Source organism: Balaenoptera acutorostrata, chromosome 20 (genome assembly GCF_949987535.1).
Source record: "Balaenoptera acutorostrata chromosome 20, mBalAcu1.1, whole genome shotgun sequence".
NCBI classification, from domain to species: domain Eukaryota; kingdom Metazoa; phylum Chordata; class Mammalia; order Artiodactyla; family Balaenopteridae; genus Balaenoptera; species Balaenoptera acutorostrata.
Window position 1 is genome coordinate 43,918,999 of NC_080083.1, and position 115,100 is coordinate 44,034,098.

At 50.0% G+C, this 115,100-nt stretch overlaps 4 protein-coding genes, 1 long non-coding RNA gene and 2 pseudogenes across 13 annotated transcripts; 5 read left to right on the forward strand and 2 right to left on the reverse strand.

The window, feature by feature from the left end:
- The first annotated feature begins 8,359 nt into the window (after positions 1-8,359).
- On the forward strand, positions 8,360-34,318 carry TOP2A (DNA topoisomerase II alpha). The gene is made up of 35 exons (XM_007177596.2): positions 8,360-8,517; positions 9,390-9,545; positions 9,762-9,852; positions 10,338-10,401; positions 11,573-11,718; positions 11,911-12,008; positions 12,263-12,475; positions 12,822-12,995; positions 13,177-13,278; positions 13,388-13,525; positions 14,889-15,027; positions 16,043-16,200; positions 16,502-16,627; positions 17,597-17,707; positions 17,852-17,957; positions 18,049-18,158; positions 18,411-18,503; positions 18,910-19,024; positions 19,115-19,236; positions 20,426-20,574; positions 22,321-22,552; positions 22,745-22,879; positions 23,004-23,204; positions 23,383-23,578; positions 25,591-25,682; positions 25,786-25,950; positions 26,075-26,158; positions 26,920-27,102; positions 27,418-27,508; positions 30,654-30,806; positions 31,050-31,173; positions 31,294-31,337; positions 31,754-31,894; positions 32,334-32,533; positions 33,212-34,318. The coding sequence occupies exons 1-35, from the start codon at positions 8,497-8,499 to the stop codon at positions 33,338-33,340; spliced, it is 4,602 nt and encodes a 1,533-aa protein (XP_007177658.1). The 5' UTR covers positions 8,360-8,496; the 3' UTR covers positions 33,341-34,318.
- A 2,929-nt stretch (positions 34,319-37,247) lies between these two features.
- On the forward strand, positions 37,248-39,096 carry LOC102999905 (60S ribosomal protein L27a-like; annotated as a pseudogene).
- A 1,950-nt stretch (positions 39,097-41,046) lies between these two features.
- LOC114237099 (kelch repeat and BTB domain-containing protein 2-like) lies at positions 41,047-42,008 on the forward strand (annotated as a pseudogene).
- A 3,004-nt stretch (positions 42,009-45,012) lies between these two features.
- On the forward strand, positions 45,013-46,740 carry GJD3 (gap junction protein delta 3). Its single transcript, XM_057536378.1, has 2 exons — positions 45,013-45,091; positions 45,870-46,740. Exon 2 carries the CDS (start codon positions 45,874-45,876, stop codon positions 46,738-46,740), a length of 867 nt encoding a protein of 288 aa, XP_057392361.1. The 5' UTR covers positions 45,013-45,091; positions 45,870-45,873.
- Positions 46,741-53,011: 6,271 nt separating this feature from the next.
- Positions 53,012-95,807, reverse strand: RARA (retinoic acid receptor alpha). 4 transcript variants are annotated; one of them, XM_007177593.2, is made up of 9 exons: positions 95,669-95,807; positions 74,912-75,455; positions 60,922-61,070; positions 59,466-59,607; positions 57,277-57,437; positions 56,867-57,043; positions 55,405-55,609; positions 54,425-54,583; positions 53,012-53,778 (listed from the first exon to the last, which is right to left on the reverse strand). In XM_007177593.2, the coding sequence occupies exons 2-9, from the start codon at positions 75,087-75,089 to the stop codon at positions 53,561-53,563; spliced, it is 1,389 nt and encodes a 462-aa protein (XP_007177655.1). In that variant the 5' UTR covers positions 75,090-75,455; positions 95,669-95,807; the 3' UTR covers positions 53,012-53,560. The 4 variants fall into 4 exon arrangements, with proteins under 4 accessions (XP_007177655.1, XP_007177654.1, XP_057391941.1 ...); XM_007177592.2 differs by lacking the exon at positions 95,669-95,807 and adding an exon at positions 86,715-87,594; XM_057535958.1 differs by lacking the exon at positions 95,669-95,807 and adding an exon at positions 75,702-75,925.
- Positions 95,133-99,815, forward strand: LOC103010282 (uncharacterized). Of its 2 annotated transcripts, none has more exons than XR_009006293.1 (4): positions 95,133-95,184; positions 95,520-95,676; positions 98,104-98,239; positions 98,789-99,815. It is a non-coding gene; the product is annotated as an uncharacterized LOC103010282 (long non-coding RNA). The 2 variants fall into 2 exon arrangements; XR_450589.2 differs by lacking the exon at positions 95,133-95,184 and adding an exon at positions 95,273-95,339 and having other exon boundaries at positions 98,789-99,812.
- A 907-nt stretch (positions 99,816-100,722) lies between these two features.
- Positions 100,723-111,675, reverse strand: CDC6 (cell division cycle 6). Of its 5 annotated transcripts, none has more exons than XM_057535957.1 (12): positions 111,525-111,675; positions 110,561-110,751; positions 109,447-109,728; positions 109,123-109,322; positions 108,702-108,874; positions 108,184-108,290; positions 107,283-107,422; positions 106,294-106,394; positions 105,062-105,126; positions 102,302-102,504; positions 101,726-101,866; positions 100,723-101,416 (listed from the first exon to the last, which is right to left on the reverse strand). In XM_057535957.1, exons 2-12 carry the CDS (start codon positions 110,736-110,738, stop codon positions 101,327-101,329), a joined length of 1,680 nt encoding a protein of 559 aa, XP_057391940.1. In that variant the 5' UTR covers positions 110,739-110,751; positions 111,525-111,675; the 3' UTR covers positions 100,723-101,326. The 5 variants fall into 5 exon arrangements, with proteins under 5 accessions (XP_057391940.1, XP_057391936.1, XP_057391937.1 ...); XM_057535953.1 differs by having other exon boundaries at positions 108,702-108,877; XM_057535954.1 differs by having other exon boundaries at positions 108,702-108,877; positions 111,507-111,650.
- Positions 111,676-115,100: the final 3,425 nt, after the last annotated feature.

Sequence of the window (115,100 nt, forward strand, 5' to 3'; positions counted from 1 at the left end):
ATAACAAATGCTGCTTACATGTAAGACACTGTGTCCGACGCATCCCTGTGTGGTCTTAGACTGGCACATAATAGATGCTCAGGCATATCTACTGTTGGTTCACTGACCCTCTACCCCACCTCCCCTCTCTCCCACCTATCTCTCTCCCTTTGGGGGTCTTTCCCTAGGACTGAAGAGCTCATCTCATCCTGTGTCCTGCCCCCCTTCCCAGTACAGGGCCAGAAAGCAGAGGGAGGCTCCGTGGATGCCCTAGGTTTGTCCCATAGGCTTGGAGGGGCCTCCTGGAGCCCCAGGTCCATCTGGAAACATCATCTATGCTCAGATGGATCTCCCTGAGAGGACAGGACAGAGGACCCCTCCTTCATGGCTGCTGTCCCCTCTTTCTCTCTTATTTCCTCTTCCTCCCTGAAGCAATGGTCTCAAATCTGCCTTTCAGATCTCACCATCCACTGTTAGAGATTAATTGGCTTTGAGGAGGCAGCGTATGTAGTAGAACATCAATAGTCTGGGAATTGTGTGATCTTGGACATCTCACTTCTCATATGTCAGTGAAGCCTGTGAAAGTATTTTTTTCCCCTCAGAATAAATGATTCCAGATGCTCCTTTCATCCTCTCTTCTCTCATTTGTTTGCTCAAAATTTGTCCTTTGCAATACCCTGCTGTTCCCCTCATTCTTTCATCTGCTCTGCCTCTTTCCAAGTGGCATCGGTGGACGCCCTCCTCCCTACTGCCAGTACCCCCATCACTACCCCCCAACACACACCTTCTGCATTCAGGTAGCCCCAAGAAAAAGAGGTAGGAGTGTGTCTACAGAGACCCCGCGGGGCTGCCCTGGCTCTGCTTCCAGAGGACAGACCTAACCTGAGTCCCACCTCTCTGCTGAGCGCATGTGAGGCACATGGATACAGGAGCACCACACCTATGCACACCCCCACCTCACCCCATCCTTAGAGGTGCCCAGGTTCGATCCCTGGTCAGGGAACTAAGATCCTGCAAGCTGAGCGGCGAGGCCAAAAAAAAAAAAGTGATCTGGGAAGAACAGAATATCTGAGAGAACGGTAGGAGGAGGAGGGCATGTGAATGAGATTGCTGGGTCTGCTGACTCTTTATCCACTTTCCAGTTAGGAGTAGGATTCATTCGCTCTAGTGGAGAATTCTTCCTCCTCCCCTTTTCACCTCATGGGGATGCAGACTTACTCAGGAAAAGTCTCTCCTGGGACACTTGCAGCTGACCCCTTCTGCCTCTTCTGGGTTTTCTTTCCTGCAACTCCCTCACTGGGTCTTTGAGTCCAAGGCCCAGATGCTCCAGGACAGTCCCAGTGTGCCCAACGGCAGCCCAGCCAACATCAGTAATAGATACTGAGCTTTCCGCTGAATCCCAGGAGGATGGAGCAAACTGTTGGTACAGTGGGCCCTAGCTTCCAGTGGGGGGCGCAAGCAGAGGCATTTCCCTTCACTTTAGTGTTTGAGTTTGCCAGGCCAGCCCTCCAGAGTCCTGCGCGCCTGAAACAGGGGTTTTGCTGCTGGTATGCTGCCCCCAGGTGGTCAATGATATTACTGATAGTACCGTTAGCGGAGACCCTCTGGGGGAATAATGGGCATCGTACACGGTGCTGAGGATTCCAAAGACGCAGGCAATCCCTGCCTTCAGAAGGGCTTGTGGTCTGAACAGGGAGACCTGCAGGTAAACACACCACGGTCAGTGCTGCATAATAGAGAGAAATGCCCCGGATGCCAAGAAAACAGAGAGGAGCCAGAGTGGTTAGGAAGAGCTTCAAGGGAGGAGACTTCGGATCTAAGTCTTGAAAGGTAAGTAGAAATTCACAATCTTGAGGAAATCACCTAACCCCTCCAAGCCTCAGTTTTCTCAGTTTAAAAGGTTGTTGTAAAGATCGGGGGGAAATTATGTAAAGCGCTTATGATAGTATCTAGTACATAACCGGCACTCAGAAATTTACGTATATCCGATTTATTCTAAGGAACTGGCTCTGATTATGGGGGTTGACAAGTCTGCAATCTGTAGGGCAGACCGGCAGGCTGGAGACTCTTGCAGGATTTCTATGTTACAGTCTTGAGGCAGAATTCTTTCTGAGAAACCTCAGTTTTCTGCTCTTAAGGCCTTCAGCTGATCAGATGAGGCCCACTGGAATTATAAAGGGTTAATCCTTTTACTTAAGGTCAACTGATTGTAGATGATGCTAATTACATCTACAAAATACCTTTACAGCAATATCTAGACTAGAGTTTGACCAAACATCCGGATACCCTAGCCTAGTAAAGTTGACACAGAAAATTAACCATCACAGACATCATTCCAAGCAGAGGCTACTCCAGACAGGGGCTATATTACATTTCCCCACTTGATTAGGCTTTTTGAAAAATCACTCTGTTAAACGAGTAAAACGTAAGTGTTTAAATAATACTAGACTTCAATCTGATAAATAATTTATAGCACAATTTATAGAAATGTAAACTCCTAGGTAAAATCACCATAACATCTTAAAGTTAGAAGGGATCTCGTAGCCCTTTGAATCCAACCCTCACTCTGCAGAGATCTCTCTAGCAACAATACCTGGAAAATGGTCATCTAGACTCTTCTTGAGCATTCCAGTGGTGGGAGAAGTCCCTCTCTCTTAAGAATGTCCATTCTTGGGACAGGACCATGTAAAGAAAAAGTTTCCAGTTAGAGGACAGCTTTTCTTTACATGGTACTTTCTTACTTCAGTATCTGTCTTATGAATTGTTCCTTCTAACCTATCAAAGACTGATCTTATCCTGGATCTTTCCCATCCTCAAATAGAATACGTCCTTACACTTGCCCTAAATGTTTATCTCTCAGGTCAAAACTTCTTTCTTAGACATTCAGAAGGCTTCAAACAGCTTGATTTCAAAAGCCCATGGAGGCTTTCTGCAGTGGCAGTTTCTGGTTCCTCTAGTAAGAAAAGGACTAACTGCCTGCTCCATCGGATAGCCTTCTCTGTACTTTGTAAAATTCCCACCTTCTGCCTCTGTAGCTTCTTTCTTTTCATGATCAAGACGGAAGAGAAATACAGAAGCAGCATTTAGCTGTAGGCCTTTGGGAAACACCATGATTTTCTTCAATCACAGACAAAAAGGTATAGCTTTCTATTTTCTTTAGGTGAATAACTTGCTCCTAACTCCACTCCATCCCTTTCCAACCTGCCTGGTCTCTCAGATCATCTGTGAAGGGGCCTCTGTAGACATAAACTTGGCCCTGGTGGCCACGGAGGTATCAGGAGGAGGGACAGCTGTCAGATTAATGTCAGACAGATTAATGTCAGACAGAAGACACCTCAGAGATGTACTTTTTTCGCTTCCTAGGTGGAGGATTCTGCCACAGCTTTCCTCAGTGATGACCTTCCATGCTCCAGAGTGATCAGGTAAACTGTACTAGGGATGAGAATTCAGGTAGCCTGACCATCAAGATACTCAGTCCAGCTCTGCCTTCCCTTCTTGGTGTGAGCAGCCGAGAGAGCAGAGAGGCACAGCCCTGGTCTCTGTTAATTGATGGGAGGCCCTCCCTGACCTGCTGCCTCTACTGCTTCTACTCTGTGGCGTATAGAGGAAGGATGTGGGGAGCTGCAGAGTCTGAGGGTGATGGAGCAAGGAGGGGTTCCAGACTGTGTTTGCCCAGGTTTTACTGACCCAGCAGCTTCCAGCAAGCGCAGAAGCCAACTCTAAGCTCCAGTTCCAAAAGCTGCCATCAGCGGCCACTGGTGCTAGGGAGGGGGCAGCCCAGGAGTCTTGGGGTCTTGGCAGAGATCTAAGGTCAGATCAGCCATGCCACTAGGTCAGGAGGTGGCAGGGAGGGGTGTCACATAGGAGTGGAAAGAATCAGAGACCACTCTCCTCCTCCCCAGACTCCCAGTGGGCTTGAGCTCTGGTGCAGCTCCAGGCTGGGCACTGGCAGGGGAGGGGAAGACAAAGATGCAGACATACCCTGATTTAAACCAACTCAATGCACAGAAAGTTATATTTGCAATCACACAGTGTTAAAACAAGAAGGGCTCCCCCCCTTAAAAATCATTTGCCCAGGGTTTTTGTTTGTTCATTTTTGTTCGTTTGTTTTTTTAATGTAAATAGTGGATCATCATTTTCAAATGAAATCTTGCACATAATCTTACACAGGACATAGAAGATGAAAATGGAAATCAACTATACTTCAATAAAATTAAAAAAAAAAAAAGATGAAAATGGAGCTTCTCTGGGTTGGAGAACCTGGGCCTCACCTCCTCTAACCAACCTCCCCATCCTCACCATCACCTCTCTAAGACTCTGAGGAAGGCATAGGCTTCAGTTTACAGGTGGGGAAACTGAGACGTAGAGAGAGGAGGAGATGTGCCCAAGGTCATGCAACTAGTGACGACACAGCTGAGCTAGAACTTCCCACCACCACACACTGTCCCTCAATTTGGTCCAAAGATTGAGTTTTTCTGCAGAGTCTTCACCACTGGGTTCAATCAACTGCAAGTTCCCCCTGTATATTGAAAACCTCTCTATCTACAAAGCTCACATTCTCACAAACTTGTATAGTCAGGTATGCCATGCCTTCACTGAGGTGGGGAAAAGGGACAGCAGTGAGAAGGGTGTAGGGCATGGATGAAAACAAACACTTAGAAAGCCACATGGCAAAAGGTAATGAAACAGAGAATTACCCAGACCCATGATTACTGAGGGAAATCTTTGAAATTTTGTTTATTTAAGCTAATTTTTCACATTATAAAAATAATATGTCTATAATTTTAAATTTTTCACATAGGATAGAAGGGAAAATATGAAAAGTTTTCCTTTGCCTCCATATATTTACAATTCCTTCCAGATGTTTTTCAATGCATACATAAACATTTACCCAAATGGGATTATGCCCTACATACTATTCTTTACCTCACTTTTTAAAACTTAACAATATGTCTTAGTGATATTTCCATATCAGTACACCTAGATCAACTTCATTCTAGATGAAAGAAACACTGCCCTTCCAAGGGGAGTTCCCAGTGGGAGGATGGAGACCCCCTCCCCCACTGAGTGGAGAGACAGGAAACGCAGGACACCCAGAAGAAATACTTATGAAAGGAACTCATCCGCATATGCAAATGTACTCCAAAGGTCTTGAGGGAGCCTCAGTAAAGAAAGATGCCCTGAGAAGATTCTCTGGAGACTCCTTGGAAGAGGGAAACTTTGAATTGGTTTTGGAAGAATGAACTTGTTAAAACAGACCAGGATTTGGGAGGAAGGTCTTGAAAACGAGTAGAGGTAATAACTGCCAACATGTTTTGAACACTTACTAATTTGCCAAGCAATGCACTAAGGGCTTTGCATGTGTTACCCCACCCTATGAGGAGGTACTCTCATTATCCCCATTTTAGATGAAGAAATGGAGGTACAGTGAGCCTGAGTGACTCGCCCAAGGTCATACAACCCGCAAATCAGGAATCTGACTCAGCTACTCAACTTCGCCCCTACAGGTGGGGGTAAAGATGGGGGCAAGGTCCAGAGTATCTAGTTTGGGCCCCTGCGTAATTGGGGGAAGGAGGGGTCGGGGGAGGATGAGGGTGATGGCAGCCCCCTCTCTCCTTGGAACTGACCCCCAATCCCTTCTTGCCTCCCAGGACTAGAAGCTAGCAGGCACCTAGAACTCTCTTTGTGGACGATGCCTCCCAGGCCACCTGTCCCAGACTCCCTTCTCCCCCCTCTCCCACCTCAAGTCCTGCAGGACCCTCTGTGATAGGCTCTGGAAAGGAGGAGGGGCTGAAAGAGAAATAGCTTTGTCCCGAAGAGAAACCCACCCCCACTGCCCCACCCCACCACAAGACCATCCTGGGCTGGAGAACTGGAAGGTTGTCTTAGGTGCTTCCATATCTCGTTTAGCCCTCTGCATCTTTGATAAAGGATAATGACATGCGGAAACTGAGGCTCAGGGAGATTTCTGACTCAGGCATGTATGACTCCAAATTCCTTTTGACTCCCCAGTTCTGCTTCAGGGCCTTTGGAACAAAGACCCATACAGTCAGGATCAGGCTAAACTGCAGGGAGATTTAAAGCTGGGTACCAGAAAATAGGGCTGGAGCTGCTTATTAAATTCCCCTCGCCTCATCCCCAGATGGGTCTTGCAGGGAATTGCAGGCTGGGATGAGCTACAAGGTGGAGGCCAAGAGGCAGAGGCTGGATTGCCATCCTTGGGGGAGGAATGCCCACCTACCCTTACTACCTGGGGCCTCTGTGTTCCAAGAGGTAGAAGGCATGGCTGGTCTCTGTCAGGGTCACCCTCTGTCTTGGGGAAGCTGCAGAGAATGACAGGCTGGCCCCGGAGCCCAGGACCTGCTCAGCCTTCCAGATGGGCAGAAGCTACTGGATGTGGATGGGCTTCCCTACAACCGCTCTGAGACCCTGGTGGTCCTGTGCATGGAGGCTGCCTTTCTGTATCAGTACAGAGCAGGTGTTGAGCAGGGTGGAGATGAAAACACTCAGAAACTACCTGAGGCCAGGAGACCAAGAGGACAGGGACCAGAGCAATGCCAAAGCTCCACTCCTTTGGCTTTTCCAATTACCCTAGTCCGTGGGCCACTTCCATCCTTGACTTCCTGTCACAACACACCCCCTCCTCACTGGCCCTCCCTGGGGCTTTGCCAGCAGAATGGGCATTGGATACTCCGCGGTGATTTAACAATTGGTTGACCTGATTTCTTTTCGAAGGAAAAAAAAGAAGGATTAAATCCACAAATTGTCATGCCAACCTAAGGAAAATCCCTGCTTCCTGATTCTGATACTGTTAGTTTACTATTCTAAACACCTTATGTTTATGGCCTGTAATCCTCACACGACTCTGAGGCAACAGTTATTTTTCTCCTCTTTTTTGAGAGGAGGAGAAGAAAACACCAAGAAGCCTGCCTCCATCAAGACCACACGACTGGCAAATTGCTGAGTCGGGATTGAAACTCGGGGTGGGGGGGCGGGGGGGCGAATAATGATTGGAAGGAGGTGGTCCTGATGGGATTCATAATCACTCAAATTGTGCAGTTATTTTTTCTAGCATCTTGTAAGGGCAACGACTTTTTTTTTTTTTTTTTTTTGTCATTTTAACCTTGTGGATTGAGGAGGACAGAAGAAACCCATTCAAACGTTTAGACGTCAGAGTTAACACTTCGGTCTTTGGCATTTCCTTGTCAAATCTGGACTGCAGGGCTCAGGGAATATAAAACAGAGGAGAGCAAAAGTAGCAAGTACGAGGGCATCCTGCTGGCCGTCCGAGGGAAAAGTTATGGTCTTAGAATGGCCCCTAAACCATCCTCAACTCCTGAGGTGGTGACTATAAATTATTCCCTTTGATTGCCCAGTCGCAGCCCCACGCCGCTCTTCCCCGGGGCCTGGAATGCTGCTCTCTCTTCTGTGTGGCCTCTCTATGCCCTTCTGTTATACAAAAACCCACCAACTATACCGCTTTTGTTTCTTTAAAAATAAATTTGGGGGACTTCCCTAGTGGAGCAGTGGTTAAGAATCTGCCTGCCAATGCAGGGCACACGGGTTCGAGCCCTGGTCCAGGAAGATCCCACATACTGCGGAGCAACTAAGCCCATGTGCTACAACTACTGAGCCTGCGCTCTAGAGACCGCAAGCCACAACTACTGAGCCCGCGTGCCACAACTACTGAAGCCCATGTGCCTAAAGCCTGTGCTCCACAAGAGTAGCCACCGCTCGCTGCAACTAGAGAAAACCCATGCGTAGCAATTAAGACTCAACGCAGCCAAATAAATAAATAAATAAATTTATTAAATAAATAAATAAATTTGGGGGGTGGGGGGACGGAGTTTGAAGCAGACGCCAGGGCCTGTTCGCTGAACTGAAACAAATCACGGGGTGTCTGTCCAGAAAGCCGGCGCTCAGTTTCCTCAGGAAACGGAGCTAGGACTCCCGTTCTTCTCGCTAAAAAAAAAAAAAAAAAACCTCAGGATGGAGGATGGGTTTTAGATTTCAGTGGTCTGAAAGACGTTAGCAGCTCCTGAGGTATACATACCCTCTCCTTTTCTCTTTTTACCCCAGCTCGTACCTCAGAAAACCCCCTCCCACTTCCACAGCGCCTCTCCTCAGAGTTACACACGGAGAACACGCCAGCCCCCGTCATTGGCTAGATTCCCTGTCCGTCTCTCCGCTACGATTCCGAGTGGTGCCTTTTGAATGCCCTCTAGTCCCGCTTCCCTTGCCTAATTGGTTCATTCGAACGGGCCCCCGGCCAGCTCAGTCATTCATTGGTGAATATAAAAGACCAGCTCTGATTGGTTTTTCGGATCGGTGCCAGTGAGAGCGCCTCAGGGATTGGCTTATCTGATTTGGGCGGGCTAGCGGAACGTTCAAACCGGAGTGGAAGCGCTTTCCTAACCGACGAACGTCTGTGGAGAAGCGGCTTCCTCCGTGATTGTCTCAAAGGTCGCGCCGGCTTAGTCGCTTGCAGGGTTCTCGAGCACCTTCACGACCGTCACCATGGAGGTGTCGCCACTGCAGGTACTGCTCGCGGAAGGGTCGCGTCGCGGGGCCTCAACGCGGCGCGGCATCCCTTCGGCTGCCTGTGAGACGGGGAGGCGCCTGGGCTGTGGTCCGGCAGAGGCTGACTGGGCGCCGGTGTTCCGCGTCGATCCGGGTCCCCTGGGCTCGGCGTGATCGCGAAGAGGCTGAAACCCCTTTCTCGTGCTAATAGTGAAGTATTATCGGCTAACCTGGCTTCTAAGGTGTGCCGTTGTGTTTCACTGTGTCTAGGAATTCACTTAGTCCTGGAGTAGATCGGTGGGATCATGGTCCGCGTGGGGCTTTAAGCGGCACAGACAGATGCTCTCCTCTTCTACCTGGGGCTGAAAATGGGATTGAACGCCCCTGACCTTGGAAGGTGCAGAGCAAGGCACAGGGTTCCCACTGTGCAGCCGGCAGCCCCGAGGTGCTCAAAATACGTCCCTCCTGTGTTCAAAACGTTAACATGCCCAAAGGATGGGATCCATAGCCTCCCAAACTGCTGCTGCTGCTGCTGCTGAATTAGAATCTATTATTGCCTGGGACCTAGTAGGCACTCAGTAAATATGTGTGGAGTAGGTGAAAGAAGGGGGTGTATGCTATTGATGGCGTCTAACACGTAAAAATATTTCCATGTCAGATACACTTGGCAAAATAATATGTCAATTTAAACGGACACCTGGGAACCTGGCTGCAGTTAACTTAAACTGCCATGTTTGTACAAAACGATGTCAACTCCACTGATACCTACTAAAAGGTTGTGATTTGTTATCGTGTGTGTAAGCAGATCACTATGATGGGTGTTTTGTTTATGGTTTCTGATAAACCTGTGACTCAAAATAGCTTCTCTTCAATTTTTAAAAAATTGCCAGCCTGTAAATGACAATATGCAAGTCAACAAAACAAAGAAAAATGAAGATGCTAAGAAAAGACTGTCTATTGAAAGAATCTATCAAAAGAAGACACAACTGGAACATATTCTGCTCCGCCCAGACACCTACATTGGCTCTGTGGAATCAGTGACCCAGGTAAAACCAAGCTAATTAAATGCAGTTACTAAGTAGTTAAAATGTGTACTTTTCCAGGTTAATTTTCTGTACTTCATGTACTTGGAGTGTCACTGGAACTGGCCTAATCTATCATGTATATTGTCCTACTAATCCAGAAGACTTTACAGTCATCATGATGATAAAATAGAATAAGTATGTGGTCAAAGTAACCATATTTCTTTGCCTTATTTCCAGCAAATATGGGTTTACGATGAAGATATTGGCATTAACTGTAGGGAAGTCACTTTTGTTCCTGGTTTGTACAAAATCTTTGATGAGATTCTAGGTGAGTGTATTCTTTTTTTTTTTTTTTAAACATCTTTATCGGAATATAATTGCTTTACAGTGTTGTGTTAGTTTCTGCTGTATAACAAAGTCAATCAGCTATAAGCAGGTGAGTATATTCTTTAATACAAAGATCCACTGGTCAGATCCTTCCTAAGAAGTATCATTCCTAGCAAACCCTCTGTAGCCAGAAATCCTATCCTTTCAAACAACAGTTGGCAAAGGTGAGGCAGTCTACTGGAATCTAGGAAGTTGACTTCTTTCCTAGAAACAGGCCTATAAATAAAAATTGCTAAATGAATACCTCATTAATGTTATTCCTGTGCTGCTTGAGATTTTTTCCTTTTTATAAAAATTGCTAAATGAATACCTCATTAATGTTATTCCTGTGCTGCTTGAGATTTTTTTCTTTTTATGTCTTAGAGTTAAAGGATGTTTTTTAAAATACTTTAATTTTTTACCAATGTGTATTTTATCTTCTTTCAGTCAATGCTGCGGACAACAAACAAAGGGACCCAAAAATGTCTTGTATTAGAGTCACAATTGACCCGTAAGTCTCTTGCTTAGTCTTTTGTTTTTTATAGCTCATTGTTACTGTTAGTTGCATTTACTTTGATTTATAGTAAAGTTGGCTTTTTTTTAAATGGGAGTTTGCAAAAGTGCAGAAAGGTAGAAGGCTAAAATGAACTATCTATGATACCTACAATCTAGATCCAACAGTTATCAACACTTTGCCATATTTGCTCCATCTATATTTTTTCTGAATCATTTCAAAATAAATTACAGACATTATGACACTTCATCCCTAAATATTTTAGTAAGCATCTCCACTAACTGCTCTAAGTATTCTGGAGTCTATAGCTCTAACTTTTTCTCATGATGCTATTCAAATAGTAAACCAGCAGGTGGTGATAGAGAATAATTTGATCTAACATTTCTGCTCATAAATGTCCCCCTTTGTGGGTAGTCAGGGTGTTGCTTCCCCTTGTTATTAGCCTGATGAGTTATAACATAAACTATACTTTAGGCTCTTTTTGGGAAATGTGTTAATGATGTACTCAAATGCTCCTAAGGACTTGATATCATAGTCTTTTGAAAAATGTTAAGCTAGATTTAATTAGTCTTTTTTGTAGATAATACTCAGTACTATTTGTAATAAGAATCATAGTGTGTTTCCGGTTATAACTAAAATATATTATCTTCTGAGAATTAAAATAACTAGGAGATAAGTAAGTCCAAATAAATTTTTAGCATTTTATTGGTGAGCAGGGAAGTTTACAATTAATAATGCCCTTTCATATTTGTTTTGCAATGTACTTTGTTGGGTGGGAAAGCTAAGGGTGCTGGGACAGTACAGATGATCCCCTTAAAAGTGATATAATAATATTGTTTCCAAATTTTGTCCTTTTCTTTCCATTGGGCATAAATCATTTCCCTTTGTTTATCCTAACATTTTTAAATTTCCTATTTTTTCAATATTATCAGTGTCTGCCCAGGTGTTGGAAAAGGATTGATTTTTTTTTTTCTCTTGGCTCCTATTTCAGGAGTGTTAGGAACTAAGCATGCTGAAGTTCAAAAGGTATATATGAAAAAGAGTCATAAAGAAATTGAGACTTGTGAACTCATGTATTTTAGAGATGATAATATTTAAATATTAAAAAATATTAAGCACTAGTTTAACATCTGTTTTATAAAAAAGTTTTTTACTCTTCTTTTCTTAGGGAGAATAATTTAATTAGTATATGGAATAATGGAAAAGGTATTCCTGTTGTTGAACACAAAGTTGAGAAGATGTATGTCCCAGCTCTCATCTTTGGACAACTCCTAACTTCTAGTAACTATGATGATGAAGAAAAGAAAGTAACAGGTAGAGTATTGAGGAAAATAAAAAACATATTTGTTGCTGAAAAAAAATACATCTTTTAAATGACTGTCTGTGGCATAAAGGTTAAAAGCATGGAAATAAATCTCTGTAATTGAATACATTACCAGTGATTAAGAAATAAAGCTGTTAATGAGATAAGAACAATTAAATAGTATTTTACATTTATTTGCCCAGGTGGTCGAAATGGCTATGGAGCCAAATTGTGTAATATATTCAGTACCAAATTTACTGTGGAAACAGCCAGTAGAGAATACAAGAAAATGTTCAAACAGGCAAGTAAATAGGTATCTTGTGCCTTGATTATAAATTGTACTATAGCAATTTATAGTGGTATTAATGGTTTAACATAATTTATAAGCTATTACATCATGGGAAATTATTCATAAACATATTGGGGGGGTTGGGGGGTTTTTTGGTGTTTGTTTGTTTGGGGTTTTTTTTTAGGACTTGTAAATTTGTGTTATTTAGTTCTAGTTTGTGAGATTACTTGAATTTTTTCTCTCTCCTCTATTCTTTATTTCCATAGACATGGATGGATAACATGGGGAGAGCTGGTGAGATGGAACTCAAGCCCTTTAGTGGAGAAGATTATACATGTATTACCTTCCACCCTGATTTGTCTAAGTTTAAAATGCAAAGCCTAGACAAAGATATTGTTGCACTGATGGTTAGAAGAGCATATGATATTGCTGGATCCACTAAAGATGTCAAGGTCTTTCTCAATGGAAATAAGCTTCCAGTAAGTACTTTCCTGGGTGTGGGCAATGAGGGACTATTGTGATCATTGTCAAAGGCAATGCTGATTTTTATTTTTCCATCCCATATATTTTTCTTAACCACTTCTCAAATATGTTCCTGTAAAGAAAACATTATGCTACATTTTTTTAAAATCAGTTAGCTCATTTTAAGTTCACTAAAGTCTTTCTCAAAGAATCTCCTAAATAAATCCTTTTGTGTCTTTTAATGACCATCCTCTTATGCCCATCAGTGAACACCATTTCATTAGTTTTGAAAAATCTTTACAATCTACTTTTTAATTTACTTTAAATAAATTTTTAATATTATTATTTTTAATTCCTGTTTAGATAAAAGGATTCCGTAGCTATGTAGATATGTATCTGAAGGATAAGGTAGATGAAACTGGCAATCCACTGAAAATTATCCATGAACAAGTAAACCCCAGGTGGGAAGTGTGTTTAACAATGAGTGAAAAAGGCTTTCAGCAAATCAGCTTTGTCAACAGCATTGCTACTTCCAAGGTAATTTTATTTTTGAATTATTAATCATGATTTACCTTTACATATAAGTATTATTGATTATTATCGAACTTGAATATTTGGCTACCTTGGCATAAAGGAAGCTAAATTAGATTTTTTTTAATGTTTTATTATTATAATTTTGAGGGTAATGAATTTACAGTTTGGTATTTTTCCTCATTAGGGTGGCAGACATGTTGATTATGTAGCTGATCAGATTGTGACTAAACTTGTTGATGTTGTGAAGAAAAAGAACAAGGGTGGTGTTGCAGTAAAAGCACATCAGGTATGATACTTTAACACAGTGTTCTTTTTCTAAAGTCAAGAAAGAAGAGAAAGGCTATAAATAAAACATGACTAAGTTTTTAGTGATTTATTATCAACTTTTACGGCAGGTAAAAAATCACATGTGGATTTTTGTGAATGCCTTAATTGAAAACCCAACCTTCGACTCCCAGACAAAAGAGAACATGACTTTACAAGTCAAGAGCTTTGGATCAACATGCCAACTGAGTGAAAAATTCATCAAAGCTGTGAGTACTTAGAGGGAAATAAAAAATAGAAGCACCTTCCTTTATTTTCCATTGCCCTTCTCAGCCCTGCAGAAATAAAGCTTCCTCCCACATGTCTTCTCACTCTGAAAAGGAAATAAAAAAACAACTCTTACCTCTTACCAGGTCTTACCAAGCCCTTAATTACCATCTATATACCATCTATATTTACCCATTACATGTCACCAGTTTAGATCACTTCTGAATTTAACCCATCTAACTACTTACCAAGCATTGAATGCCTAAAGTTGCTCTCAGTGGACACATCCAAAACTGAATTAGTTCTCTCTGTACTAACTGATCGCCATACAAGGAACTCCCCCACCCCCAGAAAACAAAACTATTTCCTGTTTTAGTCAAAGGCCCCAACTAACCACTGGGTTGCATAAATCTAAATCCAAATTCCTTAATTTGGCCTGCAAGACCCTGCCATTTCCAACCGCATCTCAGTACCACTTTTCCTACGTTATCTAAGCTTCACTTCTACTGGCTTTAAATTACTCAAAAGCAGAGTACTCTTCCCCTCCTTAGAGCTATTTCACATTTCAGGCAGAGGATTACTCTGCCTGAAATGCTTTACACTTGGCTATTTTAGGTCTTTTTTTTTTTTTTTTAATATTTATTTATTTATTTTGGCTGTGCCGGGTCTTAGTTGTGGCACGTGGGATCTTCATTGCGGTATGCGGGATCTTTAGTTGCAGCATGCGGAATCTTTAGTTGCAGCATGCGGACTTCTTAGGTGCGGCATGCAGACTCTAGATGCAGCATGTATGCAGGATCTAGTTCCCTGACCAGGGATCGAACCCAAGGCCCCTGCATTGGGAGCGCAGAGTCTTACCCACTGGACCAAAGGGAAGTCCCCAACTACTTTAGGTCTTAAATGTCATTTCCTCAGGAAAGCCTTTACTTTCTACTTCTTTCCCTAAGTTTGTTCCCATATAACACTGGACATACATTACTGTATGTAACATGCTTTTCACTTATCTGTAACACCTGTCACACTTGTAATTTCTCATTTTATTTCTGTCTTCCTTGTTGTAAACTAAACTCCTTGAGGACAAGGACCATGTCTAATTTGTTTTAACCAATAGATCTGCACATGCAGCTCAGTGCCTGGCACAATATAAGTATGTAGTCAGTAAATATTTATTGAATGAATGAACCCAAAGGAACCAGCTCCCTCAGTAGTGGTGACCTGAGACAGGAAGATGTGCCACCCTCTATCCAGACGTGACTTTTCTACCTCTCTTCATCTTTGAATTCTTTTTATTTTTGTGTGAGCTCATTTGCACTCTAGATTTCTGACAGAACTCTTCTTCCCTAACATGAATCCTCTCATTTTCAGGCAACTGGCTGTGGTATTGTAGAAAGCATACTAAATTGGGTGAAATTTAAGGCCCAAATCCAGTTAAACAAGAAGTGTTCAGCTGTAAAACATAACAGAATCAAAGGAATTCCCAAACTTGATGATGCCAATGATGCAGGTACACATTTAATAATGTTTCCAAACTTTAAATCTTGTAGTTGTTATTTGTTTTATTCATTAACAGCATACTGTGGATATTTTTCCCTTGACACTTAATATTCAATGGAATATTTGTACTTTGTTAAAAATCAACCAGTTCCCTGTTATTGAACACTTGGGTCATTTCAATTTTTAGCTGTTAAAAATAGTGTTGAGATGATTATTTTGGGGTATAAAACAAGAACGTTTATACAGTAATCTATTACCTAATGTAGAGGAGAAAAAAGTCTTCTCAACCTTCTTAGGTCCCTGGCTATCTCTGAAAATTAAACTGACAAAGACAGATTAACAGGAAAAAAGCATGTGAATTTATTTAATATGGTTTTTTGTGACACCAGAAAATTGTAAGGAAATGTAGACCCAAAGAAATGGTTAAACCTAAGTGGTTTTATGCTAGCTTTGATGAAGAATGGAAAGTTGTAGAAAGATATGATAGCACAATGATTATGAGCTAAGTATAGTAAACTTGGGGAAACTTAGCAAGGCCTTTTCATCCAGATTCTTCTTGGTGACCCTCAATCGTGGATTAGAATATTCCTTTCCTCCGGGTATAAAGAGGGCATCTCCTCATGAGGGCCTTATGACATGCTCCAGGGGCAAAGTTTAACAGGGAGGTCAGAGAGATCTTTCTGCTTCTACCATTTTCTCAAAACTCCCTCAGCTTAAGACATTCAGTATGCCAAGGTGCCATATTTTGGGGTGGCATGTCTGAAACCTCATCACCAACAAATACATTAAATGTAATATGATTAAATGAATGTTTAGCAACAGTACAATTGTCATGAGAAATTAATCTAAGAAACTAAGACTTTATTAACTTACAAACTTTAGCTAAACTATGTATCTAATTACTTAGCTCCATTTGACTCCTCAGCCAACTTGTTATGAATTGTAAATTATTTGTGTTTTATCACATGTCTGAGTTAGTATATTTGAGGTTGAACTAAATGCTAATATTAATTTTTTTATTTTAGGAGGCCGAAACTCTACTGAGTGTACACTTATCCTGACAGAGGGAGACTCAGCTAAAACTTTGGCTGTTTCAGGCCTTGGTGTGGTTGGGAGAGACAAGTACGGGGTTTTCCCTCTTAGAGGAAAACTGCTTAATGTTCGAGAAGCTTCTCATAAACAGGTAGAATACATTAAAACTATCTTCAGAATCTAAATCTAGTTTTATAATGCAGGACTTCATGCTTGTATTTCATTCCTTTATTGGGCATTTTGAAATATATCTTGGATTTTTTTTGTTATTTTAGGAAATTGGGTACACTGTAGCATATCTTAACAGATCTTTCTGACTTACTGAAGTATAGGCTAATATACTTAAAATACTGGAGTTCAAGAAAACCCAAGCAACATATACTGTTGTAATTCTTTGTTCTTTTAAAGTTTATAAACAAAATAGTACTTTTTTGGCTATACATCCATTTCAGATAATGGAAAATGCTGAAATTAACAATATAATCAAGATTGTGGGTCTTCAGTACAAGAAAAACTATGAAGATGAAGATTCATTGAAGACTCTGCGTTATGGGAAGATAATGATTATGACAGATCAGGTCAGATTTGTTATCAAATATTTTAAATTTCTAAATTTTACTTATTTATTTATTTTTGGCTGTGTTGGGTCTTCGTTGCTGTGCGCTGCCTTTCTCTAGTTGCAGCAAGCAGGGGCTACTCTTCGTTGCAGTGCACAGGCTTCTCATTGCGGTGGCTTCTCTTGTTGTGGAGCACGGGCTCTAGGCACGCGGGCTTCAGTAGTTCTGGCACATGGGCTCAGTAGTTGTGGCGCATGGGCTTAGTTGCTCCGCAGCATGTGGGATCTTCCGGGACCAGGGCTCAAACCCGTGTCCCCTGCACTGACAGGCGGATTCTTAACCACTGTACCACCAGGGAAGCCCGATAGCAAATATTTTAGATTGTTAACCTAAATTAAACACATCTTATTGTTGCATTGCTTTTCTGCCATGAAAGGAAATTACTTAACTTGGAGCTTTGTTCATTATTTTTAATCCACATCTAATAAGATATATTATGTTTGTATTTTATGTATATTACATATATAGGTTAAGTGAGTCTGAATTTGAATAGCCTTTTTTTTTCTTTTTTTAAATAAATTATTTATTTATTTATTTATTTATTTATGGCTGTGTTGGGTCTTCGTTTCTGTGCGAGGGCTTTCTCTAGCTGCGGCGAGCGGGGGACACTCTTCATCGCGGTACGCGGGCCTCTCACTGTCGCGGCCTCTCTTGTTGCGGAGCACAGGCTCCAGACGCGCAGGCTCAGTAGTTGTGGCTCACGGGCCCAGTTGCTCCGCGGCATGTGGGATCTTCCCAGACCAGGGCTCGAACCCGTGTCCCCTGCATTGGCAGGCGGATTCTCAACCACTGCGCCACCAGGGAAGCCCCTGAATAGCCTTTTTTTTAATCCCCATAGAAAAAATTTTGAGAAATTTCCAGTAAGTTAATCATAATTTTTTTTAGTTTCTAAACAATTCTTTTGCGTTTTGGCTTTCCAAATATTTCTAGGACCAAGACGGTTCCCATATCAAAGGCTTGCTGATTAATTTTATCCATCATAACTGGCCCTCTCTTCTGCGACATCGTTTTCTGGAAGAATTTATCACTCCCATTGTAAAGGTATACTAATTTCTAAGATACCATAATGGATATTTTAAGGCCCTACTCCTCAACCCTGGATACACATATAACCCCAGTGATGTATGATGGTATGCAGGGGACCCAGAAGTGTGGAAAGCCACAGCAATGTGTTTTTTACCTCAGGTGTCTAAAAACAAGCAAGAAATGGCATTCTATAGCCTTCCTGAGTTTGAAGAATGGAAGAGTTCTATGCCAAATCATAAAAAATGGAAAGTCAAGTATTACAAAGGTTTGTAATGAAACTCACATAGAACTTCTCATTTTGTTATATACCATTGTACAATATTATATGGAGTAACTTGGTGTTCTTGGTTTTGTAGGTTTGGGCACCAGCACATCAAAAGAAGCTAAAGAGTACTTTGCAGATATGAGAAGACATCGTATCCAATTCAAATATTCAGGTCCTGAAGATGATGCTGCAATCAGCCTGGTGAGTTTGAGTGTATTTCATACATACTTTCTAGTTTTAGAAATCAATGCTTCAACTAGGCAATTGAAACATTTAAATTTTCATATAATAAAATGTTTTATAAAATAGATTGTTTTTAGTAAGCATATCCCAAAGAAAGGAGCCAGATATTTTAGAAACTGAGTTTTGTTGTTTATTTGTTAATTTTTTATAGAAGAAATATTTTGGAACCTATTAGTGCCAGTGACATCTTTTTCATCTTCTAATTTGTAGGCCTTTAGCAAAAAACAGATAGATGATCGAAAGGAATGGTTAACTCATTTCATGGAAGATAGAAGGCAACGAAAGTTACTTGGCCTTCCTGAGGTAAAAAAATGTTAAATATATCCCACAAAATGTACTATTTATTACCTTTAGAATTGACATTATAGCAAATTAAAGTTACTGAATAATAAGTACCTCAGTAAAAAAGTTAACAGATAACTATTTATAAATATCCTTATTCTTATTTAGACTGCTGCATAAATGTATTGGACCTGAAAGAAACTACAGTCAATGCACTTTTTTCCTGATTGTGCAGCAATTAAATTCGTTTTGTCTTTAAAACATATAAAATACTTCATAATTCTTTGCTTTTGAGGGACTTAACAATTATCATAGAAGTGATAATGCTAACATGTGTCTTTGTTTTATTTTTGTATTAAGCATTGTTAAGACCAGTGATATTTTTTATTTTAAACTAGATCATGTAATACTCTCTTTGGTTCCTCAGGATTACTTATATGGGCAAACTACCACATATCTGACATACAATGACTTCATAAACAAGGAACTTATCCTGTTCTCAAATTCTGATAATGAGAGGTCTATCCCATCTATGGTGGATGGTGAGTTCTATTTTTATCATAAGATGGAAATCAATGCCCAGAAATGGTTAATTTGAGGATATTAATATTTGCACTTCTTTCATTTTAAAGGTTTGAAACCAGGTCAGAGAAAGGTTTTGTTTACATGTTTCAAACGGAATGACAAGCGAGAGGTGAAGGTTGCCCAGTTAGCTGGGTCAGTAGCTGAGATGTCCTCTTATCATCATGGTGAGGTAAACACATAATCTATAATGTTTCCAGAAAGCATTATAGCAGAAATACCTGCAAAGTCATTCTCCAAACAGCTGATGAAAGTATAAGCTATACATCCATAGTAGAGAACAATGTGGTGAAATATATCAAACTATAAAATTGCTTATTTTTTGACCTAACAAATCTGTTTATAAAAATAATGTTCCTGAAAGGATACTATAATAGATCAAAAGATATGCAAGGATCTATGTTCAAAGAGATTTAGTGATGTTTGCTATAACTTTGTTATGCCAAAATTTAGACATGGAAAGTGTCCATCAATTGGAAAATTATTATAAATTATGACACATCTATGCATGGAATCAGTGATATAACTTAAGTAAATCTATATGTACTAACACTGAAGAATGTCCATGTTCTATTATCAGGTGAGGGAAAAGAAAAAAGAGGCAGAATAATACTTAAAGGAAGGGTATACTCCAAATTGCTAACTTTGGTTATCACTGGGAATTGGAAAGGGCAACTTTCCAATTTTTCATATATGTCTAAATTGTTTGACTTTATATCAATACAAACATACACCTATTCATTTTTTATTTTGTAATTGAAATTGCTTTTTTTGCATTTATTATATAAAACAGTTTTAAAGAATTAGATTGTCTATAAGTTTCTAGAACTTTAAAGGTAATGATTGTCTTGCTTGTTGCTTCAATCAAAATATAGCAGGTACTCAATAAGTGTTCACATAATAAACATTTGTTGAATGCTTACCATGTACCAAGTATACAAAGATAAATCATACATGTTCTCTACCTTTAAGGTATAATCACAGTTTAACCAGAGGACTATATCTCACACACACACACACACCTATGGAATAGAGTGATACATGCTAGAATAGAAATGAGCAAAGTGTTTAACACAAAGGAGGAAATATTTCATTCTGCTGAGGGTGAATAGAGGAGGTATACCTTCAAGGTTGAGTAGGACTTGATAGAAATTACTGGAAGGCAAGATCGCTGAACTTGGAGCCAGAATTCTTAGGTTTAAGGTACTACTTCTGCCATGTATTTATCTGGGAAAAGCCAATAAATATCTACACTTCATAAAACCTTACAGGATTATAGTGAAACACACTCATAATAACAAACAGGTTATTATTGAGAGACTACAGATTAGATTAATGAATCTTTTTCCCCCCACCCACAGATGTCACTAATGATGACCATTATCAATTTGGCTCAGAACTTTGTGGGTAGCAATAATCTGAACCTCTTGCAGCCCATTGGTCAGTTTGGTACCAGGCTGCATGGTGGCAAGGATTCTGCTAGTCCTCGATACATCTTCACAATGCTCAGGTGGGTATGCTTCCGATTTTTTGTGAATTGCCATTTCCAATTCTGAAGTATTGTGAGATTTAGTTGACCAAAAATAGAAAAATCCAGTTAATCGGAAAATAGATTTTTGATGCAGATGCTTGGATTATTAATTGTTTAAAACTAGCTCTTTAAAGTTGAACTGTGCTACTCTTTGCAATGAGTAGAAAGTCAAAATTCTATTTCAATTTGATAGCTTAGCCTTTGTATCCCTTAGAAGTATTGTTTCCTTGCCAAACTGAATGTTTTTACTCCCATTTCTTTTATTTTCTTCTCTTTCTCCATATAGAGCTGTGGTTCTCAACCAGGGTAGATTTTACCCTTCAGGGGACATGTGGCAATGTCTGGAGAAATTTTTGATTGTCATGACTAGGGAACCATGCCACTGGCATCTAGTGAGCAGAGGCCAGGGATATTGCTAAACATTCTGTAATGCACAGGGCAGTACCCCCACGGCAAAGAACAAAGATGGCAGTAATGCCGAGGTTGGGAAACCCTGTAGAGCTTGAGCCGGAGTAAAGAAGAACTTGATTCTTCTTAAATACCACAAGTTGAAATTTTACTTCCTTTACAAGTCTATGGAAAGTACATTATGAGTGGTCAATTTTCACCTGTCATCTTATTCAGCTTTTCAACAGCATAGGGTACGGTAATCACTCCATCCTTGAAAGTCTTTTGTCCTCCAAGACACCAGACTGTTGGTTCTCCTCCCTATTAGTCTTCACTGGGTCCTTCTCATCTTCCCAACCTCCAAATACTGGCCTGCCCTAGGGCTCCTTCATCAGACCTCTTTCCACTAACTATACTGCCTTCCCATCCATGGATGGTACCTCGTACATCCAGTCTCATAGCTCCAGCCCTACCCTCTAAATTTCATGTCCCCTCTCAACATTTACTACTTGGATGTCTAATAAGTATCTCAAACGTAAGTTCAAAACCATATCCTTAGTCCCTGTCTCAGTAAATGGAAAGCCATCCTTCTAATTCTCAGGCTCAAAATTTGGAGTTACCTTTGACTCCTTTTCTCCACACTTGCATCCCTGTGGGCTCCACATTGGAAAAATATTAAGCCACCCCATTCGTTATATTCATACAGACTATTAGAGTCTACCATTCTTCTTTCTTTTGGCAGCCAATTGATTTTTTAAAATAGGTTACTCTGGTTCAGAACCTTCCAACTTCTTCATTCAGAGAAAAACTAAAGCCCTGTTTTAGCAAACCAGACCCTATATGATATGTGCTCCCACTCCCCATGTCTTTTGATTCCATCTCCTACTATCTCTGCTTCAAACACACCTGGCCCCTTTGCCTATAGTCAAACATGCCTTCAGGGCCTCTGACTTACTGGTCCCTCTGCTTGCAGTACTCTTTCTCTCAGTTTCTTCTCTGCTCAAATGTTATCCTATCAGAAAGTGCTTACCGTTCCTTAGCATCCCCTCAGTCAATCTTAGCTACTTTATTTTTCTATTTAGCATTTACCATACCGCCTGACAAAATGCCTGTACTAGAATAGCTCCCTGTACTGAGCTCCTTGAAGACTGAGACTGTATATCTGCAGTGCCTGGCATGTAGAAAGTACTCAATAAATAATATTGGTAAATGAATATTAGTCAGCAAGTAAAGCCAAAGTAATTTTCATGTGTATATCTGAGATAACATATGTTCTTTCCGTGAAAGTTGTGTCAATAGCCAATATTTTTCTACAATAACATTCTTTGTTTTCTTTAGCCCTTTGGCTCGGTTGTTATTTCCACCAAAAGATGATCACACGTTAAAGTTTTTATATGATGACAACCAACGTGTTGAGCCTGAATGGTACATTCCTATTATACCCATGGTGCTGATAAACGGCGCTGAAGGGATTGGTACTGGGTGGTCCTGCAAAATCCCCAACTTTGATGTTCGTGAAGTTGTGAATAACATCAGACGTTTGATGGATGGAGAAGAACCTTTGCCAATGGTAACTATTCTGTGGTTCTAGGAACCTTATTAGTTTTTCTCTGGTTTCAATTCAGCAGATGATATGGTTAAAGAGGACACAAATAGAAAATTTATTTCATGCTTAATGTTAGTTAGATTTATTGTTTAATGCTGTTGGGATTTGTTTTAGTATCACATTTAGAAAATATTCTGTTTTAAAATACCAATTTAGCTTCCAAGTTACAAGAACTTCAAGGGTACTATTGACGAGCTGGCTCCAAATCAATATGTGATTAGTGGTGAAGTGGCTATTCTTAATTCTACAACCATTGAAATCTCAGAGCTTCCCATCAGAACATGGACCCAGGTAAGTAATTATGGTTTTCTTTTTTGATTTTTGTGATCGGGGAAACATTTTTTATATTGATGTTTGTTGAATATTCAGGAGCCTATGTCTGAGAAACTTACAAAAGGATTATTTCTTTCTTCAGACATATAAAGAACAGGTTCTAGAACCCATGTTGAATGGCACTGAGAAGACACCCCCTCTGATAACAGATTATAGGGAATACCACACAGACACGACTGTGAAGTTTGTTGTGAAGATGACTGAAGAAAAACTGGCAGAGGCAGAGAGAGTTGGACTACACAAAGTCTTCAAACTCCAAACTAGTCTCACATGCAACTCTATGGTATGTCTTGTTTCATGAGAAATATGTATGTTTCCATTTATATTAAAGATTATTATCAATTTTAAAAGGATATCTTAGGCTACTTTTACAGTTTCAAAGAATAAAGTCATTCCTCTAAAACCATTAAAGTTTAGCCAATTTATCTGTTGTTGACTCTAATCTTGTTTTTCTTTTCTAGGTGCTTTTTGACCACGTAGGCTGTTTAAAGAAATACGACACAGTGTTGGATATTCTAAGAGACTTCTTTGAACTCAGGCTTAAATATTATGGATTAAGAAAAGAATGGCTTCTAGGAATGCTTGGCGCTGAATCTGCTAAACTGAATAATCAGGCTCGCTTTATCTTAGAGAAAATAGATGGCAAAATAATCATTGGTATGTTTTTGGAACAATAACTTCCTGTACTAAAATCACTATCGTGCCTCACTTCCTTTAAACATTTTTGGTGAGAGGGATGATGGGGAGGGCAGGCAAAATCCGTGTATTTCCACTGGTTACACGTACAAGTACTTCTTTCAAATACCTAAATAAGCATTTATAGTTTAAAAGAGATAGCTTTTCCTAAATTGAGCATCGTGAGAAATCAAGATTTAGTTAACATTTAGACAGGAAGAGAACAGAGAGCTAGAAGAGGTCCCTGTGTAAACTGATTGATAAAGAGCAGAGATAAGTCTGATAGAAAAACAAAAAAAGGAAGGAGGATTTTAAATGGCTTATATTATAAATAAATGGTATACTCAAGACTGAAAGTCATGTCTAAGGGAATTTTTTTAAGACATTCTAGAAGCAACTAAATCAGAGTTTAAGTAACCAGGAAGAAAACAGTTTTTTTTTTCTTTTGTTTTTTTTTTATTTTTTTATTAATTTATTTATTTTTGGCTGTGTTGGGTCTTCGTTTCTGTGCGAGGCCTTTCTCTAGTTGCGGCAAGCGGGGGCCACTCTTCATCGCGGTGCGCGGGCCTCACTATCGCGGCCTTTCTTGTTGCGGAGCACAGGCTCCAGACGCGCAGGCTCAGTAGTTGTGCCTCACGGGCCCAGTTGCTCCACGGCATGTGGGATCTTCCCAGACCAGGGCTCGAACCCATGTCCCCTGAATTGGCAGGCAGACTCTCAACCACTGCGCCACCAGGGAAGTCCCCAAGAAAACAGTTTTGACTAAAGCTGGAAGGTTAAAAGAAATGGCCCAGCTCTGGTCAGAGTAAACTAGAAAAGCCAGGTAACTATGGGTTGTAGTAGCAAGTCCCAAAACATGACAACACAAGTTACCAGTGATCACAGGATCATTTTCTAATGGTACATGAAAATGTTTAACTTACTTAGTTACATGTTCATTTTCATGGATATTTTAAAATATAATAACAATGGCATATCAATCCCCTAATTTCACAGATATTATTGCTTAAGACAAAGCTAAAATAAGTAATATTGGATATAACTCAAAGAAAAATAAAAAGTAAAGATTGTATTTAGTTGACTGGAATTTAGGAAATACTAGAGACTATCCAGTCTTCTTGAGGAGTAAATATAAAGGGCCTAAAAGTGTGACCTATATCAAGTTAATTGATGAAAGGTGGTACTCGAAACCTCACTCTATTATAGCTAGTAACTCTCAGTGTCCCTCAAAGTCTAATAAATTGACGGCAGTAAACATTGGGAGAGGGGTGCTATAGAAAAAAGGGAACAAATGCATTATAGGGGACTACAATCAAGAGAAATCAATGTCTGAATGGGTGGCACTAAAAACTTGCCCACTCGGGTGTTGAAATTAAAAGACCAGGGAGGAGACTTCCCTGGTGGCGCAGTGGTTAAGAATCCTCCTGCCAATGCAGGGGACATGGTTTCAAGCCCTGGTCCGGGAAGATCCCACATGCCGCGGAGCAACTAAGCCCGTGCGCCACAACTACTGAGCCTGCGTGCCTAGAGCCCGTGCTCCGCAACAAGAGAAGCCACCGCAATGAGAAGCCCGCACACCGCAACGAAGAGTAGCCCCCACTCGCCGCAACTAGAGAAAGCCCGTGCGCAGCAGTGAAGACCCAACACGGCCAAAAATAAATAATAGATAAATAAATTTTTAAAATAAATAAATAAAAGACCAGGGAATATAATTGAGGTCAATATTTATCAGAAATAAAGGTTTTGATTGTCTTCTGTTATTCGGAGTTATGATTAAGTCACTACCTCATATATGATTTGACTGCCCCCTTGTGGTAATTTACATTTGTCAGTGGTTTAGGGAGCCGACTTGACTATCCACCAGGATGTACAAATTTATGCAAGAAGACAGTTTAATCTCCAGTTTTAATCTTTTCACTTAATATGGTAAAACCTTATCCCTTTCCTAAAATATTGCTCAAAACTACTATCTCTGTTCACATTTGTTTAAACAGAAAACAAGCCTAAGAAAGAATTAATTAAAGTTCTGATTCAAAGAGGTTATGATTCGGATCCTGTGAAGGCTTGGAAAGAAGCCCAGCAAAAGGTAATTTCTTGGTTAGCATTTTCTGTATTATTAAAGACTATGTATAGTCTAATGTCTATGTTTCACATTTCCTATTAAAGCTACATTTTAATTTCTCCTTTAGGTTCCAGATGAAGAAGAAAATGAAGAGAGTGACAATGAAAAGGAAACTGAAAAGAGTGACTCTGTAACAGATTCTGGACCAACCTTCAACTACCTTCTTGATATGCCTCTTTGGTATCTAACCAAGGAAAAGAAAGATGAACTGTGCAAACTAAGAAATGAAAAAGTGAGTTGTTGATGGATAGTACATGTTGCTTGGTTGTATTCTAATGGTGAAAGTAAATTGTGTGCTTCGGGAAAACACTGTTTATGCACATAAATTAACTTAATTTTCTGACTATCTTATGAAGGAGCAAGAGCTAGAAACATTAAAGCGAAAGAGTCCATCAGATTTGTGGAAAGAAGACTTGGCTGCTTTTATTGAAGAGCTGGAGGTGTGTAGTTTATAATGCCTGTGTTAGAATTTTTATTAATTAAATAATGTATTCTAGCAATATACCTCTTTGTCAAGAAATTTCACAGTTGGCAATAGAAAGAATATAGGAGGCATGGAGATACATTCCAAGATAACACATAAAATAACAGATTGTTAGAAACTAGTTAGAATAAAGTAAATGGTGCCAAGAAACATTACTACCTAGAAGTTTTTGGACAAAGAGGGGAAAGGGCAGGAGTTGATTTTTGACCTATTGGGACTGAGAAGACAAAGAGAATTCAAACGAGGAAGAAAACCAGCCCAGTCCCTCAAGTAAACCTGAAAGGACAAAAACAGTTTCCTTCAGGGCTAGCTAATCAGTAGTTTCAGGAGATCCTCTGTTACCAAAATTGCTAATGTGGTTTGTTCTCCAGTATTATCTTAACATAAGAAAAAGTATTTCATAAATTAAGATAAAAGGCCTAACGTGCAGATTTATATTATTGTACTTCAGTTTGGATGTCCAACTTGTAATCAGTTGATTGGATAAATGTACATTACTGGAATCACATCCTTTCTTATTTCTTAATTGAGTTTACAAAGTGTGCCTTAATGTTGGTGGTATACCTGATAGAACAGCTTATCACAAATTTATGTTAAGATGTAACAAATTGAAATCAGTTTAACCATTGCCTTTTATTCTGTCCCTATAAAGTGGCATCTATGCTGTAATGTCTTTGTTAGCTTATAAACTTGCTTTCTTATATCAACCTTTTGTAGGCTGTTGAAGCAAAGGAGAAACAAGATGAACAAATAGGACTTCCTGGGAAAGGTGGGAAAGCAAAGGGGAAAAAAACACAAAGGGCAGAAGTTTTGCCTTCTCCATGTGGAAAAAGAGTCATCCCCCAAGTGACCATAGAGATGAAAGCAGAGGCAGAAAAGAAAATTAAAAAAAAAATTAAGGTAATACTCTTGAAAGCATTATACATAAAACACTTTAAATATTTTTCCCCTTAAAATTGAACTAATCATAAAACTTCTAATCCCGTAGTCAAGAATTTATCAACTAATCATAACTTTCCTTTCTTATGAGCCTGATTTTTTTAATGTTTAAGTATCTTGAAAATACCCATACCTTTCTTTATTCAGAGCTTTTAGCCAAAATACAAAGAAAAAAAAATCACTCTTTGACCAGATATATATTTGTATATTTGACCTTATATTATTCCAAATAATAAATGGGCAGAACTTAACCATTTTTGTCCTGCTATCTTTTAGAATGAAAATACTGAAGGAAGCCCTCAAGAGGATGGGATGGAAATAGAAGGCCTAAAACAGAGATTAGAAAAGAAACAGAAAAGAGAACCAGGTATTAAAGCATTTTAAGGAAAATCATATAGAGTTGAGACTAAATTATGTTTGTTACCTAGTACGTTCCATATAGACATTCAAAAGTTCTTATTGAGGTACATGAAGAAGGGCTATGTCTGAAGTATACTTGAACTTCCCTAACATTGTCCTTGGGATTTGATTCATTTTAGAAGAGATCATTTTGTAATGAAATACTTTGTTGGGATCTAAAGAAAATGTTCAGTTTATTAGATTTCACTTTCTAGCCAGTTATGAGGTTTTCATATATGTAATATATTCATATGTAAAGCTTCTTGAGGACAGTCACCATATCTTAGTCATGTTGTTTTATCCCCAGAGTTCAACACCATGCCTGGGATATACTTAACACTCACTCAGTAAATTAAATAGAAGTAACAATTCTGTTAACCATTTGATTATGCCTTTACTGAATATCTACTTTTTTTTAACTTCTTCATTGAGATATTCACATACCAAATTCATTCATTTAATGTGTACCATTCAGTGGTTTTAGCATACTCAGTTTTAGAACAGTTTCTTGTCCTGGAAAGAAACACTGTACCCAATTAGTGGTCACCCCCCATTTTCTCCCAACTCCCCCTCCCTCTAGGCAACCACCAATTTACTTTCTGTGTCTAGATTTGCCTATTCTGGACATTTCATATGAATGGAATCATATAATATGTTCTTTTGTGGCTGGCTTCTTCACTTAGCATAATGTTTTCAAGGATCATCCATGTAGTAACATGTATCAATACTCCATTCTATTTTGTTGCCAAATATTTCTTCATTGTATGAATATACCACATTATATTTATTTGTTCATCAGCTGCTAGATATTTGGATTGTTTCCACTTTGGGGCTTTTATATTTCTTTGGCGAAATGTCTATTCAGATCCTTTGCCCATTTTTTAATTGGGTTATTTATCTTTTTATTGTTGAGTTAGTTGTAAGAGTTCTTTATATTCCACATGCCAGACCTTTATCAGATATATGATTCTCAAATATTTTCTGCCAGCCTGTGTATTATCTTTTCATTTTCTTGATGGTGTCCTTTGAAGCACAAGTTTTTAATTTTGATGAAGTCTAATTTATCTTTTTTTTTTCTTTTGTTGCTCATGTTTTTGGTGTCATATCTAATCTTTTGCCAAATCCAAGGTCATTAAGATTTACCCCTAGGTTATTCCCTGGCAGTCTAGTGGTTAGGACTCCATGCTTTCATTGCTATAGGCCCAGGTTCAATCCCTAGTTGGGGAACTAAGATCCCACAAGCTGCACGGCATGGCGAAAAAGAAAAAAAGAAAAGATTTACCCCTTATTTTCTTCTAAGAGTTTTTAGTTTTAGCTCTTACATTTAGGTAATTTTGAATTAAGTTGTATATGGCATAAGGAAGGGGTCCAACTTCATTCTTTTGCATGTGGATATCCAGTTGACCCAGCACCACATATTGAAAACCCTTTTTCCCTGTTGAATTGTCTTCACCCTTGCCAAAAATCTATTGACCATAAATAATAAGGTTTATTTATGGATTCTTAACTCTATTCCATTGATTGATGTATATGTCTATCCTTGAGTATCTACTTTTGATAGATAACGTTCAGTTCTGTGGGGAATACAAAGATGAATAAAACAAATGGAAACATCTTAGTATTAAAAAGAAGTAATAAAAGTATGTTGTGTGTGCTGTGTTGTGGAAAATTATATATTGGCCTTATAATACAGCACATATTTAACTTTAAACCTACCTAGCAACAATTAGCATATAAAACCAATGAATCAGATAAGTATTTTGAGCATTCACGTTTCCCATCACTATCTCAAATCTTGTGAGGACACAAGAAGTGGAGAAGCATGGCACTTACCCTCAAGAGGTTTATCAGGAAAGAAAGGTAAAGCAGTCCATACTAGCCATTGTAGGGATTTAGAGAAAGGTGAGATCAGTGTGGGTACATGCAGATTGTAGAGGCTTTGTGAAAGAGGTAAAACTTGGGTTAGAGTCTTAAAGATTGGGTAAGATTTAGGTATTCTAGACTGGGAGAAGGCAAATGGACATAGAATATGCATGGGACAATGAGAAGGCCCCTTAACAGAGTGGAAAATAGTAGAAAATAGTTAAACCAGATTATGGAGAGTTAGAAAACCAGGTTGTTGGAGGTGGGTGGATAAGATTAGATTCAACTAGGAAATATGAAATAGGTAGGTGTATGAAGAAAGAATATGAAGAAAGGACTAAGTCAGATCAATAAGGAGTCTGTCCTTATCTTTGGGCCTAGATGAGGGAAATAAATAGCAAAGGATGGGTATGAGAGACATTGGAGGAAAAGAAGTAACAAGACTTAGTGACTTCAAACCTCCTTAACTCAGCCATTAAATGCTCCTCAAGGTTTGGGCCTAGCCGTTCTTTTCCCTTTGAGTTGTCTCCCTTGCCTTGACTTCAGCAGTAACCTTCTGTTGATCTTGCATCTGTTCTTGTGCCTTTCCCATCTTCACACTACAGTCTGAGAGAACTCTTTAAAATGCATATCTGGTCATATTGGTTCCCTGTTTAAAACAAAATCCGTAACAAGACCAGCCACTCTCTTGGGACTTCCCCAGTGGTCCAGCAGTTAGACTCCGCCTTCCAATGCAGGGGGCGCAGGTTCGATCCCTGGTCGGTCGGGGAACTAAGGTCCCACATGGCGCGGGGTGCAGCCAAAGATTTTTTTAAAAAGACCAGCCACTCTCCCTCTGACTTCTGTTTTCCAGCCATAATGGATTTCTTTCAGTTTCCTAAGTGCACCATGTTTTCTCACAGGGCTTTGTACATGTTATTTCCTAAACTGGAATGTTTTGTCATCCGCCTCCCTTCAACTAGTTAACTCAAGCATCTCTTTCTTGGAAAAGCCTCTTATATATATACATATGCATACATACTACATGCCCTGTGTAAACATATATACCATGTGGGATTATGATTATATATGGGATTAGATGACCAAACTATAAGCTCCACAGAAAGGAGGATTATGTCCTTTTCTGTTCACCATTCTATTCCCAGTACTAGCACAGAGTTCAATAAATATTTGAAGGATGGATGGATGATAGATGGAGAAAAGTGAGTCAAAGAATATGTAAACATGGTTAATTCCTATCTCCCTTCCAGGTACCAAGACAAAGAAACAAACTACATTGCCATTTAAACCAGTCAAGAAAGCCAAAAAGAGAAACCCCTGGTCTGATTCGGAATCAGATATGAGCAGTAACGAAAGTAATTTTGATGTCCCTCCCCGAGAAAAAGAGCCACGGAGAGCAGCAAGTAAGGAAGAGTGAAGAACATGCTGCATATTCTGAAAGATTTGAATGGGTGATCTATTTCAAGGCACATAATCCCAGAAATTGTTATATCTTAGAGTAGTAATTACATTTTTGAGAAACTAAAACATCTTTTAGAAGATTAAACTGAAGCTCATATCTTCAGGAAATGTTATATTAATCTGTGGATTAAATATTTCTCCTATTATCCTCTTTGATTCTTTGTATATGTATATTTTTTTACCAGCAAAAACCAAATTCACAATGGATTTGGATTCAGATGAAGATTTCTCAGATTTTGATGAAAACGCTCAAGATGAAGATTTTGTCCCATCAGATGCTAGTCCACCTGGGACCAAAACGTCCCCGAAGTAAGTATCCTCTCTCAGAGGGATCTTATCATGATGGTTTTTAATAGTTGATGATATATTCTTTGTTGTTTGACACATTTAGACTTGGTCATCAGGATTTTTTTATTATTATTATTCTAGACATACTAAGAAAGAACTGAAGCCACAGAAAATTGCCACATCAGGTATGTATTTAAGTAAAAATAGTGAGATGTCTGCTTTACTGGAGCACTCAGGTCCACCCGGCTTCTAACCCGGCCTACATTATCCAAGTCCTGTCTTTGAAAATACATGTGGGTTCTTGTTAGCATTACATTGATATTGTTCATTAGGTTTAGTTTTGCACATAAATAGGTTCTACATTTAATATACTAAAAGTAATCATTTGCTTGCCAGGTACTATGCTAGGTGCTAGAGATACAAAAAAATACTGTTTGCTCATGAAGAACCCAGAAATTAGAACAGAGTTATAAAAGTGTGTTTGAAATATTCCAGAAAAGTCACAGACTTGGTGTTTAAATAGGAATTCAGAGCAGGGACAAAAGCAGTAAACAGATTTTCATGTATTGCTTATATGTACTATTTTCCTTTCCATTTGAAGTAACGGACCTTAACGCTGATGATGCCAAGGATAATGTACCACCTCCTCCAAGCTCTCCTGCTGCTGATTTCCCAGCTGTAACTAAAACCATAAACCCTGTTCCTAAAAAGAATGTGACAGTGAAGAAGACGGCAGCAAAAAGTGAGCCTCGGTCTTTGAGATGGGTTAATATTGGGATAAACTACTGGCTGCCACAAGTCAGCTTCAATTTTTTACTCCCCAAATTTACTATAGATATTGAAATTAAGCCTTTACCAAATGAAAACAAATCTTTAGATCTTCATAATCAAAATTGCTAGTCAAAAGGTTTAAAAATAGCATGTTTCTCAAAATGCCAGGTGTTAGCTTATTTCTATGACAGGGATGGGAGTTAGAAACAGTTGCAAATGTTTAACATGAAGCATATACCTACAAAAAAATCATATGCTTAAGAATACTTTGATTCTCTAATGCATTTCATCTCTGTTAGGTTGTCTTTTCCTATGTTAAATATAAGCAGTCAACAGGTTGCTAAAGAAGGTTCACTGTGGGAACAATTCAGCTAAGAGTGGCCCTGACAAATGCCTGTGTTCACTTGCAGGTCAGTCTTCCACCTCTACTACAGGGGCCAAAAAAAGGGCTGCACCAAAAGGAACCAAAAAGGATCCAGACTTGGATTCTGATGTCTCTAAAAAGCCTAATCCCCCCCAAATCAAGAGTCGCCGCAAAAGGAAGCCGTCCACTTCTGATGATTCCGACTCTAATTTTGAGAAAATGATTTCTAAAGCAGTCACAAGCAAGGTATTTATCCTAGTCAGTCCTTTTGCTGTAGGTATTTTGAAGCACATAACCAAGCTTTGCTCCTAATAATTTGGCACATTTTTAAGGAAATCAATTTAAATCCCATAGTCCATTAGCCTTTTCCTCTATGTAGTTTAGTTGTAAAAAAGTTAAATATGCCACTAATTAGTCAATGAGAGAGTTGCCTTCGGTCTATTTCTTTCCTTTCTTTTTTTTTTTTTTTTTTAATTTATTTATTTATTTTTGGCTGCGTTGGGTCTTCATTGCTGCGCGTGGGCTTTCTCTAGTTGCCGCGAGCAGGGTCTACTCTTCGTTGTAGTACGCAGGCTTCTCATTGCAGTTCTCTTTTGGAGCATGGGCTCTAGGCGCGCAGGCTTCAGTAGTTGTGGCATACGGGATCAGTAGTCATGGCTTGCGGGCTCTAGAGCGTAGGCTCAGTAGTTGCGGTGCACGGGCTTTGTTGCTCCGTGGCATGTGGGATCTTCCTGGACCAGGGCTCGAACCTGTGTTCCCTGCATTGGCAGGCAGATATCCTGTGCCACCAGGGAAGCCCCAGTTTCTTACTACTCATTAGAAGGTGGAAAACTCCTTGAGTTGTAGTCTGTTGATATATTTTTTGCATCGAAATTCTGCTGTCAGGTTGACACTGTACAAACTACCTGGGCTCTTCTCTTTTAGAAACCCAAGGAGGACAGCGATGACTTCCACCTGGACTTAGACTCAGCTGTGGCTTCTCGGGCAAAATCTGGACGGACAAAAAAACCTATAAAGTACCTCGAAGAATCAGATGAAGATGATCTGTTTTAAAATGTGGGGTGATTATTTTAAGTAATTGTCTTATTGAGCCCAAGACTGGTTTTAAAGTTACGTGAATCTCTCAGTTTCCTCCCCTCTGAATTTAGTTTGGGGAAGGTAGTTTTAATTCAGAACCATCAAAGTGAAGTAGAGCCCAAGTGTCCCTTATCTTTATATAATACTGTCTAAGTAGTGACCATCTCGTGGGATTGTTTTTTTCTCTGCTTTGTATATGTATTGAGTCTGTTTTCTTTTGCCTTTTAAATCTGATTTTAGGTTCTTCTGGCCTCTAGAGACAGTTGCATGGTCACTTCAGCATAATGTAGTTTGACCACTCATTAAGCTAAAATTGGAGCACTTTGACATAAAAGTTTCTACTCTGCCTACTTTCTGTAAATATGAGATACAGCATGATTAATTTCTCTGTTTTATCTTAGTTTCATAGATAATTTTCCATCAGATAGAACTTTATGTAGTTCCAGTACCAAATACTCCTCGCTCAGCCTTTTATGTGCTGAATTTTTTAAGCAGTGAAAAATTGTTCATATTCTTCATATCTTTTTGAATAAGCTGAAGAAAAACACCGTGGCTGTGTCTATATAACCTCAACACAGTCAATCAGATGAAGAAAATTAGACCCTAAGTTGAGATTATCTCAACTCTTGACTTGTCCCCTCGGCTGCCTGTGAGTCTGAATCTCCCAAGGAACAAATTCCTAGGAGGCACTAGATTGCAGAAGAGTCGGGGACAGCATTCTCTCAAAGATCTTATATATTATATTGATGCCATACTCAGCAGCGAGCTGTTATATCCAATTTGAGGAACTCTCCATAATTTTCAACTTGTAAACTTTTTAAGACCTTCCTGCATTCGTTATATGTGTGTGAGTTGAGTGGTGTTATCAATGTTTTTGTAAATATTTACTATGTTTTTCTATTTAGCTTAATTCCAACAATTTTATGCTTTAATAAAATGTTGTAGACATTGCAACCCGTGATTGTTGCCCATTTTTCCCCCTGCACTACACTCTTTCCCTTAGTCTAAAATATATCCTTCTTCACTATTCACTGTAAATAGTTTTGAGAACGATTCTGATCATTTTCTGATGTACCTGCTCCTGGCCATAGTGATAGTTCTGAGAGAGAGGCACCATGACCTAACTGGGGCCATCCAGGTTTATTCCTGAGATTTTTAAACGTGGGTGCTAAATTCATCTCTTCCACACTCAAAAGGCATTGGCTCTACATCAATAAATAACTTTAAATATAAACTTTTTTTTTTTTTAATGATTCCCTACTTTAACAATATTTTGATAAACTAGTCAACTGCTTAATGATATCAATGAGTTATATTGGGACAACTGGCTAATCATTTAGGGGAAAAAAATTTAGAAAAATCTAACCCCTTCCTCCCATCTTACCAGAAAGTTAAGTTCAAATAGACTTTTTTTTTTTGGGTGACACCATGTGGCACGTGGGATCTTAGTTCCCCAACCAGTGATCGAACCCGTGCCCCCTGCATTGGGAGCATTGGAGTCTTAACCACTCTGCCAGGAAAGTCCCTCAAATAGACTGAATATCAAAAACAAAACTAAAGAAGTACTAGAAGAAAAGTAGTCTTGAGTTACAGAGGGATATCCTAAACATATCCCCAAGGGTGGTATTGACAAAGATATGGAAAATGAGCCCTTTCACTAGAACCTGGACGAAAAGGTCAAACTCTTTGTCCCAGCAATTCTCACTTTAAGAAATTTAGTTCAGGAGAATTGGACATGTGCAAAAAGCTATGTAAATACACACAAATGCAAGTTCAAGTAACGAAAGATATCAGTATCCTGGTTACAACATAATTTTACAAAATGCTACCATTGGGGGAAAGTAGGCAAAGTGTACAAGGGATCTCTGTATTATTTCTCACAACTACATGTAAATCTGTAATTATCGCAAAAAAAAAGCCACATACAAAGATGCCTATTAAAGTTTCTGTAATAACAAAATTGAAAGTAAACTAAATGTCCAACAAGAGACATCTAGCAAAACAATTAGTTTAAACAAATTATGGTACAGTGAGGAATATCAGGTGCTCATTAAGAATGATCATGCAGGGACTTCCCTGGCGGTCCAGTGGTTGACTCTGCGCTTCCACTGCGGGGGGTACAGGTTCGATCCCTGGTCGGGGAACTAAGATCCCACATGCCACGCAGCTAAAAAAAAAAAAAAAGAATGATCATGCATATTATTTATTGACATGTAAAGGTATTTAGGACATTGCTGAGTGAAGAAAGCAGGTTACAAATCAAAGGTGAAATCCCTGTCTGGTATGTATGCATTTGTTTACAAAATAAATGGTGGGACAAAAGCATATAAACCTTCTTTGGAAAGGAAAAAATCAGAAATGTTTTCCTCTCTAAACTAGAAGTTCTCTCCTGATCAGTAATGCACTTGCTAACTGAAAAGACTCCAAGTGAATTCAGTCCTTGACTCTTCATTCCTTAAGCCACTGACATTCTAGGAGATAAAAATTTTAGTGCTAATAAACTTCGTGGTTATACACATTTAAACCCTTTATAGAATGTAGTTATTCCTTACACATATGCAACATTGCTTAGATAAATACGTATTACATCAACTATAAATTAAAAAGAATGGCTATTGAGAAAATAAGGGATTCAAAAATTAGTCGATAAGTGATACAATAAGTTTTCTAAGCCTTTTTGTTTAGGATACATTGCATCCCTCTCTTCCTCCTGCAGTGGAATTTTTTAAAGTGATTTCTGGCCATTTTTCCTGAAACCCAAACACATAGCAAATCTGCATTTGTTTTTTGGCTGTGCCTCGCTGCTTATGGAATCTTAGTTCTCCGACCAGGGATTGAACCCAGGCCCTCGGCAGTGAGAGCGCAGAGTCCTAACCACTGAACCACCAGGGAATTTCCACATAGCAAATTTTTTAATTCATTAACTTTTTTTCCTACAGTAATGGATGTTTGTTCTTGCCTGCCTCAGTAATAACACTTTTGGAAAATTATTGTCTGAAAAATGAAACGTTTGTGTCCAAAAGAGTTCATTGAAGCATTATTTACATTGGTGAAAAACCCGGAACAGCATAGATGTCCCACAATAGAAGAACTAATTAAACTGGCATGTCCTTACTTACCATGTATTATAGAGTCAATTAAAAGTCATGTTTTCCCAAAATATTTGGTAGCACAGGAAAGTTCTCATTCTGTTAGGAAGAGGGGGGGAAAGATACCAAACTCTTATATAATTTGTCAAAACTCAATTATAAAATGGTGCATTTTACTGTGTGTAAATTAGATCACAATAAAGTAGGGAGGAAAAGCTATCTTTCAGACAGTATGAGGCTCAAATATAAACCAGTGCTTCTCAAACCTGTGTTTCAAATCCCTTAGGGATCTTGTTAAACCGCAGATTCTGATTCAGTAGGTCTGGGGTGGGGCCTGAAATTGTATTACTAACAAGTTCCCAAGTGATGTCAGTATTACTGGTTGGAGACCCTGCTTGGAACAGCAGAGGTGTAAACTCTGGACCAGTGCTTCTCTGCGTGTGGCCCCTGGACTGACTGTGGCAGCAAGACCAGAGAGGCGGTTAGAAATTCTTATTATCGGGCCCACCCCAGAACTACTGACTTAAAAGCACTTGTTTTAACAAGCACTCCAGCTAATCCTGATGCACGCTAAAGTTCGAGAATGCAATATGCATTGAAAGGCCTTATTGCAAGTTGCAGCAAAATGTCAGTTGCTTTTCTCTGGATAATGAGATTTGGGTGATTTTTGTTTTCTTCTTTGTATCTTCCTATAGTTTACAAAAATAGTGATGTTACATGTTTTCTTTCAAAATGAAAATAACTTTTAATTTTTTTTCTGGTTATAAAAGTAATATATGGGTTCCAGTTCTAGCATGATGCTGAACTGGTACCACTCCAGGAGTTGCCCTCAGGTGTTTTTCACTCATGGGCTGCATCCTTGCAAATCTGAGCAGGCTGTCTGCAGGCTGTATTGAAAAACTCTGTGATGGTTAATTGTGTCAGCTTGACTGGGTTAAGGCATGTCCAGATAGCTGGTAAAATATTACTTCTGAGTGTGTCTGTGAGGGTGTCTCTGGAAAAGATTAGCATGTAAATCAGTAGACTGAGTTAAGATGATTCCCACCAATGCGGTTGGGATCATCCAATCCATTGAGGACCTGAATAGAATAAAAAGGTGGAGGGAGGGTGAATTTGCTCTAAGCTGAGGCGTCTATCTTCTCCTGCCCTTGGACATCAGTGCTCCTGGTTCTCAGGCCTTCAGCCTCAAACTGAATTACACCCCCAGCTTTCCCAATACTCCAGTTTGCAGGTGGCAGATCGTGGGACTTCCCAGCCTCCATAACTGTGAGCTAATTCCTGTAACAAATTATGTATATATCTCCTGTTGGTTCTGTTTTCTGGAGAACCCTGACTACACAAAGTCCATTTTGGTACCTAAAGAACCCAGGATGACCTAGGATAGTGGATGCGGCAGCCTTGGTTCTGAATGCTGCAGAGAAGATCACATGGACCTGTAAAGAAATCCAGATCAAAACTACAATGAGGGACTTCCCTGGTGGCACAGTGGTTAAGAATCCACCTGTCAATGCAGGGGACACAGGTTCAGTCCCTGGTCCGGGAAGATCCCACATGCTGCGGAGCAACTAAGCCTGTGCACCACAACTACTGAGCCTGCACTCTAGAGCCCATGAACCACAACTACCGAGCCCGCATGCCACAACTACTGAAGCCCGTGCTCCTAGAGCCCGTGCTCTGCAACAAGAGAAGCCACCTCAATGAGAAGCCCGCGCACCGCAATGAAGAGTAGCCCCCGCTCACCGCAACTAGAGAAAGCCCGTGTGCAGCAACAAAGACCCAACACAGCCAAAAATAAATAAACAAAATTTATTTTTAAAAAAACAAACAAACAAAAAACTACAATGAGGTATCACACCGGTCAGAATGGCCATCATCAAAAAGTCTACAGCCAGGGCTTCCCTGGTGGCACAGTGGTTGAGAGTCTGCCTGCCAATGCAGGGGACACGGGTTCAAGCCCTGGTCTGGGAAGATCCCACATGCCGCGGAGCAACTAGGCCCGTGAGCCACAACTACTGAGCCTGCGCGTCTGGAGCCTGTGCTCCGCAACAAGGGAGGCCGCGATAGTGAGAGGCCCGTGCACCGCAATGAAGAGTGGCCCCCACTTGCCGCAACTAGAGAAAGCCCTCGCACAGAAACGAAGACCGAACACAGCCATAAATAAATAAATAAATGGAAATTAAAAAAAAAAAAAAAGTCTACAGCCATCCAGACTGAGGGAGACCTGGAAACAGGGCCACACGAGATACAGCCACAGCTGCAACAGCAAACACCAGGAGCACCCAGGAGGCCGGGGTAATGCTGGTGGCATGCATCACCACAGGATCAACTTCCACAAATATCACCCAGGATACTTTGGGAAAGTTGTTATCTGGCATTACCACTTAAAGAAGAACCAGAGCTTCTGCCCAGCTCTCAACCGTGATAAACTGTGGAACCTTGGTCGGTGAGCAGACACAGGTAAATGTTGTCAAGAACAAGACGAGCTGCTCCTATCATTGATGTGGTGCGATCAGGCTACTATCAATGCAAAGTTCTGAGGAAGGGAAAGCTCCCAAAGCAGCCTGCATCGTGAAGGTCAAATTTTTCAGCAGAAGAGTTGAGAAGATTAAGGGTGTGGGTGGGGCATGTGTCCTAGTAGCTTGAAGCCACCTGGTAGAAGATTCATTAAATGTTAACAACTGCTTGAAAAAAAAAAAAGTCTACAAATAATAAATGCTGGAGAGTGTGGAGAAAAGGGAACCCTCCTACACTGTTGGTGGGAATATAAATTGGTGCAGCCACTATGGAGAACATTATGGAGGTTCCTTAAAAAACTAAAAATAGAACTACCATATGATCCAGCAATCCCACTCCTGGGCATATACCCAGAGAAAACCATAATTCAAATATATACATGCACCCCAATGTTCATAGCAGCACTATTTACAATAGCCAGGTCATGGAAACAACCTAAATGCCCATCAACAGAAGAGTGGATAAAGAAGATGTGGCACATATATACAATGGAATATTACTCAGCAATAAAAAAGAACAAAATAATGCCATTTGCAGCAACATGGATGGACCTAGAGATTGTCATACTGAGTGAAGTCAGACACAGAAAGACAAATATCATGATATCACTTATACGTGTAATCTAAAAAAGGGGAACAAATGAACTTATTTACAAAACAGAAGTAGAGTCTCAGATGTAGAAAACAAACTTATGGTTACCAGGGGATAAGGAGGAGGTGGGGGAGGGATAAACTGGGAGATTGGGACTGACATATACACACTACTATATAAAATAGATAACTAATAATAACCTGCTGTGCAGCACAGGGAACTCTACTCAATGCTCTGTAATGACCTACATAGGAAAAGAACCTTAAAAAAAAAAAAGTCTACAAATAATAAATGCTGGAGAGGGTGTGGAGAAAAGGAAATCCTCCTACACTGTTGGTGGGAATGTAAATTGGTGCAGCCACTATGGAAAACAGTACAGAGGTATCTTAAAAAACTAAAAATGGAGTTACCATATGATCCAGCAATCCCACTCCTGGGCATATATCCAGAAAAGATACAAGCACTACAATGTTCATTGCAGGACTATTTACAATAGCCAAGACATGGAAACAACCTAAGTGTCCTTCGACAGATGAATGGATAAAGAAGATGTGGTATATATACACAATGGAATACTACTTAGCCATAAAAAAAGAACGAAATAATGCCATTTGCAGCAGCCATGGATGGACCTAGAGATTATCATACTAAGTGAAGTAAGTCAGACGGAGAAGGACAAATATTATATGATATCACTTATATGTATATTCTAAAAAATAGTACAAATGAACTTATTTACAAAACAGAAACAGACTCACAGACATAGAAAACAAATGGGAGGGGTTACCAAAGGGGAGGGGGGAGGGATAAATTAGGAGTATAGGATTAACAGATACACACTACCATATATAAACTAGATAAACAACAAGGATTTACTGTAAGCACAGGGAATTATATTCAATATCTTGTAATAACCCATAATGGAAGAGAATCTTTTGAAAGAAATATATATATATATATATCTGAATCACTTTGCTGTACACCGGAAACTTACACAATATTATAAATCAACTATACATCAATTAAAACTTTTTTAGGGCTTCCCTGGTGGCGCAGTGGTTGAGAATCTGCCTGCCAATGCAGAGGATACGGGTTCGAGCCCTGATCCGGGAAGATCCCACATGCCGCGGAGCAACTGGGCCCGTGAGCCACAATTACTGAGCCTGCGCGTCTGGAGCCTGTGCTCCGCAACAAGAGAGGCCACGATAATGAGAGGCCCGCGCACCGCGATGAAGAATGGCCCCCACTTGCCGCAACTAGAGAAAGCCTCACACAGAAACGAAGACCCAACACAGCCATAAAAATAAATAAATAAATAAACCCAAAGTTTAAATAAAAAAAAAAAAACTTTTTTAAAATAAAAGCAAAAGCAAAAAAAAAAAAAAGATCGCATGAAGATTCTCCTTTCTTTACTTAGGAATCATTCACTTGATCCTCTTTCATTAGAAAGACTGACTTTTCCAGTCTGGCCCTAAAGATAGTAATAGAATGCAGTCATGTGCATCACAACGAGAAGAGATCAATCCTGAATATGCTGTGTCTGCTGGAACAGTTAAAACTAACCAAGAGCAGCTCCTCACTGACCTACTATTTGCCATTGAAGGCACTGAACTCCCTTGCGATAAGTTGATTCTTGCAGTGTGTATTTCTTATTCCCGGCCATGTTTATGAATGAACTAGTGACAGTAGACACACTCACACCTAGGGAACATTGGTGTCACTACACTGCCTTATACTTAGGAGTAACGTGTGCACACATGGTCACACGGCAATAAATGACAGCACTGTAGAACAGCTTTATGAAACAACGTGCTTCCTACAAGTAGAATATGTGTTGCAACAATGTCAAGAATATTTAATTTAAAAATAATAAATGAGGAGAATTGTTTGAGTTTTGCTGACCCCTTCAGCTGTAAGGAATTAAAATGCTAAAAATTGGTGGGCACAAGTTCGTTTCTGGGTACCACCAGAAAGCCTCCATGCCGCCTCCACCTGACCTACTGATAGGCACTCTCGTTAGTGACAATTTACCTGTGGAAAATGAGGAGACAGTTTGCCAAGCTGCTGAGCTGTGGCTAGAGTTGAACACAGAATCACCTTTGCGATATTTCTCACCCACATCAAAGTGGATGCTCTTGGAATGACTAAAGAGGAGATGATGATTTCCATTAAAGCATCTTCTGAAGAGCCTTGTAGTCTTTACGTTTCTGTCTTTACAGCCCCCAGATAGAAAAAGTTCACAAGCTCTGCAGCCCACCAGCTGATCCGTGTAAGGCTGGGCAGATATAACTCCTGATAATGACATCTCGAGAGCAGGCAGTCAAGTTGCTCTGAAAAACAAAAAGGAACCAGTAAAAACAAGCCAACTCCAAGCTGCCTTCAGATCTGCAATTACTTTTACTGGTCCAATGCACAGCAAGATTTCCAAAGACCCTTGGCCATTTAAGTGATCAAAGCCCTGGAAGAGACCAGAGTGTCCAACAGACCAGCAGCGTCCTCATCTTCTTGGGGCAGAAGAGCTCTGCACCTTCCACAATCCTCTCACCCCATTTCATTCATTCTGTCGCCCCACACATATTTACTGATCTTCTACTAAGTGCCAGGAACTGTTCTAGGTGCTGGGAGCAGGACAGTGTATAAAGCACCAAAAACCCCTGCCCTCATGGAGCTTACACGCTAACGGAGGAGACGGATGCTACACAGGATAAATAAGAAAAATATAAAGTATGTTATTAAGTGGTCAGTGCAAAGGAAATAAAGCTGAGAAAGGGGATAGGAGGTCAGGGGTTAAATTCCAGTTAGGGCAGCAAGGAAAAGCCTCACTAAAAGGCAGCATTTATGAAAAGACTTCTTTAAATGTTAGAGGGACACAGGGGAGAGAAAATACAGCCGTGTGTTGATGATGTCACGAGTATTAATTTACCAGGTGCCGACATGTGTGTGCCTGCACGTGTGTGTTCATGCGTGATGGACATGCATGGGAAGCGGCTCCACAGCCTGACGGGTCAAGGTGAGGTGCCGGACACAGAGACTGAACGTGGACCAGGGCCGGACAGGCCCCTGAACCCAGCCCCCGACCTCACATTTGGCCAAGAACAGGGCCACGTGCCGCCAGCTCTGGGCAGCATCAGCGACACCTCCTCCCAGGCTGGACGGCGCTATCTGGGAAGAAGGATGGGCTCCGGAGATTGTAGAGTCTCCTGTGTCTGGCCCTGTGGTATCAGGGACTGGGGACAGCACAGGGTGACCATGGGCTCCATGTCCCCCACCCCCCCAGCCCAGCCCACCAGCTCTGCCACTTTCCACTCTCCAAGGGCAGATGGGTCTGGTCTGATGAGGATTTTTCCAGGCTGGGCTGGTGGCCTGAGCCGGCAGTGGCCATGCGTCCAGGGCAGGGATCATTCCAGGGGAGATGAGGTATGTCCCTGAGCCCCCATGGCCGGGGGACAGGGGGCAGGGGGCAGGGAGCAGCTTTAGCCAGAAGCAGGTGGAGGCTGGGAATGGGGAGGTCAGCAGTGCCCTCACGCCACATCCTGTTTTTGGAATGGGCCCCAGCATGTGCTTTCCTTTGGACTTGGTCCAGGCCAGTGTCTCCCCACCCAGGCCCAGTCCCAAGGGAACTCCAGCACTCCCAAGCATTAACCTAGGGTTTTTCCAGGCTGGGCCGGGCCCCTGAGCCAGCGTGGGTGAAGGATACCTTTCCCACCCCTTCCTGAAATCGGGCCAGGTGTCCCCATTGGCCCATGAAAAACTATACAGGCCCCCATGGCTGGAGAGGAGAGAAAGTGTCACCAAAGAGGAGTCCTGGCATGGCCCCCACCAGCCCCACACAAAGCCCTGTGGACTGTTAGGCCCTGGGACACCACCTGGGAAGCCCAGCCAGGCTGGAGAGGGGACAGTTCCACGATGTGCTTAAGAACATGGGCTCCGAACCAGTGAGGCTGGGCGTGCGGCCAGGAGCTGCTCTTTCTTGCCGCGTGAGTGTACCAAGTGGCTTAGCGCTCTGAGTCTCAGCTGCCCTGCTGCCGGCTCACCAGGAGGGCTAAGCGAGCTAACTCGCGCGATGAGTGGGGCGCAGGGCCTGGCCCAGAGCATCTGCACCGGTGGACGAGGGGAATGGTGTGGGTTGGGCAGACTCCTGAAAAGGCAGAGGGAACAAACAAGCACTCAACCTGGGAGTGTCCCCTCCCTGGCCGCTCAGGTCACCACTGGTCATCCTAACTCTCCTCCCCTATGGGACAGCTTCTCCTGCCACCTAGAGCAGTAGGTGACTCAGTTCAGAGCCTTATGGGGGAAAAGAAGCCTTGCTTTCTATTTATTTTTCGCATTATGAAATGACACGCTCATTACAGTAAATCTGGAAACTACAGAAAAGCAGGAAGGAAGCAAAAGCTTTTATTTAAGTCCCAAAGCCAGAAACTCTTGATACTTCAAGGTTTTTCCAAAAGGGAATTTCTTCCAGGCTCGGGCTTTTTTGTTCTCTGTAACATGGCTGGGACCTTAGCATTAAGACGCAGAGCCGGAAGGGAACTTGGAGGTCAGCCGGCCCAGGCTCCCCAGCTGACAAGCCAGGAGACTCTGGCCCAGAAGAGCTGAGTGACTGCTCCAAAGTTAGCAGTGGCAGAGCTAGAAGGAGAGTTACCAGGTGTCGGCTGCCTCTTAAAATACCAGTGCCTCCAACACCGGCGGCAAACCTCGCTCCAGCCCTGAAGACGGCCTTCAGAGGGGACAGTCACTTGATAGTGGACCTAGGCCTTCCAGTTTGGGGGAATTTATTGGTGATAGGCTTCCTTCAATAAAAGAGGGAGCTCTGGGGCTTCCCTGGTAGCACAGTGGTTAAGAATCCGCCTGCCAATGCAGGGGACACAGGTTCGAGCCCTGGTCCGGGAAGATCCCACATGCCGCGGAACAACTAAACCCATGCACCACAACTACTGAGCCTGCGCTCTAGAGCCCGTGAGCCACAACTACTGAAGCCCGCGTGCCACAACTACTGAAGCCCGCGTGCCACAACTACTGAAGCCCGCGCGCCTAGAGCCCGTGCTCGGCAACAAGAGACGCCACCACAATGAGAAGCCCGTGCACCACAACCAAGAGTAGCCCCCGCTCGCTGCAACTAGAGAAAGCCCGTGCGCAGCAACGAAGACCCAACGCTGCCAAAAATAAATAAATGTATTTTTTTAAAAAGAGAGAGGCAGCTCTGGTTAACCCCTTCCCTCATTTCCAGATGGGGACACAGCCGAGGGGTGGGGGCGGGTGTGGGGATGGAAAGGGAGGCTGGCAGAGCCCAGCAAGGGGTGTGGCCCTGGGTCTGTTCTCAGGGGTGGAGCCAGCCAACAGGGTCACCCTGTCCCTTTAAGAGAAGGGGGAGAGCTAGCCCCTCTCAGCCATCCTGTCTTGTCATCCATCCCGGCAAAATCCGAAAAGGAAAATGAAAGAGGGACCAGGAGGAACAGGTCCCAGCCATCTCCCAAGGTCCTTTACTCGGCTTTAACATCCCAGCGTCAGCTACAGGGCGAGTGGTTACATACGGGTGAGAGTCTGGGGGCATCAGGGGCCTGTGGGACCTGTGAGGGGTGGGGGGAGTTGGGGAGGTTCTCGGGAGATATGGGAGGCTGGAAACAGAGGGACACCAGGGAGGAGATGGGAGAAGTTGGGCCGGCATTCCTGCCACACTGGGCTCAGATGGCAGGGGACACCTAGGACATTGGGTAGAGTTATGGAAGTGGGGTTACCTTTGTGTCCGCTCCCCAATTCTGAGAGCAGTTCACTGCAGTAAAAAGGGCAGGAAAATGGGCGGAGAAAGAAGGAGGTGGGTCCTTCTGGGTCTGCTGGCTCCACTTCTCCCAGGGGTACCAAATTGGGTCCGACGGAGAGCTGGGTTTGGGGCACCACTCTTGCCCACAGAAAGCATCCTTGAGCACATGAGGGCGCTGCTGGGTTTCCGCTTCTACAAATGCAGTCAGAGGCCGCGGGGGGTGGGGGGGGCTGGTCTCCAAGGTTCTTTCCCACCAACCTGGACTCTGGAGGAGCACAGGGTCCAACCCAGCAGGCCCGTGGGTGTCTGACTAGAGCACCAGGGTGGAGCTCCTCCCCAGCGCCCGTAGTGGAGAATCACCTAACCCCTCCCGCCCCTGCGCCCCTTGCTAAGCCCTTTGTTCCCACAAAGTCCCTGTTAAACCCAGGCCTGGCTGACCCCCTGGCTCACCTCGAAGTTAGAGGAGGTCCAACTGACTCCACCCCGACGGGCACGGAGGGCTGAGGATCCCGTTCCTTCAGCCTCTGACTGCCCGCCCCGCGTCCATCCCCAGCGCCATGGGGGAGTGGGCGTTCCTCGGCTCGCTGCTGGACGCCGTGCAGCTGCAGTCGCCGCTCGTGGGCCGCCTGTGGCTGGTGGTCATGCTGATCTTCCGCATCCTGGTGCTGGCCACGGTGGGCGGCGCCGTGTTCGAGGACGAGCAGGAGGAGTTCGTGTGCAACACGCTGCAGCCGGGCTGTCGCCAGACCTGCTACGACCGCGCCTTCCCCGTCTCCCACTACCGCTTCTGGCTCTTCCACATCCTGCTGCTGTCGGCGCCCCCGGTGCTCTTCGTCATCTACTCTGTGCACCGGGCCAGCAAGGAGCCGGGCGGCGCGGCCGGCGGGGCGGGGTCGCTGGGGCCCCCGGGGCGCCCGGAGGGCCGCGGCGCGCGCCGCTGCTACCTGCTGAGCGTGGCGCTGCGCCTGCTGGCCGAGCTGGCCTTCCTGGCGGGCCAGGCGCTGCTCTACGGCTTCCGCGTGGCACCGCACTTCGTGTGCGCCGGTGCCCCGTGCCCACACACGGTGGACTGCTTCGTGAGCCGGCCCACCGAGAAGACCGTCTTCGTGATCTTCTACTTCGCCGTGGGGCTGCTCTCGGCGCTGCTCAGCGTGGCTGAGCTGGGCCACCTGCTCTGGAAGGGCCGCACGCGCGCCGGCCACTGTCGCCAGGCGGCCGAGCGCGACAACCGCTGCAACCGCGCGCACGAGGAGGCGCAGCAGCTGCTCCCGCCGCCGCCGCCCGCCCTGCCCGCCAGGCGCCCGGGGCCCGACCCCTACGCCCCGCCCTCCTACGCTCACCGGGCGCCGGCCTGCGACAGCGAGGGCGGCAGCGGCCGCAGCAAGGCATCGCTGGCCACCGTCCGCCAGGACCTGGCCATCTAGAACTGCCTGGGGCGGGGGTGAGGTCAGAGGCCAGACCCCACCACCCCGGAGCGAGAAGCGGCTCTGCAGCAACTGTTTGCAGGGTCCCCTGCCCAGCAGATGACACACAGGGGGCATGGCCCGCCGGGCAGCATCCGCAGCTCCCAGCCAAGCTGGGGACATCTAATGAACTACGGCCGGTCCTTGGTGCCGTCATCCAGGCAAAAAGGAAGGAGGCGGAGGGCTGAGAGAAAGTGGACGAGAGGAGGACAGAGCTAGTGCAAAGTGGAGGGTCCGGTGGAGCCCGGGTTGTTTTACTGGGGACAAAAACAACAGTGATACCAGCATCCCTGGGGGCCTCTCCTTGTTCAGACTGAGGCGTGGCCTCTGTGTGGGCCCTCTGTGTATGTGCACACACATGTACACACACATACGGTGTGAGCTGTGGGTGCCCAAGCACACGTAAAACCTGTGTGAGCTCTTTCTGTGTGTGTGTGCATGCACGCATATATCCTAGGTGAGCTCTGGTTGTGCACGCGTGTGCATAAGCACATGTCCATCCTCTGCAGGCTCTCTGTGCGTGTGTGTGTGGGCCCACCCACCCCGTGTGCGATCTGCGTATGCGCGTGCATCTGTGTGCCCTGTGTGAGCTATGTGTGTGATCTCTGACACGCACTGTGCGAGTGGCCAGGATCCAGTGCCAGCAGCAGCCACGGTGGCTTCCCCCCACCTGCAGCGGCATCACAGGATGATCTGCCCTCCTGATGGAGCCCACACCGGAAGGGAGGGGGAGGGGAGGCGGCCCTTCACCCTGGGCAGGCCTCAGTCTGGGCACCATCTACACTCTCGACCTTGTGGCCTGGGCAAGGTGGCTGGGCCCTCCTTTCATGGAGATGGAGTGGGGGCGGGCAGTGGGGTCAGAGGGCAGGACTATTTTCTAGCTTCCCCCTCTTCACCCTGCTGCTGTTACCGCAGTCCATAAACATCCTCAGAAGAAACCTCCCCCAGAACGCGCTCCTGGCCCTGCATTTTCCTGCAGCCCTCTTCCCCTCCTCCCTCCCCACCCCGCCCCCACCCCCGGGGAAATACAAGGATCTGTCTACGTGTCTGCCTCCTATTCCCCTCCTATCTCTCCTCTGCCCCCATCTTCTTCCTCCTTCACCGCCCCAGTGGGGATGCTCTCCATAAGCAGCCAGCACCAAACTGAAAAATCCAGGGGCCACCATCTAACCACACCTCTGGGGCTTCACCAGACCCTGCTGAGCAGGCTGCCAGCGCCCCAGTCTTCTATGTCCCTGGTCGCTTCCTCTCTGTCCTCCTTTCCTTCACGCCTCTTCCTCAGCTTTCCTGTCTGGCTCCACACAGCAGCTGGAGGAGTTTTTCTAAATAGCCCCCCTACTTACGTCCTTGGGGCTCCCCCGTCCTCAGGGTAAGTCCAGCACCGGAACGAGGCTTTTGAAGCCCTGCACGTCTGGCCCTGCTTCATCAGGCCCCCTCCCGTTGGCTTCTCCAGGGTTTCCATGCCCCAAACCGTACCGAATTCTCTGTTCCTACCAAGCACGGTACCCAATCTTGCTTCTAAGTGTTTCAACATGCTGCTCCTTTGCCTGGAGCGGCTTCCCTCTCTGCAGCGCCCCCTCCCCCTAGCTAATTAATGCCTACGTGCCATTTGGTCTCACCTGGGAAGAAAATAGATGCCTTCCCATACAGACAGCCCAACCCCCAAACCAGAGCTGGAGGCCCCAAGGCAGCACTTCTGCTGGATGCATAGCTCTCTCCGCCTCGCAGGCCCATAGTAGGTGCTCAGTAAACTTGCTCTGGATGAGGAACTGGAGGTGTTCCCCAGGCCCAAGCACTTATCCATGCTCACGGTGCGTGCCACCATCCCTCCACCTACAGTGAGTTCTGTGTCTCCCGCCTGGACCCTTCCACATAAACACAGATGTGAATGTCCAGCTGTTTTCCATATATATTCATTCAACAAATACTTCTTGAGCACATAGTGTACACCAGGCAGTGTTCAAGATCAGCACTGTTTCATAGAAAGAGGATGTGAGCCACCTATATAATTCCAAGTTTTCCATTAGCCACATTACAAAGTGAAAGGAAACAGGTGAAATTCATTTTAGTAATATATTTTCTTTATTTTTTCAACACACCATCAATATAAAAAAAGTATAGAGGAGATGTTTTATATTCTTCGTCTTGTACTAAGTCTTTGAAGTCTGGTGTGTGTTCTGCGCTTGGAGCACATCGCAATTTGGACCAGCCACGTATCTAAGACTCGGCCTCCACCTGTGGCGAGTGGCTGCTGTATTAGCAGATTCAAGGTGTTGGGCTCCAGTGGTGAACAAAACTTGCCCCTGTGAAGCTTACATTCTGGTGGAGAAGGCAGACGATAAATATAGACTGTACCAGCAGCCAGTGTAAAGAGTAAGGGGAGAGAGAGTGACACCCCCGAGGAGTGACGGGGAGCAGAACATAGCAAGTTGCCAGCCGTGAAGCTTCTCCGGGAAGAGCATTCCCATTGGAGGGAATGGCAAGAACAAAGGTCCTGAGGCAGGAATAAGCTGGAGGTCTTGGAGGCCAACAAGGAGGCTGGTGTGGCAGGAGTGGAGTGAGGGCCGTGGAAGGGGTGACCAGTAACTCAAACAGTGCCCCAACTTCCTTAGCTCTCCTCTCAGTGGCTGGGGTCCCCATCCACCCCGGCCACCTCCGTCTATTGTTGCCAGAGCCCGTCCTCTGCCCACCTTCCACATACCATCAATCACCTGGTCCTCCTGTTTTACCACCTAAGCATTTCCTCCCCTTGGCCACTCTTCTCCACCCCTTCAGAGGCTGCGCAGGGTCAGCCGGTCACTGATGGCCTGGGGTACTCCCTTCCTCAGCGTCTGCGCCCGCCCCCTGCAATTCTAATCTGAACACCTCACTAACTGGCTTCAAATCCTTCACTGCCATTGCCCTCAGGATCAAGTCCAGCTCCTGAATTGGCCTTGACCAGTCCGTCCCAGCCTCTACAGCTTCACCTGTTCTGCCTTTTCAACCAAAACCCGAAATTGTTAAAACACAGAGCTGGGGATAGTTTCTGATCACCAGAAGCTTTTTATTACCTCTGCATTCCACCTGGCTAACTCTTCCCCTTAGAGATTTAGCTGGGAGGGAGCACCTGTTCCAGGAAGCCTTCCGAGCCCTGCTCCAGACCTGGTTAAATGCCTCTGCCCTGTGCTCCCATAGGCAAAGCACATGTCAGCCCTCGATGACCAGACTCCAGCAGTGGTTCTCAACTGGGGGCGATTTTGCCCCCCAGGGGACATTGGGCAACGTCTGCAGATATATTTGGTTGTCACAGCTTGAGGGAAGGTGCAACTAGTGGATAGAAGCCAGGGATTCTGCTGAACATCCTACAGTGTGCAGGACGGCCCCTCTCAACAAAAAAATCATAGCCCAAAATGTCACTTGTGCCGTAGATAAGAAACTCTGCTCCACAGTGAACTATGAACCATCCAGAGCAACCTCAAGCCCCAGCAGCAAAGTTACTATCCCAAGGGGGGCGCTTTGTAAGTGTGGGCGTCACTGCTTTTGTCGTCACAATGAGGGGCACCCTCTTGGCATTTGGTGGGTAGGGGCTAGGAATGCCAATGTCCCCCCACAATAAAGAATTGTCACACACTCCTTTAGAATGTCCCACTGACATTTACATAGTGAACAACCTCTTTATAATTACCTGAACCCAAAACCTGACCCTGTTTTACATATAAAACATTAAGGGTTTAGTTTGGGATTTTTTTTTTTTGCATGGTTTTATTATTCGTTATTGGTTGTTTTTTTTTTAATTAATTTATTTTATTTTATTTTATTTTTTGGCTGTGTTGGGTCTTCGTTTCTGTGCGAGGGCTTTCTCTAGTTGCGGCAAGTGGGGGCCACTCTTCATTGCGTTGCGCGGGCCTCTCACCATCGCAGCCTCTCTTGTTGCGGAGCACAGGCTCCAGACGTGCAGGCTCAGTAGTTGTGGCTCACGGGCCTAGTAGCTCCGTGGCATGTGGGATCTTCCCAGACCAGGGCTCGAACCCGTGTCCCCTGCATTGGCAGGCAGATTCTCAACCACTGTGCCACCAGGGAAGCCCTCGTTATTGGTTTTTAATCCACCCATACTCTTTAATTTTCCTGGGATCCTTCTACAGAATAGCTTCTGACCTTCTTATTTCTTTTAAATCCAAATGTTCGTTAAAAATAGAAGCAAGCATAGGACTATGTCCTATCTGCCCAATGATTGGGCCCAAGCATTGACACATGGAAATTCACAGTACTTTCCCTGAATTTCTCCTTTACAATATAGTGTGACAGCATGGTGACTTTTTAAAGCATGTGTTTGGTATGTTATGTTAAATTATGTCAGGTTCATAAAGAAACCTGTTAGAAAGTGTTAGAAAATATTTGCTAGAGGAAGAGAGCCTCTGTCCTCAGCACCCGCTCCAGCCTGGGCCAGACTGTGACATAAGTGAGGATCTGGCTCCACCTGATGGCTAAAGTAGAAATGGCAGGTGGACCCCCGTGGAAGGAACTCTTCCCGCCCAGGAATCTCTTCTCGCCCAGGCGCCCTGCTAACCCTCCCCAAACGCAGCCTCCACTGCCACCTTCCCAGACGCCCCCCGCCCCCCAAGATCTCAGTGCTTGATGCTTCTTCAAGGGCTTCAGGGATACAGGAAAGAGCCCTGGCTGAGAGGTAGGAGCCCTTAGTACTGTTCCCCGATCTGCCACTAACTTGCTGTGTGACCACGGGCAAGGGCACTGCCCTCTCTGGGCCTTGATGTGTAGTTGGGGAGGGGGTGGGGGGAAACTGGCTTCTGAGGACCCTCAAGGCCCATCACACTCCGTCCTCTCAACCGGGAGCATCCAGGTGCCCTGTCACCTGTCTGTCCTCTGTCCCTCCTGCCCACAGAAGTGAGCTTAGGGGTGGACAGGCGAGGGCAGGACAATTCTTCCTGGAGGCAGAGGGACAAGAGGGCTGGCCTCCCAAGTTTCCATCCCAATCCTGAGCTCTTCTTAGGTTGCAATGAGTCCCTGACCCAGGTCCCCATGCCAACTGCCACTCCTGCTGTGAAGGTCATCTGTGGTCACTCCAAAAATAGAACTCTTCTGCCACTAAGTGACCCCCCCCCCCCAGACTCAACCTCTGGCTTCCCAAGGGCTAGGGACTCTCTGAGGGCCGAGGTGGCTTTCTCCCTCGGACCGGGGACTCCCTGAAGGCGCAGGCAGTCTTTCCCTTTCTCCCCTCCCCCACTCCACACTGGGGTCCCTAACGGGCTGTGAAAGCCCCTAGACCAAGGGCTTTCTAAGGGCAGGCCCATCTCCTTCCATAGGGTCTCCAAAGATCCCAGCACAGCAAGGCAGGCTCCAGAGGCAGCTTGGTCCGCCCCCCCCCCACCAGTGCCCACAGCTGACCCCCAGTCTCTGCCCAGACACCGAGAGAAGGCAGCGAGGCAGCGAGGCTCTGAAGCATGTGTAGAATAAATATAACTTTATTCTTTATCCAGTAGATCTCAGTGGAAAGTCCAACAGTAACAGGTGCACCAGCGGGCTCTGGGGGGATGAGACCCCAACCCCGGGGCAAGGAGGGCAGGGCAGAGCCAGCTCCCCCAACCCGGAGGTGCAGGGGTGACGGGAGGGGGCCCCCTGTAGGCCCGTCCTGCGGGGCAAGGAGGGGGCACGGGGGTGGGGTAGGCCAGGGAAATGGAGGAACTCAGGCCACAAGTGTCTGCCGGCCCGTCTGTCCACTGTGTGTGTTTGTGTGTGTGTGTGTGTGTCTGGGGGCCCTGTGGGCGGTGCTGGTGGCTGTGAGGCTGGGGGGCAGGGGCAGCTCGGACCCCCTGGCCAGCGCCTTCACGGGGCGCGGGGTGTGGCTGGAGGGCTTCGATGATGTGGGCTCTGGCGGGGAGGCAGCCCTGCCAAGGACACGAGGCTGAGAAACACACGCCTTTATGTTCTGAGGCCCCCTTGCTTTGCCCCTGCCCCATCTCTTGGGGGAGCCCCCTCCTTCCAGGGGTTGCCGGGGAAACTGTCCACGCCCAGTGGTTAGGCAGAGGGAGAGGGGAAGCCAGGCCTCGGAAAGTTAGTACTTCACAGTTTTAAAGAGAAAACTAAAAAGGAAAAGGCTGGGGAGGAGGGCTTAGGGGGCACAGGGACTTAGAGAGGGGGAGCCCCTTGTGAGCCACTCCCCTCCCCCAGGACCCACCCCCCTCCAGCTCTGAATCCAGCTCCCCCCAACACACCGCACAGATTCCTTCAGTATAAATGTGCTTAAAATGAAAATTCTTATTAAAAAAATCAAAACCAAAAAAAAAAAAAAATTAAAATAAAAACAAAACCAGCAAGAATTAATACCTGGGGGTTGGTACGGCAGGGTATGTACAGGGGGAATCCCCCACCCCGGCCCACCCCCTCTGTCACCAACCGAGGCAGGGGGGTTCCCCAACGGGGGGGCAATGGCTTGCGAGTTCTGAGGATGGGGGAGCCAGGTCCTGGCATCTGCTGGTGATGAAGATGTGGAGAGGTGGGCAGAGGGGTGTCTTGATGAACACGAGGCCCCTGGGCCCCATCCTGAGGCCCGGGACCAGGGGTCCTCACTCAGTCCTTGCCCCCGATGTCAGCCCTGACATCTGCAGGAGCGGGCAGTCCATCGCAGGCCCGGGCCTCTGTCCGAAGAGTCGCCGCCGCCTCCCTCCGGTCCCCCAGGGAAGGGAGGACGGGTGGGGGGCAGGGCTGGCGGGGGTCGCATGGTTGGTAGAAAGGCAGAGAAAAGCCAGGGCACGGGGCGAGGGCTGTGTCCACGGGGCACGGGCAGTCACGGGGAGTGGGTGGCCGGGCTGCTTCTGTTTGAGCTGGGGCTGAGGCTGGGGCTGCAGCTGCCGGGCGGGGGGGCCAGGCCGCCCCCATCCCGCCCCCCGCCCCCCGCTGGTCCGCTCAGAGTGTCCAGGCCCTCTGAGTTCTCCAACATCTCCTGGATGAGAGGTGGCATGGAGCCCGGGATCTCCATCTTCAGCGTGATCACCCGCTCAGCCCCTGCAGGAAAGGAGGGACAGAGGTCAGCGTGCCCGCCCTGCTCCCCCAGCCCCACAGGCAAGTGTGGCTTCAGGAGGGAGGGTGGAGGGCGTGGGGGGAGCAAAACTACCAACATCAGCTTCCACCGTGCACTGAAGTCGGGGCTCAGCTCTTTGACATAAGGCAGCCCTCCTAAGCCCCCACGGCTGAGGGGCAGCAGGGCAAAGTGGTTCCAAACTCGGGCTCTGGGGTCAGACCGCCTGGGCTTGACACTGGGCCATTCCTATGCGCCGTGTGCTGTGGACTCTCCTACTGACATCTCAAAACAACTCTGTAAACACCATCATTATCCCCACTCCTCAGATGGGAAACTGAGGCTCAGAGCTGTTCTCTGACCTGCTCAAGGACACACACCCACACAGTCTGGTTCCAGAGCCATGCCCTTAACCCCCACGCAAAGATGACACTGCCACCTTGGGGCTCGCAGGCAGGGGTCACCTAGGCAAGGTAGGGTCCGGTGAGTGGGGCATCACATGGGCACAAACACGTGGGGTGTCAGCTCAGATGCAGGAGGCCTGACCCTGGACATGGACGGTGGGTCCTGGGCCAGGTGTTGGGGCCCAGCCCCAGCAGACACATGGGGCATCTCCAGGTGTGGGAGTCTCACCCTTAGCACTGATGCTTCGCAGGTCTGTGATCTTCATCAGCATCTTGGGGAACATGTGTGGGCGGCTGGGCCTCCGTTTCCGCACATAGACCTTCAGTGCCTCAAGCAGCGGCTCCTGCAGCATGTCCACCCTGTCTGGCTGCTCCAGGTCCTGCCGGTCTGAGGAAGCAGAGATGCCCTCTGAGTCGCTGCCCTAGCCCAGCGAGGAACACAGCTGCACTTCCAGCCTTGACCACCAGGGGGCATGCCTGCCCAGACCACGGACTGAGCTTCTCTGCTGGGGGGCGGGGGAAGGGGCGGGGGCGGTCCCCACACATAAAGGCCCTACGAGGCTCTCAAATGTGAGCAAAGAGGGGCTGGGGACAGGGGTTGCCCAAAGGTCGCCCTGAGAGCCCAGTTCATGGAGGTGGGATCCCTGAACACCACTCTGATGGCAGTGCCATCAGAGACAGGTCTCCCACTCCTGCCCATTATTCTGGACACCAGCCTGATAAGGTAGAACTCATAATAATAAAATAATAACAGCAGCCAACATTTACTGGGTCTTACTCTGGGCACACTGTGCCTTATTTATTACCTCCTAATCCTCCCATCAACTTTATGAGGGAAAGACCATTACTGCCCCCATTTTACAGAAATAGAGGCTCAGAGAAGTTCAGCAACCTGTTACAGGTCACACATTGGCCAGGATTTGAACCTGGGTGGTCTGACCTTCAAGTCCTCACTCCTAAGCCCCCTACAAGGAGCACTGCCTGGAAACAGGGAACCAGAATCCAGGTCTCCATCACAACTCCCTTGCCGTGTGGCTGCAGACCAGACCCTGCTCCTCTGGGACTCGGTTTCCCCCTCTAACAGGGGTCTGACAAGGGTCTGACAGGTCCCTTTCTGATCTGATGATCCCTGAGCTTCTCCCCGGGAGAGGCTCTGGGGGTCGTACCACCACCCTGGGCCTGGCCCCCAGACCCAGGCCCCCTGCCCACCTCCACAGATGAGGCAGATGGCACTGAGCAGCCCTGTCTCAGCATCATCCATCTCCAGGGGCAGCAGCTGGTTGGCGAAGGCGAAGACCAGGTCCGTGAGAGGGCCGAAGCCGGCATTGTGCATCTGGGTCCGGTTCAGGGTCAGCCCATCCGAGAAGGTCATTGTGTCCTGCTCGGGCGTGTACCGCGTGCAGATCCGCAGGATCTGGATGCAGAGGGTTCTCGAGTTCAGGAACTCACATCCCCCAGCACTTCTAGCACCAGCAACCCCCGAGGACCACCTGGCGGGCAGCCAGACCAGTGCTGTCCCATAGAACCTTCTGCAATGCTGGACACACTCTACGTCTGCACCGTGCAATACAGTAGCCAGCGGCCACAGTGTGGCCGCTGGGCACTTGAAATGTGGCAAGTGCAACTGAAAAGCTGAATTTAATTTTAATTAATTTAAATTTAAATAGCCACACATGACCAGTGGCTTCCGTATTAAGACAGCTGATCGAGCTCATCCTGCCTCCATGCAGAGAATTAAGAGGGAAACTAGAATTTCCAAGAAGGCAAAGACCACAGTGGATTTATGTCTACAGTTCCCAGGACTGGGTACGCAACAAGAGCTCCATAAATGTATATTGTCTTCAACTCTCTCAAACCCTGATTCTGCCTCTTGCATCCCACCTCCCACCCCATCCCTATCAGGAAGAGCAGCCTGGTCACATCCCACCACAACATTCCACATCTCGACCACCTTGGAGGTGGTCCAGAAGGAACAGGTGGGCTGAGCCCATCAGGGAAGACAGGAAGGACAGTTCTCCCTCCAGCCCTGGATTTGACAATCCCATCCGCCCCCATCCTGCCTCCAGATGCCCTGCAGTCCCCCGAATCCAGCTGGTCCCACCCCAGCAGGCCTTTCACACGCCCCTTCTACAAACCCCTAGATGCTACCTCCTCTGGGGCGCCCTCCCTAGGGTCCAGCAGTGTGGCTCTCTGTCCTTCAGGGAGGGGACAGCCCTCCCCCATCTCCAGCCAGCGCTTATCACAGTTTTGCAAGCTCTGTTTACATATCTGTTGCCTCCACCAATAGAAGATTTTCGAGAGGGGACAGTGGTGTGTTCACCTCTGTTCCTGACACCCAGTTCAAGGCCTGGCCACACAGGGTCCCAGGTGAATCTTTATTAGACTGAATAGATGGGAAGATGGGTGGTTGGAAGGAAGTTCCGATGGAAAGATGGGCTGAGGGTGGATGGATGCGTGTATAGCTATATGGGTGACCCAGTGCACATCCGGGGGCTGAGTGGCTAAGTGGGCAGGTGGACACGTGGGGGAGAGGAAGGGTGGCTATTTGGGTGGGTGGGCATTTGGGCAGGTCGATTCCAGATGGACGTTTAGGGAGGTGGTTATTGGAGTGGCAGGACATCCTCCAAGGACACGGGGGTAGTGCCCAGGTGGGCAGGGTGCAGACCCTCACCAGGATGTCCAGGCAGGCAGCCTTGAGAAGGGTGATCTGGTCCGCAATGGTGAGGGTGGTGAAGCCGGGAAGCTGCTTGGCGAACTCCACAGTCTTAATGATGCACTTGGTGGAGAGTTCACTGAACTTGTCCCAGAGGTCAATGTCCAGAGAGACACGCTGTTCTGAGCTGTTGTTCTGGGAGGACAGGGGAGAGTGAGGGCCTTCCCCTCGTGGCACCCTTCTCAGCCTGGCTCCACCAGCCCCCGCAGACCTGCCCTCTACTGCCTTCACTTCCTGAGAGCTCCTCAACGGGAGTCGGCGGGGAGGAAGGGGAGGCGGGGGGGAGCGGTGGGGGAGACACGGCGGTGGCCCAGGCAGGGGTGCGGAGGGGCAGGCCTGGCAGAAGGGGTGCCCCCGGGGGGCCATACCGTAGTGTATTTGCCCAGCTGGCAGAGGGCAGGGAAGGTCTCCTGATGCGCTTTGCGCACCTTCTCGATGAGCTCCCCCACCTCCGGCGTCAGCGTGTAGCTCTCAGAGCACTCGGGCTTGGGCGCCTCCTTCTTCTTCTTGTTTCGGTCGTTCCTCACGGCTGTGGAGGGCCCAGGCCGCGCGGTTAGAGGGCAAGTGCGGCCGGCGGTCCGTCCCCAAGCCCGTCCATCCCCAGCCCGAGCTCCTCCCACCAGACCGAGAGCAGCCAGCTGCGAAGGAGGCCATCCAGCGGGGGCGCGCACATGAATGCGTACACACGCGAGCGCACAGGCAGGCCGGATGACAACACACGGTGCCCCCCCCTGCCCCCCGCCATGCCCACCCAGCCCACACACCGAGGCCTGCCCCAGGGCCCCGTGACCACCGCACGCACGCCCGCTCTCCCACGCATCTACTCCAGCTCACACTCCGGGTGCGCACGCGCGGGGGGTCCAGGGCTGAAGGCACGTGTACAGAGTGTCCCACGTCTGTGCTCGGCCTCCCTGCCTCCCGCTCCCCCTGCCTCCAGGGAGGACCGGCTCCTGCCTCCACCATCCCCCAGCCCTCCGGGCAGCCGTCTCCCTGGGGTCCCGGGGACGGGCTCGGAGAGCTCTTTGGGCGGCCAGGCGAAGAGTAGGGCTCCCCAGCCTGAGAGTGGGGGGCCCGGGTGGGAGAATCTCTCGGCCCATTAGCCGGGGGAGCTGACAAATCACCGGGGGCGCTGAGCCACACACACCACTCGGCTTTAAAGAAGCGATGGGGTCGTTACCAGCCGATTATCCCAGACACACAATCACTCACAGGACCAGTGGTGGCGGCTGCTGACGCTGGAGGAAGAGAGGGTGGGGGTGGGGGGCCCAGGGAGGGGCAGCGGGGTGGGGGGGCAGGCATAATTTGGAGATCACTCATGTCGATTCTGCAAATTCAATAAAGTGCAAGGGAGAGAAGGGAGAGGGAGAGAGAGAGTGGGGGGATAATTTGGGAAGAGAAAATTGCAGCTGTGACAAGACGTTTATCATTCGGAAGCTTTAATTCTATTGAAATGGCAGCTGCTCAGCTCCGGGGCACAGAGCAGCCAGAGAGGAGAAGGAGGGAGGGAAAGGGGGAGCTGGTGGTGGAAGGGAGAGGGGGTCCCCACCCTGGTCCTTCTGTGATGAAAAGCTCTGGGAGCGGAAAGTGGCAGAAGCAGAGGGAGGAGGAGGTTCTGGGCCCTGCAGGGAAGGGTCCCAGGCCTGTGGGTCCCAAGTTGTCACCGGCTCTGCAGCGCACAGCAGCCACTTCCTGGGCTCCGGACAATGCAGCCCCTTCCTCCTGAGGCAGGAGGTGGCCGGGTGCTGCAGGATCCCTCTGCTCCTGTCTGGGGCTGCTCGTGTCCCCCCCTCGTCCCCTCCCAGCTTCCTTCTTCCACTGCCCTGCCCACAAAGGGCTACAGGGTCCCGCAGCCCCCTCCCCCACCCCATCCCCCACGGCTCAGGCACCATGGCAACGGCCAAGCAGACAAGGAGGCGTCTGTCAGCGTCATTTATCTCTGACATCATCAATCACCGGTCACCACGGCAACACCCATGATTTCAACACAAGAGGGTCTCCCTGTCCAGCCCTCCCTCTCTCCCTCCATCGGGCCTCAGCTGAGCCCAAACTGGAAGCCCCCGTTCCTCTGGAATCGGAGAAGTCCCAATTCTCTCTTCCAACTCCCGGTCCCAGGTTCCACCAGACAAAGGCTCTAAGATCCCTATGCCTGCAGCACCTCCCCCCCACCCACACACACACAAATACCCAGCAGCACCCCTGTCCTAAGATGCACAATCGGAGGGTCTCAGGGGTACCTCTGAGCCCCACCCCAAAGCCAGCCAGGACCTGGAAGCAAGCCAGCGGGAGCAGACACGTGCATACACGTGAGCGAGCACACACAGCCTGCCTCACTCGAACAGAAAGGGCTGTCCGCACATGGACACACAACTAGTGAGACAGACAGACAGGTCCCTGCAGCTATAGGTGAACCGTCCTCAACCACAAGCCTGTACACCACGTCACGAGCACACCCGTTCACATCCACACACACATCCACATGCCCCTGATCACCCAGCTTTAGGGGCCAGGCACTCGTGCCCTGCCCAATGCATGGCCCCGCCCCGCCCATGGCACTCACACTCCTTGGACATGCCCACTTCGAAGCACTTCTGCAGCCGGCAGTACTGGCAGCGGTTCCGGGTCACCTTATTGATGATGCAGTTCTTGTCCCGATGACACGTGTACACCATGTTCTTCTGGATGCTGCGGCGGAAGAAGCCCTGGGTGTGGAGGGCAGGGAGTCAGGTCAGCCACACCCACAGTAGGAACAGCGCTGGCCTGTGGCCTCAGCCGTGGGGGCAGAGGGCCAGGCGGCTGCTGCCCCCAAGGCTTTGGCCATCAACTACCTGAGTAGACCAGATAAGGCAGAGAGAAGGGTCCGTCTGCAAGGATACCCCGAGAAGAATCCCAGTACCTGCCGCCTCAACACTGCAGGTGGGCAGAGGACTTCCCCCAACCCACATGTATAGACCCAGCTTCCTCTCTCCTGGGGAAAAGGACCTCGGGCTGCTGGTGACTCAAGAAAAGGGGCAGATGGGGCTAGATGAGAGACAGGCAGAGCTCTGGAACCCACAGGCCTGGGCTCAGAGCACAGGAAGAGAAGGCAAGCAGGAGGGGCCACACAGACACACACACAGGCTGGCCAGACAGGTGGAGAGCGCGCTCAGGAGCAAGGCAGCAAAACACACGTTCACACGTGTGATCAGCACAGACTGATCACAGGTAGACCAGGCTGGTCAGGGGCTGCCCACACGGGCTAACAGAGAGACTGACAGACAGGCTAAGGCAGACCAAGAACAACCAGACAGGACAGGCAGACACAGAGTCCAAGGCCTGGTGCTTTGCCCTTGATCTCTGCCCCACACTGAGGGGCAGCCCAGGGCCCCAAGCCTCAAAGCTGTGCAGCTTCTGAGCCCCAATCTGTGGGGAAGAAACGGGTACAGAGGCTCAAGCCCTGGGGAGAGGAGGAGGAGAGGCCATGCCCACAGCTGCTGGGAAGGTGGCAGCCACATCTGCACCCTGGAGCCAAACACGGGCACGTGGAAATCCAGCCAGACTCTGGGAAGCCCACAGCCTGGGCACCTGAAGGAGAGGCCAAGGCAAGGCGCCTGCTCCTAACGGCCTCCTGCCAGGCTGCCGTGGCGAGGTTCAGGCAGGGCCACAGAGGGCAGGCCTCCTGGGTCCCCAGCCAAGAGCCGGTTGGCAGCCAGCTCACCATGGCAACCCGGGCAGCGGTAGCAGAGCGGGTGTACACCCTGCCAGCTGGAGGATGGAGATGATGGGGAAAAGAGCTGAGGCAGGAGGGGGACCTCTGGTTTGGGGGACCCCTGCTCATCTGCGGGGAAGGAGGTTCTGCTGAAGGCTTCCTCCCCTCCAAGGCTGCTGCCACCTCCCGCACAGAAGTAAGATCAGCAGCTTCAGGGACGCCCACCACCACCACCACCACCACCACCGGCACAGTCCCAGCACTCGGCAGTGGGAACACCCCATTTATCTAATCAGGGAGGTCCTTCCCAATGACCCCCTCAACTCACCTTGCAGCCCTCACAAGCGCTGACCCCATAGTGGTAGCCTGAGGATTTGTCTTGACAGACAAAGCAAGGCTTGTAGATGCGGGGGAGAGGGGGGGGTGAGGGGGGGCTGGGCACTATCTCTTCGGAACTGCTGCTCTGGGTCTCAATGGCTAGAGAGACAAGAGGAGAAGGGCGGTTAGAGACCCAGGTCACCATCCTTAATATGGTGCCCACCCTGCCTCCTGATCTCTCCCAGGAGCCTCTCCCAGCCACCCCACTGCTGCCAGGAGTCAAACTCTGGGGCAGGGACACAGTCTCAGGAAACCTGGGACTTCCCAGCCCAACTGGGGAAATGAGGCTGCCGATGAAGCTCCAGCACCCCATCAGTCCTGCCTACTTCCACAGGACCCCACCTTCAAAACCAGAAAGATCAGATAATAAACCATCAGATTTGTACACGGACATGGCTATACTTGGTGGTTGGGCGTAGATGTCAGCCTGGTTCCACAGCCCTGGACCCTGGGCAGCCCAGCCCCAGCTCCCCCAAGTTAGGAAGGAGTTAAGGCCTGATGAGGAGGGAGGGAAGAGGACACAAGCTGGGGACGGAGGAAACTGGGGTCAACAGGATATTCAAAGCCGGCCACTCCCCCACCCCCTCTGCTTCCGCTCCCCCCTCCACCCCCTCTGCCAGCAGCCACAGCCCCTCCTCCACCCAAACAATCCCCTGGCCAGGGACCCAAGGCAGGGTGTGCAGAGTCACAAATGTTGGGGCACAGCAGGCGGGGACTCCCTGAGATAAGCAGGAGGACCCCCTGGAGACAGGGAGAAGAGTCCCTATGGGCCCCGGAAGCCCATTGCTCTGGGTGCCCCCTGTCTGGGGGGAAAAGCATGACAAAGGGGATCTGTTCCCATCAATGCTCTGTCTGTCTGGCCTCCGTATGATACTATGTCCTACGTCCCGGTTACTATTCCCCTCCCCTCCTGTTATTCAGCTCTAAGAGGGCAGCCAGGAGGGTGACCTAGCCAGCAAGGGCAGCATCCCCCTACAAATCCTTCCCAGTGCCTGGCCCCATGCCCATCACCCCGGGCAGAACAGGGCTGGGTTGCGTGGGGGCTGTCTGTGCCCGAAGCCAGGGTAGCTGGGGGTGTACTGTACTGGATGAGAACTGTGACCCAGTCAACCCCAGATTCCCAAGGGGCCACCCAGCACCCTCCTGAAGCTTTGCCAAGTCCACTTGCCCAGGGCCAAGGAGGGGCAAGGATGCCTCCCTGAGTAGATAGATCCCTGCCTCCTCCCACACCCCAGAATCCTGTCTAGTCTCACCCCAAACTCCAGCACACGAGGTTCTGGAATTCAAAGGGGCCCAGAGTTCCTGCCCAAGCACCTCATAGCACCTCATGGCTCATGTGGCCCCGAAGTCCAGGCACAGGCAAAAGAAGCACCTGGATGGGGGCGGGGAGGGGTGGGGGGGCTGGCTAGCTGCATGCTACTACCCTCCCCCTTTACCTGCAAACACAACTAGGGACTGCCAGGCGGTTGATGACAGGGAACCAGGCCAACAACCTTGGCAGGGCTTTCCTGGCTCTTAGCTGGGCCTGGGCACCACTTCCCTGGTCAGCCCGGCTGACCAGCACTCTGTGGCCCCATGTCCCTGTCCCTGCCCAGAGAGCAGCCTGCAGCAAAGGATCAGTGGCTGCCGACACCACACCCCCACCGATCCAGACTCTTCGCTGACCTCCCCCACCCTCTGCTCCTCACCCCAAATCGAACTGTCCTGGCCTGGTTTTCCCCACCTCACTCTCCCAGAGGCCAGACAAGCAAATCAGACAGGCGAGAGGCCTGAGAACAGCTGCTGGGGGGGGTGGGGTTGGGGGGCCTGGGTGAGGCCAGGAGGCAGAGGGGTGAGCGACAAAGGAGCCTTTTGTTGTGCTAACTTTTTCCAAGACGTAAAAGGAGTCACAATAGACAATCCAGACTGGTGGGGGGTGGGGGGGGTGTCAAGGACAAGGGGGTGTGGGGAGGGACCATGGCCTAGAATCCCAGTCAGCGTTCAGACCAGAGAGGAAGGAGGCTCTGACCTCCCTCCCTCCCTCCCCATCCAGTCTTTGCCCTGGGCCCACCTCCCCCAAGGCCCCACCTCTAAAATGGACCAGCGGGGAGGGGGAGAAAGGACAGAGGGAGCTTTGGGGTACGGAGTGGGGTTGAGAGAGGGGAGGGGGCCGTGGGGAGACACGGGACATCCAGATGAGGGACAGGCAGCTTAAGAGCAGGACTGACTGGAGGGGCAAAGGTCTGTAGAAATTTGGAGCTGAAGCAAAGTCCAGAGGCTGTTTATGAAACTGGAAGAATGTGCTTTTCAAATTGCGCTTTTTGGCAGGACGGGGGAGATGACCGAAGGTGAGGGTACACAGTTTGGGCTCAGTGAGGCCTCCCTGCAGCCCACCCCACAGCAGCTGGCTGCCTCTGAGGCTATCACACTGGTCTGCACGCCCCACGCCCAGCACATCCCCACCTGTCACCCAGGTAACAGCTCTGAGGTTTCCCACTGTGCCCTTTGAACCCAGAGCCCCGGCCCAGTCCCCACCTCCCGGGCCACCAGCCAGCAGCCAAGGGGAGCAGGGGCACTCTAGGACGCTCCCAGCCTCTGCAAGAGTCAGGACGCAGCCTTAACTCTGCACACCCAGCGGGGGAAGGACTGCCACGGCCTGGCCCCTTCCCGCTCACCTCCCTCCCCAGAGGCCCCAGCCCACAAATCTCTCCTCTTCCTGCAGAAGGACGAGGCGGGAGAAGCACCACACCTTCTCAGCTCAAAAGTTCCAGCGCCCAGCGAAGGGATGGCACCGGCCCAGGGAGCCAGGCGTCCCCTCCCGCCCGCGCTGCCAGGCTGCCCCTCCCCCGCCCCCCGCTCGGCTCCTGGTGGGCAGAACGCTCCGGAGTCCCCGCGCCCTAGAGCCGCTCGAAGGCCCGCACAAGGGGCCGGTTTCCTGGAGGAGATCAGCAGGAAATCAGCCGGGCCCCCGGCCAGCGGCTCCCCTCCCAATCCTGCTGGCGCCCGCTCCTCCGCAGCTCCGCTGGCAGCCCCCGGGGAGGGGCGGGGAGGGGGCGCACGGCGCTGGGTCCCGCCCTTCCTCCACCCCAGAGGAGGGTGGGGGTGACTCTGGGTGTAGCACGGCGGCGGCGGCGGCGGAAGAAGGCCCCTACCCAGCGGCCGCCGATAAGCATCTCTCCCCCTCCCCCCACTACGGGCATCCACGTGCTTCACATTCTTGGACGTCTGGGAGCGGGCGGAGGCGTGAGCCGCGAGATTGGTGGGGGACAGATGGAGAGCCACATCCTGTGTACCCCTTGTCCTCTGGCGCCCCAAAACGGGGGTTCTGGGGGAGGGAGGCAAGGTCCCCGGGGCCCTGCAGGATCGGGAAGGTCTTCTCCCCCAGCCCACGCGCAGTCTCTTCCCACCTTTGGTGGAGGTGGCAGGAGGGAGTGGAGAACTCGGTGTGAGGGGGCAGGAGGGCTCCTGTCACCAGAGGACCTACACACACCCAGGGGTTCGGTCATGACCCCGTGTAATCTAGACACACTCAAGTCACCACCCCCAGCCTCCAGGCCCTTCCTGTACCCCACCACAACCCTCCCAGCCACTTTCCCGGCCCACTAAGCTTTGGGGGCTAGCCCACTGCCACAGACCCGACACTCCCACCAAGGGAACAGGCCTCTGGCTCCACCCTGCCCCACACACGGTGCGGGGGAACAAGCCTCCACTTCCCCCATCGCCCGCTGCACTCCAGGCTTCCCCCTACCTCGCCTGGCCAGTTTGGGGCCAGAAAGAGCTGAGCTGCCCCCAAGGGCTGGAGCCCAAGGCCTCAGATCCCATCTCCTCCCCAGTCCTCTGGCAAAGGCGGCCAAGGCTGTGGAGGGAGTATGGCAGCCATGCCCCAAGTATCCCACTTAGGAGGGGACACCTTCCTCCAGTTCTGGAAGGATGGGAAGAAGGGTCCCAGTGTGTGTCAACCTCTCGCCTGTCCCTTTTTTCCTAAAGTCCGCCCACGCGCACTCCTCCCTCCCTCCCACGGTCTGCAGCCTGCAGCCTCCCAGGCAATGTGCCCCAGAGGCAAAGGTCAGGGGGCAGGACAGTAAAGGCTGGGGGTGAGGTGGCTCTGAAAGGGGCAGAGATGGGTGTCTGCAGCTCAGGTCTCTCTTCCTAGAGCAAAGGCATTGGGGGTTGCCCTTCAACCTACTGCAATCTGCCAGGCCCCCAGAGACCCACTCTACCCCTCCTCCCTGGCAGGCAGGAGAGAGGCAGCCAGTCCGGGAGGGTGGGAGAAGCCCCCCAGGGAAGAGTTGAGCCCAGAGCAGGGGAGAGTACGGAACCGGAGCCAAGTAACAATAACCCCCTAAGCACTGCTCTCCCCCACCAGGTACACTACCTCACAGCTGGGTATAAACATGCCCAGGTGTGCACCCCAGGCACTCACAGCTCCCGCCAGGGTACAGAGCCCCTCCCTTCCAGGGAAGCCTGAACCCAGCCAGAGGACAGCGAGGAGAGGAGGTGCCAGGACTCCGGGGTTCTCATCAGCGGCCCTCTTAGGAAGGGACAGCCCAGTGCCTGCCCCATCCGCAGGTGAAAACACGGTAACAAAAGGACACGGCTGAGTTGGGAGGGGATGCAGCCCTCATTTCCAGAGTAGCCCCAGACCCACAAAAAAATCAAACTCATCCTCCAGAGAACAAACCGTATTAGGATTATGGGGAGGGGATTCTTCCCACCAGAGTAGCGTCTCCCCTCCATTCCTGGCACAGAAGCTTGTACCAGCCAAGTGTCTAGGGCCAGGACAGCCCTCAGATGGACAGGTGCCCTTCCCCAAGGTGTAAGGGTCAGTTAGGATGGCCGACGGGTATCTGATGGAGTTGCCCCTTCCCGCCACACCCCACTGCCAACACCAAAAACATGGAGCACTCCCCTGACACCCAAGAGCTGGGGGCAGCAGCTGTCGCCCAGGACAGGCTCTCCCCCAGGCTTTGGCAGGGGTGGGATCTGGGGAGGAGGCCCCTCCTCCTAGAAGCAGACAAGCCCACAGATAGGACCTTTACCCCACCCTTCAGGGTGGGAGAAAGGACCACTCAGCTGTGAAGCTATCGGATTGCAAGCAAGAAAAATATAAACTGGGGACAAGGGGCTTCACTTCCCTTGCAAGAAGTGGAAAGAGAGATGAACAAACGTTTCCTGAAAGGAGGAACCCCCAAAGTTCCTCAGTCCAAATACAACAGAAATAGCGCCCAGGGTTACTCGGGGGAGTCCAATTGTCCAACAAGGGTACCCGACTTTCAGCAAGAGAGACAAGTGGAGGGTAGAGACCAGACCCTCACTACGCCCCCAGGCCTGCATCTCCTGGTGGAGCGGAAGCCCTACAGCCCACCCTCACCCCCCAGCTCCCACAATAGGAGGGATAGGCCGGTACCTACAGTGGTTTGAGCCATTCCAAAGCGGAGTCCGGAGCGGGGTGGAGTAGGGACCGGGGGCAGGGAGCCCCTTCTCTGGGAGCAAACAGGCCCGGTTCTGGTTATAAAAATCCACCACCAGGAAGGGATTGGGGGTGGGGGTGAGCCCCCCCACGTCCACACTCTCGTACATCTTCCCCGCGAAGACAAGAGGTCCGGGCGGATAAGTCCTGCGCGCTGCCTCCCTCACTCAGCCGGCGGCGCCATCCGAGAGCTGCTGGGGGCGAGGGGCACGTCCCCCCCGCCCCGACTGGCGACCCGGGCAGGGGGCCGCCCTCTGCCCTTAGTCTCGCGTCCAAGTCGGCCGGCCGCTCTGCGAGTCCCAGGTGAAAAGCAGGGAAGTTGTGTGTACTGGTGGGGGGGTGGGGGGGCGGGGGGGGGTTCTTCGGCTGACCCCGGGAACGCCCAGCCGAGGCCCGGGAACTCGGCGTCTTCACCTCGAGGGGGCTCCCGTCGCGAGTCTCATGGTGTCCGAGGCAGCGTCCCGCGGCTCCCCGAGTGCGCCGGCCGGGGGCGAGATCGGCGCGGGGCGGGGGGTCACCGAGCACTTCCTCCTCCCAGCCGGGGCTCCCGGGCTTCTCCCGGGCGAGGATTCCGGGTGGGGTGGGGACCGCGCGGCTCCGCCTCCGCCTCCACCAGGCACGGGGCGGCCGCCCTGCGCTCGGTCTCTGGCGGTGCGCGCCGCGGGCCCCCAACCCCGGCCTACGCGCCCCCTCCCCTGCAGTCCCACCCCCTTTCCTCCGCCCCGTCCCGTCCAGGCACCGCCCCTGCTTTAACCCTTTCCCGGCGGGTCCGGCTGCAGCGGGCGCCAAGCCGGGAACTGAGAGGGAGAGGCGGGCCATGGAAGGCAAGTGGGGGGGAGCCCGGGCAGGGGGAGGAGAGAAGAGGGGACGGAAGGGGTAAAAGGCTCGAGAGGAGGAGTGCACGGAGTACTGACGAAGCCTGGGTAGCGGGAGAGGAGGGGGCTGCGCTAGGACGGAAGAGGGGCGGGCGTCTCCCCCGTCCCAGTTCCGGCTCCCACCCTCCCCCGTGGTTTGGTCAGTCCCCGGCCCCGCGATGCCGAGGCGAGGGAGGTGGTGGGAGGGAGGTGGTGGGCGGGAGGAGGGGGGTGGTCCCGCTGTCCTCCCCTAACACACACCCCCACCCAGCCCGGGCCTCATTTGCCTAATGCAATGCGGCTGAACTCTCTCTGAACTCGCCTGGCGGCGCCTCACCTCCGGGTGACCCACCCACCGCTGCCCGTGACATCACCCGCTCGCCAGCCCCCTGCCCGGTCGGGCCGCTCCCCCGGAGACGCGGAGAGTGGCGGCAGGAGGCGAAGGTCTGGGGTGCGTGTGGCCAAGTGTTAGCGCCGTGCCGGGTGTCCCGGGTGTGACATTGTGCAGCTCGGGCACCGCGTGGGAATGAGACACCCGGCTTGTGTCATTGTCTGTGACATCATGTGTGACTCGGGCCGCCCGCCCGCCGGAACCCGATGCGGCAGCTCGGGTGCTTTGGCACAAACGCGTGCAGAGGGGGCTCTCCCCGCAACGCCCGGCGTGCTTCAGTCGAGCAAAGCCCCGCCCAGGGTGTCTCCCAGAGGCGGAACCAGCACGGGCCCCCCACCGCACCGTCTAGCCCTGGAGAGAGAAAAGGAGGGGCTGGTGCCTTTCAGCTGACCACTTCCTCCCGGAAGCCCTCGGGATGCCGGTTTCACTGGAAGAAAGACCTGGGTTGGGTAGGTCCAGGAAGGCGGGCGGGGGGGGGGGGGGTAGGGGGGTGAGGGGGCGGGGGGAATGCCCCAGGAGAAGAGAGTATCTTATTGCTCCCTCTGACCCTGCAGCAGAGCTCCCTCATTTGACAGGAATTTACGTGCTTCCCGAGGATAGTCTTCTAAAAGCCAGGTTCCTAACATACGTGGTCATTTAATCCTCACAGCAACTCTTAAGAGATAAGTGGTATTATTCCTATTTTACAAATAAAGAAACTAAGGTCTCAGCAAGGTTAGGTGGGTTGTCCAAGATCACACTGCTATTAAAGAGTAGAGTGAGTATTTGAACTTTCTGCCATCAAAGCCCATATTCCCACCATGCCAGGCTGATTCAAGGAAAACTATTTTCTGAGCACCTCCCAGGTGGATACCCTGGGGAGCCTGCCTTTGCAGACCTTATGGTGCAACAGCCATTTAGCAAATAATCACAAATATATATATTTATGTTTATTACTGCATATTATAAATAATTGCAAACTGAGATAATTGGTATTATGACACAAGTAAGCACATAAAGTATGCTTTGAAGGAGAATTAATGTAGGCACCTAATTTAGGGTTGGAGGGTCAAAGCAGAGACCTAAAGAAAGAGTAGAAGTTTAGAAGTTAGGTAAAGAGTAGGAAGGAGTGGAATCCCAGTAAAAGAGCCTGTGCAAGGGTCCTGGGGTTACAGAAGTTGGTGAGTTCATTCAGGGAACTAACAGAGGACATAACATAAAATTCAAAAGAAAAAGGAGCAGAGGACCAGGCTGGAGAGATGGGCTGAGGCCAGACCAGGTGAGCTTGCTGGATTTTATCTCAAATGCAGGGAGAAACCACAAAAAGGTTCCAAGCAGAGGAGAGGCAAGATCTGATTTATAGTGTTACAAATCAGATTTAACCATGTGAAGCTGTATGAAGAACGGATGGTAGGAGGGCAAGAGAGACCAGTTGGAACAGTCCAGGCAGCACACAATAGTAGCACAGCCCAGGAAACTGGCAGTAGTGATAGAGGAAAGTAATCACTGTGGCTGGGTGGGAGGGTAGGGGGGAGTGTGGGAAAGGAGGTAGCAAAGAGGACTCTTGGTGTGTGGCTTGTGCTACAGCAATGTTTCCAAGAGTGCGAAGTAGAAAAGTCTACTGGGCGGGTGGACAGGTGGGTGTTGGGCTCCAAAGTGAGGTCTCACCTAAGTGAGGTCTGGGCTGCAGGTGGAATGCTGGGGCCTAGGGCACGGGTGCAAGCCTTGGCTGTGGATGAGATTGCTGGGGAGGAGGGCAGACTGCTTCCACGGCCCTTGGCATCTCCTCCCAAACGATGTAGATCCTGGGCACCAGCTATGTGCTAGGCCTTGTGTTCACAGCTTCAAGGTACTAAGGGATCTGGGACTGCCCCTGCCATCAAAGACCTGGTGATCAGGAAAAGATCTCCCAAATGATACAGCTCACTGCAGGTACCAGATGGAGAGGAGTCACTTCATGGTAGAGAGATGAGTGTTGTTAAGAGAAAAAATAAGGACCTGCGGGCCTTCAAAGGAGGGAGCGAGTGAGCAAGGAAGCGGGAACATCTGTGAAGGTTTCTGGGAAGAGGCGGTATTCGAGATGTTCCTTGAAAGATGGATAGGATTTGTGGAGCTGGAGAAGTGGACAAGTCGGGGTGAGATGCCTGTTCTGGGCAACAGCAAGGTCATGGGGCAGGTCAGAGCAGAACACAGTGTCCTGGGGCAATGGGAAAAGAGGGAAAAAGGAAGGTTCTGGCCACCTGGGGGGGGCAGCGGGGGAGGTGGGGAGGACCGAGTGGCAGGCCTGGGGCCCCGTCCTCCTCTGCCGTGTCCCCCACAACTCCTCCAGGACTGTGTGCTTAGCAGGCCCTCAGCAGGTATGGGCGGAACTGAAGTGGCCCCCGCTTGTGCCAGGCAGGGCTCCCTCCAGTTCCCAACCCCATCTGGAGGGGATAACAAACAGGAAATCATGAGGTCCGGGGCCAGACGGACATCGGGTCCCAGTACAGGGTGGCCATCCCCCAAGACAATGCCCGGCTCCACCCACCCCTCGTCATCACTGCTTTTGCAGGGTACTTGAAGCTCGCCCAGGCCCTCACCAGCAAGCAGGTCACCGTGGCCTCATAGCAACTTGCCCAGCAAGCAACGGATTAGGAGTCTTGCTTTAAAGAGGAGGAAACAGACTCAGACTCGAGAGAGGGTGAGTGATCTGCCCAAGGCTGCGCAGGAAGAGCTGTCCTTTAAGACTTCTGCCAAGGGGGCCTTGGTCCGTGGGCTGAGGTTCCCAGCAACTCAGAAGTCAAAATGGGGAGGGGAGGGCCTCTATTTCTGATCGAGTCGGGGCAGAGGGCCTCCAGCCTACCCTGGGAGGTCCAGCTCCATGGGCTGTGCCCCACCATTGAAAACGGAGAGGAGAAGGAAGGCGTTGTAGGCACCGCCCCAAAGTGATTTGGAGAAGGGAAACACTTCCTCTTTCCACAGACACTACCCCTCAAAGGGTAGTCAGGGCCTGCACTGGCTCATCCCCATGGGCACAGGGCCCTTGGCACGGGCGGACACAGTGTCTCAGGTCTTGGCCAGCCTAAGAGGACAGGCTTCCTTCCCTGAGTCCCCTCCCCCTGCCCATGCTGGGATCCTGCCCTGAGGGGGCCTGTGCACTATCAATGCTTGGAGATAAAAGGTGAGGGGGCCGCATTTTCATGCAAAACCCCGTCCAACAGTCTTTTGGCTGACTCTGCATTTTGGACCCTAGGGAGGGCACTGCTAGCAGTCCCCCCTCTCCCTGGGCTGTCCCTCCTATTGTCCAGGGAAAGAGTGGGCAGGAGCGGGGGGGAGGGGGGGAGGGAGGATACAGACTGAAAAGGGGAGTGGCAGAGGAGAGGGAAAGGAGAAGGGCTCACCCCCTCCAGTCTCGCCAGGCTCCTCCAGACCCCAAGGCCGCTCCCCAGTTTCTAGGCACACACAGCAAATGTGTGGATGGAAAGGAAAAGTCTGGACCCGGTCTTTCGGGGCTCCCATCCCCAGCTCCTCTACAGATAGCTTCCAACCTCCCTGCCCCCACTCCACAAATGGAAACAAAATAAGAATAAGAATGGTAGCTTTTACACTCTGTTCCTACAGTGTCTGTCTGGATGGAGATGGAGGCAGGGTGCCCGCTGAGCTCTGCAAACTCCCCGGGCTGCAGTGGGCTGATCTGGGGGCGGGGATGGGTGTGAACAGATTGTATCCGCAGCTTCCAGGACAGGATGGAGATCTGGCCCAGGCCTCTTATCAGTCTTTCCCTCCAGCCTTCAGGATCAAAAACAGAAAAGGGGGCGTGGCTAGGGGGGAGGCCTTCCCCTACGCCCCCTACTGGGTGAAAGCGGAAGGTCCTGAGGCAGAAGCGGGGCTTCAGCCACGGGAGAGGGGGTTTCACCATGGCCCTGATCTCCCCACCCAAGGCTCCTCACACCCAGGAGGGCTCCCCACAGTACCCTCCCGCAGCTGCCTATCTGGATGGTAGAAAACAGCCCAGCTGTAAGGTCACTTAGCTCAGCCACTTAACCACTGGTGCTGTTTCCTCATGTGTAAATGGAGATAATGTCCCTCTCCCAGGATTGTTGGGATTAAGATTTGTAAAACAGAGATAAAGTCCCAGGCACACAGTAGGTGCTCCACAGATGTTAGCCTCCCGTTCTCTCCAGCCCCCACCCAGATAGGGCCACGGTCCCTTTCCACTGTCCTAACACGGGGTACCACATCAAGGAGACAGCATTGATCACATGCAAGGTGAGGAGCAGAGTGCATTACGGCGATGATCTTGCCTAATCTCAGCCCTCTGAGGGAGGTTCTGGTCAGATCCCTGGGTTACAGACGAGGACACATGCCCAGAGAGGTTATCACATCTAGTAAGTGGCAAAGCCAGAACTCGCTACACAGCCTACTCCACTCTCCCCGCCCCCGACCCCGTGGAATTCCCAGGGGGAGCAACAAAAAAGGCAAGTTCGTTTCCTCTCCAGCCTAGACTAGCGATAAGAAATAGAGACCCTTCCCTCCCCAAACACACAACACAATCACAGACGCCTCCCCCTTACACCCTCTGTGCCCTAAGTCACCGCCCCCTCCAGCACACAAACTGACACCCCTCCCTGGCTCTGGGTCTGATTCTCCTCATACACACTCTGACCCTCTCACCCCCTCCCCAACACACACCCAACCTTGACCTCCCCACCCCTAAAACACACCCAACCCTGACCCTCCCCACAAGGCACACTGAATCCCAACCGTCCACAGTAAATACCAGTCCTCAGAGACCACGCCCCAGGGGCTGGTTTAGAGCGGGGATCCTGTCCCATGTCTGGAGCTTCCCACTCCGGCTCCCTGGGAGATGACAGCAGGACAGATACCCACCTGTCCCCAGTGACCTGGAGAACAGTTCTGTCCTTCCACAGGCCACCGGGTCTTTGAAGGGTACACCCAAGGTCCAGCCTCCTCCTGACTTGGGGAGAGGAATGGGAGGTGGAGGGAGGACTATCCAAACACCTTTGTTGGTGGGAAGTGGGAGGAGGGAGCCTCATGTGCCAAGTTGCCTACAGAAAGGGTGGCAGAGGACCAGAGCATATAATCGCTCCTTACAGGAATGGGGGCCACAGATGTCCACCCCTCCTAGGAACTGCCTGACCCCCAGCACCAGCCCCCAGGTGGGGAGAGCGGGGAAGGCGAGGCCGCCTCCATGCCTGAACTTTGATCTGTCATGCTTCGCTACCCAGAGCTGAGAGCCAGGGTCTCCAGGCCCCTCAGCCCTGCTCAAGAAGGAGGGAGATGCCGGGCTCCCTCAGGTTCCTGGCCACACCTCTGGTCCCAGAGAAGGGGAAGGTCAGGGAGAAGCTCAGAGGCTGGGGGCCTGGGTAGGAAGAGAAGTTGTTGTTGTTTACCAGCAAGGGACAGGGCAACCCACAGGCTCACAAAGGGAGGTGGCAGGAAGGGGCATTGCCTCACCCGAAATGTGGGCACCCCACCCTGGGGGAAGAAGGTTACCAGGGTGGGAAGTGGGGTACCCGGAAACCCTCCCCACCCACCTCTAAGAAAGAGGAAGAAGCTTGCAACATTCAAAGAAGGGCAAAACATTTGCTTGTCCGGCACAAGACAGGGCAAGGTCAGGGGTCAGGCCCAGCCCCATCCAACCCTCCGTGAGCCAGGCCCCAGGTGGACAGAGTGTCTGGGGCTCTGTTCCCATCACCTGGGGAAGAGCAAGCTGTCCACCGGCACCAGGCTGAGCACCCTCGATGTCTCCCTCCCTGAAAACCCCACCCTGGCAGGAAGCAGACACTCCAGTTACTGGAGCTGGGATATGAATCCCAGTCCCCATGGACGCAGGCACTACCCCACGCAGACACACCTGCCCCTTCCCCCGCAACCCTGAACCCAGACACTGGCCTCCCCCGTCACCTAGCATAGACTGAAGACCAGGCCAGAATCGGGCTCCCGACTCCGACTCCCAGGTCAAAGTGCTGCCGGCTGCGCACCCGCAAGGGAGGAAACAGAAGGTGGAGGTTTGAGGAGGCAGCATCCGCCTGCCCCCTGCCCCAGGGCACAAAGGGTAGGGACCTAAAGGAGCACAGACTTAGAGCCCCTGCGCCCAGTGGCCGGTGGGGCCCGGGAGGGAGGGGGCCACCGTGCAGCCACAGGAGGTGAGCCAGGAAGCAGCGGTGGCAGTGGGCAGCCGGCCAGTGCGGGCAGTGAGGCGCCCAGCCAGGGCCTGCCCCAGGGACAAAGAGACTCCCTGGCTCCGGGGAGAGGGCGCTGCCCCCACGCTGGGAAGGGGGCACTGACCCAGCCCAGCCGGGCGCACAGGGCAGCGGCGCCAGGCAGCTTGCCAGTGGCCACGGGAGAGGCGGTGGGTGCCCGGGGCAGGGTGTTCAGTACCTGCCCGCCAGGAGAGGTGGGACACGTTTCCCAGGTCAGCAGCTGACCAGCCAGCCCGCCGTCCACGGCCCCCTTCTGCTGCTTCCACCCCCTCCTGCCCCAGGCCAGGCCCCGGCTCCCTCCCCCCGCCAAGCCCTGGCCCGGCGCCCAGCTGGGCCCTGGGGGCCAGAGTTACTGTAAGCGGCCTGGCAGGCCTGAGGCCTGGACTCTGCCAGCTGGCCATAGCTGCCGCCACCTCCCACTACCTGGCTCGGCCAGCCAGGGAAGGTTACCGAGACCCCCACCCAGCCAACAGGCGACCCCTGTGGCAGAAGGCGGAGGCGGAGAGAAAACACAGGCCCTGCCAAGAGCAGGCTGGCGTCCGCAGCCGGAGTCCGGGCTGAGCGCCCCCTCCTGGGACACTGCCCCGACCCGCCAGGCTTCCTGTGGGCCCCTCCCTCTCACCCTGCCCACAAAGGGAAGCACCACCTAGCCTGGCCAAGGCGAGGGCAGGGGAGTCTACGCCTTCAAGCCCCTTCCCCCAGAGGCACTGGATGGGGCGGGGCGGAGGTGGGGCGCTGCTCTCAGTAGAGCTGCCATTTCCACCAAATGTCGAGAGGTTTGTTTACCCGCCTCCAGCCTCCGTGTCCAGTCCTTGGAGCTATTTATAAGGCCCTCCACAGCACAGCACTGGGGGGGGGGGGCGTGAGAGGCGCCGGAGGACAGCACTGTTCAGCTCTCCCCCTGTCCCCCCCAACACCAAACACAATCCCAGCCATCAGCCTACAAGACCCCCAGACGACGATCCCCCTTGTCTGGAGGAGCCCTCACCACTGCTGAAGAGGCCCAGCCTCGGCCTGCCGCCCTCCACCGCCCCTCCCACCATGCCCACCACTCCACTTACTGGCTGGGGATGGCGTGCTATAGCCGCTAACTGGAAGCTGGTGCTGGAGAGTGGTCAGAGCGCCGGGTGGGGAGAGTCCCCCCAGCATGGGGGGGAAGAAGAAGGCGTAGGGGGGCACCGGGTATCCATTGAGGTGCCCGCCCCCAGGTGTCGGGCAGGAGCTGCTGTTACTGGCCATGCCAAGCAGCCACAGTCAGAAGAGCAGGCAGACAGTCTGGCGGAAGGCTCTGGCAGGCTTCAGGCCGCCTCTCCTCGGGTCATGGGGCCTGGGCCCAGAGGGGGTTTGGGTGGTCAGCCCACCCCCCCCCCTTCTGTCCTGGAGCTGCGGTCCAAGGCTAGCAGGCTGATCTCGGCCTCCTGGAGCCCCGACTCCAGTTGGGGGCCAGGTGGGCTGGGGGACGTCCCAAGAGCCGGTCCTTTGGTCAAGCAGTTCTGTGAGCTGGCACTTTCCCAGGAAGGTCCAGAGCTGGCCTTCAGGACGCTGAAAGGATCCCTCTCCTAGTGGGCCCCGGCTAGGTGGCTGGGGAGGCCATGTCCTGTGATGCTGCAGAGAGAAAAAAGACAGGTGAGTGGGCACCGAGGAGCAGGCGCACGGGCATCCCCCGCGGAGCTCCCCAACCTGGGCGGCCGGAGATTTTCCCGTGGCACCCGGCTGAGCAGACAGCTGGCACCATGCCTGGCTGGCAGAGACGGCCTGGGAGTAGGGCCCAGACACTGCTGGGGGTGGCAGGACAGCAGAGCCAGGCTGGGGAGACGGGGACAGAGCCCAGAGCCGAGGGGGGCCTCTTACCCACAATCCTGAGAGGAAAGGGTCCCCGGTACCATGCCACCCGGGAAGATTCCTGCAGCAGAGGAAGGCAGCTGGCCCTCCTTCCCCCAAAGCAGGTTACCTGAGGTCAAGATGCAGAGAACGTGTGCTTGAGGGGAGGAGGGAGGGGGAGGAAAAGCCGCTTCCCTAAAGCGGTGGCACTTCTCAGAAAAATGACTCCTAAGCCAGGGGGCCCCCGCTTACACCACTTCCCCCCCAAATCCAAGCCCGAGCACCCCAGATGGGTCTGTCCCACGGGCCGGAGAGGAGGCCTGTTTACATACATACAAATAGGGAAATGGGAACCGAGGACTCCTGGGTATCACCTCCATTGCCTAACAGCAATGATGGGCAGGGACTGCCCAGGGTGGAAGCCCCCTACTCCCAGGCAATGGAGGGGCAAGGGAGACTGATCTCAGAGTTCACCCACATACTCTGTCTGCAGAAGCAACCTCCCTGGAGAGGGTGGGAGGTGGGCAGAAGATGAAAGGCCAGATGCCCCTCCACCAGTGCATCCACAAATCCATACCCTGTTTGAACAGCTGGGACCCAAGGACACGCAGAGATAACACCACAGGTAGCAAGAGACAGAGATGAACCCAGAAATTCCACGACACAGTGAGACAGACAGGCAGCAACAAGAGCAGAGAATGAGACGGAGAAAGAAGCATCCACAAGAGGTCCAGGAGGATATATATAAAGAGTATCAATAAATATGCATGTATTTATATATGAGTGTGTGTGTATACACACACATATGACATATAGGAGAGACAAAAAAAAAGAGACAGAAACATGGCCAAGCAAAACCACAATGAGATACCGCTTTGCATCCACTAAGATGGCTATAATCAAAAACACTGATAACAACAAGTACGTGAGGATGCGGAGAAATCGAAACCCTCAGATGTTGCTGGTGGGAATGTAAAATGGTGCAGCTGCTTTGGAAAACAGTGTGGCAGTTCCTTAAGAGGTTAAACACAAGAGTTATACGACCCAGCAATTCCACTTCTAGGTATCTACCCAAGAGAAGTTAAAACATAAGTCCACACAAAAACTTGTACGTGGGTGTGGATGTTCATACCAGCACCCCTAATAGCCAAAAAGTAGAACCGATCCAAATGTCCATCAACTGATGAATGGATAAATAAAAAGTTGCACATCCATACAATGGAATATTATTCTGCCATAAAAAGGAACAAAGTACCGATATACACGACAACATGGATAAACCCTGAAAACATTATGCTAGTTGTAAAAGACCACCTATTGTATGATTCCATTTATATGAAATGTCCAAAATAGGCAAATCTATAAAGGCAGAAAGTAGATTGTGGTTACCAGGGGCTGGGGCATGGGTTCGAGGGAAATGGGAAGTGACTGCTGAATGGTATGGGGGCTCTTTCTGGAGTGATGAAAATTTTCTAAAAGTGATTGTGGTGACAGTTGCACAACTCTGTGAATATATTAAAACCAGTGAATTGTACACTCTAATGGGTGAATTTTATGGTATATGAATTATATCTCCATAAAGCTGTTAAGAAGAAAGAAAGGCAGGGAGGAAAGAGAAAGAAAAGAAAACAGGGCCACAGAGATCCCAAATAAGGACTACCTCCCTTTCCAAGCCCTTCCTCCCCAAGCTCAGGCCGTGCCAGGCTCCAAGCTCCAGGCTCCAGGCTCAGACCTGGAGTCCAGGGGACACACACATGGCCAGCATTTGGCTGAGGACCATGCCTGGGATGGGGGAGTTCTGCCAAGGCCACTATGGACGAGGCCAGGACTTCTGGGCCCAGCCAGGCCGGCCAGCCAGGCTGTGACTGTGCGGGGCTGAGGGAGGAGGAGGGGGACAGGTACTTGCAAGGAAAGGGGCAGCTCCCCTATTGTTAACGAGCATGATTTTGACTGTTACTAATTATGACGACCATAGGGCCTCTCTCCTTACTCCTGAATGAGGTGCCCCCTTCCTTCCCCAGGCCCCTGCCAATTCCCTCCCGGGCTGCGAGGCTGACGTCAGAGAAGCAGGGACCCCACCCGTCGGCCAGCTGCCGCCCTGGCCCCCCACAACCCTGAGGGGCGCCACACAAGGGGAACTCGAGCCAGCAAGGGAGGGAGGGGTTGGCTGAGCCTCACCAGCGTTGACAGTCAGACCCTCACATACGTGCACACCCACTTCCAGAAACTCACACGCGCAGTTCCAGGGAAAGCGTCCGGTGGCCAAGAGCACGCGTGCTTGCACGCCCAGCCCGGGTGCATGCGGGCACACACGTGACACGTGAGGAGAGGGAACCTGGAGATGCGATCCCTCCACACCTGGGCTCCACACACAGCGAAGCCGGCTCCAGGCCTGCGTGCCTGGCCCGGGACACAGCTCCCCACAGACACACAACCACAGCCTCAGAGTTTCCCAAACTGCACTTACCCTGGCCCTCACCCAGCCAGGCGAACCTATGCACCTGCCTCCCTGCGGCCCGGCCCCCCAGTACACAGCAGGGTCCACAGACACAGAGAAGCACACCAGTGGATTCAGGTCCAAATGGGGGCCAGCCTCTCTGAGGTGAGGCCCAGAAAGCCATTCACTTCAGACTCCAGGCCTCCTGACCCAGCTTTTGGGGCGGGGGGTGCGGCAGCAGATTCGGTCTGGACCCTCTGGAGCCAACCCTTGACCCCAGAGGAGAGATTAACGACAGCCGCCTTAATGCCTCAATTCTGCCCCTGAGGAGTTTGAAACTGGACCATACTTCAAACCTCAACCACAGATACACACCCCAGGGAGAGGCTGGAAGGCGTTCCCCACCCCCATCGGAGCCTCACTAAAGGAGCTCAGCCTGCAAACTTCAATGCAGTTAGCTCCCTGGGGAAGGCCTTGAGCCAAGGGAGGGGGCAAAGGTTACAGAAATGGGCCAAGGGCCAGGCTGGCCAGGGAACAGGGATGGGCAAGGGCAGGGATGATGGGGGCGGGGCCAAAGAGCACAGGCCCGGCCTCAGAAGGTCCCTCTGAAACCACGACCCTTGGGGAGATGCCTGGGCCCTGGCCCCCTGCACCCAGGGGTGGAGAAGACACTGTGAGAGAATCGAAACCAGCACCAAAGAAAGGGAAAACAAATTACCCACATCCAACCTCCACCCTATGCCCGCCACCTCCACTGCCCATGGGCACCCTCCCTTGAGGGAGAGAAAAACCACAGGCCCACACCTCCCATACCCGGAGCCCAGCCTCGGCACAGCAGAAACGGGGGGTGGGGGGAGGGCCGGAGCACCTGCCACCAGCCAGGCACCCCTGCCCGCTGGGGCCTCCCTCACCCTCAAAAGGTGCCAGGATCCCTCCCCCAGTGTCAGGTGTCCCCAGCTACCCGTTCTTTATGTCCCCAGAGTCACACATCTGGAGAAAAAGGCAAATGTTGGTCGAGCTGTGAAGACAGTAGAAAGAACCATAAGTCTGAAGGGTCAAATCTCAGCTCTGCCACTCTGGGTGACCTTAGGCAAGTCACTTAACCTCTCTAAGCATCTGTTTACTTGTCTGTGAACTGCCTACCTCAACAACGGGCTGTGTGATTTAAGAGATAAAAGTCCTGGAAAGCACCTAGCACAGCGCCCACCCGGCACACAGGAGGTGCTGGGCAACGGGTCCCCTCCCTCCCCTGCGCCTGCCAGCACCACCTCGGGGCCTCCCTGGGCAGTATGTCTGCTGTCCCTTCCCCAGCCAGGGCTAGCAGCTGCTGACAGGGCTAGGCGGGAGAATTACCCATTTTCCAGGGTCTGCTTCCCCCCAGACTGAGGACAGGAATGTGGGGAGAGGAATATTCGGGGTGTGGGTGGAGGCCTGACCACAACCCTTTCCCAAATTCCCTTCTTTCGTTTCACAAACCAAAAAAGGGAAACCTTTGGGCGTGGGGAGGGGAGGAGGGGAAAAGGAATAGACGATTTCCCCCCCTGCCCTCAGGGGAGAGGAGCCAGGGGTCCCCAAACCCAGCTGGCCCTGCCCCCCTTCTTCATCCACTCCCTCCTCTCTGCTTCCCAGGCTACCCCACTACCATGGCTCCCAAGGAATAGAAGCCAGGCAGTCCTGGACGGGCTGAGAGGAGGGGATAAGGATTGGGGAGCGTAAAAGAAGGGGGGACAGGGGCTTTCCTAAGCATTCTAGACAGTCAGTGAATCATATGCAAATGACACCCAAAGCTCAAGCTCAACTTGGGGGTGGGGGACACGGACTCCAGCCCTGACGGAAGCAAAGACCCAGCCCCTCTGGACCCCCTCCCCTGTCAGGAGCTGGCAGAGCAGGGCAAGGCGGGACAGGGCAGATTTCAAACCAGAACAGTGGGCTGGAACTATTTATAAACTTTCCAGGAACACGCACACACACTCACACACACACAAAGCCAAGACCTCTCCCCTCCCCCATACTCCTCAGATCAGCAGAATGATGAACATTACTCCCTTTTCCCCCTTTTTCCAGAGGCCCCTCTCTCCTCCCGGCCACTCTGGTCCTCTGTTTACCTTTTGCTCTCCAGGCTCTGGGCTGCAGGAAGCCAGCAGGGCCAGCCTCATTTTGAAAGAGACCACCCCAGGAGGGCCTGAGAAGGATCAGCGGGGTGAGGCTGGGACAGGTGGAGGGCACCTCTTCCCCACCAGTCCTCAGAAGCCCAGGCCTGCCTCGCTGGAGCTGGGACTTGTTGGAAAACCTGCCCCGAGCACATGCAGGGCCTGAGCACATCTACGGAGAGAGTCAGGGGAGTGCTGAAGTCCAGCGTCTGGCCTCTGGATGCTGCCACTGCCCACTGCCTCAAGACACAGCACCTAATCCCAGAAAAGTGGATCTGATGTCTCCCCAACTTGTACCCGCCCAAGCTTCTGCCCCAGCTACACAGGGCTGCCTGACCTCCACGGGCCATCATCCCCGCAGTGACTGAATACCAGGCAGAAAGGGCAACTGGACAACCCAAGCCCAGGACAGGCCAGGTGCTGGGAGGAGGAACTGGGGTGGGTGGGGGGGATGTCTGCTGGTCAGGGCAGTGTCCCGACTCCGCACCCCAGGGACTGCACCCCAGAGCCCCCTGGGAGATGTGCCCAGGGCCTCCGAAGCCCAGGGCGGCTGAGGGGCCCACCCAGAACCAGAGCTGAAGCCTCCCACCCAGTCTTCTCTTGGAGCAGAGAGCAGGTGAAAGGGCAGGGGGCAGCCCAGGCCTCAGGGAGAGGGAAGGGCCCACGGGGAAGGAAGAAAACAGGAAGAGGAAGAGATGAGGCTGCCGAGGCCACAGCCAGACCACAGGAGTGTGTGGACCACACAAAGGCAGCTCTGTCCGGGTCGGGGACCGAAGGGGCACAGACAAAAGGGGACAGCCCCCCAGCCTGGAAACCACCGTCCTAACAGCCAGCCTGGCACGGGGCTTTCCCCACCCCCACCTTGGCAGCTGCCCCCTCACCACTGTCTCCCCTCTCCGCAGTGCAGGAAGCATAACTCTCACAAGGGGCGGGGGCTGCCGAGCGCACAGAGCAGCAGGTATGTGCGCGGGTGCGCGGCTGCAACCCGCCTCCCCCAACCCCTCAGCTCTGCCCCGGGCAGACAGAGTCGGCACGACCCAGTGCTACCAGCCCCCTCCCGGCGTCCTTCCCTAGGGACCCCGGGCTGCAGGGAAGCCGGGAACGCCCGCCCCCGCCCCCCTCCCGCCTCAGGATATCCTTTTGGCTCTGACCCCAGACCGGGCCTGAGTCAGACCGTGCCCCGCCCCACACCCCCCATCCAGCGACCCCCAGGAACTTCCTACTCCCCACGCTCCACACCCACCTACTCAGGTGGGTCTAGAACTAGGGGGAATCTCTTCCCCTCTCCCCCCCCAGCTGAACAGGGAAGCCCACCAGGGGGTGGGGCGGATGGTCACAAAGTCCCAGGACCAGCCCCTTAAAGCACAGGGCCTGCGGGGTCAGGGCGAAGCGGGTGCAGGCTGTGTGTGGAGGGGAGAGGAGGCCCTGCGGACCACCACCTCCCCAGCCCCAAAACACACACAACTGGGGATCCTGCCCAGAGCCCCTCCCTACTCCAGCCTGGACCCCAAGAAACCACAGAAACTCCCTGGGGAAGGTAGTTTCCATGAGAACACAGGACAGGAGAAGGCTCCAAAGGGAAAGGGGACAGGGAGCGGTGGTTCCAAGAACGGGCATCTTTCTGGGACAGCGGGACCCAGGCTGGAGGGGACAGGGTTTGCACAATCAGTCAGATTCACAGTCAGCCACAGCCAAGCACAGCCAGAAGTGGTCACAGTCTCCCCGACGCTCAGTCTGAGTAGGTGGCTGTGACTCCCTCCCACAGACACAAGTCTGGGGGGCCCTGGGGGATGTGGGGCATCGGAGACCACACACACTCAGCTTGAAACAGCCCCCTGGGCAGGACCCCCCAACCCCCCCCCTCAAACTGTGGGCCTGGGGGAGGGGCAGCTCCCTCCCCACAAGAACCAGGGTAGTGCCCAAGGCGGCCATCTCCATGGCAACCAACAACAAACATCCCGGGAACCACAGAGGGACAGGAAGTGACAGCCACGTGACAGGAAGACAGTTTTTTCAGTGGGGGGGGGCGAGGAAGATTGTTAGCAGCCCCTGGGGAATCAGCTGTCCCCTAAGTTTCCCCCACTTGGAACTGGAGGGAAGGGGTCAGCTGGGAAGGTGGCCACACACACACCCCCGACCCCACTGCAGTGTGCGCGGTTGGTCGCAGGGCTGACGGGCCCTCCCTTCCCGCCTGCCACTCACGGTTCTCCCCGCTGGGTCCCCCTCCCTTCCACTTCCTGCCGTGACTGGAGATCAGAGAACTCCCCACCGCAGCTTCCCCTTCTCAAGTCTCGATTCCTGGCCTGAAGGTTTCACTGTGGGGCGAGGGACACAAGGAAGGAGGGCTGGGGACCTGCGGTAGGACCCAGGGGACAGAGGCTCTCCAGGGGAGGAGCCGGGAGGGAGCTACTCCAAGGTAGGTGTGTACACACAGGCACACATAGAGTGAGTGGGTCACGGTGACACACCACCGGGCGCAGTGACACACAGACTGCCTGACCTCAGGCAGCTCTGGGGGGAAGGGAGCAGGGCCATTGGATCCGCCCCGGCGCGCCCCACTCCAGCCCGGTTCCTGAGCCTCCGAGTTCAGTTCAGGCGTCTCCTGGCCTCCAGGCAGGCGAGGTCCCAACCGTGCCCAGCCCCCACCGCCTCTCCCCTGCCTTTCGTGCTGAGGAATCCCCCTCCCTGCTCCAAGGTGCTCGCCCAGACGAGGGCACCTTGGCCGGAGGCGGGGGGAATGGAACCTCCCGCCACCCCCCTCCCCTTCTCTGCAGATGTCCCAGACTATATTTAGCCCAAACCGGGCGGCTAGCCAGACCCAGACTCCCCACTGGCCCGGAGCTGAGCTCCCAGTTTTTATGCAATTAAAACATTAACAGAGAACCACCCCCATCCACACACCCCCATACCCCCCAGCCCAGCCAGAGCGGCAGAGCTCAGAAAACACAAGGGCAGCCCAGCCCTGCAGCCAGCAATGCGGCTGGCGGTCATCGGGCAAATAGCAATAAACTCATCCCCTTGCCCATCTCCCGGGCCCTAACCCCCACAGGCAGGATAGGGACATCACCCACAAGATCATGTTGACACTTGTGGGGGGGTGGGTAGGCTTTCCTTGTTCCGGGGCCGGAAGGGAAAGGCATATCCAGTGGCGGGGAGGGGGGGGGGTTGCCTAGTTGCAGAAATTCCACCTGTCATTTTGCAGCCCCCCTCCCTGGCCAGCTCCAGTTACAGGGCTGGGGGTTGGCAACAGGTGCTGGCCAGGCTGGCAGCAGTCTAATCCCCCACCCGCTCCCCAGGCTGACAGTGGTGCCTGAGGTCCAGGCAGGGGCCCTGGCCAGCAGGGTGCCGGGTAAAAGAAGGAGGCACTGCTGCCTGGTGGGGGGGGGCAGCCCAGGCCCCTTCTGTAAGACCTGGCCCCCTGGACTCTGTGATGTGTACTGGAGGGTCTGGGGAAGGCAGGGAAACCTTAGTTCCACCGCACCTATTTCATTTCCCCACGATGCCAGGCCGGGCGGGCTAGAGTGTGGGAGGTCTGTCTGCCTGCCTCTTCCTCCTCCTCCTCTCCAAATTCCAGGAACAGGCAAGGGAGGCTCCAGTTGCAGAGAGAGAGAGCAAGCAGGCGGTCCCAGCTGAGGGGGGGGGGGGCGGGGACTGGAGCGGGAGGCAAGATCCAGACGAAGCAAGAGACGCCCACGCCCAAGCCAGACAGGACAGACACACCGACACTGACACATTCTCCCACTCTGGGCCTGGTCCCCGAGTGCCGCCCACTCTGCAGGGACACCCAGACTTCCTCAGCCAACCCTGCCCATCCCCAGAACACTCCCTGGACACACACGGAGAGCCAGGCCTTCGCTCCCACCCACATCCCCCCACAAACCCTGTGGGCTCCGTACAGCAGCCAGAGGGTGGAGAGGGGAACAGAGGGAGGAAAGACAGCAGGCGTCAGAGAGGACATGGAGCCAAAGCCCTGGGAACTGGGGTATCAGTTGCCACACTCCTTTCCCAAAACCCAGTAAGTCAAGACAACCCTGGCCATCTTGCCAGGAGCCCTGCCAGCTTCCCACACTCCCCAAACCACCACCACTAGAAAGGGTGTGGGGTGCTGGGCGAGTGGAGATTACCCCATTTACTCATCACAGGGATAGGATTACCCTCCCCAGATGCCCATCACCCCCAAACCCAGACAGAGCTCCTAAATGGACCCCACAGAGTCCCAAACACACCCACACGTACAGCCTAGTCTGGGTCCTGCCCTGCCCGTGCCACCCAGAGGACAGGGAATGGGGCACTGAGGTTTTATCTGGGGGCAGGCCCCACCCTGTCACATAGTTCTGAGGACAACCCACCTAAGACCCTCAAGTCTTAGCAAGGAGTGGCGCAGGGGTTGGGGGGGGAGGGGTTCCCAGAGGGCAGAGCCAGCTTCCAAGACCAAATGATTTAGGGGAAGGGGAGCTAATTAACTGGGGTCTGGGTCAGTACCCCCAAAACAGACCTTAAGGGCCACTCAGACAATGCCCTTTCCCCCCACAATAGACAGGGTGGCAGGAACCACGTCATGGTACATGTGGGTGACTATGCCCAGCAGGGCGGCATGGGGGTGATCAGGATGGGGCTGCCTGCAGCTAGCTTCCTGCCAGGCTGCCACATGGCTGGGAGTAGGAGGGGGACCAGAGAGATTTCCCAGAGTGGTAGCAGGGGCATTTAGGGTCAACCTGAAGGATGGGGATTTGGGGGCTATAAGAGGAGGTGGCCAGGATTAAGCGGTTCCAAGCCCAGGGTCTTCTCAGAACTGCCACTGCATCTGCACTGCCCTCATCAGTCTGGCGGGGAAAGTCCTGAGGTGACCGCCTCATGCACACTCATTCACACCCTCCAAATCCAAGATCCTCAGCTCCCAAGGGTCAACTCCAGTCTGACCCTAGTGACCGCTCTGTTTCAGGAATGACATGGCCCAGACTCCCAGGCAGAACTGATGTCCTAGCCCCTCCCACTGCACCAACATCTTTCATAGCCACAAACTCCTTGACTCCACAACTACCCCTCTTCTTCCTCCAGGTCCAAATACTCTTTCTCTTATTCCCTCCCCCAGACTCATCTCCACCCCTCACAGGGGAAGCCCCAAGGCTCCAAACCACCCCCCACTGCAACCTGGGGCTTCCCCAGCCCAGCCTCCCCATCAAGCACAAGCCCTGGAAGAGAGTTTGGGGCTTGAGCCCATTTCCTAGCAAGACCTGGCAACCTTACTGAACCACTTCCCCAGAACCCTGCCCTATGACCACTGCAGCCAGGGAAGGGGATAAGAGACATCCCTGAATCTCCTAACCAGGAAACTGGAGGAGGAATGGCAGTTAGGAGCGGAAGTGAGGGTTGGGGGTAAGCAGCATGGGGTGGGGGAGTGGGGGAGTGTTCCTCTGAAAACACACACACACACACACACACACACGTGCACTCATCTCGCAGGTAGAAGGCAATCTGGTTACAGAAGAGGGAGCTGGCACTAGTGGGGGGGGCCAAGGGTACCCCTCCATGCCAGCACGTGGGCAACCTATCCAAGGTAGGATGAACGGTGGAAAAGCGTCTCCAAGACTGGGGGGCTTTTCTTATCTGATTTCCACCTGAGTTAGTCCCCATCCCCAGCCTAGCACACTGGAGGCCTGGCCTCCTTCTCACGGAGCCTGACAATAGGGCAATGCCCAGAGAGGAGAAGGGGCATTGCCAAGCAGATTTTCCAGCGCCCCCTCCCACATACACATCTGGCTAGCAGCTTCCCCGCCTTCTGGGTGGCACCAGGTCCCAGACACCCTCAGCAGAGCAAAGACGACCAATCTATTCCTTCCCCCCTACACCCCCAAAAGCTTCCATAACCCCATGGTGCCACCCGACCCAGAGACATCCCTCCCTGGCGGCACTGGCTCCCGTCCCCAATTCTGACGGCTCCCCGCGCTCCACGGGGGACACCAGCTGAATGGGCCCCGCCCCCCAACCGGCTGCCTCTGGTGGGGGTGGGCCCCCGGGCTGATTCTCCCCAAACCACAGGGCGGCTCAGATAACAGGAGGGAAAGAAGGAGGGGGCTAGTCCGTTGGGCATCCGATCTCTCCCCAAACAGGTTTGAAAGTCTTTTTGTTTTGCTTGTTTGTGAAGAGAAAAGTGAGAGAGAGCAGGAGTTCCCAGCGGCGGTTCTGCCACAGCTCGGTCGCCGGAGACACGCGCGGCAGACGGCCCCAGACGCCTCACGGCTTCGCGCGAAGACACGGGCGCAGACAGACGGACAGACGGGACTCCCCCACCCTGAGCACGGTGGCGCGGGGCTGGGAAGCCCAGGAAACCCCAGGTTCCCGTCGGAACCCGCCCGGCACCGGGTCCCCGCCCACGGGTCCTCTCAGGAGCAGGCCAAGGGGCCGCGATGCCTGCGGGAGCCGGAGGCTCTCCAAAATCCCCGGGGGAGAGGTTACCTCGCAGCGGAGGGAAGCAATCCGTCCGGGTCGCCCGCGAGCACGGCGTCTGCCCTGACCCTGAGCCTTGGAGGCGCTCGGCGTCAGGGGTTGCCGGGGTCCAGGGAGAGGAGCGGTTTGGGGGGCCGCGGCTCAGGGGCGCGGGGCGAAAGCAGCGGCCATGGCGAGTCACGTGCGGAGGCTGAAACTTTACCCGGAGCCCCAGACCAGGGGGCGGAGGGTACCGAGCAGCGGGGAGGACCTCACCCTCGGGCCCGCCCCCGGCCGCCCTCCGACCAATCACCAACCAGGGGCGGGCCCACAGGATCACGCCCCCCCCTTCGCCTTAACAGACCCGGGAAAGGGCGAGTCTTAAAGGAGCCGCGCCTAGCAGAAGGCTGGACCGTGGGAATCTGGGAGAATCCCTCCCTCTGCCCCAAAAGGAGAGATTCAGAGCGAGAAGGGGGAGTTCTGCGCAAAGAATGGAAGGAGGGCTCGGTAGAGAAAGGACTGCAGTGTGCGGTATCACACTCCCTTCCCTCCAACGACACACCCACACTCACAGGGGCAAGGATCATACGCACACACCCCTCACACCTAAACCGGAGTTAGAGGGGCTGCGACGTAATATGGAAGCGAATACAGTGATTCCGGCCCTATCTGTCAAGCCCCTGACTCCCATAATTATAATCCTCCTCCAGGAACCCCTTGAAAATGAGAGCTGTGTGACCTTGAGCAAGTCGCTTCCTCTCTCTAAATCCTAATTTTCTCACTGGCAAAAAGGAGTGCAAAAGCAGGTAGACCGCCCTCAGGTACACCTGCTCTCCTCGTCTCCCCCAAACACGTTTCCAGCTCAAGTGGGTCGGAGGAACTCTGGCCCAACCCAACCCTTCAGCAAACCCCAGAACCCTCCCCCCAAAAGGACAGCGGCTCTTGTGATCTTCCAAGAGCCGAGTAGGGGGCGCCCAGGAGCACCCTTACATGCTACGGGACTCTCAAACCCAAGCTTCTTTCTCCTGGCCCAGGCTGGAGGAGCCAGGAAAGCTCGCATTCTTGTTCCAGCGGGGCAGGATCTGAATCACTCTCCCTCTGCAGAGACCCCAATCCCCAACACAGCCACAAGCCCCCTCCCAGCCTGCTGCTCCGTTTGGGAGGACCATCTCCCCACCTCTAGCAGTCCACTGGGGGAGAGAAAGAGGAATCAATAGGGAACACCCCCCCTCCCCGTCCCCGGTCAGAGAAGTAGCCACAAGTGCCCCCACAGGACTTCCCACTGTAAGGGGAAGTGCCACACTCCCAGGCCTCCACCCCAGTGAGAAGACTCAGCCTGACCCGGCGGGCAGAGCTCTCAAACCCACCGGCCCGACGGCCCCCGCTTTATAGACGAGGAACCGCAGGCTGGGAGTGGACACGGGTTTAGTCCCCGATCACCCTGGCACCGGTTGCACAGCCGGGTCTAGGACCGAGGTATCTGACTGTCTCTCTCCAGCTTTGGGGCCCCAGCCTGGGTGAGGTAGGATAAGCAGGGTCGGCGGGACGCTGTGCCCTGAGGTCCGGCGGCACCGGGGAAGAGCGTCCGGGCAACGCTTCCCCAGGCCCCTTCCCGCCTGCTGGGCCTGGCCGTCTCCCGCTCCCGTCTGGATTTCCGTCCGCCGGTGCGAACCGCCCGCCCAGCCCCTCCCACCCTGTCCCGTCCAGATCCATCCGCAAACATGCGCTCAGCGGGCAGGAATGCGCCAATGGCTCCCAGATGTGGACGCCGACGCTTAACCCCTTCCCCCCCAGCTCCCCCCCCAACAAAGGCATTCTAGCTTGAGTCCAGCCAGCAGCAGGGGGCGCCGCCCAAATGAGGGACCAGCCTGGGAGGGGACTTAGTGCCAGCCAACCCCCAAGCCCGCGCAGGCTCCTCCTGGCCTACATTCTACCAGTCTTCCTTCCCGAGGAGGCTAGAGGGGAAGGATCACAGACACAGAAATACAAGTGTGCACAAACACAGGTATACTGCCTCCCACGAAGGGTGGCCTTCATGTACACCTGCCAGCACAGAGGGTCAGGTACACTGGCGTACACGGAGATGCAGGTGTGCAAATGCACACCCAGGACACGCATATATGCACACACACGTGCACATTCAGAGCACACCTGTATGCACATGTATGCACACAGAACAAGCACATACAAGACAGGCATCTGTGCGTGCACAAGGTCATGAAGCAGAGGGTGCGGCACACTCCTGGACAGAGCAGTAGATCCACAGGCAGATGAGGGAAGAAATTCATGCACCCACAAACCTGCTCCCCACAGGGGGCAGTCACTCACGCACAGAAGATCGGCACCCAAGTATACAAGCACACTGCACGCCTTTAGGGCACTCCCTCCCTGCCCAGCTGAACTGCAGCTGTGCTGGGCCCACTCCAGTGTCCCCAACCCCCACCCTCCAGGGACCCTCATGCAGGAGGGAGAAGGAGGCAGCAGGAGACTGGCAGAGGGAGAAAAGCCACAGTCCCAGGTGCTCCTCACTCCTTAAAAAAGACACTCCTTCTTGGGGCCTACCCTTCCCCTGCTGCAGGCAGAAGGAGAGGGGCTGGGGGTGGCGCCTGAGCAGCCGGCTTCCCGAGACAGGGATCCCTCTTCCCACTAGAGGAAATCTGAGAGAGCCCTGATAGGTGCAGGGCCGGTGACAGCCCCCCACACAGACAAAGGAGATACAAAACAGCTGTGAAACACCCCGGGAGAGCCCACACTTCCCCCAAAACAAGGCCTCCCTTTCATGGCCTGTGGGGAACTCCTGAAGAATAGCATCATTGGTAATGGGAACAGAGGATGGGAAACTTTGACCATCTGGATGCAGGTGGGGTGGAGGTGTCTGCTGGAACCCGAACCGACCCCAACAGACTCCTGTCCCCCTCCCCAGCCACCCAGCTCATTCCCAAAGCCCCCTCATGGCTCCGCACGTCTGATTCTCACAGTCCTGGAGGGTCATCTAGGGCAGGGCTCCTGCTTCCATTGTACAGATAAGGACACTGAGGCTCCACCAGGGAACTGCCTTGCTCAAGGTCATACAGCTTGTCAGTGGCAGACCTAAGATTCAAACCCACAATCCCCTCCTCACACGCCCTCCCATTTACTCTGAACGAAATACATTTCCACGCAGTACCCTGCTCCCTCTTCCTTTACCCTCTCAGCAGAGCATATGGAAGAAACACCAGCCTTGCCTGGCTCTGCAGAGTTGTGGGTGGGGCCAGGACATGCCAGAGAGAGAGATCAGAGAAGATGCTGGGGGCTACACACATAGCCCCCAACCCCACCCCCAAGCGCGATGCCCACCTGCCCAGCAGGCATGGCCAGTGACTCAGCTGCATCCGGGGGAGATGCCAGGGCAGTGACTCACCTACCGAGAAGAGCTGAGCCTGGCACCTTGCCAGCCCCAGGACAGAAGTGACTTAGTCACCGAGACTGTGATACCCAGAAGGCACAGCCCAGGGATTGGGGACAGGGGCAGGCTGTGTCCTCCATGGTTATGTGCATTACAGGCATCCTGGGGCAAGCCATGGCTTTACCCGCCCCTGCCCCCTCCCCACTGCTCACCCCCACCACGCCAGGCCCTGCTCCAGTGCAGACAAGTTTTGTGAGACCCCCTGGGCTGCCCTGCCTCTCCCCTGAAGCCTGCCCCTTGCCCATCACTCACCACCCACTCTCCCAGCCCCGCCTCCGCCTGCCACCCAAGTTGTACCCAGGCTGTGAGTCTCCTTTAACATGTCTTGGCAACACCTCCTGCTGCCACAGCCCCTCTCACCACCACCCGCCCCCCCCCAAATACACACATGCACTCATACACACTTCTGCCAGCCCTGCTTCTGCCAGCAGCTGCTGAAGTTGTTCAGCAGGAGGGGAATCGGGAGGGTGGGGTGCAGGGATCGAGTTACCAGAGGCTGATGGGGTGGGCTGCCACCCAATCCCTTCCCCAGCTCGTCCTCCTCCCTGGGCACAGCCTGCCTCACCCACCTGCTCCCCTCCCACCTCTGGCTGGCAGTGGACTCCACCCAAGCTAGAAAACAATAAATGTTCAAGGGTATTTGTCATGCTAAGACCAGCCCAGTATATGAGAGAGAGGGAGAGAGAGAGAATGAGAGAGAAGACAACGATGGACAGAAAGAATAATTCCCGTGCTCGGTGCCCAGGCTACAACCACTAGATGTGTGTATCTCTGCGTATGTTGAGCCAGAAGTAGACTGAGTAACTCCCCAAGTCCTGGGAGAGTTGATGGGGCCCAAGAGGAGCCGACCGGCTGAACAACCTCAATCCATTTGCACTATTGATTTCTCATACACTGCAGCCGGCCTGATGGGGGGGGGATGATAAATAAGCCCCCCAGAGACATAGAAACTGAGCAGAGAGGGGGGAGGGGGCCCCTGCGCCCAATCTGTGGCCCACTGAGACCGGCTTGCTGAGGAGGAGGTGGGTGGCAGGGAATAGGAGCCATGGAGTGGCAGGAGGGAGGGTGGGGAGTGGGAGTTGGATTCAAGCCTGTCTGGGACACCTCCTTCCAGCAGGATCTGAAGCTGATTCAAAGAAAGAAGGTGGGGGACAGGAGCACCATCTTTGGCTACACAGGCAGGGCTCTGAACAACTCGAGAGAGAGGGTCCCATTCATACCCTGGTCTATGGAATGGCGCCCCCTGCAGCTGTGCAACGTGGTGGCCCTGGGGATGAGGCTGAATTCTGAGGAACCATGTTTCTGCACTGAACTCTCTTCCCCTACACCTCCAACCAGCTGCCTCTGCCTCTAGGCCTCAGAAGGGCTCACTTCTGACTGCGATTAGAAGCCAATAGCAATCTCCCCGCTCCTACTCCCTTCCTTTGTTGAGGGCGATTGGCAAACAACCACCTTGACCTAGGCACGGCAGGATGGGCGCTCACAAAAGGCTCTGGAGAGTCTGGAAAGCTGCATCCTAGAAAGTTGGTCTGTCCCTAACTCATCCTAGGACTGTAGGCACAACCCCCAGCCCTCTCTGGGTCTCTAAAACGGAGTTAGACCGAGATGCCCCTTCTCAAAGGGGTCTCCAAGCTCCCGGCTCGCCAGCCTGTGAGACTTTTGGAACCTGCCCAGCACCTTGATTCACATCAGTGGCCACAGGCCACCTAAACAAACCCCAGCCCTGACCTCCTTCCAGTCTGGACACAGACTCTCTCCGCATGGTGGAGACTTATGAACACACCCAGCTGGGGTTTACCGGAGACCCTGTGTAAACAAGCAGAGAGGGAAACAAACCAGGAACCCAGCCCTTGCTGCAGGAGGGGAGAGACCATGACAAGAGAAAAACAAACAGTGCGAGGGGCCTGGGCTGGGGTTCCAATGCAGCCAGCGACCGACCGGTTGAAGGTCCTAGGGCAAGTCACATGCCCTCAGTCTCGCCCTCTGTAAGGGGGAGGGATGGTCCAGGCGCCTCTAAAGCCCCTTCTGGTTCGGAGTCTATTTGGACAGAGAGAGCCCTGAGGAGTCCCCAGGACTCCCTGGCCCAGTCCAGCCCATCTACCAGGTCAGGACCCTCTCCCCATCTCAAGGTCCTACCCCTGCCCGCCACGCAACCTTGCTCCGTCGTCTGCCCCTCTGGCCCTGCCTCACTCCACCCGCCTGCTTACCCTCAACTTGGCCAGCCCCTCTGCCTGCCCCGTGCTTTTCTGCACGTCCCTCCTGCCAGGGGACAGACCAACTAAAAATAGTCCCTGCAGCCTTTCTCGCCCACAGCTGCCCAAAGAGCAGGAAATGAGGGGGCAGGGAGGCCCATGTCCTGCTCTCCCCCACAAACTCTCAGCCCCAAATCAGGTCCAGCCCTCCAGCCTGGGGCTAGTGCCAACTTGGCCATCTCGGGGGCATCCCACACCCCTTCTCTAGGGGGAGGCCTGCCCAGAAGTGCCTACAATCAGAGAGCTGTCCTTACCCCGCGGGAGGAGGAGGGAGGAGGCCAGCGGTCTAGAGGGAAACCTTCCCAATTTCTGACAAATCAGTGCCAACCACATTGTGGGCACCGAGAGGGCAGGGCCTGGCTCCACTGACTGGTCTTTTGAGGGCAGAGGGAATTGGTGTGGGGAAGTTTGTGCTGGTTTTCTTCATCCTGGCCCAGCTGGAAGGAAGACAAAATAGTGCCCCAGCCTCAATTACGCTAATCCCCTGCTCCCCCAAACATGTGGGTGCAGACAGAGGGGTTTCGGTAGCCCCCCCCCCCACCAGATACCATGGGAAAAAAGCTCAAGAGGCTAGATCTTGGCTCCCACACGTAAAGATGGAAGCCTGGAGGCAAGAAGAGGCCATGCCTGCCAGGCTGGGCAGATGCTGCCCTGAAGCTGAGTCAGAGGTTAGGAGGGAGGAGCCGGGGTGCTGGGGCACCAGGGGCTCCAGTGCCCCCACCCCTAACCCACCTGGGATTTCTGACACCTCCCAGCCCTGGGAGAAGGCCCTCCCCACGCAGGAGGAAGGAAACCAGCTTAGCGATTCTCTGGAGGCCTGCAGAGCAGCCCTGCACCATGAGGCAGGCGGGAAACCCAGGAGTCCTGGCGCCCGGCCCAGAGAGTGAATGAGAGAAATACCTTGGAGTGGAGGAAACAGCCCAGAGTGAGGCAGACACATGGTGCCCCAGCAGCTCCCAGATGTGACCCTTCAGGAGGAACTGGCCAGAGGGGCTGGATGGGGCAGGCGAACACATTTCTGAACAAGAAGAGAGAAGAAAGCAGAGCCCTGGGGATGGGGAGGGGGCCGGGCCAGCCGGTCTCTCACCTACTCTCCTCTCCTCCCGGTCAGAGTGAGAAATGCTGAGGTTAAGGGCACTAAATATCAAAGAGGTCCTGGGGTCCTAGGTGTGTTCTCCACTTCCCTTGTCTCCAGACCCCAGCCTGTTCGTTCCTGAGCTTCCCCTGGCACCCCTTCCCTGGGGCCAAGCCAAGCCAGGAGTCAGCAGGCCCAAGGTGGTGCCTAGGAGGCCTGGGCAGTGCCAGGGGCAGCCCTCATCCCATCCTCCCACTGGCTTCCCTCCTGCCTGCTCTCAGCCGCCACACATATCTCAGCTGTCGAATCCGATTAGGGCTCCTGCCCAGTGAGCCGGACAAGGAGGCCACTGGGCAGGGGAGAGACAGGGACAAGGACGCTGAGCAGGGATGACAGGAGGAAGGTGGAGACGGGGCTCAGGGGAGAAGGTGTGGAGCCCCAGAGGACGAGAGCTGGTGGCCGGCTACAACCTACGTTAGGGGAATTCTGCAGCCCCTGGGGCAAAATCCTGTCTGGTTCCTCCATCCCCCAGATGGGCAAGGATGGGGGAAGGGAACTGAAGGCGGAGAGATGACCTAGATTAGAAAGAGAATCCCATCCTAGAAACCCCCCCCCGCCCCCGCCATTACTACCATTTGCACTGGGCTGTAGGATACACTGCTTTATGAGGTCTTTATGGCCGTATCTCTATTAGGCAAGCGGGTCTTGTTACTAATAGCCATTTTTATAAATGGAGAAACCAGAGGCTTAGAGAGCTGTATAAACGCACATGGTTAAAAGAGCGAGCTGCGTCTCTCATTCAGGCCTGATTCTCAGTCCACTGCTCACACTCAGAATTTACTTCCCTTCCTGGGTCAAGAGCAGAATGAAGTCACGCCATTATCCAAGTTTTCCTCTAAAACCAACCCTTCGGGGATCTGGGGAGTCATGGAGGGATACAGAACACACCCCACACCAGACAGAGTTACCAGATAGGGATGTACCACTCACCTACCGCACAGAGAGCTAGAGGGGTTCCCTCAAAATGTGACCCGTCTCTTCCATTGCTCCCCACCCCAGTCTGCTACGCCCAGAGGCAACACCCACACTTACAAACACGGTTACCCCGACAAGCCATACACCCCTCCTGCAAACCCACCAAGCCAGAATGAGATGCCCTAGATCTTCAGAGAACAAGGCCTGTCAGCCCCCAATGAGAGGGACAAACAAGTCACTGTAAACAGTAGGTATCATCCAACCCTCTCCCAGAGAGCCTGCAGGAGGGCAGAAGCTTTGGGGTAACACCAGGAGCCTGAGCTCTGAAAGCCAAGGAGCCCAGGGAGCTGGCATGGCTGGGCGGCCTCCCTGATCTGGTCCACACCCCCTTCCCCAGCCATCTGGGCTGAGTTTGTTCTGGCCTGGGCCACACTCTGGGATGTCTCAACGCACCCAGCCACCTCCATCCTAAGATTATAGATCTTACAACCATATGGTACACACACACACACACACACACACACACGGTGCGGGGGGGGTGCTTTTCATAGGAGTTGAGGTGTTGGCAGAGATGGGAAAGACAGCTCTTTAACCTGAAAGAACTTTCCCCAGAGAAAAAGGTCACACACACACACACACACACACACACACACACACACACACAGAATTGTTCACAACCTCCACTACCCTCCAGCAAAGCCTTTGGCCACTCAAATGTGCAATGAGCCTGGAAGGAGGCACTGGTTCTACAAGGTGAGTAGGGAGTGGGGGGCAAAGTCCTGAGCTCTTAGGGCTGGAGGGGGGGGCAGAGAGGAAGCAAGAGAGAAATCTCCCAGGGAGTCTCGGGTCCCGGTCCGGCTCCCAGTCCGGCTCTCTGTTACCCCAGCTCTGCCAGTTCTCCCCTCGAGGTGAGGTGGGGGAAGGGGGATTAGGCAATACTGCAAAGGAGGGTGCAGGGGCTGGGGCCTGGGCAGACCTTCCCCCACTTGCCATTCTTAGCTAGAGAACGGGAATGCCTCGAGGGGCGTGCAGCAAGGGCGCCGGAGGGCGCAGGGGCTCTGAGCTTCCAGACACCCTTCTGTTCCCAGGCTCCCACCTCCCTGCACTACAGCGAGCCGTGGGGGAGGAGGCATGGGGAAAGCCTGAACTGCCGAGAGGGAAAAGACCAGATCAGAAGCGGAGAGGCCAGGCGGAAGGCGGCCGACGGAGAATTGGGAAGGGGTGTGCGTGGTCCTACCTGCTCAGGTGCGTGCCGGCGGGGGGCGATGGGGTTCCCAGGAGAACTGGGGAAGCCCTCTCAGCTCGATTCAGGATTCCCCCCTGCTTCTGGGTTAGGCTGCTGCAAGAGGCGCGGGTTCCCGTTGGGTCCTAAAGCCCACTCTCCAACCAGGAGGCTCTCCCCACCCTCTCCCACCGTCCCTGACTGGGTCAGCGGATGCAGAGCTGAACTGATGGGGCAGAAAGAACTCACTGGAGAAAGACGAGGTCTGAGTCATGGGCTGGGACAGCAAGAGTCCCCAGTGTCAAATACACAGCACATGGCTGATTTTAGCTGAGGATATTATGGGACAGGAGAAGAAGACATTTCTTCTGCCTGCCCTGACCAGATGAATTTGGGCTTTGGGACTGAAGCTGGGGTTAAGATCGCTTTCCTAATCACTCCCAAGTAGCTTGGCTATTGAGAATTTGGGGAAGGGGGCGTTCATTTTGGACGGGAGCTCACTTCTACCCTCCCCCTCCTAGACAGAGCACAGTCTCCCCATCTCTCCCCCACTATTCCTAACTGCCTAGAAGGCCACGCCAAGGGGGAAAAAAAAGTCCTGATTTCCAGCAAGTAAAAAGAGCAGTATGACTTGGATAGCAGTCGGAAACTGGCAGTTTTATATCCTTAGATCTGGGAGTGTGTGCAGATACACGGAGCCAGGTGAGAGTATAAGCAGGTGGGGCTGGGGGACTTTGGGTTACAACCATTAGCAGAAGTGGAATTGTCAGTGAACGAAGGGGACGCAGAACCTAGGGGTCAACTCGGGCCCCTACCCAGCCCTTAATAGGATCCTGAGACTTTACTAGAATGAATACGTAAAAGAAAGAATATTTTCCCAGGTACGACTTAGGATAAATATAGGGGGGCAGAGGGCCTCTTATGCACAATTAGATCAACTTCAAGGTTACAGACCTCGTTTAGGATAGCCCACCTTGTCCAAAGGGAGAACTCAGGGTTGGTGGGCCAGGTGGGCCAGGGAAAGGTGGATGGGAAGGCTGCAGAGGGCTGGGGGGAGAACATTTTGCAAGGAGAGTTGCACATACCCCCGGCAGCAGGGCAGGGAAAATGTCACGGGGTGAAGGGCCAGGGGAAGTCAGGGACAGAGTCAAGGGAAGGGAGAGGGCACGGCCTCTTCCTAGAAGGGGAGAGGGCAGCAGCTCTGCCTCCACCTCTTCATCTCTCTGGCAGGAACTGGGGAAAGGAGCTGGACGGGAAGTTTGGAGGGCCCCGGGGTGGAGTCCATGGGGTGAGCTCAGGTCAAGCCTTTCACCCTAATCTGCCTCAGTTCTCTCCCAGCTGTTAAACAGGGCTCTCGGTTCTTCCCAGGCAGTTAATGAGTGTTTACAGAAGAGCCTGGAGATATTCAAATCTCAGCTGGGCCACCACTACAGTTATAAAGCTCAATAAGGGCTGAGTGTCATTTGGGGAGGGGAGGAGTAGAGGAAGTGGGAAACAGACTACTCTCTTACAACCTAAGGATAAAGCCACGCTCACAGAGCAGCGCAAGCCTCAGCTGCCACAGGATATCCTTGTGCCCAGGGATGGAGGTCACACACCTCCATCCCTCCAACCACCACCAAAGGCTGGCCTGCAGCTAACTGTGGGCAGAACCCAGGCTACAGCTGGTCTTCATTAACTCCAGATTTTTTCACGCCCCACCCCCCGCCCCGTACTGTGAACCCACAGCTTCAACAGGCCCAGGCTGGAGGGGCTGCCCTAGCCCGACCTTGCAGCTGACTCTGGGGTGGGGGGCACCGCACCAAAGGCCAAGCTACCAGCTGAAAATAAGGTTGAAGCAAGACTCCCTTTTTGCCACTGGGAGCGAGCAGGGAGGAAAGAAAGGAGTGTGGGGCTGAGAGGGTGGAGGTGGGGGAATTTAGGGCAAGCAGCAGGCAGTGAAGTCAGCGGGATCGGGGCCCGGAAACCCCTACACCCTGGGGCCAAGTCCTACTCTGGCTTCGCCTTCAGCGCCTTCAGCTTGAGTCTTGGCGGGGCCCCAAACTAGGGAAGGCCCCGGCTGCCCCTTCCCGCCTCCCTCCCCCCACCCTTATTAAATACACATTTTATCTCTCAGCATCTTCATTATCTTAACTGAAGGAGACAAGCAGTGGATGGCGGCAGCAGAGAGCGCGGGGGGTGGGTGGGTGTGGGGAGCAGGCGCACCCTTGTTATAAAGTGCTGATCTAGCTCTTTCAGGCAGTGTGGGAAACGGAGGAGGGATCAAAGGGAGCCAGGCTGATTCAGAACTCAATTAGAGCTTTTTTAAAAAAGAGCCAGCTCTCTCCTTTCGCCAGTTTTCAGACAGCCTTCACCCAGGCCCCTTGCACCCAATTAGCTTCTCCTGCCAGCGCCTTGGGCTGGGGTTGAAATCAAGCGGAGGCCAGAGGGCAAGCCTTCTTCCCCTACAGAACCACCTCTTCTGGGAGACGGAGACCTGCTGCTGTTCGTAGCTTAAGACAGAAATGTCTTCGAGGGCACCTGATCTTTTCGGGAGGAACCGGAGGTCACATCTTTCCCCAGAAGTTAAAAAGTGGGACATCAGAGGTGGGTTCCTCCCTCATCCCTTGCCAACTAGAGGCACAGCTTCTGGCCCATCTCTAGGGACATTAGGGAGCCTCCAGACAGGCACCCCCTCTTCCCAGCCTGTAGGTGGACTCTCTCCCCAAAGCCAAGGCTTCCTGGGAGCAACATGGAAGTTGCCTCAAGCAAAATACCACATCAGAGGGAGCCATTGGAACGCATCTGTGAGGCCGATAAATGCTGTGCTGACACATGTTGTAGGATGGAGCGCCCCTCTTTTCACAACGGCCTGCTCCACCTCGGTGCAAAAGCACGAGCAATGTCTGCCTCCAGATTAGAACTGTCCCCGAGATGGAGGGCGAGGCAGCATCTTACTTGGTCATGTATCTGTTCACTCAACAAGTTTACTGAATACCTCCCAGGTCTCAGGCACTGTACGAAGTGCTGGGGACAGATACAAATGTAAATAAAATCTCCATCTCAGCTCTCTTTTGGTCTCCCTCAGTAGTCAAGGTAACCTCTCCACAGATATTTTTTAAAAGCCCCAAGTCGTATCTCTTTCCTCCTTCCCAGTTCTTATTGCTGCATCTTAAAAGGACACTGAATAAAGGCAGGGAGCAATGAAGGGGAAGAAAGAGAGAGCTCTGCCGACTTTCTGGATCTCTGGATAGCTTGGACCTCACACTCTCTTGCCAGTCATCCAGCCACAGGCAGGTCTTCACTGAGCCAGAAATGTCAGTTGCAGCTCTGGGGTTGAAACTCACACCAATTTTATTGTGTCTGTGTACGTTCCATGGCAATACCCACCAACACTCTATGGAAGCTTCATCTGCTACTGTGAAGAAAAATAAATAAACCAGGATACAGACACACAGCCCACCACCTTCAAGAGGAAGAATGTAGGTCAGCATCTCTGCCACTACTCCCTGCGAAACAGCCTATGCTCCTGGCAAAAAACAAGTAACCACAGGCTCAGCCCAGCCCCTTAAAAATCCCACCAGAGCTGTCAGCTTCAGTGAGAAAAGGACTTTCTTCCCCCTCTCAGTCCGCTCCAGCTGTCTGAATCACACTGAAGACCTCGCTGACAAACATGCATCAGGTGTTGCTCCCACAAGGGCAGCGGAAGCCAAGCAGGGACTCTAAGGCAGCTTCACGCATCATTGACAGAACCAGCCCTGTTCCAATTGCTGAAGTCTTAAGAGCATCAATGACCTAGAAATTGACAGTGTGGGGAGAATGGAAGGAAAGGAAACTAACAAACCAGTACACAGAAAACCTGATTTCCAAATACCAGGGGAAAGGAAGAGAAAGGAGGTAGAGGGGAAAGAAATTTGGCCCCTTTGAATCTGCAAAGGCGATCTTGGCTCAGAGCCATGGAGGATGCATAGCCGCCCCACTGCGAGGCAAACCACGTTCCTGACTCCAGCCCTGCAGTTAAGAGGAAGGCGCCAAGCCTCCAACACAACGAGGTGGGGAGGCTGCTCCTTTTTGGGCAGGATCCTACTGTGGACACAGAACAGACAGCAGCTGCCCACAGTGTGGAAACAAACTGTAAAGCAGTCACGTCTCTTAAGGCTGCAGCATCCAATAAAATGTAATTTAAATCAAGCCTCGCATCTGTTCTCAATCCCATTCAGTCTCTGCTTTCCATCAGCCTTCGGACAATCTCTGCAATTATGCTGGTTAACCCTTACAGCCCCAGATACTTTACAAGCTTCTAGGTATAGAACTGTGTCCTCCCCTCACAAATTGCTCTCAGAGGGAATGAATGCTCTAGTAAAGGAGTGTGACGGTGAGACAGTCAGACTCCTGTCTATAGACTATGCGCTGCTACACACACCGGTGGGTAGTGTTCATTTCAGAGGGCTCTGTGTGCCCTTCTATCCCATACCACCTGTTGTAGCCCAGATCGCATTGCAAGGATACAGTGGGCAGCATGAACGAAACAGTGGCCAACAGATCATTTGTACACATATCAAGTTCTCAAACCCAAGCCATGTTGGGAAGGCGGGAGGAGGCAGAAGAGCTCAGGGAGCAGCAGACTTGGTCACTGGCTCTCAGACCATTCACAGCGCTCATGGTTTGCATTCCAAGCATTTGCTCGAGTTATAAAAGTACAGCAACCTCCCAAATGAAGCAAACTTTAAGTTTCTCTTTTCCCCTTCTCTCAAAACTACCCCAGCCCTATGCCTGCACTTTCAAGGCAGTCAGTGTTATAATGGTGCCCTCTGGTGTCCCTGTCACAAATTGCCATTTAATGCCACTGGAAACCAAACCCAGAAAAAAGGGGAGACTTGAGTAACCATATGGATACATTTATCTAAGAAGACTGGGAAAATGAGGTGTCAATGAAAATCCAACCCCAAACGAAGGCATCTTGAAACAAGTGGCTTCATCTGAGGGCAGCTAGGACAGTGGGACAGTTTGGGGAGGATTTTCACAATTTTCACATTGCCTTCCGAAAGTTTGAGCTCTCCTGAAATGTGATTGCTTAAGAAGACGAAGAATGCAACTTGAAAATAAATATATTCACAATCTGTAGTCACATTCTCCTTACCACCTCCACAAGCTTGGGAGTGCCCAAGACACTCAATGAGTCTTTAAAATGTCACAATGTGGAAGCATCTGCAACATGAACACAGTATACTCCAAAAAGAAAAACATTCTTTGATCAAAGTGTCCTCCAGATCTCCACGTGGACTTGCTTATTTTCCTGGATCATTCCCTTTTTCATTCTTCTTCCTCTAGTCCAAAAATTCTTTAAAATACACCAATGTTTGAGGAAACAGAGATAAATATATAAACTTTCCACAGCCTAAGTCTGTATACTTGCAAGCATGTTGGTTAGAGGCACACTAGAGGTAGAGACAGTGAATGTAATTAAAAAGGGTCTACTTGGTAGTCTTTAATGCATAAACATAATAAGACCCAAAGATATATAATTCTGTGCTAATAGTCATGAATTTATAGCTTAAATTTTATCAGTTTAAGTAAAAAAGGTCATGTTTGCTTTCAGACCTAAGTGTATAAAGTAATAAAATGAAGATTCCATCCCTCTTTAAATGCCAGCCAGATAATTTTAGGCGGAGTATTAGTATAAAAGAAAAGAATTTAAGGCAATCCAGTAGCTAAGATATTTCCAACTAAAGCTTTGTCTTTCAGAGCATGCTCTATTTCCTTCTCTTCAATCTTCAGAGACACCTGCAAAGAAGAGAAAAGGACTTTTCATGGTGGAGAACTCACAAAAGCAGTTTTTATTACACAAACTTCTACCGTGTTAAACTTTTCTCACAAGAGGCAAGCAAGTTAAACACAGCTTTTGCAATAGCCCGAAAAAAAAAAAAAATCTCATTCATACTACAGCCCTATATTCACACACCTTAAACCCTACCTAACAAAAAAAATTGTTTATCTAATTGTGGTCATTTTTAAATCTTTACTTGAGCAAAAGATAAGCTCGCCAAAGCAGGACAATTAAAAGCAATTTCACAAAGAAGCAGTTCATTGTACCTTTGCGAAGCGCATTTCCTTGTTTTTCTTTAATCCGAAAATGCCTCTGGCCTCCAAGAGCCCTGAAAGTGACAAACACTCTGACTGGTCCACAGCTGCCACCTGCTGTTTGCGGCAGACATTACTATAGGCTTCATATAACTGAGAGGAAACAAGGGAGAACAAATGTTGCTTAAAAGTCATATCTCTTGTAACCCTGTAATCTTTTAAAAGACTGTGAATCTGGGTTTGCAAAATAGTTATCTGAATACCCTAATTCTCTCCCTTTTCAATGAAATCCTTGAAAAGGCATTTTGGAGATACTGCTAAAAACCTATACTGTAATGCAAGAAAGGGGCTTTATATATTTCATAGGGAGAGGCAGAAATAAAGGGGAGAAGATTAATGGTAAGGTCTCAACCACAACCCAAGGGAAATAAAGTCAGCTGCCTTTTACATGATACCAGTACTTATTCTGTTAAAATCCATTTTTAATTCACATCAGCTGGAGCGTGATAGGCCTTTTGGAAAATATCTGCTCTGCAAAGCAGATTCTCATCTCCACCCCAGCTCCATCTGCTGAGATTCCCAACTAACCTTCCCCAGAGTGACCTCTTTGATTTTCAGCTGCCTGGTCAAGAGCAGCAAAGAGCAGACCAAGATCTTCTGCTGAAGAGGGAAGGAATCTTGTGCTCCTTCTCGGCTCAAAGTCATTCTGTTTCCATCAACTTCCGAAATGACTTGTGATATGTGAATAACACCAACCCGCTTGGGAACCAGTGACTCAGAGGGTGATTTACCTATAAAGTAAATAAATCAAGCTTAATTAGATTTTTTAAATATTGTGGGTATTGAGACAGATGATATTAAGTTTTAGCAGAAGGAAATTCAAGAGCAAAGCAGAAGTTCCAATTCTGTAACTAGAAGCCAGAGGATGAGACAAAATGTGATCCTTAGAAAGATGCCAAAGTGTGACATGACTTGGAAAGTAGAGTTATCCTTTTTCTGGGCAGAACGGTGAGCTATTTTATCCTGTAGAGTGCAATTTAATGTCAGAGAGGCGAAATCCACCTCATGAAAGAATAAGGACCAGACAGAGAACCAATGTACTCAGCCTTGGAAGGTTCCTAATATCTCAAAGGCAAAGAAGGATAGACCTTGAAACAAAGATGGCTGGGCCTGGTCTTTTTTTTTTTTTTAATTCATTTATTTATTTTTGGCTGCGTTGGGTCTTTGTTGCTGCATGCAGGATTTTTCTCGTTGCGGCAAGCGGGGTCTACTCTTCATTGTGGCGCGGGCGTCTCTCATTGCGGTGGCTTCTCTTGTTGCAGAGCACGGGCTCTAGGCACACAGGTTTCCACAGTTGTGGCTCGCAGGCTCTAGAGCACAGGCTCAGTAGTTGTGGCGCACGGGCTTAGTTGCTCCACGGCATGTGGGATCCTTCCCGGACCAGGGCTCGAACCTGTGTCCCCTGCATTGGCAGGCAGATGCTTAACCACTGAGCCACGAGGGAAGTCCCTGGTCATTTTTAAAGGCTCAAAAAATTACCTAATATTTCAAATCAAATGAGTGGCTAGGGGACTTCCCTGGCGGTCCAGTGGTTAAGACTTCACCTTCCAGTGCAGTGGGTGCGTGTTCGATCCCTGGTTGGGGAATTAAGATCCCACATGCCTCATGGCCAAAAAACCAAAACATAAAACAGAAGCAATATTGTGACAAATTCAATAAAGACTTTAAAAATGGTCCACATCAAAAAAAAAAAAAAAAAGAGTGGCTAAACGTGGACAATCCTACCTAAGTCCTCTAGATAGCCTCCCCAAATGACCTTTGAGGTTGGGTTCATTTGCCCAAGCTGATCTCCAGGAGAGCAACACTTGAGAAAATGTCACTGGATATCTTAGCAGATAGCACCATCTCAGAGTCTGGAGGTTGGGAAACTGCCAACAAGCTTCGGAGGATTGTGGCCTCATTGTTTGGACGCAGGAATTGCAAGACAGAGGAGGGATTTGCTCTGTAACAACCTTTGCCTAAAGTTACTTCCTGAGACTAAGTCAATTGTCTCACAAGAGTTTGCTTCTGTTTCATGACCACAAATGGGATGCTACCCAGGACTAATCGTCATGGAGAAACTGGAGATCAGCGATCAAACAAGCAGAATCTTAAAGCTGAGAGGAATTTAGAGGTCTAGTCTCGCTCCCTACCCAACAGCTGAGTCTCTTCAAAACAATCCCAAAAAGTGGTCACCTATCCAGCTTGTGCCTGAGTATCTTCAACACTGGGGTACCCACACTGTGTCAAAGAAGCCCAGTTAGTGCTATTTGTTGGAGAGTGTCTTCTTATATTTATTTCAAGTCAGTCTCCCTATAGCTTTCTAGAGCCATTAAAAGCTAACCACACCTACCAGAGGTCAAAAGACAGGAATTAGATTAATAATTTATGACAGGAATTCACAACCCCTTTTAGCTGTATGTGTGCGGGCAGTGCTCACAGGGTCCACTGACAACCCTAAATGTTATTGGTAAGGGAAAAAAGGGAATAATGTGAAAAGTTGAAGAGAAACCAGTATCTAGTCTATGCATCGGCAAATATTACCTGCTATGAGTCTAAGCACTAAGTTTGGCTAATTCTGAAATATTTTTATTAATTTTCTTTCAACAAGTTGATGAAAAAAAGAGTCTTCTGTGGAACTATGGTGCTAGAAACAATTTTAGTAACACTCAACCAATGCAGGAGTGAAGGAAGAAACAATCAAATCAGACTGTCCTGTTTCTAAAGATTAAGAGTGGATATTTAAACACAAGATATGTAGTCCATGGCCATTTTACATCTGCCATAGCTAAGAGAACAAGGCTGAGGGAAAGGAAAATTAATTTTGTCATTTTTGTAAAAGCCTGCAGTTTAATGTAGCAATACTATCTTTGTACCTCCACCCTCCTAGACTTGTTTAAAGGTTTGCGATATCTCAAGTTGAACTCAATTCTTTCCCGTCTGACTCTCTTACTTCCCAGGCTTTGCTTTCACCTATGTTGAGACCTAAAGTGCACTCAACATAAGTACCCAGAGAGAAGCTGATCCAACCTTACTGTCTAGTTTTCATTCCTAGAGCTTGGAAAGAAAACTGACTCTGTCCCAACCATTCATGTAACACCCTGGAGAACTCATTTCCAGTAACGCATGGATTATAGCACTGGCAGGCAAGATGGAAATAAAGTGGATGAAATTGATGAAAAACACGACACCCATACACAAATGGGTGAGTGTGGATTTAACTATGCTCATTTCAGCTCTCTACTTCTTTCCTCAGAGAAGTTAAGCTTCCAATTATAAAGGAAGACAGAAAGGAGATAAACTACTCACATTCAGACAGTGGTTTGAGGATAGTCTGGCTTTTGACATCCGACTCTACAATTTCAATAGCTCTCCTGTAAAAAAAAAAAATTTCTAAAATTAATTTAGGCTGAGCCAAACCAAACACCACACCAAACCACCAAGCTCAAAAACAGGCACATTAACAAAAAGCAACATGTTTTATAATTTTAAAGCCCCCAGACAAAATTGGGTTATGTCTCAGCTCCAGGAGACTTAATTGCCTTGAAATAATTCATGGACCAGGGAATCTGAGAAACTTCAACACTACATGGTTTCCTATTACAGAGGCCGAGTAAGTCATCGTACACTGAGCCAATGATAACATTTTGGACGAGGAAAACCCGTCATGGACAGGAGAGAGGATACGTAGTGTGGGTGATTGACTAAGAGAGCCAGTACCACCCATACACACCAGACCTAAGAGGAGAGTCCTCAGTTATCTATACACAGGATATGTGTAGGCTAAGACCACACTGGCCTACTTGACTCTTGCTCATAGTTGCAGTCTCTATCCAAGCAGTTTGCTGACTAGGGGAAACTCAAATCCAGGATCACACCATCTAGCAACAGGAAGAGCTTACTCTCCCACTGCTCTCTCCAAAGTTCTTTGCCCACAGGAAGCCATAAGCCAGACTTGGATCTTCTGCATGGCAGTAGGGGGAAGTTGGACCAGCGGGCCAACGCAGCAAGTATCATTTTAATGGACCAAGTGTCCCTACTGGGAAGGAAGAAATTTCATCAGTCAGCACAGAGGCTTTCCCCAGCAGGAGGGGCCGGGGGATGGGAAGGGAGAGAGAGGTCTGGAGTACAACTGTGGGGGACTACCAACTGGAGGAAGGGGTGCTCACAAAAGCAAAGGAAGGGAAAAAAGTCTAAAGGCAAAGATGGTTCAGGTCCATAAATAAACCTGCTTGAGACCAGCTAATGGAAAAGTAAACTGGAGTCTTTTTTAATACAAATGTAATTAACCAATCTATAATCACCACAGGGAGTGCCAGCAACATCTCATTTGTTTCTCCCTCTGTAGGTAATGGACTGATAATGTTTCAGACATTAACAGGGTGGAAATGCAGAGCTCCCCACTGAGAAACAAGTCCTCCTTTCTGAGTGTAAAATGTGGCAGAATGGAGCCTCTTAAGCCACATTCACTTGAGTTACATGAGACAATTAACAGCATTTCTTTTTTTTTAATAAAAGCAGCCAACAGTGCCATAACTCACCTGCAAACATCTAGCGCTTTGCGAACATCTCCCGAAACAGCAGAGACTTTGCGGGCACAGAACTGAATGGCAGCATTGTCCAGGACATGATCTTTAGATGCCTTTGAACAACACATAGAAGATGACAGTTTGAACTATAAGACTTCCCCTCTGCAATTTAGGTCCCAGACTTGATTGACCAACCTTTAGGGTCTAAGATGCCTTTTCTGCTTAGACGTAAATGGAGATTTCATACATTTAAGCATTTTGTAGGAATGTGGTAGAGGTTCACAAAAGGAAAAAAAAGCAGTTGAAACTTAAATTAGCAAAACTAAACTAAACTAAAATCTATTTGGTCATTTTCAATAGAGAAAGTGTTTTCATAGGTCCTATTTTATAAATTTATTTATTTATTTATTTTTGGCTGTGTTGGGTCCTCATTGCTGCTCGCAGGCTTTCTCTAGTTGCGGTGAGCAGGGGCTACTCTTCGTTGCGGTAGGCGGGCTTCTCACTGCGGTGGATTCTCTTGTTGTGGAGCACAGGATCTAGGCGCTCAGGCTTCAGTAGTTGTGGCACGTGGGCTCAGTAGTTGTGGCTCACGGGCTCTAGAGCACAGGCTCAGTAGTTGTGGCGCACGGGCTTAGCTGCTCCGCAGCATGTGGGATCTTCCCAGACCAGGGCTCGAACCCGTGTTCCCTGCATTGGCGGATGCAATTCAGCGGATAAGGCGAATAAGGATAATAAGGCGGATTCTTAACCACTGCGCCACCAGGGAGGTCCCCATAGGCCCTATTTTAAAAGGCCATTAGAGAAGCATTTGGGTGACTCCTCTAACTCTTTTTATTCCAACACTAAGGCATTTAAAATGGAGCCAAGAGTAGAAATTCATATAAAAATGAATGGGCTATAGGAACTCCCTGTTTAGTAATGCAATCAAAGCAAAATATTTTTGAACCATCTTCACAGGTGATACAAGGAACACTCAGCTTGGTACAATGCTTGGCACTCACCTGATTAAGTCGATCCTGCAGGATAGTGGCTATCTGATTTTTGGTATAAGGTGGGAAGTTCAACAGCCGTGGCTTACATTTTTCTCTAGCTTGAAGCCTCGGCAGAATTCTGTCTGTGAGATCCAGGGTATTAGCAATACCTGAGAAGGAGATAAATAACACTAAGCATCATTGGTCAAATCATCGTAAAAGGAAAACTAAACCCTCTGAAAGCTGAATAAGGGACTTCCCTGGTGGTCCAGTGGTTAAGACTCCACGCTCCCAATGCAGGGGGCCCGGGTTCAATCCCTGGTCAGGGAACTAGATCCCGCACGCCACAACTAAGACCCAGCGCAGCCAAATAAATAAATATTAAAAAAACACCCACCAAAAAACTGAATAAAATTTCCAGTTATAATCCGGCATTCCAACTGTTGTTTCCCACTTTCCCCCACCCTCCACCCTGAATATCCATTAGATAAGATGTACATAATCATCGAAGAATGCTCTTTTCGAGTTAGGATTAGAATTGTTCAATTATAAGCAGGATCAGATATTCCCAAAATCAATTGTCTCTGAAATGCAGCATTATGTCATTTCTATCCAGAGTTAACAAAGTTGATTTGACTTAGATTAAGGTTCTTATTATTTTATAGTAACTTTCTTATTTTGGTAAGAAAGCAGAAAGCTGGTGTAAGATCAAATAATAGTTGGTAAGGGAATTCCCTGGTGGTCCAGTGGTTAGGACTTGGCATTTTCACTGCTGGGGCCCGGGTTCAATCCCTGGTCGGGGAACTAAGATCCCGCAAGCTGCATGGCACAGCCAAAAAACAAAACAAAACAAAATATGTGATGAATAAACTGAAGAGATTAAAAAAAGGTCTTTAGAACCACCACGTAACATCAACAACAGAGCACTAACCAATCAGCACCAACCGAGAAGTGCTTAGCCATGGCCATTCAAACAGTGTGTACAATACATCCTGCCCTCTGCTGTCCAGCTGGTCCATCTCGTCCAACACCAACACACTACAAAAAAAGAGAAACAATTAGTACCCATGTTCACCTTCTTAACTCTCCAATCTCTTTGATCTGGGCTGACGCTAGGTCACATTCCTACAGCTAAGACCAGTTTGAAGATCATAATCTGTCCCATCTCCAGTCACTGTTATGATGATACCCCCATCATCACCAGAAAATAACATACAGGTTTTTCAAGTAATTAGTTTAAAAACATTTCCCCCCAATTTAAAATTAGAAGGTTTTTGTTTTTTCTTTTCTTCTTTCCTTTTAAGCTTATGTAACTACCCCTCAGAGAGAAAATATAGGAAATGTTCTTTTTATGAGCAAACTGCTAAATTCAAGAGATGAGAATGTGAGTTTGTGGGCAATGGATCCTGCAGATTTTCACAGAGCAACATGCAGCAGAGCAATGCTTACATCATGGGGCCCTTCTCCGCAGTCATATGGTTTTCCAGTTTCCTCATTATGTCCTTCCCAGCTGGCCTGGATACTTCTTCCTGACAAATCTCCTGAGCAATGGCTGGGAATACAGCCTGGGCACTCCTCAAGGACATGCAATTCAGCATGATAGTTTTAAAGCCTTTCAGTTCCTTCTAGAAAAATGCAAACATGCGAGTTATTTTGGCCTCAGATAAAGGTTTGATGGAACCTGAAGTGTCTTTGAAGAGTTAACAGCATACAAGAGAATAAGGTCCACTTTCATTTGGAAAGATTTAGACAGTGTAATTAAAAATGTCTTATTTTGGGGAAAACTGCAGTCCCCTAAGCACTTCTACTTTTTCTTAACCCTTGATAACCAAGTATCATTTTGGCAAGAGCATTCAGACTCTCAATGTACCTTGAGATCTTGCAGAATTCGGCTTAAGCAGGCAGTTTTTCCAGTTCCAGGAGCACCAGAAAGATAAAGACTTCCAGCTTTCTTCCCACAGATGTGCTCCCTCAGGAAATTCCTGATGACATCCATCTCCTTTTCCCTGGCAGGCAGCTGATCTGGGACAGCTGTCGTCAGAAGCTGCTTTGCTTGCTGGTAGCAAGTGCCTGTGCCAGACATGAAAGGACAATTAGACACAACAGAGGTGACTGAGAAGACCCACCAGGTTTCACTTGGAATCACCAGGCTTGTTTACGAGGCTGCACTATCAGCTGCCATGTAAGAACCAACCTTCTTGCTTGAGAAGTCTCAGACATGCAGATTCTTTCTCCAGTGGACGTCTCTGCTCAGAATTTGTTGCGATGTCTTGACCTTTTGGAACTGAGGAACGTATTTTGTTTTGGTGAACTCTGGCTTGTTCTCTTTTGCTAGGAGACTCAGTTGTCAGCTGATTGTCAAATACCAATCTGCGCCCCTTAGATGTACGTGAGCGAGGGGGACCATTTTCTTTCTTGCTTTGCTTTGGTGGAGAACAGGGAGGTAAACGGGGAGTGTTACACAGGTTGTCGTCACCTGAAACATTAAAATCAAAATGTGGTCATTCATAGCAGTGGATAGTAAAAGGACTTGGAAAGATCTCTGCATCCCCCCCTCCCGAAAAGGGGGATGAATTTCTATCATGGTCAGAACCACCAAAATAAAAGGCCTCTCATCCAGAAGCAACTAGTGGCCACCAGATGGCACCACTGAGTCTTACTATTTGATAGAGGTTTTAATGGGATGAAATTGTAGGATTGCTCTAAAACAGGGGTTCCCAACCTTGGCACCATTGATATCTTGGACCAAATAATTTTTCATTGTGGGGGACTGTCCTGTGCACTGTAGAATATTGAGCAGCATTCCCAGCCTTTATTGTCAGTATCACCCCCTCAGTTATGACAACTAAAAATGTCTCCAGATCCTACCAAATCACCCCTCATTAAAAACAGATGATCTAAAACAAGAAAGGAAAAAACAAAAACAAACAAAAAATAATTTAAAAAAAAAAGGAAAGAAAAAGAAAGGAAAACAAGAATTGTCACCTGTTTTTCTTAATTTCACAACTATCGAGGCAAGTCTCAAAATACTATATAACTAACTGCAAGGTCGTTTAAAACACTGACAGAACCAAGCTCAGTATTAAGGAACTGAAGATCAGACCTATTAAGTAGTTCGGAAAGTGATCTCAATAAGTAGCTTAACTCTGAAGTTCAGTAAGCACTTAGCAACCATTCTGAAAATAACCAAAGGGAACAGAGTGGTCTTAACTGAACTCAGAAAGCTGTTTCAAAGGCATCTTATTATTGAGAAAGAGAGGTCGAGAGCTACCAGTCAAAAAGTTGTACTCAAATAATGGATAGCTTACCCAGACGTTTCCTGGGGCTAAGAGGCAGAATTTTTGCACAAGGAGAACGGGGTATGGCCTGGACATTTGTCAGTTCTAGTTTGGTGTCACTGGAGTTTTTAGCTTTGTCCAATGTCCGAGGCTGTTTCTTTTTTGGAAAACTGATTGTAGCCTGTGACTGGGAGCGGGTTTGAGGCATGATGGCAACACAGCTGTGTAAAAAAAGAGAACAGGACAGCCAGTCAATATGTAAAAGTGAAGAAAAACCAACTAACATGTAACTTATACCGAAGATCAAAATTCATTTCAGAAGTAGATTATGTTGTAACAATATTTTAGCATTTAATTCTGCTTCATATCCGAATCTATGCAACAACAGCGAACACCACCTACTACGAGTAAAAGGCTGTCATAAACATCTTAGGTATTAACTCCTTTAAGTTTTACAACCACCTTAGAGGTAGGTACTACTATCCTTATCTTACTAATGAAAAAACAGAGGCAGAGAGGCCCAACGTCACAGCAAAGCAGGATATAAGACCAGGCATTCTGGCTCCAGAGCCCAAATTTTTAACCACTCGAGACGTGCAATAGCAAGTTTATCTTAATTGGCGTCCATAGTACTTCTACTCTCCTGGCTCCAGGCACGGGGTACATCGTTAACACCAGCTTAGCCCAGCAGCCTCCCACATTTACAGGCTTCCCCAAGCCCTCAGCCCGCACTCAATCCCCGCTCTACCCAACTCTCGGCCCCACATAGCCCCAGATGTTCGGGGAACGTCTCCCTCCTGCCGCACTCAGCACAACTGCCAGAGCACTCCGAGAGCGCACGTCTCCCTTCCCTACCCCGACCTTCTCACCCTCCCGCGACCTGAGCTCTCCTCCTCTTACGGAACCCGCGGTCCTCGCCCCAGCCCCTCACCCAACTCCGCCGCCCCCCAGGACCCGGGCCTCCTCTCCTTTCCACCTCACAGTGCTGCGTCACCTCAGTGCCGGCGCCTTCTCACTTCTCCCGCACAAAACTAAAGGGACTGTGCACGACAGGATCCTGGACAAACCTCACACCGTCAGCCGGAAAGCCCAGACGCACTCGCGCCAAATCTGCACAGCAGCAGCTTTCCCGCCTCCCGCCAAAGCCCGGCCACGTTTCTGATTGGGTGTCGCCGGAGCGCCGCGCGCCTTGGCCCCAGCCCCCTCCTTCACAACCAATCAAGCGGGAAGGCGCACAACCAATAAGAGAGCCTCAGGCCTCAGCGCCACCGTGAGGCCACGCCCACCGAGCCGTGGGGGCAGTCTACATCCGGGGCCTCGGCGGAAAGACGCGCGCTTGCGCCGGGGCCGACTGAGTGAGGCCCGGCGGGAGCTGTAGTCTTTGCAGCTAGCGACTGTATTCCCACGCCCTTCCTTCAGTACCCCTTCTCACTGCTGCACGTACCCATTTTTTCCTTACCCTAATGGGCTAGATTTTCAGAGAGTTACTACATAATACCTACCATTATTTGGGCGGTTCTGGGTGCGAGGTATGATGCTAGGCGCTTTACATATCTAATGCTCAACACTGCAAGACACAAAGCAAATGTGCCGAGGGTTAGTTAGAGGTCACAGAATTTTGGTGGCCTCGAAGGGCCTAGGACCATTTCCTGACACCAAAAGCAATGTTTCTTTGTAAAGTTCTACATACATACATAAATACACTGCACTTCATCACAGTATCTCCCTGATTTGTGTTTCAAGGGTGAGAAAAAGGACCAGGCCTTTGCTTTTATTTTGTTAAAGATAAGAATACGGTATTCTGTGCACCTTCCTATCATTAATCCCATTAATCCACAAATGTGGGGAGTGGAGAGAATTATGGCCCCTTAATTTTAAAATATTTTTTTTTATGGCTTTTTTATATTTTTTTACAAGGGTTTCAGGGCCAGAGAAGACCACTACAGAAGGAGTGGCAATCTGAGCTTTTAATGAAAAATATAAATTAGAGCAGTAATTTACAGGCCAGCTTCCAATGCTAATAACCCAGGTTCCACTAAAAACCCAAACCCAGTTCTAGGTGATGGTAAGCATTTATCTGTCATCCTTCAATATCAAATGAAATAGAGCAAGCCGAGAAATAGGAAAACAATATTACAATCAACTTAATTGTAGTTCATTCATATAGGAGATAAAAGCCAATATTGAGTGCTTGTGTGTGTGCCAGGCACTGAGCTCTGGTATTTTACCTATGTCACCTTATTAATTCTCACAGTCATCCCCATGAAGTTGGAATTATTTCCATTTCACAAATGAGAAGACTGAAATAGAGAGGTTGAGTAAATCTTCCCAAGGTCACACAACTAGTAAGTGGAAGAACTGGAATTCAAACTCAGGGAGTCTGACAGGAGATCAAACTCCTGACCACTTAAACATACCGAGGGGGAATAGACAGATGCAGGTTTTAGAGGGAGAGATGGCTTTCTAGGAGCTGAAAACTACAAGAGTGAAGAGCGTAGGCTGCCACAAATGGAGAAAGTGTTACCACAGAATGGAGACTTTTTTACCAGCTGGTATGTCTGATCTCTTAACAGGGGAATAGAACCTAGAAAGAAGCAACTTTCACTGTTTATATTTATTTTTATAACCTGGGCACCTAAAACTTGTCCTTCATAACCAGAAATGGTAACAAGTGCCCAGCCAGCTTTTAAGGGATGGTGGTGAACAACTACCTCAGTTACAGTGGGACAGAGGGGGCAGAGGAAGCCATGAGTACTTAACGTGCATATTGGAGCCTATGAAAGCATTCACCAGGAAATATAGCACCGGTCCAAGAAAAGCCTACAAGAATAAGTGACTATTGTGGAAGCAGGCAGAGAATCACGGAATGTCCAGATTGAAAGTTCTCTAAAAGGTTACCTAATTGAAGTTTTCTCTTTTCACTACTCCAGTAACATGAGCATCCCATCATACTGTTTCTCGCTTCTGTGCCTCGGCCTTGCTGTTTCCTATGTCTGGAATGCCAGTCACCATCCTCCCGCCCTGGCTAATTACCATAAAGCCTTTAATGCCCCGCATAGGTTTCCCTTGGTGGCTGTCCTGAAGTCTTCTGCTAGACTCTGAGCTCCTTGGAGGCAAAGACCATGTCCTATTCGTCTTCATATTGTCAGTGCCTGGCACAGAGTAAAATATGCAATCAACGCTTGCTGAATGAATGGAAAGGACATTCCTGCCAAGTGGATATCCATCTTTTGCTTGAACATTTTTTGTGGTCAGACAGCATACAGTCCTTTAGATCTCACACCCCTAAACCTAGGAGTGGAGAATGAATTCAATTATGTGTAGAAACAATCCAGACTGGGCTCCAGTGATGTCAAAGACGAAGCATTTCCCCATAGTTATCCTCTGGGGTGGTTAGGATCCTGAGGTTGACATTTTAGTTCTCTTACCTCTGTCTGCAGAGTAATAGGAAGTCAGAGACAGGTAGCTTCCTTGCAGTAAGTTGCAGTTAGTGGCTGGGCTGGGCCAGAAAATACTTAAGAGGCACATTCACCATAAGCGGCTATGTCTTGGTAATAATTAGAGTGGGCAAACTAGTGTCCTTATCACTTGCTAATCCATACACAGTGTCATGGGGGAAGGAACCAAATGACAGAGGAAGAACCTGTCCGGCATCCTTATGTGTGTCTGGGCATGTGCACACATACACAGAAGAGCAATACCATCCCAATAGGACAGAGAAAGCTTACAGGGTTAGGAAGTTGAGGGTCATTTAGGCAAGCTCTATTTGAGGGCTATTCAAAGTCACAGGAGGAACAATTAAATCAATAAATAGGTAGTTTATTAATCATATTAATAACAATGATGGGTCAAAGAATCAGGAATTCAGCCAACCTGGCAAATATGGATGAAAATGAAAGGAGGCCCTTTTTTCCCCTCGCTCCCGCACCCTCATAGGTTTTTATATCAAACCATGTGAGAGTGACTCATACACACACCTATTATGAACCAGTACGGGAAATAATTTCAAGACCTTTGCTAGTGATGAAAGTGTAGGTTAAGCTCATTAAATCTTAGTGGTGATTATGTCAGCTGACCACAGTAAGCAGAGAATGTCTGGTTCAATTCTGACACCTATAGTCAAAGTTCAAGAAAGCCAGCTAAGATTTCAACTTAAGCAGTGAAGAAAAAAAAGGCAACACCCACATAAAAACAGACACAGTCTGTGGGTTCTGCCCTCACCTTTTCTTCACACTACAGTGTGAGAATCTACCACACACACACAGGTGGAAAGAAGCATTAGGGATATAAGGAAAGGACACAAGGCCAGGGGGTCTCCTGAGTTCCCTGGAATCATGGGCAAAGGGGAGTTAGGTGGCAAATATAAATAATGACCAACTCTATCAGAATCACTCAGTCAGCCTGGCTAACTGGAACTGTGATTTTCAAAACACAGCAGGAGGGGAGGAGAGAAAACTCTCAGGAAGCTGCAGATGCTTCTGCCCAAGTTAGTATTTCTACTTTCTCAGAGGATCTGGAATCAAACCACTACCCTAACCGGAGGCAACAGATTTTCTCCCCTCTATGCCAC

Bases quoted from the DNA above. Each gene is read 5' to 3' on its own strand.
- TOP2A (XM_007177596.2), top strand. From the start codon at position 8,497: ATGGAGGTGTCGCCACTGCAG. The intron at 13,279-13,387 runs GTATGATACTTT...CTTTTACGGCAG, and splicing joins TTGCAGTAAAAGCACATCAG to GTAAAAAATCACATGTGGAT. The intron at 18,159-18,410 runs GTGAGTTTGAGT...TCTAATTTGTAG, and splicing joins ATGATGCTGCAATCAGCCTG to GCCTTTAGCAAAAAACAGAT.
- GJD3 (XM_057536378.1), top strand. From the start codon at position 45,874: ATGGGGGAGTGGGCGTTCCTCGGCTCGCTGCTGGACGCCGTGCAGCTG.
- RARA (XM_007177593.2), bottom strand. From the start codon at position 75,089: ATGGCCAGTAACAGCAGCTCCTGCCCGACACCTGGGGGCGGGCACCTC. The intron at 57,438-59,465 runs GTGAGTGCCATG...GGCCCTCCACAG, and splicing joins AGTGGGCATGTCCAAGGAGT to CCGTGAGGAACGACCGAAAC. The intron at 54,584-55,404 runs GTGGGCAGGGGG...CTGCTTCCTCAG, and splicing joins CATCTGCCTCATCTGTGGAG to ACCGGCAGGACCTGGAGCAG.
- CDC6 (XM_057535953.1), bottom strand. From the start codon at position 110,738: ATGCCTCAAACCCGCTCCCAGTCACAGGCTACAATCAGTTTTCCAAAA. The intron at 108,878-109,122 runs GTACATTGAGAG...GCATTTTTCTAG, and splicing joins GAATTCTGCAAGATCTCAAG to AAGGAACTGAAAGGCTTTAA. The intron at 101,417-101,725 runs GTACAATGAACT...TCTTCTTTGCAG, and splicing joins AGGAAATGCGCTTCGCAAAG to GTGTCTCTGAAGATTGAAGA.